Source organism: Lepidochelys kempii, chromosome 9 (genome assembly GCF_965140265.1).
Source record: "Lepidochelys kempii isolate rLepKem1 chromosome 9, rLepKem1.hap2, whole genome shotgun sequence".
Lineage (NCBI taxonomy): Eukaryota > Metazoa > Chordata > Testudines > Cheloniidae > Lepidochelys > Lepidochelys kempii.
In genome coordinates, this window is record NC_133264.1 from 7,401,804 (window position 1) to 7,541,069 (window position 139,266).

At 56.3% G+C, this 139,266-nt stretch overlaps 5 protein-coding genes across 7 annotated transcripts in view; 2 read left to right on the plus strand and 3 right to left on the minus strand.

The window, feature by feature from the left end:
* Positions 1-16,279: 16,279 nt before the first annotated feature.
* CHRND (cholinergic receptor nicotinic delta subunit) lies at positions 16,280-26,711 on the plus strand. Its single transcript, XM_073358878.1, has 12 exons — positions 16,280-16,331; positions 18,633-18,778; positions 19,303-19,347; positions 20,099-20,208; positions 20,692-20,847; positions 22,284-22,405; positions 22,750-22,950; positions 23,729-23,840; positions 24,133-24,247; positions 24,978-25,188; positions 25,793-25,911; positions 26,529-26,711. Exons 1-12 carry the CDS (start codon positions 16,280-16,282, stop codon positions 26,709-26,711), a joined length of 1,572 nt encoding a protein of 523 aa, XP_073214979.1.
* A 6,037-nt stretch (positions 26,712-32,748) lies between these two features.
* Positions 32,749-49,682, plus strand: CHRNG (cholinergic receptor nicotinic gamma subunit). Its single transcript, XM_073358879.1, has 12 exons — positions 32,749-32,791; positions 38,300-38,439; positions 39,371-39,415; positions 40,153-40,262; positions 40,894-41,049; positions 42,361-42,458; positions 45,589-45,792; positions 46,279-46,393; positions 47,233-47,347; positions 48,047-48,254; positions 49,061-49,194; positions 49,518-49,682. Exons 1-12 carry the CDS (start codon positions 32,749-32,751, stop codon positions 49,680-49,682), a joined length of 1,533 nt encoding a protein of 510 aa, XP_073214980.1.
* Positions 49,683-70,373: 20,691 nt separating this feature from the next.
* Positions 70,374-91,468, minus strand: EIF4E2 (eukaryotic translation initiation factor 4E family member 2). 2 transcript variants are annotated; one of them, XM_073359158.1, is made up of 8 exons: positions 91,366-91,468; positions 89,991-90,105; positions 89,113-89,247; positions 86,040-86,144; positions 83,610-83,762; positions 83,299-83,435; positions 73,651-73,736; positions 70,374-70,847 (listed from the first exon to the last, which is right to left on the minus strand). In XM_073359158.1, exons 1-7 carry the CDS (start codon positions 91,383-91,385, stop codon positions 73,691-73,693), a joined length of 711 nt encoding a protein of 236 aa, XP_073215259.1. In that variant the 5' UTR covers positions 91,386-91,468; the 3' UTR covers positions 70,374-70,847; positions 73,651-73,690. The 2 variants fall into 2 exon arrangements, with proteins under 2 accessions (XP_073215259.1, XP_073215260.1); XM_073359159.1 differs by lacking the exon at positions 73,651-73,736.
* A 6,183-nt stretch (positions 91,469-97,651) lies between these two features.
* Positions 97,652-119,546, minus strand: LOC140917093 (cytochrome P450 2J2-like). Of its 2 annotated transcripts, none has more exons than XM_073359161.1 (9): positions 119,200-119,546; positions 116,215-116,377; positions 114,214-114,363; positions 107,782-107,942; positions 105,656-105,832; positions 104,995-105,136; positions 100,030-100,217; positions 99,253-99,394; positions 97,652-97,921 (listed from the first exon to the last, which is right to left on the minus strand). In XM_073359161.1, the coding sequence occupies exons 1-9, from the start codon at positions 119,368-119,370 to the stop codon at positions 97,743-97,745; spliced, it is 1,473 nt and encodes a 490-aa protein (XP_073215262.1). In that variant the 5' UTR covers positions 119,371-119,546; the 3' UTR covers positions 97,652-97,742. The 2 variants fall into 2 exon arrangements, with proteins under 2 accessions (XP_073215262.1, XP_073215261.1); XM_073359160.1 differs by having other exon boundaries at positions 100,030-100,235.
* A 6,259-nt stretch (positions 119,547-125,805) lies between these two features.
* LOC140916856 (cytochrome P450 2J6-like) overlaps positions 125,806-139,266 on the minus strand; it is a 22,754-nt gene continuing 9,293 nt past the window's right edge. The window contains exons 5-9 of the mRNA XM_073358745.1: positions 137,217-137,393; positions 135,200-135,341; positions 131,063-131,250; positions 130,048-130,189; positions 125,806-127,116 (exon numbers count right to left, since the gene is read on the minus strand). Of these exons, the coding sequence (XP_073214846.1) occupies positions 126,938-127,116; positions 130,048-130,189; positions 131,063-131,250; positions 135,200-135,341; positions 137,217-137,393 (828 nt within the window). The 3' untranslated portion in view covers positions 125,806-126,937. The remainder of the gene's footprint in view (positions 127,117-130,047; positions 130,190-131,062; positions 131,251-135,199; positions 135,342-137,216; positions 137,394-139,266) is intronic.

The following is a 139,266-nucleotide window of genomic DNA, read 5'->3' on the forward strand; positions in this document are numbered from 1 at the left end:
GGATGGGCACAGCTTGCTGAGCTCTTCATACCCTCTGCCCACCCTGCCTAGCTTGCACGGGGCCACAGCACCACCCCTCAGTGCTCGCTGCCTCGGTGGGCACCGAGGTTGGCGTCGGCAGGGCGGTGGGGGCGCCCGCGGCTGCCCCAGGACACAACTGCATGCGTCCCTGGCCCCCACACGCATGCACCATGCAGTGCATCCCTGATGTCACGTACACCCCCCCTCCCCTTGTTATTAAGCACTCCTGGAATTAAGCATGACAGCTCCATGAAGACAGGCCGTTCCACACCAGCTCCCAGTCGCAGCTGGACCCGCCCCTGCAGAGCCCTGTTAAAGGAACAGACGCTCTCACCGGCCTGGTTTGGGCCCTCGGTGGCACCCAAGAATATTGGGGCCCAGTTGAGCCTCTTGTCTCATGAAACATGTAGGACAAGGATAGCAGGGGGCTGCGGGTCGGGAGTGAGGGACATTGGCAAAGCTGTAGGGGAGCATCTTCTCCCCCCCCCCATCTGATCTCTTCTCTCTCTCTCTTCCTCCCCAGGGACGTGTGGCCGGGGGGTGGTGGCACCCAATGCCACAGCAACCAAGGGCAAGATCGTGGGGGGCAGTGTGGCGCTGCGGGGCGCCTGGCCCTGGCTGGTCTCGGTGCGGCTGGGCGGGGAGCTGATGTGCGGCGGGGTGCTGGTGGGGGACACCTGGGTCCTCACGGCTGCACACTGCTTCGCTGGGTATGGCTGGGGATAGCCCCAGGGGGCACAGGCAGCTACAGGCGCCCGACAGCCTTGCAGCCGAGTGGGGGCGTCTCCCATGGGAGCACTGAGTGCAGCTGGCCGGTGCCAGGGCAGAGACAGGGCATGGCCCCTGTGCAGCTCGACTTCAGGGGCAATGGGGCAGCCTCCCTCTCACCATGCCACCCTGCCCAGCCACTGCTCGGGCCAGGCCCCTGATGCGGGGGGGTAGGTGCCTGGCGCAGGGCAGCTGAGCCCCAGGGCGGGAAGCCCCAAGGGGCCCAGCTGGCAGAGCTGCCTGGGGCCAGATCCCCTGTGTGGGGAGCGGGAGGGGGGGCCTGGCTCTGCCTGCCCCCCTTCATTCCCTGCTCCACCCTCCCGCAGGAACGGCAATGAGCTGGCCTGGACGGTGGTGGTGGGGGACTACGATCTCGCCAAGTGGGACGAGGGCGAGCAGGTGCTGCCCGTCAACCGCATCATCACCCACCCCAAGGTAAGAGGGGGGCCCCCAGCATGTCCCCCACCTGCCTGCCCCAGGGGCCTGTGCCCAGAGGCCCCCGGCCCCTCCCCCGACCACCCTGGGACCCCGACTGCCCCCAGCATCCCAATCCCCCAGCACCCTGACCATCCCCCGCACCCCCACTCCCTCACCCCCTGCTCCTCTCCCCACACAGTTCAACCCCAAGACCTTCCACAGCGACGTGGCGCTGCTGGAGCTGGGGCGCCCGGTGGCCCCCTCGGCCTGGCTGAGCCCGGTGTGCCTGCCCGACGGTCCCGAGGAGCCCGGCCCAGGGACACCCTGCTACATCGCCGGCTGGGGGTCCCTCTACCAAGGTAGGTCGGGTGCGGGGCCGGGGCAGTTCCCCCCAGCGCTCTCCTGCGCCCCCTGCTGGCAGGCCCTCTGCCAGGGGAGCAGGGGTTGGTCCAGGTGCTTTCCCTGCCGGAGTAGCGTCCTCTGGAAGCCAGTGGGCCCCAGCGACCCGGGCATCTCCCTGAAGCTGGGACGGGGCATCCGGCATCTCAGCCAACCCAGCGGGCCGGGGATGGCTCCCTGCTGCCCAGGCACTAGGCCCAGGTACCGCAGGGCTGGGGGGCGCAGTGGGGACAGCAGCCCCTTCCCGTGACTTGCTTTTTGCCCTGGCAGAGGGGCCATCGGCCAAGGTGGTGATGGAGGCTCGGGTGCCCGTGCTGAGCCAGGACGCCTGCCGCAGTGCGCTGGGCAAGGAGCTGCTCACCAATGCCATGTTTTGCGCCGGCTACTTGGCTGGCGGCATCGACTCCTGCCAGGTAACGGCTGGGGGGGTCCCAGGGTGAGGAGAAGGTGCCCCCACGATGGGCCACGATGGAGCAACCAGTGCCAAGGCCAGCAGTGCCACTGCGATCCACCAGAGGGCAGAGCTGGGAGCTGCTGGCTGCTGAGGCTGGTACACACTGGCTGGAATCCCTCCACCGGGCGTGACCTGGGGGCAGACCCAGGCATGGGTTGCCTGGCTGGGGCAGGGCAGAGCAGGGGGGCTCCCTTAATCTTGACCATTGAGGAGCCTAGGACTCCTGGGTCCTATTGCCGGCTCAGCTGCTGGCCAGGGCCTGCCCGGCTCTGTGACTCAGTTTACCCTCTACCCAAAGGGGCCAATGGCAGGATGGGGCCAGACGGAGGGAGGCTTCCTGGGTCACGTGCTCCTGGGGGACCTTAGAGCTGGTCCCTGCTTTGCCCACCCCTGCCCAACCTTCATGCCAGCCTATGGCTGCTTCTCCCCCAGGGAGATTCTGGTGGGCCCCTGACATGCCGGGAGTCCGGGTCGCAGCAGTCCGTGCTGTATGGCATCACGTCCTGGGGGGATGGCTGTGGGGAGCAGGGCAAGCCGGGCGTGTACACCCGCGTGACAGCCTTCGCCGACTGGATCCGCCGCCAGATGGACAGTGAGTACCACAGCCGGCTCGGCAGCAGGGGCTGCGGGGGGCACAGGCCAGGGCAGAGCACCCTGAACCTCAGGGCCATGAGCTGGATAACAGCGGGGGTCGGGCAAGGAATGGGCATTGCCTGGCTGGGGCCAGGTACTGTCAGCCATGGGGGAAGAGGGGCTCAGATGGCAGCGCCAGGGCGGGGAACTGAGCCACTAGGACACCGGAGTCTCTGTAGGCAGGATAGGAGGGTGTGATGGGGCGGCGCCCAGGGGTCCCCACCAGGGGAGGGGCGGTGCCCGGGGTCCCCCCAGGGGAGGGGGTGGTGCCCAGGGGTGTGGCCCTTTCTCTCCATCCCTAGCCCCTTGCCCTCCCCAGAATCACCCGAGAGCAGAGAGCCCTCCTGCTTCGAGCTGCTGGCCGCATCCCAGCTGCCCGGCGAGCGCCAGCACACAGAGCTCGCCCACCTGTGCTCCTTCTATGCCCAGTCGTGCGCCCCGCCCCAAGGCCGGGCCGCCTGCGCCCGGGTCGCCGAGGAGACCTGCAGGATGAAGAGGAGGAGATGCGGTGAGTGGCGCTGGCCGGGAGGGGCTGGGCGCTGCCAGGGTGCAAAGCCTGCGGGGGCACTGGGTTGGGAGGCCTGGGGAACACACCCAGAGCCGTGGCCCAGGGGCTCTGACCCTCAGCGCTCTTCGGGCCGCAGGCTTATGCCCACAACCTGGCACCAACCCCTTGCCCCCCAGGGCAGAGCTACCCTCTGCTGCCCCCACTCTGCAGATGGGGCCACCCAAGGGGAAGGGCAGGGGGGAGCAGAGCAGGGCCGGGCGGGGGGGGGAGGCTGAGGTCCTATAGCTAACGGGGTGGCTGATAACGTGCTGTAGGGGAGAGCGGGACAGGGAGGGCACACGGTGCCCCAGGCCCAGGCTGAGGAGCTAAGGGGACAAAGGCCTCGCTGAGTCAGGGCTGTGCCCGCTGCTCTGTGGGCCCTGGCGCCGGGGGCACTGGGGGACGTCCCGCTCACTCCCAGTTCCCCACAGAGCTGCGCGCCTATGCCCAGACGCTGCTGGATTTCCTGCGCCGGGCCGAGGAGTTCTTCCGAAACCAGGTGGACTTCGCCTTCTTCACCCACGCCCTGCCCCGCTTCATGGAGCAGCTGTACGGGCACCTCTTCCCCACCCGGGTTCGCCGGGCCACGGCAGGTACCTGCTCCCTGGATCTGCCACTTCTCCTGCCCGGGCCACGCCAGGGACCCCCATCCCCCCAGATCTCCCACATCCCCCAGCCAGGCATGCCGGGCCACGGCAGGTACCTGCTCCCCGGATCTGCCACTTCTCCTGCCCAGGCCTCGCCAGGGACCCCCATCCCCCCAGATCTCCCACATCCCCCGGCCAGACATGCCGGGCCACGGCAAGTACCTGCTCCCCGGATCTGCCACTTCTCCTGCCCAGGCCTCGCCAGGGACCCCCGCCTTCCCCCCACAATCTTCCACCCGGGCTATGCCAGGGACCCCCATCCCCCCAGATCTCCCACATCCCCCGGCCAGACATGCCGGGCCACGGCAGGTACATGCCCCCCCAGATCTGCCACCCCCCACTTCCTCCACCCAGGCCACGCCAGGGACCCCCCACCTCCCCCCCCAATCTCCCTCCTGGGTCACGCTAAGGACCTGCATCCCCCCGGATCTCCCACATCCCCCGGCCAGGCCATGCTAGGGACCTCCTTGCCCTGATCTCCTTTCTCCCCTGCCCAGGCCACACCAGGGACCCCTGCCCCCTGGATCTCCTACCTCCCCAGGCCATGGCAGGTAGCTGCCCTCCAGATCTCCCCCACCTGGGACACGGCAGGGACCCCTGCCCCCAGGATTTCCCACCTCCCCCGCCCTTGCCGGGACTCCTGACCTGGACCCCCCCATACCCTGCCTCTGGATCCCCACATCCCAGCTCTGGGGCCGCACGAGGACATAGGGGGACCCACTCGCACTGCTTCGGGAACCTTGATTCCACCCCCAACCTCCACTGGGGACTTTGAAGGCACCCCCAGTATGGGCTCCCCAATTGTGTCAGCTACAGCCCGGCACCTCCTGTCCCTCCTCAGCATTGCGAGGGGTACGGGGTCTTTCCGGGAGCTGGCTGCCTCCCCCACGCCGGCAGCGTCCAGCTGCCTGCTGAGGGGCTGTCTCAGCCCATGGCTGGGGCTGGGCTGGGGCACTGGGCCAGCTCCCTGGCACCTGCCCACAGCAGCATGGCCACTGCTTGCCCCACCCGCTGCCAGCCCCCCATCCTGCCCCACACGCCCCCCCAGCGCCCTGCTGCCGAGACTGAGTCCTGTATCATCTCCCCAGGGCTGGGGGCCGAGGGGCAGGCAAGCCCTGAAGAGGTCCTGAGCGCCCCCAGCAGGTAAAGTCAGTCCCAGGGCTGGGTGGGGCCCCGTGTGAGATCAGGGAGGGGGGGGGAGAGGTGCTGGCCAGGGATTGGAGGGAGGTGTGGGGCTCGGGATCAGGGGCTGGGGTGGGAGGGAAGAGGCCTGTTGTGGTTTGGGGGGGAAGGGGGGGAAAGAGACAGGCCTTGGGACTTAGGCCAGTGCCAGGGGATACACAGGTGGCCCCTGTCAAGGTCCAGGGGGCGTGTGCCACCCCTCCCTCACCCCACACATCCCCCACCTCTTGGACAGACCCTAAGCCAGGGGCTGCACAGCCAGCCGGCCACGGGAGCCAGGCTCCGCGGAGGGCTCGGTCCCACCAGGCTGGGCACGTGGGGGTGGCATTGACTCGAAGGTGGGCAATAGAGGGTCCGGCTGCAGGGTTAGTCTCATGGGCTGGTGCTGTCTGGCGTACCCCGGGGCTGCTGGGACCCCCACCTCCCAAAATGCTCTGCTGCTGGCTGGGGGTGGGGGGGGGAGACACGCTGCTCACCCTGCCCCTCATCGCAGGATCCAGCCCCCACCCTTCTTGGCGCTGTTCCAGGCCGTGGGCCCCGCCCTGGAGGACTGGGTTGCGGAGCTGAGCGCCATGGCTGGGGGCGACACGGCCCCCCCAGCTCCTGCACTGGCCGCTGGGCAGCTCCGAGGGGAGGAGCAGCTCTTCCTGCAGGTAAGGGGGGGGCTCTGATTGGGGAGGGGGGACCCCCAGTCTCTCCAAAGAGGGCAGCACTGCAGCCTGAAGCTGCCCGGGGGCACCTGGCCCCTCCGGTTCACAGTCTCCACTCAGCTGGACCCCAAATCCAGCCCCCGCAGGCCGCCATGGCCCTAGCCCAGGGGCAGGAACAGCTGGAAATCCCATCTGACCCCAGCACCCCCAAACTGACCCTGGCACCCCATCAACCCACCCCCTCCCTCCCTGACCTCAGCACAGATCCCCCCACTCTCCGCCCCCCGCCCAGCTCCTTCTCCATCATCCCCCGCACCTTATCGATCCCCACCCCCTCCTGAACCCCCAGCCTCAGGGAGCCCCCTCCTCCCACAGCGCCCAGCACTGCCTGGGGCCGGCGTCACTGGCATTGCCGGCGGGTGCCACCCGTACGGGCCCCGCTCACTCCCTCCGTCTCTCCGCTTCAGCAGGCCGATGGGGCAGTGGAGGCGCTGAAGGGGCACGGCTGGGCCTTTCTCCAGCAGCTGCGGGCTCAGCTGGGGGCCCAAGGAGCGGGGCCACCCCCAGGAGCTGCCTCCCCGCTGAACCGTAAGTGCTTGCGGATGGGTGAGGTGGGGGCCGTGTCTCGGGGCGCCTCACCCCAGCTAGTTACTCGCAGCGGGGGGCGGTTCAAGGCACAGCCGTGCCCTGTTAGACCTCAGCCTGGATGGCACTGCAGGGCCCATCATGGCATTGCCCTGTCTCATGCCAGGGGGCTTGGCCATGGACTGGGCAGCCTGGCCTCAGACGCTCTAGGGCACTCCAGTGCCAGCCGTGCCACCTGGCTCATGGTGCCATCGCATTGTGTTGCCGGGGGTGCACTGGCAGCGTACGGGGCCTGGGGGGAGCCTTTCCCCAGGGGGCAGTTGGGGCATCTCTCTCTCTCTGTGGCAGGGTCTGCAGCTGCAGGGGACCCATCCCTGCGGGCGAGGCGAGAGCTGGGGGGAGCCCTCCCCAGCAATGAGGGACCAGGTGATCACAGAGGTATGCCCACCCCGCAGCGGTTGCATGGCACAGGGCCTCGGTTCCCACCTCCCACACCCAAGGCAGGGGGGGAGGGTTGCACTGGGACCCCCTGCTGCAGCCAAGAGGTGCCTAGCTTCCACCATGCCCTGTTGGGGCAGAGCCATATTGAGCCCACCACTATACCCAGCCTGGCAGCTGGGATCAGCACAGAGGGCCCCGTGCAGCTTGGCTGAGCCAGGTGCCCCCTCCAGGCCTTTCCCTCTCCACCCCAGGGGTGCGGGGCCAGACTTACCTGTTCCCCCTCAGGGGTCAGGGCCCCAGGGGTAGGGCTGTGCCAGGCTAGGGGGTTGTTGGGTCCAGGGCACTGGACTCTTGTGCCATGCAACCCCCCTGCCCTCTCAGCTGGAAACATTCCTCCCCCCACCCCAATGGCTCCGTGGCATTGCTGGGCCCCATTACACACCGGCTACCCACCATCCCAGAGGTGGCTGCAGTGATCCTTGCCCAGCCAGTATAGCACATCAAGTCCTGTTGGCCCCTTTGAGACAAAAGGTGCCAGGGAAATGCCAACGGTTGGGTGGCAGGGGACAGGCCCGGACCAGCTCCTGGCAGCCTGGCTCTCCACCAGCTGGGGGATTCCGGTGAGTGCCCTGACCGCCTCTCCCCCTCTTGGCGCAGGCTGCCCAGGGCTGCAGGAGGCAGCGTTGCAGGTACGCGCCGTGCAGGAGCTCTACCGCTGGGTCCTGCGGGTGCCGGAGGGGGACCTGGTCATGACCTTCCAGGAGGTGAGTGAGCCATGCCCCGCGGGGACACAGGGGCTGGGGGTATTGAGCCAGCCCCCAGCACCACACCCTGCCTCCCACTGGGCCCCCCTGGGCTACTGCCACGGAGAGGCCCACCCCACCATTCCCCTGCTCCCCACATTGCCCCTGCTGGTCTCCACTCCCAGTACCCCCAACATGCTGCCTCTCCCTCCTGGTCTCCATCCCCACCCCCCACTTGCCCCATCCCCTGGCTGGGGGGGCGGGTGGGGAGGGTCTGCCCCCCTCTGGTGGCAGCTCCAGGTGCCAGCTGGAGGCTGAGCCCTTTAACCTTTACCTCGATGCAGCCTGGGTTCAAATCCTGCTGCCAGGGTGGGTGCCACCCCTCAGAGCCCAGCTTCCCTCAGGGGCTGCCAGCCAGCTGCACCCCACAGCAGAGGCAGGCAGGCCCCCAGCCCACGCTCAGGGCAGTTCTGCCAGCCCAGGCGTTGTGCAGCCTGGAGCACCTGCTGCCCTGGGTCACCAGGCTGCCAGGGGCTCCCCTGTGGCTCTGTGCCCCCTCTCCCCCTCATGCTGCTCCCCTCTCCCCACAGATCCTGGTGGACCTGGGCTCCAAGAACACCAAGGGGCTGTACAGGGCACGGGTTCGGGCCACGGTTGGCGGGAAAGCCACTGCCTTCCCCGCCCTGGTGGGGCTGGAGAGCGACTCGCTGTACCGCAGCATGCCCGGCCTCATCGCCCTGGCACTGGCAGCTTTGCAGACCTAACGGGACCCCTGCTGCCCCCTCGTAGAGAGGGGAGAACCGGCCGGGGGTCCCTATTCAGGGCCAGCCTGGAGACAGGGCAGCACCAGAGCCAGGTGCCGGCCAGGTCCCTTGGCACAGCAAGCAGGACCCAGCCTGGCACAGCCTGTTGCCATGGAGAATGCCGGGACCCCAAAGCCAGCTCCTCACAGCAAGGCCTTCACTGGGCAGGGGGGCAGCCAGGACTGGAGGGGTCCCTTCCACCTCCCATGCACCCTGGAGTCTGGGCCAGCCCCCCCAGCTGTTGCAGGGGCTACATGGGGCTGAAATGCAGCCCCCCCACCTCAGAGGGCTAAGCCGAACTGCAGCTGAGTGCCCCTTGGCAGGGCATGGCCTGGACATGGGCAACCAGAAGGAACAGCCTCCCCCTGGGCTTTCCTTTCTCGGTCAAGCTGGGTCCTAAAGGGCTCTAATCCTGGGCCCCCCAGGCCCGTTTCCAGACCCCCATGCCAGCCCCAGCAGCTTCGGCTCCCTGTCAAACAGCCACCAGAGGGAGCTGATTCCTTTGGGGGTGTCCGCAGGCTCCCCCTTGGGGGCACGCCTCTCAGAAGCTATTTATTTGTACAAAGAAAGGGTTATTTTTGAAATTAAAGCTATGTTTTATGGTAACCAAAGTGTCCGTAATAAAAAAACCCCGCAAGACACCAAAGAGGGGTAAAGGGGATTTCACCCCCAGGCATTGCCACCAGGGACCCCCCACCCCGGGTTACCCCCCTGCGCATATCAGCTGGGTAGAAGTTCCCCACCTGGGGTTCTACCCCTACCCCACATCTCAGCCAGGCAGGGGCCCCTCTTGGGGTTCTACCTCCCCCCAAGCATTGCTGCTGGGCAGGCCCCCCCAGGCATCTCAGCCATGGGCTCCAGGGTGTGGCAGGGGGCAGCTGGTGGGCTATAGCACCTCCAGCAGGTGGTGAGCATCCACCAATCTCTTCACAGGCAAACTCCCCCCAAGGGGCCGTCACAGGCTGTCTGCCCTCCCTTCACACTCCCCCTGCTCTCACACCCCTCTCCCCCGCCTGGCCCTCCCAGCTGCCCTGGCAGCCCCAGGAGATGGCCCCCCGCCTCCCATGCCCTGGTACTGCCTTTCAGGCTCGGCTGCTAGCACCGGAGAGGTCATTTCCTCCAGGCCAAGGCCCAGCTGTCGGGTGAGTGACGGGGCGGGCTGGGCCCAGCACCCCGCTCAGCCCAGGGGCACAGCTGCTCACCCTGCTGGGAATGACACTGTTTGCCCACAGCATCAGAGACAGCATCCCCCCCTTCCCCACCCCCAACAGCTACGGCCCCTCCCCATCAGTCAGCTCCCCAGGCACCTACTGGGGTTGCCTCTCACTGAGGGAGCGTGGGCTTAGAGGTTAGAGCCAGGATTGGGGGGACCAGACTCCTGGGTTCTCTGGGCAGGGGTAAGCGCTAGTCAGAGTTGGGGCATGGGAGCCAGCACTCCTGGGTTCTCCTCCCAGCTACAGGAGGGAATGTGGCCTAGTGGTTAGAGCAGGGACTGGGCTCCAGGACTCCTGGGTTCTCTGCAGCTCTCCCAGTGACTCACTGGTCTCCCCACATGTAGAGCAAGGAGGAGAATGCAGACCTGCACCATGGGTGTGGGGCTCAGGACGTGAATGGCTAATGCACTGAGCACGGCTGGCCGCACAGAGCTCTGGGATTCCAGGGAAACCAGCTGGACACCTGGGCCCGATTCCCCGAGGCTCCCCGCATCCTGCCTGGCCAGCCAGAACCCAGTGCTGTCCATGCCTGCTAGGCCAGGTGCCAGGCAGCCCCACCTGCAGGGTGCAACTCAGCACCCCAGGGCCATCCATCTCCCCAAATCACCAATTCCTTAGCACAGCAAAACCAGAGAGAAAGGCATGCACCCTGTCCACACCCTGCACGGGCCTGATGGAGGAAGGGCCCATGGGTAGCTCCCAGGGAGAGCAGGCAGGGCTCCAACCAGCCCTGCCATGCTGGCTGCCCCATCCAGCCAACCCTAGCACCATGTTGCCTCCCACCGCCTCCTGGCGGCCAGAGCAATTTGTGATCCCAGCCTGGCACCCAGAACAGGCACCGTGCATGGGAGGAAGGGAGCAGGGCTCCAGGACTCCCTGGCTGGGCATGGGCAGGGAGGCGCAGCTGGCAAGGGCCAGGGGAGCCCCATAGGCTGGCAGGTGGATGCCTCCCCCAGATTTAAAGGGACAGGCAGCGGCAGGCAGGGAAATGCTCCTCCAGAGCAGGCAGCACAGGCTAGCTGGACCACTGGAAAGCCAGGAGCTCTGGGGGCTCACAGCTCCGTGGGCAAAGGCCAAGGACTGGGAGCCTGCTCGGCCATGGATTCCCACTGGGCCTGTCTCCTGCGGGTGACAGCCTGGCCTCTGACACCTGTGGGCATTGCCCACAAAGGAGTGGGCATGCCAAGCACTGGGGGGGCTGGGCTATCGTGGGGCAGGGCCTGCTAGGTGTTCCCCTCACCTCCTGCCAGGGCATCACACAAGGCCCTGGGCTACTTGCACAAGGAGAAATCCCACACGGTTCAAAGGAGTGGGCAAGATGCCCCATGGTCCAAGGTGGGGCAGGGCACTCTGCTCAGCATGGGCAGCCCCGCCGCCTGGCCGTCCTGGGGCTTAGCACTGTACGGCCAGCACCCCTTCCTGCGGTTACACTCACCATGCTCCATTTGCAGCTCCTCTTCGTGTCTCAGCCCTCTGGCCTTAGCCCGGCTCCCCCTGCCGGGTCCCAAAGCCCTGCCCCACAACAGTCCTCAGGCAGTCTTCTCCACCACAGCCCTAAGAGGGTCACTTCCCCAGGGGCTCCTAGGGGAACCTGGGTCTGCCCACTACACCGGGCTCCAGTCCAGGGACCCTGTACAGGGCTACCTTCCGCTCAGACCCTGTTTGCGCTTTCCCTGGGCTCCTTCCTACAGCTTCCAGACCCCCTCTCCGGGCGTGCCAGCTCCAACACCCTCCTTGTTGGGGGCTGCAGGTTATTGAACCCCCTGTGACGAAGTGGAACTGTTCTTAATGTTTCCTCTGAATAGTGTGGGGGTGCCTCAGTTTCCCCTATGAAGTTTTTAAGTATCTAGGTGGTGCGGTAAGGGTGTATGATCATTGCAGAGCCCTAGAGGGCAGGTGTGTGCAGGGGTCTGGACACAGAGAATGGCCGACACCCTGTTTCCTGGCAACTGATGGCCTGGGCCCTTCCCCCCTGCGAGGTGAGAGCTAAAGGGTTGGAGAACAAAGGAATCAGGTGACCACCTGGCCCGGGGAAAGGAACAAAGCCCAGAGGAGGAGGGGCTGGAGGGAGTTTCAGTTTGGGACTGGCTGGGACATGGAGTGAATGGCAGACGTGGTTGTCTGGCTCACTGCCCCCCAAAATGGACCCAGCTGAGGGGTCCTGTTCTCTGCACCTGCAAGCTCTGTGTTAGACCATGTTCCTGTCATCTAATAAACCTTCTGTTTTACTGGCTGGCTGAGAGTCACGTCTGACTGCGAAGTTGGGGGGCAGGACCCTCTGGCTTCCCCAGGAGCTCTGTCTGAGCGGACTCGCTGTGGGAAGCGCACGGAGGGGCAGAGGATGCTGAATGCTCCAAGGTCAGACCCAGGAAGGTGGAAGCTGTGTGTCCTGAAGACAGGCTGCTCACATAAAGGCGACTGCCCCAGAGTCCTGACTGGCTTCATGGGGAGCAGTTCCAGAGCATCGCCCAGGGACGCCGTGACACCCCCTACCTCCAATACAGCTCTCTTCTCCCAGGGAGGGGCTGTAGTTTGCTTCCCCACAGCCCCTTTCTGCTGCCAGCTTCCTGGCTTTATAAGCCCAGCCCAGCTCCTCCTGCAGATGGAGTTCATCAGCCACTTAGGCCTTAGTACGCCCTGGCTTTCCTCAGGTGTTGCCTGCAGGTGAATTGGCCTGATTCACCCCTTCAGGCCCTGTGGGGGGGTCGCACTAGGCCTTTCCCCTGTGGCCCTCCAGAAATCCCCCCCCTCCAGGGCCATGTGCTATCCCAGCCCTGCCAATGCTCCCCTCCCCTGCCAGCCCCCCAAAATGCAGCTGCTGCAGAGCCCCCAAATTCACAGCAGGAAATGGAGATGAACCACACAGAAAACTAATGCCAGCCAGTGCCAGGCCTTATTGGGATCCAGGAAGTGGGCGGGCAGGGCGGCCATGGCGTGGCTGGGGTGCCCATCTGGAGCCCCACTGCTCGGCCTCCCAGCCCAGTTGCCGGAGAGGCTGCAGTCAGCCCTGGGCGGGGTCTCTCTGAGGGGCCTGGGCATTGGGGGCCACGGTCACCCCCAGGTGAGCTCTCTGCATTGGGCTCGGAGCGGTTGGCGCTTCTCTGATTAGTAGCGGTTGGAAGAGGCTGGCGCTAAGGGAACAGCCCAAGGAGCCCTGCCTCTCCAGTGCATTAGGTGTAAGGCTAAGATTTAGTCACGGGCATATTTTGTAAAAATCACGGACAATAAACAAAAATTCATAAACTCCAGGCGTGCAGCTGCTGCTCTGGAGTGGGGGCTCCGGGCCACTCCCTGGTGCTGGGGGCGGGAGGCGGCCCAGGACTGCCGCTGTTGTGTGGGGGGTGGTGTGGCTGGCCCCGGGGCCCCCCGAGTTACTTGGTCGGCCTTGGGGTCAGTCGCACCTGCCGGCTGCAGAAGTCAGGGTGGTCCCAGAAAGCCACTGAATCCGTGACTTCCAGAGACCTCAGTGACATTTTCTGCCCCGGGGCTGGAGCTCCCAGCCGGCCCCCTGCAGCTTCTAGCCCCTGCCCAGCTGCGGTGGGGGCTGTCACAGAGTCCCTGGGCGATGCTCTGGAACTGCTCCCCATGAAGCCAGTCAGGACTCGGGGGCAGTCGCCTTTCTGTGAGCAGCCTGTCTGCAGGACACACAGCTCACCCGGCTTCCACCTTCCTGCGTCTGACCTCGGAGCATTCAGCATCCTCTGCCCCTCCGTGCGCTTCCCACAGTGAGTCCACCCAGGTGGGCTCCCGGGGAAGCCAGAGGGTCCTGCACCCCAACTCCGCAGTCAGACGTGACTCTCAGCCAGCCAGTAAAACAGAAGGTTTATTAGACGACAGGAACATGGTCTAACACAGAGCTTGTAGGTGCAGAGAACAAGACCCCTCAGCTGGGTCCATTTTGGGGGGCAGTGAGCCAGACAACCACGTCTGTACTTAGCTCCATGTCTCCAGCCAGCCCCAAACTGAAACTCCCTCCAGCCCCTCCTCCCCTGGGCTTTCCCCTTTCCCAGGGCCAGGAGGGCACCTGATTCCTTTGTTCTCCAACCCTTCAGCTCTCACCTTGCAGGGGGGGAAGGGCCCAGGCCATCAGCTGCCAGGAAACAGGGTGTCGGCCATTCTCTGTGTCCTGCCCTCTAGGGCTCTGCAGTGATCATACACCCTAGATACTTAAGAACTGTCTAGGGAAAACTGAGGCACCCCCACACTATTCAGAGGAAACATTAAGAACAGTCCCACTTCGTCACAGGGGGACCCTGCAACTCTTAGCCGGGGGGTGAGGGGACCCGCAGCAGCCCAGCCCCTGTGGGTGGTGAAGGACCCCGGAGCTTGCACTTGTCACAGGTGGCGGAGAACCCCCCGGAGCTCCCTCCTGCCCTGGGCAGCGGGGCCTCCTTAGAGGTGGGGGATCCCGTATCCCCAGCAACCTTGGGTGCTGAATCTACCTCCCCGTTTTGTGAGGGATATTTTTAGTGAATGTCAAGCACAGGTCACAGGCTATGAATTTTTGTTTGTTGCCTGTGACGTTTACTAAAAATAACGGTGACAAAATCTTAGCCTTAATTACGGCCTCCCGCAGGGGGTCCCCTCCTCACTGAGGGCCCCTGCCCCAGCCTGGGGACTCATCTGGCAGCTACATGGGGTGTGGGGGAGAGGCGTGCCAGCTGCTGATCCCCAGGGGCAATTCACTCTGTGTTGCACCTCTGCCCCCAGCCTGGGCCCCCTGCCCACAGGACTGAGCCTGGAGTCCCAGATCTCGGGGAGGGGGGCAGGGCAGGGGTGTGGGCTGCTGGAGGTCTCCTTGGAGGCCCCAAGAGATGTGGGCTGGGAGCTCAGCTGGCCCTTCACTGAAGGGCAGGGCTGTGGTATCATTAACAAAGAGAGCTTTGCTCCCTGCTGTGTGGCAGGCATCTGAGTTACCAACACCATCTGACCTCCCAGTGCAAAAACCAGCCTCCCGCTCCCTCTGTGCATCAAAGCAACAGACAGGGCCAAACCGAGCACCTTTCTGGGCAGGCTGCCCCCTAGGTCCGGGCATGTCTGCAATGGGATGGGCAGGGCCCCAGCCAGGCCGCTCGAGTTGCCGGGAGAGCCACAGGAGGGCACGCAGCTTGGCCCTGCAGAACAGATGTCTTTACAGGGGGAGGAGCCTGGCCATGTCACGCCCCGCCCCTCCCAGCCCCACAGTGCCGGGGGCAGGAGCCAGCTTTAGGGGCTGTGTGGGGAATCTGTCCCTCGTCGCTCTCTCCTCTCCCACATCCTCCACATGCCGGCAACTGCCTCTCTCCCTCACCATCCTCGGCCCCCACCATGAGCCCTGGAGCCTCCTCCTCTGTGCCACCCTGTGTCTCTCAGCCTCACTCACCCCCGCTGAGGAACTTGGACATTGTGATAATATTCATATGAGGCCCATGCATGCCTCAGTTTCCCCCAGGCTCTGTGTTGCTGTCCGCTGAGTGTAATGGCATGGGACGGGGCGGTTGAGACACATGGAGACCAGAGCCCTTAACAAACTGGGTAAAGACCCACCTGCGAATGGAGGATGCAGCCCAGCTGATGGAAAGCGCATTGGCTGGGCCGTTCCCACCTGGAGACCGATCTGCCGAGCTCGAAAGCTTGTGTCGCCCGCCCACAGACACTGGCCCAATAAAATCTATTCCCTCCCCGACCTGGTCTCTCTCATCCTGGGACCAAGGGTGGGGTGGGGTGGGCCCCACCGCCCTGCAGGGAAGCAGAGAAAAGGCCCTGAGTGAGCTGGAGAACGATGGGGAAAGGTGGCCAGCTGCTGGATTAAGAACGGAGCTCACACTGGTCCAGGCCTGCCCTGGGACGGAGAGCAAAGGTTCAAGGCTGGAGGAAGGATGCAAAGATGACAGATTGTGCAGAGCCCTGGCTGTAGCCTGGCTGAACACTGGCTTAACCCCCGCCTCACTGTGCCAGCCTGAGGGCTCTCAGCGGCTGGGTGCCCGGGGACTGGTACACGACTACCTCGGTTTCACAAGGCTGCCGGTGTCGCCGCGGACACTCCCTGGAGCTTGGAGCCCTGACGGGCACAGGCCAAGCCCCCGCAGGGCCTGGCTGGGCTGGGTTTGCTGCAGGGAGCCATGAGGCACTGGACCCCGAAGGGCCAGCTCTGAAGTCGTGGGGGCCCAGTCCTGGGGGGTCCTTGGGGTCCAGCCCACTGCAGGGGACACTCCAGTGGGACTGGTCAGAGGCCAGGGCTTAGACCAGACCATGTGGATTATGGCACCCCCATCTCCTGCCCAGGCTCAGCCCCCTACCGTGGCTGAGGGCTGCCGTTGGCCCAGTGGCCTGCCCCCCATGAGATGGGGTAGATCAGCTGCCACAGAGCCCAGCCAGTCCCAGCTAGGGGACTGGGCTGCGGACAGTGGCCTGAGCAGAGCAGCCCCATTCCCCGGACCCAGTCCTGCGGGGCCTCCCCTCCCTCCGCAGTGTCACACGAGGGGCCAGGGTCCACTCCGTGGGCTGCCGGGTACCCAGCGCTGGGGCCAGGACAGGTGTGTCCCCCAGCCACCCCTTCCTGCCCAGCACATACCACAAGCAAACCAAGTCCCTGCTCCTGGCACGGGGGGGGATGTTGGGGGGCGTGGGAAGGGATTGAGCTGTTGCTATTTTCTTCCCATGTCCCCCTCCCACTCCCACCTGTCGCTGTCCATCCACATTCCCAGCTCGGGCTTCCGGCCTTCGCCACAGACCCAGGAGCCAGCAAGGGGCTGGCAGGGAGCAAGGCACGGCCGGGCACCAGCACCCACGGAACATGGAGAGGCCGGCCCTGCGGCTCGCTCTGCTCTGGGCCGTCACCCTGTCGGGTAAGGACGCGGGGCTGCCAGTGAAACAACCCCCCCCCCCTGCACCCTCTGCTCCCCCCCATTCTGTTTCCCACGGGGAGAACTGATGCTGCGGGCACCAATCTCAGGGGTCAGGGTGGGAGCTCGGGGCGGGGGCCTGACCGAGGCCAAGCCAGGAGGGGCACTGGGGTGATGGTTCTGGAGTGACTCCACCCCATTGAGCCCCCCCCTCCTCTCCCCCCGGCTGTTTTGCTTTGGCCAGGTCTCCAGCCCCTGCCAGGGAGAGAGCACCAGGCTGGGATCCTGCTGCCCGTCCGTGCTGCGCTGACAGCACCCCCTCCCCACCCACACAGCAGGCCCCCGGGTATCGCTGCCCCTGCCCCCTGGAGCCCACCTGCCCCTCTGCCCACAGGCAGCCGGACAGGAATGACTCATCCCCTGCTCCAGAGCAGAAGGCTCCTGAATTCCCCCCCGGCCCGGCCCCAGCGACGGGCTCACCAAACCCACCCACTCAGAACAGGCTCAGGGCCGGGGGATGGATGTGGAGGGGCGTGTGTGTGTTCACGCATTCATGCATGTGTGTGCGCACCCGGGTGTGGGGGTCAATCCTCTCCTAGGAAGATCCCATCCAGCTTCCCAGCCTGGCCTGAGGAGCTGGCTCCTGGCAGTCAACAGGAGTCAAGTGCCTAAATCCCCTGGGGGCGCTGAGCCGGGGAGCGCAGCAAGCATGGGGCTCTGGTAGTGGAGCGACTGGTTATTCCCTCAGCAGCAAGCCCCAGAAGGTGGGCCACGGCCATGCAGTGCCCTGTTCTAGGCTCCCAGCAGCCCAGTAAGACCCTCACATGTGGGCAGTGCCCATCTCACCCCTCCAAGCCATTGCCTCTGCCCTCCAGGCCTCTCTGCTGCAGCCTGGTCCATCCAGGGTAGGGCTTCTCTCCAAGTGGAAGGGTGGGGGGCTGGGAAGTGCATGCAGTGGGTGGAGGGTGTAACGATGCTGGCTTTGGTGGGACCCTTCTGAGAGTATCAGTTCAGGACAAATGGCTTAGAGCAGGGCAGTTACAGCCCAAGGCTGGGGTTTCTCCACTTCTAAGGCAAACCAAACCAGCCAAATAGAGAGGACTTTGATTTTATCCCACTGGCTAACCATAAGCCATACAAGCAATTCCCTTAGACACTCCAGTTTCCCAGAATCCCCACCAGTGCCACTCGTTATGGGGATGAAATAGTTATGAAAACCAATACCCCAGTAAAAGAAAAGTGGTTCCCTCGATCCCAAGGGACCAAGTCCCAGACCCAGGTCAATATACAAATCAGATCTTACCACAAATCACGCTGTAGCCAATCCTTTAGAATCTAAAATCTAAAGGTTTATTCATAAAAGGAAAAAAATATAGATGAGAGCTAGAATTGGTTAAATGGAATCAATGACATACAGTGATGGCCAAGTTCTTGGTTCAGGCTTGTAGCAGTGATAGAATAAACTGCAGGCTCAAATCAAGTCTCTGGAGAACATCCACAGCTGGGACGGGTCATCAGTCCTTCATTCAGAGCTTCAGTTTGTAGCAAGGTTCCTCCAGAGGTCAGAAGCAGGACTGAAGACAAAATGGAGGCGTTTTCTGGGCCTTTTATATTCTCTGCCTGTGGAAGGCCCCCTTTTGCTCTTACTGTGGAAAATCACAGCAGCAAGATGGAGTTTGGAGTCACATGGGCAAGTCACATGTCTATGCATGACTGAGTTCTTTACAGGCCAACACCGTTGTTTGCATGTTAGTTTGAACGTTCCCAGGAAAGCTCAGATGTGGATTGGCATTTCCCAAAGTTCACTGTCAGTTAAAAGAAAAGGAGGACTTGTGGCACTTTAGAGACTAATAAATTTGTTAGTCTCTAAGGTGCCACAAGTCCTCCTGTTCTTATTGTCAGCTAAGTGTTTCTTGACTGGGCACTTACTGAGAATAGTCCTTTCTTAAGAAGCTGACCAAATGCTTCACTGAGGCTACTTAGAATCAAAACACAGTGAGATACAAGTACTGTACATAGCCAATATTCACAGCTTCAACTACAAAAATGGTACACACACACAGACAGCATAATCCCAGCCCGCAAATCGTAACCTTCCCACAGACACCTCACACGACAGCCTTTGTACAATATTTGCGGCAAATACATGACAGCCGTTGCAACACCGATCCACACGGTCACCGTTTATGCCAATCACGTCACAGAGGGGTCTCACCTCTGCTCCTTCCTGCCTGCTCAGACTCAGCGAGTCCCGCTCCCCTAGAGTCGTGGGCTCAGCCCTGTGCTTGCGCCCGTGTCCCGCAGGCGGCCTGGCTGTGAACCAGGAGGAGCGGCTCATGAACTACCTCTTTGTGGAGAAGGGCTACAACAAGGAGCTGCGGCCCGTCACCTCCAGGGACGAGAGCGTCAATGTGGACCTGGGCCTGACGCTCTCCAACCTCGTCTCTCTGGTGAGCTTGGCAGGCACCTCGGGGGGCCTTTCACCACTCGGCTCGCCGGATCCCGGGCCTGCCCTGGCCGGTGGAGATCCTTTGGGCCCCTCCGGCTCGGGTGCGTCCTGAGCCCTGCGGGTCATTGGTCGGGAGGGGCTGATTGCACCTGCATGGTTGCGTTGGAGGTAGCCCGGGGGAGAACACAGCGGCGGTCCACAAGGGCTGAAGTTCACCACGGCTTTCTGGCCCTCCAGGAGCTCAGCATGGCCTCTCTTTAAGGCCGGAGACTCGTCACGGCCCTCACCCTGCCTTGGAGAGAGAACCGAGCCAGTTACTGAGCCCCTGGCCAAGCCCCTTCCAGGCCCAAGGCCCCTCAGCTCAGCAGGAGTTAGCCTGGGTTCAGATCTCAAGGCTCCTTGGGTTTGCATCGGCACCACACGTGACACAAACATGCCTTTCCCAAGCAACTGTTGACCCCGCTGGTGCCAAGCAGCAGGGCTGGGGCCCACTCTATGTCTCATTTCTGCTTGGTGTCCTTCCAGAAAGAGGCCGACGAGACCCTCACCACCAGCGTGTGGCTTGATCACGTAAGTCGGCCCCCTGTTGGCTTCTGAGTCCCCGGCGCCCAGCCACTTGGGGAGGGATTTCTCTGGGTGGCCCCCAGTGCTGAAAGCCAACCAGCCGACCGGTGCTCGGTGTGTGTCACGTGATGCCTCCTCTCGCCGTGCCCCCTGGCACTAAGACCCGGCATTGCGGCACCCTGCCTCAGTTTCCCTTTTAGGAACTCCGGTCAGTTCCCGCTGTGGAGGTGACAGCCCTCCAGCCATGCCACATTAGTGAGTTCTTCCCCTTCCAGAGGATCCCAGTCTAGCTGTGAATGGTCTGTCCCCTTCAAAGATCCCTCGCCCATCTCCTCTGGGCCAGCAGCAAAGTCCTTCCAAGTAAAGCAGAACTTCACCAAACAGCGCTCTTCCTTCTCAGGGGAGCAGGCCCCAGGGCTGCTCCCTGACCACCTCTAGAGAGCTCGGACTACAAACAAAACAAAACCCTCTATCCCGCCCCCATCCCATCGCAGGGAGCGCCAGCCTCCAGGGACACGCAACGGGACCTTGGGGCTCAGGGCACCTTCTCCACTGCAATGCCACCACTAGTGCCCACGTCTGGTGCTGCTCCCTGCCCTTTATTCCATCACGGTGGGCAGCTGGGCCAGGCTCTGTTCCTTGGCCTCTCCTCAGAGCCTGCCGGCCTGGGAACGGGAGATTCGGAGCAGGCGGGAGTGTGGGAGGGGGTCCCAGCCGCTGGGTGGAGGCTCCATCCTGGAAGCTTGATTTCCCGCAGAGCTGGACAGATTACAGGCTGCAGTGGAACACGTCGGAGTTCGGTGGCCTGAAGATCCTTCGCCTGCCCCCGGACATGCTGTGGCTGCCCGAGATCGTCTTGGAGAACAAGTGAGTCCTGGCCTGGCTTTTCCCAGAGGACCCAGCCCACAGCACTGCCTTCGGGCCCTTGGCAAGATCGTCACAGTCCCGCGGCTGGCAGAGCGAGGGCTCGGAGCAGGGCTCCCTCGCCTTGCGCCTGCCCACAAGGTGCCTCTGAGCCGTGGGGGCTGCGCCCAGCCCAGATCTGGGGTGATTCCAAGTGCGTCGGGGAATCTGGCAGCGGGTGCCCAGCACCCGGAACTCCAATCCCACCCCACAGCAGGTGCCATCGCCCTGGGGACAGCTGTGTCCGTGCTGGGGCACCCAGAACTCCAATCACAGATCCCACCCCGCAGCGCAGGGGTGAAAGGTCCCCTTGGGCTTTCCCACACACTGGTCCCGGCCCATTACTCCTAGGGACACAGGGTTTTCTGCACTAGCCTAGAGCTCGTCAGGGCTCCCCCAGCCATGCTGAGCTCCCCGTCAGCCCCGCTCGTGTCTCTGTTTGCGCAGCAACGACGGCTTCTTCCAGATCGCCTACTACTGCAACGTGCTGATCTACGACTCCGGCTTCGTATACTGGCTGCCGCCTGCCATCTTCCACAGCCCCTGCCCCATCAACGTCAACTTCTTCCCCTTCGACTGGCAGAACTGCAGCCTCAAGTTCAGGTGAGGGCCTCACCCCGCTCGCTGCAGCCCCGTGTACCAGTACGGCCTCGGGCGGGACGCACTGCGAGTATCAGTTCAGGGCGAATCGCTTCAAGCGGGGCAGTCACAGCCCAAGGCTGGGGTTCCTTTACTATTAAGACACCAAACCCGCCAAACAGAGAGGACTTTAGTTTTACCCCACTGGCTAACCATAAGACACACAAGCAATTCCCTGAGACACTCCAGTTTCCCAGTATCCCCACCAGTACCACTCGTTATGGGGACGAATGGTTATGAAAACCAACACCCCAGTAAAAGAGAAAAGGTTCCCTCGATCCCAAAGGACCAAGCCCCAGACCCGGGTCAATATACAAATCAGATCTTACCCACAAATCACGCTCTTGCCAATCCTTTAGAATCTAAAGTCTAACGGTTTATTCATAAAAGGAAAAAGCTAGAGATGAGAGCTAGAATGGGTTAACTGGAATCAATGACATACAGTGATGGCCAAGTTCTTGGTTCATGCTTGTAATAGTGATAGAATAAACTGCGGGTTCAAATCAAGTCTCTGGAGAACATCCCCAGCTGGGATGGGTCATTCAGTCCTTTGTTCAGAGCTTCAGTATAGCCAAGTCCCTCCTGAGGTAAGAAGTAGGATTGAAGACAAGATGGAGATGATGCAGCTGCCTTTTATAGTCCTTTTGCCATGTGGCTTGTGCTTCCTTTGTCCCAAACACAAGCTGCCCAGCCATGGCTTGAAAGCCTCAGAGCTCTGTCCATAGGCAGGTCCCTGCAGGCCTTGCTGAGTCACAAGGCATGTCTGCCTTCTCTCATTGGGCCAGCTGTAGAGCTGATGGTCCTCAGTGGGCCATCAAGCAGGCTAGGCAGTGCTGATGCCAAATTGTCTGGGGTGTCACCCAGAAGCATAGCCCAGGTTTGAACTACAGTCAGTATCGAGCCAATACCTGTAATTCTAAATACAAAAATGATACCTGCATACAGACAGCATAATCATAACCAGCAAATCATAACCTTCTCCTAGACACCTTATCTGACCTTCTTTGGCCAAGATTTGGTGCCACTACAGGACCTTGGTTGCAACAATGATCTATACAGTCACAGTTCATATTAATAACGTCACACCCCACCGGCTGGAGGCCCAGCCCAGCCCCAGTGCCCACCACCAGGCCAGGCCCAAAGAGCCAGAGCCCTTTGAAGTCAATGGAAAGATGCCCATCAAAGTTGCCCTGGCACTGTATCCTGGGCCAGATCTACCACCCACTGGGGCTTTGGATCAGCTTCCCCATGACAACTGGGGCAGCCATTGAGTGCCAGACCTCGGCCGGGGCGCACCACTCATGGGGAGCCCCCATCCTCGCTGGCAGCATGAGGCACGGGGGAGTGGGGTGGAGCAAGGGGGGGCAAGCCGCCACTCACCCGTCTCTTGTCGGGCCCAGCTCGCTCCGCTACAACGCCAAGGAGATCACCATGAACCTGAAGCAGGAACCTGATCCTGACAGAACGCTCAACAAAAGCTACCTGGTGGAATGGATCACCATCGACCTGGAGGCCTTCACGAGTAAAGCACGTTCCCGCCTCCCCCCGCTGGGCAGAGCCAGGGGCTGGCATGGCAGTTTCCGGTGACCTGAGTAGTTTGCCCGGGGCAGGGCACTGCCCTGGAGGAGGCGGCTTTATCCTGAGGCTGTCTCCTCATGGGAGGAAACAAGGGGGCTCCAGGAGCAGAGAGGTCTCCCCAGGGTGGAGAGGGTAGAGCATGGGCCATCAGGGCACTGAGACACCGGGATCAAAAGGCATGGCAGGGCCAGTCCCATGTCCCAGGGTGCCGTGTGGGGATGTTGGGGGCCGTGAGGGCCAGTGGGGCCCCAGCAATACACCTCCTCTCTGCCCACCCTGCTCCCACAGAGAATGGTGAGTGGGAGATCATCCACAAACCGGCCCGCAAGAACATCGACAGGAGCGTCTCGCCCGAGAGCAGCAAGTACCAGGACATCACCTTCTACCTCATCATCAAGCGCAAGCCGCTCTTCTACATCATCAACATCGTCCTGCCCTGCATCCTCATCGCCTTCATGGCCATCTTCGTCTTCTACCTGCCGGCCGAAAGTGAGTGCGGGGTCCCCCATCCCACCCCCAGGGAGTGCAGGCCTCCCCCATCCCAACCCCAGGGAGCATGGGGTCCTCACCCCCTAGGGAGTACAGAGCTCCCACATCCCACCTCCAGGGAATGCAGGGTCCTCACCCGCCCCAGGGAGTACAGGGACCCCCATCCGACCCCCAGTGAGACCCCCACCCCAAGGGAGTACAGGGTTCCCCATCTCACCTCCTGTGAGTACAGGCCCCCCCCAGAGTGAGTATGGGGACCACCATCCCACCCCCAGTGAGTGCAGGGCCCCCACCCCAAGGGAGTACAGGGTTGCTCCTACAGTGAGTACACAGACCCCCCCCAACACACCCCCACTGAGTGCAGGATCCTGACCCCCCCACAGTGAGTACTGGGTCTCCCCCAACCATGAGTACCCAGCTGGGCAGGGAGAGCCTTCCACACCCCGATACTGACAGTGAGGATTTGGCGAGGCCAAGCCCCACCCATGCTGAGCCACCTGCCCCCGTTTGTGCCTTCGGGCTCAGGTTCCTCCCCAGTGGAGCTGCTGTTCCCTTGGCCAGAGCTCCCCCAGGAAGGTGGCTGGAAACGCACAGGCCTGCGTTGTGTCAGGTAGGGATCAGAGCTGGCATCCCGGGTGTCATGGGGTTCGTGAGCCGGGAGCAGTTCCTCCGGGGGGGGGGGCTGCATCTCCTTGGATCCCCTCTTTCCCTAGGGGTCTTCCCACTGGGCTGAGGGGGAGCAGAGGGGGTGTTACTCTGAGCTCTGTCTGTTCTCCAGGTGGGGAGAAGATGACTCTGGCTATCTCCGTCCTGCTGGCCCAGTCTGTCTTCCTGCTGCTGATCTCCCAGCGCCTGCCAGCCACCTCCCTCGCCATCCCCCTCATTGGCAAGTGAGTCTCCATGGGTTGCCCCACGTGCCCCGCTGGCCCGCTCTGCTTGCTGGGGATGCTGGGACGGGGATGCTGGGTGTCCCGTGGCTGGTGGAGGTGGCTGGTCCCTGCTGGGAAGGTCTCGGAGTGTTTCCCCCAGCAGCGGACGCACTCACAGCGAAGGAGACCCCTTGCGTCGTCGCTGGTCCATGGGGCTCCTACAGAGCCCCCCTCTGGCAGGGGGCCCAGGCCCTGCTGTCTCCAGGAGGGAAGCCAGGCTGCCCCCACTGGGAGCTGGTCTCTGCCCCTGCAGGTACCTGCTCTTCATCATGCTGCTGGTGACCGCGGTGGTGGGGACCTGTGTGATCGTGCTGAACATCCACTTCCGGACACCCAGCACCCACGTCATGTCCAGCAGGGTCAAAGAGGTGAGCAGGGGAGCTGGGCACAGGGGCCTCTGGCTGGGCTTAGTGCCCAGGAGGGCGGACGCCCAGCTACCTCCATCAGCCCATCACCCCGTCTCCGTGCCCCTATGCCTTCCGGGGACTGGCTGCTCCCTCGGCTCGTGCCGGGGCCCCTGGAGCCCAACCACCATCTCTGGCTGCAGCTCCAGAATCCGCTAGCACGATCCCCGGGCCTGGGAGCGAGGGGCATGGGAAAGGCCTGGGCACCGCACAAATCAGCCAGCCCCACTGGCACTGTGCAGACCAAGCGGCGGGCCCTGGGGCAGATTCACATCAGGGCAGAGGCCCACGCCCCCCGGGAGTCACGTCCCCGGGCATCCTGCGTTCAACCCTGGCAGTGCCCACAGCTGCTGAGTAATGCTGCCACCCAGTGGCATGAGAGTTCCCATGCACCTCCAGTACAGTGGCTCTCTCCAGCTAGGCCCGGCCAGCACCAGCCCCTTCTGTCTAGGCGTCACCCCGGCCCCCCAGGGCCTGGCGCAGGGGCACCCCACCTGGCCCTCAGCCCAGCTAGGGGAGACAGGTCAGCCCAGCTCCTGAAGGCTCGGCCCAGGGGAGAGCGGCTGCCCGGGAGCGCCCCCCAAAGGCCGGGCTGCAGTCACGCACCTGCGGGAGGCTGGGGAGCGTCGAGCCGGCTCTGGAGCCCCCCGCTGCCCCGAGACGCACCCAGCACCGGCCTCTCCCCTGTCCCCAGCTCTTCCTGGAGACGCTGCCATGCCTGCTGCACATGTCCAGGCCGGCGGAGAGCAAGCCGGGGCCCCGCGCCAGCCTGCTCATCCGGCGGAGCAGCTCCGTGGGCTACATGGCCAAGGCGGAGGAGTACTTCGCCGTCAAGTCCCGCAGCGAGCTCATGTTCGAGAAGCAGTCGGAGCGGCACGGGCTGGCCAGCCGCGTCACCCCCTCCCGTGAGCGCCCCGCGGCCGGGGGACGGGGTGGGTGCCACGGGGCTCTCCCAGCGGGCCCGGTGGCTCCTTTAGTGCCCGGGGGAACGGCAGGTCCCGGCAGGCTGAGGCCTCGAGAGAACTGAGCTGTACAGCCCAGGGCGGCAGGCACCCACAGAGCACAGAAGGGAGGGCTCCACGCGTCCCAGGCTGGGAGCTCAGCCCACGCCCCACACCCAAGGGCAAGACCCTGCCCACTCCCTGAACCGCAGAACGGGACCCGGCTGACCCTCCCCGGCATGGGATCCAGTCCTACCCCCTCAACCGAGTCCTGGATGGGACCCCAGCTACCCCAAACCCGATGCCCAAGGACAGGAACCTGGCCCTCCCCCCCGCCTCCGGGCCCTGGGACGGGACCTTGGCCCCACTGAGCCCGCGCCCCAGAATGGGACCCCTGCCTCATGCCAGGACCCTGGCCCTGATCCCTGAGCCCTGCACCCTGGGATGGGACCATGGAGCCCCACCCCCTGAGCCCCATGTCCCAGGTCAGGACCCTGGCCCCACACATGAAGTCAGCAAACTGGTGCCATCCCTCACAGCATCTCCTTTCCTCCCTGCCCGCTGGCAGGGCCCAGGCCCCTGGGCATGGCCGACATTCAAGAGCAGCTGTACAGCGAGGTGAAGCCGGCCATCGACGGCGCCAACTTCATCATCAAGCACACGCGGGACAAGAATGACTACAACGAGGTGGGTGTGCCCGGGCAGGCAGCAGCCCAGAGCCGCCAGGAGGGGCTTGGGCAGAGCCCAGCCCCAGGGTGTTGAGTGGGAACGGCCCCAGGGCTGCCTCACTGGCCAGTCCCAGGAACGCCCTCCCAGTCAGACTCACACAGCAAGATGGAGGTGCCTGTTGGGGGCCAGAACACCCCCAGTTGCCACAGTGGGTTCTAACTGGCCCCTTGCTGGCAACCTCATCCGGGCACAAGAGACTAAGTGGGACAGAAAGCCTGAACTCCCCTCCCTTCAGGCTAGGGTGAGTTCTGTTGGTGGATGCCGGGGGATCAGGGTGCCGGGGGAGCGGGGTGCCAGGGGGAGCAGAGTTCCATGGGAAGGGGTGTGCTGGGGGTGCAGGGTGCCACAGGGAGTGTCGTGTTGGGGAAGTGGGGTGCCAAGGGGAGCAGGGTGCCGGGGGAGCCTAGGCTGTCTCTGCTGTGTGGATAGGGGGCTCCTGGCCCTGGCACGTTCACCAGCCCCAGACTCACCCCAGTTAACAAGCTCTGCCCCCCCTTCACGTGCTGTGCCCCACCACTGTCTGTTTCTGCCCCGCTCTGTGTCCCATCCCCGCCCCTGGTGTCCCCCCGCCCCAGGAGAAGGATAACTGGAACCGCGTTGCCCGGACGGTTGACCGCCTCTGCCTCTTCCTGGTGACCCCGGTGGTGATCCTTGGGACCCTGGGGATCTTTCTGATGGGAATCTACAACGAACCCCCCGAGCTGCCCTTCGCTGGGGACCCCTTCGACTACAGGATGGAGCACAGACACTTCGTCTAGGGGCCACGGCTACCTGCCCCTGCTGGGCTGCACCGCCGCCCCGCCCTCTGCCCGCGGGGTGCCAGGCCCCTCCCCGGGGCTTTGGCGTGTCGGTGACCTTGGCTGCTCTTGTCTCATTCCTGGCGCTTGAATAAACTCCACGGTTCTCAGCCAGCGGCTGCAGGGAGTGCATGGCGGGGAGTTGCCATCCCAAGCCCGGACCAGTCTCCCCTCCCACTGGCCCCCACCCCGGCCAGCCTCCCCTCCCCTCCCACTGGCCAGCACCCTACGCTAGGCCCTGTCTCCCCGTCTCTCCTCCCCTCCCACTGGCCAGCACCCCACGCTAGGCCCTGTCTCCCCGTCTCTCCTCCCCTCCCCCTGGCCAGCACCCCACGCTAGGTCCTGTTGCCCCATCTCCCCTCTCCTCCACTCCCACTGGCCAGCACCCCACGCTAGGCCCTGTATCCCCATTTCCCCTCCCACTGGGCGGTGGATAACACCTGTGTAACCTCACTGGGAAAGGCACATAGGGAAATTAGTGGATTCTGAGCAGCTGGGAAGTAGGTGGGAAGAAGGCGAAGCTGGTGCCATGTGACCAGCCAGCAAGTGCTACAGGCCACAGGGTGAGCTGATCATGGGCAGGGTCAGACTCAGGGACATGTTTGATTATTGGCAGTTCCAAGCCCCAGGGCTACCAGCCCTTCCCTCAGATGTGAGGGAGCCCCGGCCCTTCCGGGGGACAATTCCCAGCCAGATTCATCCCCCAGTCGGGGTGTGACAACGCTCCCAGCCCTGCCCTGGGGACAATTCCCAGCTGGTTGGATCCATCCCCCGGTCAGGGCAACTCTGCCTCTGTAACGATGCTGGCTTTGGTGGGACACAACGGAGAGTGCCAATTCAGGACACATTGCTTAAAGCAGGGCAGTTACAGCCCAAGGCTGGAGTTTTTCCACCTCTAAGGCAAACCAAACCAGCCAGACAGAGAGGACTTTGGTCTCACCCCACTGGCTAACCACAAGTCACACAAGCAATTCCCTTAGACACTCCAGTTTCCCAGTATTCCCACCAGTGCCACTCATTATGGGGATGAATAGTTATGAAAACCAATGCCCCAGTAAAAGAAAAAAGGTTCCCTCGATCCTAAAGGACCAAGCCCCAGACCCGGGTCAATATACAAATCAGATCTTACCCACAAACCACGCTGTTGCCAATCCTTCAGAATCTACAGTCTAAAGGTTTATTCATAAAAGGAAAAAGCTAGAGATGAGAGCGAGAATGGGTTAACTGGAATCAATGACATACAGTGATGGCCAAGTTCTTGGTGCAGGCTTGTAGCAGTGATGGAATAAGCTGCAGGCTCAAATCAAGCCTCTGGAGAACATCCCCAGCTGGGATGGGTCATTCAGTCCTTTGTTCAGAGCTTCAGTGTAGCAAAGTCCCTCCCGAGGTCAGAAGCAGGATGGAAGACAAGATGGAGGAGCTGCAGCAGGTCTTTATAGTCTCTTGCCATGTGGTCTCTGCTTTCTTTGTCCCAAAGACAAGCTACCCAGCACATGGCCTGGAAAAACCTCAGAGCTCTGTCCCTAGGCAGGTCCCTGCACACCTTGCTGAGTCCCAAGGCATGTCTGCCTTCTCGCAATGGGTCAGTTGTGTCGCTGATGGTCCTTAATGGCCATCCAGCAGGCTAGGCAGAGCTGATACGAAATTGTCTGGGGTGTCCCCCAGAAGCATAGCACAAGTTCGCAATACAGACATTATCGAGCCAATACCTGTAATTCTAAATACAAAAATGATACCTGCATACAGACAGCATAATCCTAACCAGCAAACCATAACCTTGTCTTAGACACCTTATTTGACCCCCTTTATACAAGATTTGGTGCCACCACAGGACCTTGATTGCAACAATGATCTATACGGTCCCAGTTCATGTCAATAATGTCACAGCCCCCTCTCGGGCTTTGTACCCTTCCGTTCCATGCAGTGTTCCCATGCCCTCCACCTGGGCACTCAGCCTGTCCCAGCTGACCTAGACTCTGGGCACTTGAGCCCTTCTTTGCAGATCAGCCCCTGCTGGTTTGTCTCACCCTTCTCTGGCCTCTGGCTGCTGGGGAGCACCCAGAACTGAATGCAGCAGCCCACCAGGGTTGACCCAGAGCCGGGTCTGCAGGTACGCGTGTGGGGCACCATGGCACCTACATAGACATTGGATCCTAGGCAGGGATCAAACCCAGCACCTTTGGCAGCAAGGCCCTCGATTCCGCATGGGGAGTTGCTGTTCCAGCCAGGGGGTGGCCTCACGGGGGCGGATGCCGTGTGTTCCCAGTAGCCCCACCCTGCTCCAGGGGGAAACGGTCCCTCCCCTCTCCCCCCCACCATTGGCGCCTTTCCCCAGGGCACACCAGACATGGGTGCTCACCCGGCCTCCCTGCGCTGCACTTAGCAGCCCAGGGACAAGGGGAGGCCACGGGGGGGAGGGGGTGTCTCGTTATCACAGCAGTGACCCCCACGGGGCAGGAGGGTGCTGGGCATGGCTGCCCCGAGCTGTCCTGTGAGGAGATGGTGCGGGTGGAAGGTGCCATGCAGACAATGCTGGAGCCTGAGATCTCTCCAGGGAGCAGGGCCAGCTTCCCACAGCAGCCCCTGCCAACCTGCCCCGCCCTCTGGGGCCCATTCAGTCCATGGCCTCCCCGCTGACACTGCCCAGATGGGGGGCAGTTAGCGTTGATTGCCACTCACCCACCAGTCATGGGGCTGAGACCCACAAACTCATTCCACGCTGCGGCCACCCAGCCGCCTTGGGGTAGGGAGAATGATGGATGCCCCTCCTTCCCGAGCCAGGCAGTGCCCTGCTAAGCCCAGCCTCCCATCACCCCTGCACCATCCTCCCAAGGAGCCAGGGCTGGATGGGACCCCTGAGCAGAGACCCCCCTGGGGGCCCAGCACTAAACCAGCAGGATCGGTGCCCTCTCTCCAGGGCCCTGCGTACCAAGCCTGGGCCTGGCTGGCGGAAGCCCCTTGGCCCCCTAGAGCCTGGCGTCAGGCCCCGCCCTGACCTCACTTGCCCACTGGCGTGGGGCAGATACGGGGCACTAGGGCCTGCAATGGGGAATGCCGGGGAGCCCCCTGAGCCAGGCTGGGGCCTGCCTATGGGTATTATTAACTCAGGCTCCCTGGCCAGTGGGTCAGTGGGTCAGGTGGAAGCAGGTGGGGGTGGGCAGTGTGCGGGAGGGAGGCTGGGGGGGTGAGGCAGCAGCAGGTGAAGGGGGGGGCAGTGCAGGGGAGACAGGCCGGGGGGGGGGGGAGGGAGCGTCAGATGGGATATGCCAGGAATCCCATTTCTCAGGACAGCTGATGCTGCTCGCGTCGCCCACATTGAGGGCTCAGGCAAGCCTGGTATGTGACCCCCAGACAGGCTGGTCACCCCTCCCCTCCCCCAGGACAGCTGGGGCTGGTGCTCATCCCTCAGACGCCAGCCCAGCCCCCAGCACTCCCAGCCCTGAAGAGAAGTCTCTCCCTAGCCCTGTTCCAGGCTGACATGGTCCTGTACTGCTAGAGGTGTGAGGAAGCCTCTCCCCAGCCCGATACACAGGTGCCGGCTAGAACATCAGTTGCAATCTCTCACCTGGTGCAAGCCTCTCCAGGCAGCTGGGCTGGGCTGCATCCCAGCCTTTGTGCAGACCAGAGCTAGTTAACCCCGGAGCTCCTGGTTCAAACACACAGCGAAAGCTCCAGGCGGTGTCGAGTGTCCTGAGCGGTGGGAAACTGGGATCGGACCTCACGTCACCTGCAGGGCCCAATCCATTTCCCCGGACTGGGCTGGTGCATCAGCAGCAACTGAGCTGTCAATGCAGAGCCATCTGCAGGGCCGAATCCTTCCCTGGCCTGGGCTGCGCCAACCTTCTCCGTGGGCAGCGGGAGAGCGAGGGCAGCGTTTGGCCTGTGGGGGATGGGAGCCCACCGTAACATGAGCAGCTTGGAAGCTGGGCAGACCCACCCGGGGGGGCCACTCAGCAGCGTCAGCTGCCCTTAGAGACACTCATGAAACCAGTGTCCCCAACTGCACACTGCCCAGGCAGAGGGAGTGCCATGGGCATTACCCAGGCCCACACTCTGCCCCCATTACACTCTGCCAGTGTGTCTCCAGCATGCTGGACATGGGGCCTCGGGTCCTGGGCGTTGGAATCAGAAACCTTTGTGTGGCTAGCATGCCCCCAGTGGGGGGTGGGAGGCCCTGGTGTGATTTCCCTGTTCCATGCCCCAGATGCGGGGGTGATAAAGGTGGGCATTCCGGTAATATCTTTATGAACCAGATGCGTGCCTCAGTTTCCCTATGCGCTTGGTACTGTCACACACTGAGCGTGAACAGGAACGAGGGCTGGCAGAACGTCACGGGGCCCCTCATGTTGGAAGGGCTGCCCTGCGTCCCTGCATTGCTCCTCGTTCGGGAGTCTGATCTCGGTGAGGAACAGGGATTGCTGGAGCCCAAAGGGTCAGAAGTTGGAGTCATGGAGGCCAGGTGGAGCCGTGTGGCCCGGGGGGCCGGGGGGGGGAACTGGCACGTAGAGGCCAGGGTATAGCCGAGTCCCTATCGATCCACGACACCATGCGCGTGTGAGACCCCTCTCCCCAGTGAAAGGTGGGGGCTGGTGTCCGTGTGTCACACCCAGCCAGGGAGGGGACACCAGTCAGGGACAAAGCTATGCAGAGACTGGGTAAGCCCGAGTTGTGGGCTAAGCGGGTCATGTATCCTCACTGAGACAACACTGCCTTCCTCTGGCGCCTTCACTTAGGGGCTCTCAAAGGCATTAAAGGTGAGGAGGAGGAAAAGATCATCCTCAGTCCAGAGCTGGAGAAACTGAGGCCCAGGGAGGGGGAGGGATTCGCCCAAGCTCCCACGACAGCTCCATGGCAGAGCTGGAAAGAAAACCCAGGTCTCCGGCGTCCCAGTCCCCAGCTCTAGCCACCAAACCAGAAGCTCTGGGCTGGCAGGCTCCCAGGGGACTGCCTGGACTCTCTGGTCCTGATGGACTCTCCGGTCCCTCCTCAGACGTATCCCGGCCCTGTGGAACCGTGGCTTCGGGGAGCCATCCCCAAGCCCTGGCCTGGGTCCTGATCCTGTGTGGGGCCCAGCTGCAGGCTGGGGGAGAGTCATGGATTCACAGGATCTGTGCTATACTCCAGGCACATGCAGGCTCCCGGGAGATCCCCTTTAGTGCCCAAGGGGCTGCTTTTTTTCCACACGGTCTCCACACCTCTGGACTTGGGCCTTCAGGCTCCAGCAGCATCTGTTCCCTGCTGTGAGCTCTGACCAGCGGGTCCGACTGAGGTGCAGGCCGGTTTCGAGGCTCTGTACCCCTACAGGGAGCAGCATGTCAGGGAGTATTTGCAGCGATACTGGGCAGCCCTTCTGAGTCAGCTGGCATCCGGGCTCCGGCAGTCGGCAGCTCAGCACGGGAAAGGCAAGTGGGAGACAGAGGATCCCACTGGGCTCTGGCGGGCCCTGATTCTCTGCTTCTCTCTGGCCCTCTCTTCCCAGCTAAGACACTGAGAACAGCCTGTTCACACCTGGCTGCTCTGGCTCTAGCCATGCAGTGTTCACGCGCCCAGGCTACGGTGGCCGTAATGTCCCGGGCCATGGGGCTCCCTTTGTCTCTTCTGCCTCCTCCGGTCTGTTCAGCCAGTCTAAGGGGTCTGGCCTCCAACCAGGCAGCTACGGGAGTCAAACACTGCATCAGGGCACAGCAGTACAGAGCACACAGGGAAACTGAGGCACACTTGGCTCATACAAATATTGCCAACTCAGCACGGAGGGGGGGTCTGCATGTCCCCGGTAGGTGGCTGTCAGGGTGAGTCGCTCCCTCCCCCATTGTCGTTTCAGAGGCACTTGGCGATCCGCTGGGGAACAGCTGATAATGCTGGCCGGACAGCTGGACTTCAGGCACAGTGCGATCGGGGAGAGGAGGGGCGCAGGGGGGCTGACCACGGCCCAAAATAAACCTCCAGAGCTTGCCGAGCACACAGCCGCCACCGTGCTGGAAGGGAGGTTGCCACCACCATGCGCTGCCTGGCTCTGCTCGCGACCCTCGGCTCCCTCACTGGTAAGCCATGCCCGGCCTGCGGACAGGGGACGGGGCGAGGGGCAGCCGGGTACGGTGCTGGGGAGGTGATGGCTAAACCTAGGCTGTGAGCTCAGAGGGCTCTGTTTTGGGTTCAGCAGCAGGCAATCAGGGAAGCTCAGAAGACCACCCCCACCCCACTCCATCCTGGGGCTGGGGGTGGGGACCGGAGAGCAGCCTCCTCTCTTGCTATCATCACGCTCCACTTCTCCCTTCAGGGCTTGGGGCACAGCAGCAGCCCCCTTGTCCTGCTGGCTGGCGCAGGGCAGAGTGCCATTCTGCACAGCCCCCGGCAGGCTGGCCTAGCTACTATGTGTGCATACAGCACCTAGCGCAGCAGGGTCCTTGTCACGGAGTCCCTGGGCGATGCTCTGGAGCTGCTCCCCATGAAGCCAGTCAGGACTCTGGGGCAGTCGCCTTTCTGTGAGCAGCCTGTCTTCAGGACACACAGCTCACACAGCTTCCAACTTCCTGGGTCTGACCTTGGAGCCTTCAGCATCCTCTGCCCCTCCGTGCGCTTCCCCCCAGCGAGTCCGCTCAGGTGGGGCTCCTGGGGAAGCCAGAGGGTCCTGCACCCCAACTTCGCAGACAGACGGGACTCTCAGCCAGCCAGTAAAACAGAAGCTTTATTAGACGACAGGAACATGGTCTAAAACAGAGCTTGCAGGTGCAGAGAACGGGACCCCTCAGCTGGGTCCATTTTGGGGGGCAGTGAGCCAGACGACCACGTCTGCACTTCACTCCATGTCCCAGCCAGGCCCCAACTGAAACTCCCTCCAGCCCCTCCTCCTCTGGGCTTTGTTCCTTTCCCGGGCCAGGTGGTCACCTGATTCCTTTGTTCTCCAACCCTTCAGCTCTCACCTTGCAGGGGGGGAAGGGCCCAGGCCATCAGTTGCCAGGAAACAGGGTGTCGGCCATTCTCTGTGTCCAGACCCCTGCACACACCTGCCCTCTAGGGCTCTGCAATGATCATACACCCTTACCCCACCACCTAGATACTTAAGAACTGCATAGGGGAAACTGAGGCACCCCCACAATATTCGGAGGAAACATTAAGAACAGGCCCACTTCGTCACATCTCTCCCCCCTTCGAGATCGAACTGAGCGGGGTCACTTTACCCGGTGACCTGGGGAAGTTCGAAGCCACCAATGTTCCCATGGATGCCCCAGCATCTCTCCCATTCCTTGGTAGGAGTTACACCAGGCCCTTCCAGTTTCACACCCTCCCTTAGGTCGGGGGTGGTCGATAGCACTAGCAGGCTGCATGTGGTAAGGTTTCTGCAGCCCATGCCCTTTGGCCACCCCAAAACCCCAGGGGGTCAAACTGGGATTGGGTTTTCTCCGAGTGCTCCAGTCTGGAGGGCTGCAATTCGGGCTCTCTTGGTTAAGGGCCCTCCTCGCCTTCCCACCCTGCTGACTGGACAAAGCCATCAGATCACAAGGCTGCCTAGGCTCATCCAAACTTTCCTTACCAAGCACCTTGCCATCCCCACAGATCCCCTGCCCTGCCTGTGTCTCCCCCCACTCAGCTGGGGTCTCAGCTCCCACTGTGCTCAGCGCTGCCCTTGCTGTCCTAGTGGGGCAGGCCACTGCTTTCCTCAATGCATCAGAGCCAGCGAGAGTCCCCGCTCTGGTGTGCAAGGGGGCAGGGAGCATCTCTCTGTCCCACCCAGCCCCAGGGGTCTGGTTACAGGCAGGCAGGTAGCCTGAGCCTAGCGGCTCCTCCCTGCTGCCAGCCAGGTCATCTGCATTTTCACTGACCATTTCCCTCTCCATCGATTGGTTTCCTGGATTCAAATTCAAACCCTTCGCGGTTACAGGAACAGGGCCTGGATCCTGTCCCAAAGAGACACAGTCACCCCCCAACAGGGTCTCGCAGCTGGTGTCCTGGAGAACCCCAACGACCAGCCAGCCCCACTCCTCCTGGGTCTGCACAGGGATCTGGACCATAGGGAAGGCGAGGGGCTTCGTCCCTGGGACCCTCACCCAGCTCACACAGCCCCTCAGCATCTGAGGCTGCACCACCCAGGGCCTGACAACTGTTCTCTCTGTCCCAGGATCTCGCCACCCCAGGAATGTCTCCCCATTGACCATCACCTTCCGCTCCCACTGGGGGTCTGCGGGGCCTGGCCCCAGGAAACTCCACACAGACATATAGGTTGGGGTCAGGAGTGGGAGCCTGTCCACCTCCCCACCCATCTGGCTGATGGAGTCTGTGGCCTTGGGACCCAGCAAGGGAGCTAGACACCGGGGCTTTTCCGCAGGGTCCCCTTGGTTCAAATCGCCAGCCTGCCCAAAGGCAGTGAGGTGGCATCCACACCCCCCCCTCCTTAACTAGGGGCAGCAATTTAGTCTCGAGGTTCCCTGCGGAACTGGCCCCCCGGGGTCTATCCCCACTCACCCCGGGGAGGTCCCCTAGGCCTCTCCACCCCACCACCGCCAGTTCATGCTGCTGCTGCTTCTGCAGCTCTTTCTCGGGCTCTCGCTGTCTCCCACGGTCCTCTTGCTCCCTCGGATTCAGCTCCAATCCCGTCCGTCTCGATCCCCCGATGGGGAACCCGATCGTGAAGACCCCTGTCTGGTCGGGGACAGGAGTCTTGGCGATGCCTGGCTCCCACTCCAGCTGCTCGATTAACTCTGGTTTGGTGAACTTTCCAACGCTCAACCCTCTCTTTCTGCACAGGGTTACAATGTCCTTCTTAAGGAGACGGGGACAGGCCATCACTCTGCTCCTCCCAAGTTGTTGTGGACTCACAGGCCCGTGTGTTCTCAGCTCCCCACGGTTTCCAGGGAGAACCCCTAGTGTGCCAGCCCTTCTCGAGATCACCCCCTCCTTGCCAGGGTCGAGCTGCAGACTCCTCCGCCCCTTGGACTGCTCGCTGCAATCCCCAGGGGAACCCTGTTACTGCAAAAGTCCTTCTCTCTCCCCGGGCCAAGCCGCAGGCTCCTCCGCCCCTGAGAGTGCTCACTGCAGTCCCTAGGGGGACCCCATTACTGCACAGTCCTTCTCGCTGGTCACACACTCCCAGGGGTTAACCGCCCCCCAAAACCGCTCCTCTCTGAGCCTTCAGCCTGCCTGGTCCTCGGCAATCCCCCTTCGTGTTACTGCTCCCCAGTCACTTACTGCAGGAAGTGCCATCCACGGGGTGCAGTACATCCCACCGCTGCCACCAGTTGTCACGGAGTCCCTGGGCGATGCTCTGGAACTGCTCCCCATGAAGCCAGTCAGGACTCTGGGGCAGTCGCCTTTCTGTGAGCAGCCTGTCTTCAGGACACACAGCTCACACGGCTTCCACCTTCCTGGGTCTGACCTTGGAGCCTTCAGCATCCTCTGCCCCTCCGTGCGCTTCCCCCAGCGAGTCCGCCCAGGCGGGGCTCCTGGGGAAGCCAGAGGGTCCTGCACCCCAACTTTGCAGACAGACGGGACTCTCAGCCAGCCAGTAAAACAGAAGGTTTATTAGACGACAGGAACATGGTCTAAAACAGAGCTTGCAGGTGCAGAGAACGGAACCCCTCAGCTGGGTCCATTTTGGGGGGCAGTGAGCCAGACGACCACGTCTGCACTTCACTCCATGTCCCAGCCAGGCCCCAACTGAAACTCCCTCCAGCCCCTCCTCCTCTGGGCTTTGTTCCTTTCCCGGGCCAGGTGGTCACCTGATTCCTTTGTTCTTCAACCCTTCAGCTCTCACCTTGCAGGGGGGGAAGGGCCCAGGCCATCAGTTGCCAGGAAACAGGGTGTCGGCCATTCTCTGTGTCCAGACCCCTGCACACACCTGCCCTCTAGGGCTCTGCAATGATCATACACCCTTACCCCACCACCTAGATACTTAAGAACTGCATAGGGGAAACTGAGGCACCCCCACAATATTCGGAGGAAACATTAAGAACAGGCCCACTTCGTCACAGTCCTGCTTCTGACTGGGGCTCCCAATATCAGTATCTCTGCCCGGTGAGCAGCCCCTTCCACGCCCTGCCTGCCAGAGGGTTCAGCTCTGAGCATCAGCAGCCCTTACCCCAGCCCCCTGTACCCACTCCCAGCCCTGAACAGCTGCAGGGAGTCCTGGAGCATGACACGCCCGCCAGAACCCTGCTCAGCGCACTGGGATGTTACGCTGCGACCGCCCACCGCCACCCACCCCCGTCCGTTTCGCGCTGCCGATCCTGGGGCACCCACCCCCGTCCGTTTCGCGCTGCCGGTCCTGGGGCACCCACCCTCGTCCGTTTCACGCTGGGGACGAAGGGGGGACTGAACTGGGCTTCTTCCGCTTTGAGAGCGTGACGGACAGAGGCCACAAAACAATTCTTGGCAGGCACCATTGTGACAGTGGAACCAGCTGCTGCTTAGGCCTGTTAGCAGGGGCTTTGAGCCCAGAGAAGCCAGAGACACGTGCACACACATGGGCAGGGCACGCGCAGAGCCCCTCCCCACGGGTGTGGGACACACACATACACACACAGTGGTGCTGGCCAGTTGCCAGCGCTAAACCCCAAGCTGCTCTCTGAGTCCCCCTCTGGCCTCTGGCCCCAACGCTTTCCAGGAAGCAGCAGCAGCAGGTTTGCTAACGAAGGTAATTCGTTAGCCCCTTACGCTTCTCTCCAGAGGCATTTCATTCAGAGGCGCTTGGCCCATCTGGCCATTAATAATTTAATAATGCCGGGCATTTGTAAAGCCCCAGCTCATGAGCTAACGATCCGGGCAGCGGATGGGGATTGATCCCGGGGCCAGCGCTGACAGGCTGCAGGACCCCATTGTTAGGCCACAGTTAAGCTGGGTTCAACACACGTTGCCTGTAGAGTTCAAGCCACGTTTACTCCTTCTGGGGTCCCAGAGTCGGGGCCAGCTCACGAAGATTGGAGAGCGGGACGCCTGCGGCCCTCACCCCAGAGAGAAATGGGTTATTGTTATGACTCGCTTCACCCTCAGGGCGTCCAGCCCCGGAGCCCTGGGCAGCCCCATGGAGGTCATTGACAGGGTCTGAACCCGGGCCCTTTCGCTCTGAAGCATAGAGCTCGGCCTCTTGTGTTCAAGAAGTCACTCCATTACTACGCAGCAAGAGTAGGCTTTTATCCTGTGTGGCCAGTCCCATCCCCCACTCCAGAAGCTTGTTACACTGTTGGCTGTCGTCAGTTCAAACCCCACGTGGGTGAGCGGAGGCTGCAAGCAGCTCCCATGTGGTGCCCCCGTATGAATCCCGTTTGACGGGTCCCGGCGCACAGCACAAAGCCAGGCAGCCCTGTGCGCTCCGTGGGTGCTGACAATACACCTGCCCACTTTGGGTCTCACCGGAGAGGCCACAGATGCCGAGCGCCCTCTCAAAGGGGCGAGCTGGGGTAGACCGGCGGAGCGGTGTAGGGGGAGCTTACCTTGCTGCTGCCCATGCTGGGCCTGCCCTGCGCCCTCGGCCTCCCCTCTGTGGGGCTGGCATGGCCACTGGGTGGGGGTGGCATGGAGCCTGCTTCCCTCAGGGCCTGACTGTGCCCTGCTTTCAGCCGTGCTGTGCCGGAACCTGGAGGAGAAGCTGCTCAATGACCTGATGACCAACTACAACCGCAACCTGCGTCCGGCCCAGCGGGAGGGGGACATCATTAACGTCACGCTGAAGCTCACCCTCACCAACCTCATCTCCCTGGTAAGCAGAGCCCCCCCCCCCCCGTCCCTGTTCCTTGCCAGCCCCCACCTGCAGAGCTGGGCCCTTTCCTGCCTTTCTCCTTGAGCAGCTCAGATTGGGGGCGGGGGCAGGGATGGCTGCTCCCTCGTTAGGCTAGCATGGGGGACAGAGACCTGAGTGCACTGCCCAGGACAGGGAATGACAGAGGCAGGGGCACCGATGCCAGGAACATGCCGAGCTGGGCGCCAGCCTGTCCCACCTCCTCAGTGGGTCCCTGCCACCTCTCCTCCCAAAGGCACCCAGCCCCCAGCGCTGACCGGGGACAGCCAGTCCTGCCTGGGCGTCCCTCACACTACCCCTGCTGTCAGAATGGGGAGTCCATGCCAGGGCAGATGCCCATGGAACTGGCTGCGGGACTCTCTGTCCGAGCCGCCCTTGGTAACGGTCCCTGAGGAGAATCACTGTGCTGGGGGGAGTAGGGGAAGGAAGAGGGAGACTGGGGAGGTGGGCATGGGGTGGTGATTGAGCTGGGGCGATGTTGGATAGGGGCCCGGGGCAGTGAATGCATTAGAGGCAGGGTTCCTGGCAGCAACAGAGTTGCAGTGAGGGCATGGCCTGGCTGTACCTCAGTGGCTCTGTGGCTGCTGCTGGCTTCCCCTGGGGGGGCAGGGGCCAGGATCATGGGACGCTGCCCTGCTCAGGGCACCCCTGGGATGCCCCACACCCTGCTGCACCCTGGGAGAGAATTCCTCAGGGCTCCATGCACCGCAGCCCCATGAGGTGGGCGTTGCCTGAGTGCCCAGTAGCTGGCATGCACCGTGCAGCTTCACGTTCACCATGCACCGTGCAGCAGGGCTGCCCAGCCGCCAGCGGGAAGCTGTTGCGGTGGCGGGAGAGGGCAGGGCGGCGGGGCAGCAATCCCAAAATCCCCTCTCTCCTTTCTGGGTTCCAGAACGAGCGGGAAGAGACCCTCACCACCAACATCTGGATTGAGATGGTAAGATGCCCAGGGGTGCCGCCAGCCACTCGGGCTGGGCGGCATGCAGCTGGCAGAGATCAGCTAATGCCTCCCGCTCCCCATGATAAGCTCCAGCAGCCCTCCAACGCCCCAGCGCCCCGATGGACCTGCAGCCCAAGGGCTAGGGCAGGTCGCAGCCCTCTCCTGGCCTGAAGGCAGATGTGGCTGGGGCCAAAGCCTCACAAACGGCAGCCGGGAGGGAGAGGATTGTTCAGGGCTCGTTCCATAGCCAGACCCCACTTTGGCGCTGAGATCAGCGGCTTGGGCAGAGACCCCTGCCACAGAGCGCAGGCCAGAGGGGTCACTCCACGCCACGGCTCCCAGCACAAGTCACGGAGAAACAGGGCCGGCTCCAGGCACCAGCGCTCCAAGCAGGAGCTTGGGGCGGCACTGGGAAAGGGGCGGCCGTCCGTGTGCCGACAGGGCGGCGTCTCGTCTTTCTGCACATGGGCGGCAGCTTTACTCTGCAGGCTGCCGCGGCGGCAATTCAGCAGCAGCTTCTGTCTTCAGACGTCCTGCTTGGGGTGGCAAAAACGGTGGAGCCGGCCCTGCAGAGAAACCCTAACAGGTCCCAGCCTGTGGCCAGAGCATGCCGTTTCCCTGCAGATCACGCCCCCGGGCAGTGTGGTATTGGGGGGTCACGGGGTGGCCAGAGATGCTCATTCTATGACAAGTGTCTGACCCTGCTTTGCTCAGCCCCTTCCCCTCCATTCCAGAAGTGGTGCGATTATCGGCTGCAGTGGGATCCTGACGAATACGACAACATCCAGATACTGAGGGTGCCCTCCACCGAGGTGTGGCTGCCGGACATCGTCCTGGAGAACAAGTGAGCAGCTGCAGGGCCCAGGGCAGGGGGGCAGTGGGAAGCCGGGTGAGGACCCCAGCAATACAAACAGACCTTGTCCAGCTGTCCCTCTGCCCGGGCACTCCGTGTGAGGCTCCATTCCCTGCAGGGGCCGCATCTGTGGCTACCCACCCAGAGACGTCACGGTCAGCAGCTAACTCTCACGCATCCAGCAGACAGAACAGACAGAACCCCACATGCTCTGCTCCACCAGCACAGGGCCCTACCAGGGGGGCTAAAGGGAAGATCTCTACTAGAGGCAGCAGTAGTAGGCTTTTATCTCCTGTGAGCAGCAGCCAACAGGCAGCAGCATGATCCCAGCCATGAGCAGTTCCGATTCCATCCAGCAGAGGGCAGTGGTGGCGCGCCCTTCCCCCCAATCACGTCCTGTCCTGCAGCTGGTAGGGCGCTCCTGGGGGTTTGGAGCCCATAGTCGGGCACTGACTGGCTGTCCGGGGGCATTTTGGGATCGCCTCTGCCTTGCTGGGGCTGCCTTGCTCTGTGGCCCTGGGACAGTTCCAGTCCCGTGGGCAGTGGCCAGCCCACAGCATGAGCTCCGGCAGGGAGGGAGGGAGCGCCTGGCTGGCCTGACCTGCCCCTCTCCTTCCCCCAGCATCGACGGGGTGTTTGAGATCACCCTGTACTGCAACACGCTGCTGGATTCCAAAGGCTGCCTCCTGTGGATGCCGCCCGCCATCTACCGCACCTCCTGCGCCATCTTCGTCACCTACTTCCCCTTCGACTGGCAGAACTGCTCCATGGTGTTTCAGTGAGTGCGGCTGCCCGGGAAGGGGCTGGGCTGCCCCCCAGATGGGAGGGCAGGGGGCAGAGCCCGGGGCACGCACGCAGGTCTCCTGCCGGGCAGGCGGTTCTCACGCCCTCTCTCAGGTGGCAGCTTGCCCAGATCACCAGCTAAGGGCCCATGAGATCATGCACAGCTGTGACCCTCTGTACCTCCCTCCGCCTTAGCCAGAGGCAGGTTGTGCTCAGCTCCGCGGCAGCCGCCAGGTCGGTTACCATGGCATGAGCCCTGTAGGTTGCCGAGCTAGCCAACGAAGGCATGCAAACCAAAGAAACCCAGGGACCCCTGTTCTAGCCCATTGCCCTAAGCCCAAGATGGCCCTGCGTGTGGCAGCGTGGGGCCCTGCTTTATCAGACATTTCCGTCCCCTCCCAAGACAGACCGAGCTAGCCCTGGGAGAGTGAAATGTGTATGATCAACACTTCCTCCCCCTTCCCACAAATTCTCCCACTGTATGGGCCCCGATCCGATGGACCCAGGTGGGTGTTGTTCTTGGTGGGGGTCACCTGCATGGAACAGCGTGCAGGACCATGGCCCCGGCGGCTCGTCTGACTGTTGTTCCTCTCCGATCAGTCCGTGGCTATGTGTGACCGGATCTGATTTCTGAAGCGGTTACTAAATTCTGAGTGCATCCAAGTTAGTGATGCAGGGGTCCCTTCCCCCAGCATCGGCCAGTGCCGATCGATAGCAGGACGGGAGCTCACCCCGAGCGTCGCTGAAAGGCCTTGGACGATAAAAGTCAGCTCCCGTCTTGATAACCGGACCTGGCCCCAGTGATGTGCCTAACGCCCCGTAATGCAGAGACAGACGGAGTCCCCAGCCTGGAAAGCGAGCACCCCTCGTCCCGACTCTGAAGTCAGACTTGGGGAGGTGCCGCACCAGGGCGAGCGACCAGCCGGGCGGGTTCGATTGCAGGACTGAGGCCTACATGAAAACTCTTCCCCTGTCTGTGCCCACACGCCTACCAGCTGGCTGGATCCAGGCAAGGCTGGTGGCCGCAGTGGTGCTACGTGGGATGGGTCTGAGTCAGAGCTGGGCTTGACCCCAAGCTGGGGAGGTGCCGGAGCCATAGGCCAGGCAGCCCAGACGCTGCCTCGCTTCAAAAGGAAGGGAAAGCCAATTCCGCGGCCCTGCGTAAGTCTGGGTGTAGCGCCGATCCCAGGAGCGGCTGAAGCACCCGCTGGCTGGTTGGATCTCGGCATTTCTGTTTGTATGAGCATGTCCTTTAGACAGCCAGTCTCAGCCACACGCGTCCTCCCCCCCGATCCCTGCCACATAGGTCCCAGACCTACAGCGCCAATGAAATTAACCTGCTGCTGACGGTGGAAGATGGGCAGACCATTGAGTGGATCGTCATCGACCCCGAAGCTTTCACAGGTAACGACCTGCTTCCTCTATCTGTTTCCCGGGGGGTTTCCCTGGCCCCATGGGGCCAGCCTACCAGTTGTGGCTGCGGAAATCTTCCAGCTGTTGGCTACAGGAGGAAATGCCAGTGCCAGAAAGGGTGGTGTCACCACTAGTCAGGAGGAGCCCGGCGGCTGGCAGCGTGGCTCAGCACGGCCCAGAAATGTAGCAAAGCACAACAGCCACCCAACCGGTCCCTCCAGCCCACCCAGTGTGGGATGGAGACATTTGTAAATAACTGGCGTTTAACTGACGGTTAGGCGGGACTGGTAGCACGGCCTGTTATGAAGGTTTCCTGACCCTTCCCGTATAGGAGATCTCGTTTTCAGTTGCTTAAAGTCTTTGCCAAACTTTAACCATTCGGCTGAAATTCTCCACGCCGGGCGTCTGCCTCGGGCTCAGCCGGTTGGGAAAGTGTCAGCTGAAGCGGTTCAGCTGGGTCCAAGAACGAGGCCGGGGAAAAATAACTCGTTTTGCCCAAATTCCCAAAATCCAATACACCTTTCCCTTGAACAGCTGTAGTGCCCCGAATCCCTGCTCCAAAGCGTGGGAACATGGCGCAGGGCGGGGCGGGGGAGGTGTTTGGGGCGGGGATGCACCTTTTGCCACCCTGGTGAAAATGCTCCCAAACCTGGCGACGGTACGAGCCTCTGAAAAATTACGGCTGTCCCCAGCTCAGTAGAGACGAGCATGGGGGTGGGCAGACTTTTTGGCCCGAGGGCCCACTGGGGTTGCAAAACTGTATGGAGGGCCAGGGAGGGAGGGCTGTGCCCCCCAAATGGCCTGGCCCCGGCCCCCTGTCCGCCCCCTCCCACTTCCCGCCCCCCTCAGAACCTCCAACCTATCCAAGCCCCCCTGCTCCTTGTCCCCTCACCACCTCCTCCCGGAACCCCCTGCCCCTAACCACCCCCCCGGGACCCCACCCCCTATCCAACACCCCCCCTCCGCTCCCTGTCCCCTGACTCCCACCCCCTGACAGGCCCCCCGGGATCCCAAGCCCTATCCAAACCCCCCGTTCCCCGTACCCTGACCGCCACCTCCGAACCTCCACCCCATCCAACCACCCCCTGCTCCCAGACTGCCCTGACCCCTATCCGCACTCAAAGCTTAGGAAAGGCCAGAACAAAGGGCTCCTGGGCAACCTGAATTCAGCCTTCTCGCGGGTCTGCCTGAAGATGGCCGTTAATTCCCTGGGCACGTCCTGTTTCCCACAGGGGCCCGGCCTCATTCCGTGCCCGGGATGGGCCTGCTCTGGGGCCGAATCAGGGGTGGGGAGGCCGTTGTCTGCCAGCCTCCGGCCTCACTTGGTACAGAGGTTGGCACGTGTATCATGAACGAGGCCGAGAGGGTGCACAGGTGGCTCCCAGGCTCTCTTTTCTTAACTTCCGAGCGCGGGACTTTGCCCCTTGACTCCTGGTCGGGTAATGCAGCTTGTGTGCAGTCGGGATAAAGGCCCATCTCCCGTCACGGTGGCTTGCCCCGAGAGGGGGAAGGACGCACTCAGGAAAGTTGTTCAGATTGTGGGCACCACCACACGGAAATGACAGAGAGCAGAGCCGCCGGAGGCGCACTCGGGCCCTGAGCACTGGGAAGTTCCAGGGCTGGTTGCACTGTCCTGGGTCCTTCCCTCTTGGCTGGAGCAGGTGTCCGGGTCAGGTTTTGTAGCCAAGATTTGGAACAGGAGTTGCTGGCCTGTGCACGCTCAGCATCACGCCACAGGTATCCCCCACACAGAGGGTTATTAGCAGCTGCCACCATCACACAGGTTTCAGAGTAGCAGCCGTGTTAGTCTCTATTCGCAAAAAGAAAAGGAGGACTTGTGGCACCTTAGAGACTAACCAATTTGTTTGCGCATGAGCTTTCGTGAGCTACAGCTCACTTCATCGGATGCATCCACAGTATGCATCCAATGAAGTGAGCTGTAGCTCACGAAAGCTCATGCGCAAACAAATTGGTTAGTCTCTAAGGTGCCACAAGTCCTCCTTTTCTTTTCACCATCACACAGGTATTTAAGTCAATAATCACACTCAGAGAGAGTTTTTCTAACCCCTGTTCTCGGTCCTTCTGCCTGCAAATCGCAAACCGGTACCGGGAGCGGATTGATGTGGGGAATGGAGCTTTCGCAGGCAGACAGGGATGTTTCCCATCACCTTTTAATTGCATCTTGAAGGAGCAAAATGCTTTTTTGGGCAGCGAGATTTATTCTTTCATTACCGGGCCGAGCCAGATATCTAGGTTGGTAAAAAAATAAAATCTGTCGTAGGAGACAGGACAACAAGGCTTAGTAAGGTGTCACGCGCGGCTTCCCCCGGCAGCTGGGAGTCAGGTGGGAGAGTGACGGAGCCTCCATCCAAACCCCCTGCACCATGGGAGCTGGCAATGCTTAGCCCCCAAGTGGGATCGGGCCCCTGGGAGCCAGCCCCTGCAAAATGGGGTGCATTAAGCTGGTGGCTGCATATGTCCTGCCGTGACAGAGAACATTGCAGGGTTCCCAGGCACCGCTGTAAATCTTCTCCCAGCCCCTTTCCCTGGACTTTAGCAGCTGCCCCTCCCCCCCGTGGGAAGCCCCCAGCAAAGGATTTCTCTTCCCCCGTATCCAGGAGGCATTGTCTCGGGCCCCCTCCGTCCCCCTAGAGACATGGCGGCAGCAGGGGCAGGGTGAATGGGCTCCCCGGGCACAGACAGAAATGTCAATAGTTGCTCAGCTGGTCCTGTCATTCACGTCGTCGGGCCTGGGCGGCATGCAGAGACAGGAACAGGCTCACAGCACAGACCTCGGCCCGCCCGGCCTTGCTGTTTCCAAAGACACCTGCAAACATCTGGGGAGAACTGGCAGCTCAGTGTCCAGGCTCAGACCATGCCAGCAAGCAGGATTCCTCTTCCAATCTATCCTCCTGCCCCCGAAGACCCCAAATAAGAGCAGTGCCCCCCCCCACGCTGCTGTAATGTGGGCAAGAGGCAGTTCCGGGCATCGCTGGATGAACTCCTGTTCCCCCAGGGGTGGCATATGCTGCTCCTAAGGGGAGTTGGGGCCCAAAGTTGGACCCCCAGGAGGCTGGGCCTGCGTGGTTTCCATAGGCACGCGGTATTGTCTTCCCCGCAGAGAATGGGGAGTGGGCAATCAAGCACCGGCCGGCCAAGAAGATTGTGAACGCCGAGCGCTTCACCCCGGACGACTTAGGTTACCAGCAGGTCGTCTTCTACCTGATCATCCAGAGGAAACCGCTCTTCTACGTCATCAACATCATCGTGCCCTGCGTGCTCATCTCGTCCGTGGCTGTGCTGGTGTATTTCCTGCCTGCCAAAGGTAGAGCCCTGGCCCACCCGAGTTCGCTGCCACCAGCCACCGACATGGCTCGAGCCACTGGCATTGGCCTGTGGACAATCCACGCCTCCCAGAGTGGGAAGGGGGCAGCAGCAGTTGATGGGGACAGACCCAGTCCAATGTCCATGCGGGTGAGACGGGCCACCGGGGGCTCACCCTCGCACCCTGGTTATCTGAACCGAAATGGGCAAAACTCTCCCCTGCCCCTGCCCAGTTATGTCCCACTTCTGGCCCCTCGGCTCCCCCGTGTCTCTGGGAGCGCATGGCTCGCTCGCACACATCAGGATGGAACGGCAGAGAATTCTTTCCCACACCTGGCTCCCAGCCCTCTGCTCTAACCACTAGGAAGGCAGGCTCTTCGCGGGCTCTGGTGTGCAGGAGAAGAGCAAAGCCCTTCCCAGAGGGTGCTGGTGCTTGGGGAGCTCGGTGCAGACGCAGGCTAATCTCTTGCTTTCTGCATCCCGGCAGCGGGTGGCCAGAAGTGCACGGTCTCCATAAACGTCCTCCTGGCCCAGACCGTCTTCCTCTTCCTGATCGCACAGAAGGTGCCTGAGACCTCCGATGCTATGCCTCTCATTGGCAAGTAAGTGATGCTCTCTGGGGGCCTGCCAGCCCATATCTGGCAGGGCCCCAGGCAAGCTCCCAAACCCGCTGGGCTCCTCACCCCCCAATCCCAGCTGAGACTATTCACCTCAGCCTGGGAGGGCAGAACAAGTGGGGTCCTTCAAGGCCCTGCTCCAAGGGACACAATGGACATGGGCAGGGCCAGAGAATGAGAGCCGTCGTAGGTGGGGTTGGGGGACTGGTAACTCAAAGCGAGCATCAGCAGAGGCCTTGGATGTGTGGCCATGCCGCTCCTGCTCCCCTGCCCCGCAATGCAAGAACCAGGGCACGAATTAACAGAACTTCCTAGTGGCCCACAGGACATGCCTTGCTGCACAGCCCAGGGTTCATCTGCGGAACTCACCGCTGCAGGAGGGTGCCGAGGCAAACAGCATGGCCCAACTCAAGAGTGTGCTCCGGGGGCTAGGATGGAGCTAGAAGCACCATCCTCCTTCACATTTTGAACAGAAAGTGAGCCCACAGCTAGGAGTTCGGAGGGAGATCCCCCCATGCAGCAGTCTTGCACAGCCAGGGGCATTGTCGGAGGAGATGTCTGCTGCTAGGCGGATTAGATGGACCATTGGGAAGTTCTGGTCTGGGCTCCCTTTGTCTTCTATGAACATATGAACATATCTCTTGCTGTGGAGCGAGAGATCCAGGCGCTTCCCATTCCCGGATCCCAGCTGGCCTTCGGCTTTGCCCTGTGCCTGCTGCTAGGGCCTCACCAAGAGCTGGCAGATGCCCCAGCACAGGCCCGTGGCTAGTGAAGCGGGTGGGGCGGCCTGGCAACCAGCGACAGTGGCCCCTTCTCTCCTCCAGGTACCTGACCTTTCTCCTGGTGGTGACGGTGGTGATCGTGGTGAATGCCGTCATTGTGCTGAACATCTCGCTGAGGACCCCCAATACGCACTCCATGTCGCAGAAAGTGCGGCAGGTAGGCCGGGCGGGGCCGGCGCGCGCTCCCACCCAGGCTGGGCAGAGACCCACTTAACGCCCGCGTGATCGGCCTCCGGCTCCTCCCAGAGCCGCCAGCTCCGGAGAGCAGACACGGCCCATGCTGCGGGGCTGGGGTCGCTGCCTCAGGAAAACGGGGTTCAGGGGGAAGGTCAGAGAGCAAAGGCAAGTGCACTGAGCCGTCAAACCATTTCCTGGGATCGAGAGCCCCAGAGACTTGGCCGGATCGTCCGACCCATGGCACATGGGGCACTCTCCTCCACGGGGGCGCAGGGCCTGGCCCTGGTGTCTCGTTACCCTGGCCGCACCACAGCCGCGGGCTCACCGCCCGGATCTGACTGCATCTCCCCACCGCTTTGCCCAGGCCCAAATGAGGGCACAGGGGGCAGGGCCGCGGGGATGGAATCGGGTCCCCAGCTGCCAAGGAACCGCTGGGCATTAGCGCCCCCCTGGCAGCCCCCACTCGGCGGAGGTGGGGGAGATGGAGCCCACGCTGCTTCTGCTCCCACCGGCGTCAGTCAGGGGAAAGTGCACTGCGCCCGATGGAACGGCCCCGGGGCCAGACTCAGGCTCCATGAGCCCCCCAACAGACAGGGCCTCCCCTGTGCCAAGCGTGACGGCGCAGACCCCCCCGGCCTGCCCCGAGCGTCACAGCACCGGCTCCTCGCTCTGTCCCCAGATCTGCCTGCGGCAGCTGCCCCACTTCCTGGGGATGCACATGCGCCGCAGGGACATGGCCCCCCGCCCGCTGTTGGCCCGGCGCCGCAGCTCCCTGGGGCTGATGGTGAAGGCTGACGAGTACATGCTGTGGAAGCCCCGGACCGAGCTGATCTTTGAGAAGCAGAAGGAGAGGGCCGGGCTGATGAAGGCCGTCCTGGAAAAGATCGGTGAGTGACGGCTCCGTGGAGCCGGGGAGAATCTCATGGCGGAGCAGCCTGAGGCCCCCACCCCCCCTGGACAGTGACCCCCTGGGCCTTTTGCCGGCAGCAAATCCACCCCGTAAGAGCAGCCCCCCAGGGCTGGAATGAGGTGGTGGTGGGGGTGCTGACAGGGAAATGGTACTGGGGTGAGGGTGTCACCATGGACGCCAAGTGCCAGGAGCCAGACTGCAGAGGAGAGGAGAGTGAATAGCTCCCATTGCTCCGGCATCGGGTCCCGATGCAAACCCATCCCTGTGCCCGCCAGCGGGCAGCAAGCAGGGCGAGGCAAGCGGCACCAGCTCCCCCCCTGCGTGGGCCATCTCGTTTGGGAGAATCAGTGACGCCAACAAAATTCAGGCTTCAACCCTTCCCTCCCGCGAGGGGTGCGACTGGGCACCTGACTCACGTGGCGCTGCTCTGGGTCCCTGACTGGATGCCCAGCCGTGTTGGAAAACAGGAGAACCGCCAGCTGGCCGTGGCCTTTCCAGCAGGGAGAGCCAAACATGGCGTCCCTGGTGCTAAACTGCGTGAAACGCTTCGGAGCAGCCACAAAAGTACCAGGCTTCAGTGCACGAAGCTAGTCGTGAATTCGCTGTGTGCCGTTCGGCCTGCTCCGCTGGGCTGGGGCCTGGCCGGCCGGTGCTTTGCAAAGGGCCAGGTGCCTTTGAGATGCCCGAGGGTAACAGAGATGGTTGGTGGAGGCTTTCCCGGGCAGCGCTGGCCTTCAAGGCAGCCAGCTGTCTGGTGCTATCCCCTCCCCTCCTTGTCTCTAGGGAAAGGCCTGGAAAACGGGTGCTCCCAGGATCTCTGTCACAGCTTGGTGCAGGCTGGTCCCGAGATCCGGGCCTGCGTGGACGCCTGCAACCACATTGCCAAGACGCTGCAGGAGCAGAACGACTTCGACAACGTGAGTGCCACCCTTGCAGAGCCTTAACCGAGGGGGGGGGGCTCTCAGGTCAGAGCGGGACCCAGAACAGTGGGGACAGAGGGGCCCAATTTGCAAGGACTCGCGTATGGAGAAGCAGATCAGCGACCAAGCTGGAAAGGGAAATGGGGGAGGAAGGAGAGAAGGGGCCGTGTTTAGCCGCAGGGGAAGCGAGCGAAGTTTTGACTGAGTTCAGCAGTGGCTGCCCGTGGTCCGAAGCCCAAAGGCCCCAGGGCACACGGGCCCAGCGACAGCGGGAGCCTGCAGCAGGTTTGGCCGTGAGCATCTGTCTCTCCTCCCCGCAGGAGAACGAGGAGTGGATCCTGGTGGGGAGAGTCATCGACCGCGTCTGCTTCTTGGTCATGGCCTCGCTCTTCGTCCTGGGGACGGTCAGCATCTTCCTGATGGCCCATTTCAACCAGGCACCAGTAGTGCCCTTTCCCGGGGACCCCAAGCGCTACCTGCCATAGCGCCCCACTTGCGGGGGGCGGGGGCGAGCCCAGGACGTCTGCACGAGAGCCTCACCCCACAGCTCTGCCGCGGGAGGCTGAGCCCTCCCTGCACGGCGGCGGGGGGCCCCTGGGCTCCAGGCACCGGGTCCCAGGCGGGGCTCACAGAGCTGCTGCAGAGTGGAGCCTGCGGCTGCACCCGCCCACTGGACCCTTCAGCTGGGGCTGCTCGTGGGAGCCGCAGCTGGAGACGACGGGGACCGCTGGGAGAGATGGCAGCCGAACGGGAGAGTTCGGAGCCTGCCACGCCCACGCTGCACCCAGCTGCAGCCCTCTTGCTTGCCTCGTTTACATGGAAAGGGCAAGTGAGCTAGATGACCTTCTGGGGTCCCTTCCAACCCTGATATTCTATGAGCTGAAGGGCGCTGGCTGAATCTGGGCCCCCCCCAAACACTGCAGCTGGCAGCTCTGGAACCCCAGGGGACAAGGAGCCTGTCTGCCCCCGTGGGTAGCTACGTGGCGACAGCCCAGCGAGGGGAGCGGGGCAGGTTCGCGTGGGTTTGGCGGGAGATCTCGGGCGGCCGCGTGTGTTTCATGTGAGCCAGGCATGGGAGTAAACACCACCGCGTTTCCAAACAGCTGCTGGACTTCTTTGCTGGCTGCAAGGAAAGGCCAGGCGGGCGCTGGGGGCGGGCAGCAGGTGGGGAGGGGAGACGGGTCCTTCTCTGTTGGCCCAGCTGGCCCCGGCTTCCCAGAAGCGGCCGGGCAGAGGGAGATGGGGTGGGGGAGGCTGCCCGCTGCTGCTCCCAGGCTGCTGAGCGCCAGCCACGGCTCTGGGTACACTCGCCCAAGCTGTGGGGTTCCTGTTCTTTAGGGTGAGCAGCTCAGGCCCAGAGCACCTGCTCGCCGGCCACACTGCGGTCCCTGCGGCGCCAGGCTGGTTGGTGGAGCTCCGGCATTCCAGGGGGCATGAGTGGTTTGGCACATGCTCAGCTGGATTAATTCCTACTTTGCAGGGCAGCTCTGGCCAGCCCCTTCCCTCTCGATTGGCCATTAACCTGCTCTTTGCCTGGCCCAGACACGGGGTGGGGGTGGGGAGGGGTTGTGCTTTGAGCTGCCTGGGGCGAGCCCTGGAGTCAGTCCCGTAGCATGCTGCAGATCTGTGGGCACACGCGCCCGCTCGGCCAACTGGCCAGGGAAGGAGGCCACCGTGACCATTCGTGCCCAGTAACGGCTGCACAGGGAGCACTGGCTCCCCTTTGGATTCAGCCAGCTGGGCCTCCCACGACCGTTTCCAAACTCCCCCCTCGCCAGTCGCTGCTCCAGGCAGTTCCCAGCCGGCTCCGGGACACCCAGCGCACGCTGGCCAAGACGCCTTGGCCTCTGCGGCTCTGACTGCACCTCTCATACTCTGCATTCAGTCTCTGGCGGGGGCCACCCGGCTGAGCAGCATGGCCAGGCAGGGGCACGCTGCCGCAGGAGAGGCGAGGGGTTCAGATTGGACCCCTTGCAGATCTCAGGAACCAAGAGGGGCTCTGGCTCGTTCCTCAGACCTTAGCCACAATCCCCAGCTGGCTGGGGGGCAGGCAGTGTAAGGGCAATGGGTGGGACGCCCCAGAAGGTCCATAAGACCCCCATAGGGCCTTCTGTCATGCCACACCCAGGCACAAGGGGGCTGGGGCAGAAAGGGGCCTCAAATCCGGCAGACCTGATTTTCAGAGCAGAGATTCTGGTGAAGCCTTTTCACCGCCCTGATCCGCTTCCTCCTCCGGCTTCGATCCTGGAGCAAAGCCCTAATCCCTGCTGCCCTCCCCCGTCCTCCCCCCACGGGGCCAGGAGCAGCCACCCAAAGAGCCCCAGCGGGAGATGGCCCCAAAGTGGCGGAGGAAAGGAAAGCGCCATGCAAGCGGAACAGCTGTTTGCTCAACCTCCCCTCCCAGCTGTGAACAAGCCAGAGTCGGAAACGGGGTTCGTGGGGGGGAAAGGCACGGGTTGCTTTGCCACAGAGGGCGCTGCCATGTGCGGGAGCCACAGGCACTGGGGAGGGGGTTCCAGAGGTGGGCTCCAGAGCCGACTGCTTTGGATTGCCCCAGGCACTAGCAGCTGGAAGCTGCTACCATGGGGCGGGCTATGGGGTGCCAGAGCTGAGCCGGCCCTATAGAGACAGGCCAGGGTCAGCTGGCTGCTTGCACCAGGGTGGGAGGAAACCTCCCAGTGCCTTGTCCTGTTTACTAAGGCAGCACTCCCCTGGAGCTCAGCTGGGGCTGGCCTGGGTCGGAGTGGGGATGGGGGCTAACAGTGTGGCTGGCCAGCCCGTGCCAGAGGACGTTGCCCCTTTCCTGGGCCGCATCTCAGAGGGTAGCAGGGAGTCCCATGGGGCAGGAGGAGCCCAGCACTGCCAGGATCCGGGCTGAGGATTCAAAATGCCCCATTGGATACTGGGGGCTGTCATGGAGTGTGGGGGAGTCCAGGCCCTGCACCCTTCTTCCTGGGATTCACTGAGACTCTCAGCCAGCCAGTAATACAGAAGGTTTATTGGACAACAGGAACACAGTCCCAAACAGAGCTTGTGGGTACAACCAGGACCCCTCAGTCAAGTCCTTCTGGGGGAGCAGGGAGCTTAGACCCCAGCCCTGGGGTTGCCTGTGTTCCTCTCCCCAGCCCCAAACTGCCAACTCAACTCACCCAGCAGGTTCCCTGCTGCAGCCTCTGTTCACATTCCTGGGCAGAGGTGTTACCTCCCCCTCCCCGTCCTGGCTCAGGTTACAGGCTCTCAGGTCTCCCATTGAAACTCCCCTGCCACATTTCCAGGTCAACACTCCCCCCTCCCTGCTGCGTCACATCTCTCCCCCCTTCGAGACTGAGCTGAGCGGGGTCACTCTGACCAGTGACCTGGGGAAGTTCGGGGCCCCCTCTCCGGGACAACGCCTCCGCTATCAGGTTGGCACTTCCCTTCACGTGGACCACGTCCATGTCGTAATCCCGCAGGAGCAGGCTCCACCTCAGGAGTTTGGCGTTGGCTCCTTTCATCTTGTGCAGCCAGGTCAGGGGAGAGTGGTCGGTGTAGACGGTGAAGTGTTGCCCGAAGAGATAGGGCTCTAGTTTCTTGAGGGCCCACACCATGGCCAGGCACTCCTTCTCGATGGCCGCGTAGTGTTGCTCCTGGGGTAGCAACTTCTTGCTCAGGTACACGATGGGGTGTCTCTCCCCCTTTTCATCCTCCTGCATTAACTCCGCCCTCAGTCCCATGTCTGAGGCGTCGGTGAACACCACAAAGGGCTTGTCAAAGTCTGGGTTTGCCAGAACTGGGCCACTGACCAGAGCCTCCTTCAGTGCGCGGAAAGTCTCCTTGCACTGCTCGGTCCAGACCACCTTGTCTGGCTTCCCATTCTTGCATAGCTCAGTGATGGGGGTGGCTATGGCGCTAAAGCGGGGCACAAACCTTTGGTAGTATCCTGCCAACTCAATAAAGGCTTGGACCTGCTTTTTGGTGTGGGGAGCGGGCCAGTCTCTGATCACCTCCACCTTAGCTGGTTCCGGCTTTAGGTAGCTGCTCCCCACCCGATGGCCCAGGTAAGATACTTCCGCCATCCCTACCTTGCACTTCTCAGCTTTTATGGTCAGCCCAGCCCCCTGGAGTCGGTCCAGCATTTGTCTAACCTGGGACACGTGGTCCTCCCAGGTCTGGCTAAAGACACAGATGTCATCAATATACGCCACGGCAAAACTCTCCATCCCCCTCAGTAGCTGGTCCACCAGGCACTGGAAGGTGGCCAGCGCTCCCTTGAGGCCGAAAGGCAGGGTCAGGGACTCATAGAGCCCCAGAGGGGTGATAAAGGCCGATTTCAGCCGGGCATCCGCATCCAGCGGCACTTGCCAGTAGCCCTTTGTAAGGTCCATGGTGGTAAGGTATCGAGCTCCTCCCAGCTTGTCTAGGAGCTCGTCAGGCCTGGGCATGGGGTAGGCATCAGACACGGTGATGGCATTGAGCTTCCGATAGTCCACACAGAACCGGACCGACCCGTCCTTTTTGGGGACCAGCACCACCGGCGAGGCCCAAGGGCTGGCAGATGGCTGGATCACCCCCAAAGCCAGCATATCCCTGACCTCTCTTTCCAGGTCCTGAGCAGTTTTCCTTGTGACTCGGAAGGGGGAGCATCTTATCGGTAGGTGCGACCCTGTCTGCACCCGGTGGACAGTCAGATTAGTGCGTCCAGGCTGGTTGGAAAACAGCTGTCGGTAGGGATGCAGCACCCCCCTGACCTCAGCTTGCTGGGCAGGGGTTAGCTGATCCAAGAGGGGAATTGTTTCCAGGGGGGAACCAGCTCTGGTCCCAGGGAATAGATCTACTAAAGGGTCATCTCCCTGCTCCTCCCAATGTCCACACACGGCCAACACCACATTCCCCCTGGCATAATATGGCTTCATCATATTCACATGGTACACCCGGCAGTGGTGCGCCCGGTTCGACAGCTCCACCACATAGTTTACCTCATTTAGCTGCTTGACAACCTTTAAAGGGCCCTCCCAGGCGGCCTGTAGTTTGTTCTTTCTCATGGGGATGAGAACCATCACCGGATCCCCGGTGGCGTAGGCACGGGCCCGCGCCGTGCGGTCATACCAGACCTTCTGCTTCTTCTGGGCTCTGGCCAGATTCTCCCTGGCCAGGCCCATGCGTTCAGCCAGTCTCTCTCGGAAGATCAGGACATACTCCACCACTGACTCTCCATCGGGAGTGGCCTTCCCCTCCCACTCGTCTCTCATCAGGTCCAGGGGGCCCCTCACCCTCCTTCCATATAACAGTTCGAAAGGTGAAAATCCGGTAGACTCCTGGGGCACCTCCCTGTACGCGAACAGCAGGTGAGGTAAGTATTTGTCCCAATCCTGCGGGTGCTGGTTCATAAAGGTTTTCAACATCATCTTTAGCGTCCCGTTGAACCTCTCCACCAGCCCATTGGACTGGGGGTGATAAGCTGAGGCCCAGTCGTGCTGGACCCCACATTTCTCCCACAAGCACCTGAGCAGGGCCGACATGAAGTTGGAGCCTTGGTCTGTCAAGACTTCCTTGGGGAACCCCACTCGGCTGAAAATGGTCAGGAGCGCATCGGCCACGGTGTCTGCTTCAATGGAAGCTAAGGGCACTGCCTCAGGGTAGCGGGTGGCAAAATCTACCACCACCAGAATGTATTTCTTCCCCAACCTGGTCGTCTTGCTCAGCGGTCCCATTATGTCCATGGCCACCTTCTGGAAAGGTTCCTCTATGATGGGCAAAGGTCTCAAAGCTGCTTTCCCCTTGTCCCGGGCCTTCCCCACCCTCTTACAGGGGTCACAGGATCGGCAATACTGCCGGACAGTGGTAAAGACCCCGGGCCAGTAAAAGTTCTGTAGCAACCTCTGCCGGGTGCGCCGGATTCCCTGGTGCCCTGAGAGGGGGATGTCATGGGCCAGGTACAGTAGCTTGCGGCGATACTTCTGGGGGACCACCAGCTGCCTCCTGATCCCACATGACTCCACTTCCCTTGGGGGAGCCCATTCTCGGTACAGGAACCCCTTCTCCCACAGGAACCTCTCCTGGCAACCTCTCCTCATGGTCTGTACCACACTGAGGTTGGCCAGGTCCCTGAGCTTCCGCAAGGAGGGATCTTTCTGCAACTCGGCCTGGAATTCAGCGGCTGGGGAAGGGATGGGGACCAGTTCCCTCTCACTGGCCAGGTCCGAGGCCACAGCCTCTCTGAGCCGTGCCCCTCGGCACTCCCTCCCCACCAGGGTAGGGTCCTGCGCCTCCGGTGTGGTACCCTCCCCGAGGTCAGGGTGCAGTACCCCTCGCGGGCTCTGGCTACGGGTCACAACCAGGACGGTCTGGGGGTTGCTTGGCCAGTCCTCTAGGTCCCCCCCCATCAAAACCTCAGTGGGCAAATGGTGGTGCACCCCCACGTCCTTGGGGCCCTCCTTGGCCCCCCATTTCAGGTGTACCCTTGCCACGGGCACCTTGAATGGGGTCCCGCCCACCCCCGTCAGGGTCAGGTAGGTGTTGGGCACCACCCGATCTAGGGCCACCACCTCGGGCCGGGCCAGTGTCACCTCCGCGCCCGTATCCCAGTATCCACTGACCTTCCTCCCATCCACCTCCAGGGGAACAAGGCACTCTCTCCGGAGAGACAGCCCCGCGCCCACCCTGTAAACCGAGCACCCTGAGTCCAGAGCCTCCAGCCCTCTGGCGGAGCTGGCCTGGGGTACTCTTCCCTCCCGAGTAGGTAGTAAGCTAGCAGCCCCCCTTGCCTGGGCCGTCTGCCCCTCGTCCAGCTGGGTCCCTCCCCATTTAACCCAGGGTAGGTTGGGTCTGCTCAGTCTGTCCCTGAGCCTGGGGCACTGGGTCCGTACGTGGCCTCTCTGGCCACAGTGATAGCAGCTCAGGTCACGTTGGTCCCCTCGAGCGGGTCGGAGGGTCCCAACGCCAGACATTCCCCTTGGGAGGGGGTTCTCCCTATTTCCCCGCTGGGAGGTCCCATGGTGACTCTCTCTCTGCATCGTGGGGGGCCTGTTATTTTGGGACTCCTCCCGGCTACCCCCTGACCAACTGTTCACAAACTCATCGGCCAGCTGCCCTGCGTGCTGGGGGTTCTCTAGCTTTTTGTCCATCAACCACAGCCTCAGGTCGGAAGGGCACTGTTCATACAGTTGCTCCAGTATGATTAGGTCAAGCAGGTCCTCTTTAGCTTGGGCCCCAGCTGTCCACTTGCGGGCATATCCCTGTATTCGGTTGACCAGTTGTAGATACGTGACCTCAGGCATTTTACGCTGACTCCGGAACCTTTGCCGGTACATCTCGGGGGTCAGCCCAAACTCACGGAGCAGGGCCTGTTTGAACAGTTCATAGTCCCCTGCCTCCGGCCCTTTCATTCGGCTGTACACCTCCACGGCTTTGGGGTCCAGTAAGGGGGTGAGGAACTGGAGCCTGTCTGCAGGGTCAACCTTGTGCAGCTCGCAGGCATTCTCAAAGGCCTTCAGGAAGCTATCTATGTCCTCCCCCTCCTTACGCTGGGCCAGGATGCACTTATCAAAGCTCCTTGCAGACTTGGGTCTCCCCGCACTCACCACAGCTGGGGTCCCACTGCTCCTCAGCCTGGCCAGCTCCAGTTCATGCTGTCTTTGTTTCTTCTTCTCCTCCTGCTCATGCCTACGTTGCCTCTCCTTCTCCTCCTGCTCATGCCAACGTTGTTTCTCCTCATGCTGACGCTGCTTTTCCCGGTCCTCCAGCTCCCTCATTTTCATCTCCCTCTCCCATTCCAGCCGCCTCCGCTCCAGGGATGGGGAGCTCCGCCGGGAGGATCCCCTGCTGGCTGCCGGGGTCAGGGTGCCCTCGGTCTTCACTGGGCTTCTCCCAACCCCTCTCCCAGGCATAGGTAGGAAGGGTCTCGGGATGTCCTCAGCAGCAGTCTGACCCCTCCCAGCCTGGTCAGGCCCCAGGGCCCACACTGCGTCCACCGGGCGGCTTCCCTCAGGGACAGGGATCGGGTCATCCAAGCGATCCCTCTCCTCCAACTGGGCAATCAGCTGTTCCTTGGTGGACCTCCCAATGCGCAGCCCCCTCTGCCTGCACAGCTCCACCAGGTCGCTCTTAAGGCGTTTAGCGTACATCTCCCTGCTGGCCACTCGCAGGCCGGGCAGCTTTCTACAGTTTCCAGGAAAAGCCCCTCGTGTGCCAGTCCTTCTTGAGGTCACCACCTCTTTGCCAGGGTCGAGCTGCAGACTCCTCCGCCCCTGGGACCGCTCGCTGCAATCCCCCGGGGGACCCTGTTACTGCAAAAGTCCTTCTCTCTGGTCACACACTCCCGGGGTTAACCGCCCCCTGAAACCGTCTCTCTCTGAATCTTCAGCACGCCTGGTCCCCGTCAATCCCCCTTCGTTTTACTGCTCCCCAGTCACTTACTGCAGGAAGCGCCGTTCACGGGGTGCAGTAGATCCCACCTCTGCTACCAGTTGTCACGGAGTGTGGGGGAGTCCAGGCCCTGCACCCCTCTTCCTGGGATTCACTGAGACTCTCAGCCAGCCAGTAAAACAGAAGGTTTATTGGACAACAGGAACACAGTCCCAAACAGAGCTTGTGGGTACACCCAGGACCCCTCAGTCAAGTCCTTCTGTGGGAGCAGGGAGCTTAGACCCCAGCCCTGGGGTTCCCTGTGTTCCTCCACCCAGCCCCAAACTGAAAACTAAACCCACCCAGCAGGTTCCCTGCTGCAGCCTCTGTTCACATTCCTGGGCAGAGGTGTCACCTCCCCCTCCCCCTCCTGGCTCAGGTGACAGGCTCTCAGGTCTCCCATTGAAACTCCCCTGCCACATTCCCAGGTCAACACTCCCCCCTCCCTGCTGCCAGGGGCCTCGAGTCACTTTGGTGCAGACGCAGATTTGCAAGCGACCCTGTTTTCTCCTGCCCCCGTAGGCCTGGCAGCACCCTGACCCGGCCTGGCTCGCATGGCACCAACCGGGCTCTGGACTGGCCTCTGGCTCTAATGTCACTCTGCCAGGTCTCCCCCGCTGCCCTGATTAACACCCCCCCACCGCCCGCCTGATGGGCCCCTCCTCCTGAGAAACTGCTGCTCCCTCCTGCCCTTCGCTGACCCCTCGGGGCCAGAGCTCTGCCCTTTGCTCCAGCCATGCCATTGTCCCCGCACAATGGGGGAGATCCGGCTGGTTGGGATGGCAACGCCAGCGGGCGGGAGGGGCAGGGGGGCTGTGGCGGGGGCTGAGCTGTTGGAGGGGGCTGGCGGCACCAGCTGCACAGGGGCCGGAGAGTTTGAAGAGCAGGTGCCCTCCAAACCCTGAACTCCGCTCGGCTCCAGCCCTCTGCCGCCCGGGGCTTGCCCTCAGCTCTCGGCCCCCTCGGGATGGCCGCGCTCAGCTCCCAGCCGTCTCCCTTTGGGCACCTGACGCGGGAGAGGCACATCCAAGCACTGGCGAGATCCTTGAGGAAGAAGGACGGGTCTCCGGGCCTCCGGGCCCGGGGGACATCCCCCAGCTGGGAAGGCACAAGCCGGGCTAACCAGGCTGAGGAGCCGGCCTTTGGGAGCAGCCAGGGGAGCCCGGAGCCAGATCGGCGGGTTGGAGCCGATGCCCCTTCGAGTGCCGAGGACCCTGGCCACCAGCTCAAGGGCCGGAGACGGCCGGGAAGCGAGCGCGGTGGGACTGCCGGGGAGGAAGCCAGCGAGTCACCTCTGCCACGGCTGGGCTGGCGGGGCAGGAGAACCCACCGACGGAGCCTGGAGCAGAGCTTGCAGCGGGTTCAGGAGGACGACGAATTTCCCCCGTTCGGGCTGCAGGTGCTGGCCGGCGTCTCCCAGCTGCACATCACTGCCCGAGCTGATCCACGCGGTAAGGCCCGTGCGAGGCCCAATCCGCTGGCCTCGGCTCCCTGCTGGCCTGTGGCCCTCGCAGCACTCAGCCCCCACCTCCTCCTTACGAGACCCCTGCCGTGATCCCAGCACCCAGGACCCAGTGATTGGCAGTGGGGCACAGAGCCTTTCAGCCCAGCTCCTCTCTTCAGCTCCGCACATCAGTAGGGAGCAAAAGCTGGTGCCCCCTGGCAGTGTCTGGGGGGTTCAGGCTGACCCAGGTCACCCAGATCACAAAAGCCAGCACCAGCCAGGCCTGGGAGCCAATAGCGAGCGGCTCCCACATGCGTGGGGGCTGTCTCCGAGGGGAGGAGCGCCCCCCAATCTCGGCTCCGACCCGCTTGTCTCTGGGGTTCAGATGGCCCCAAATCAGCCTGGCCCAGTGCAGTGACAACCCCGCCCGAACCTGCAGCGCAGAGGAGCAGAAGAAGGGGAGCAGAGCGGCCAGGGGGCGAGGGGGGGACGACGGGGGGCGTTGGTTTGGTGGAGGACGCGCCAGGAAGCTGTGTCCCGTCATCTGCTCCCCGCAGGCTGAATGTCAGACCTGCCCCCGGGCTGGGTGCTTTGTGGGATCTCCGGTACCTACACTGTTTAACCCGAGCTGGCCAACATGCGATGGGCCCACCAGCCCCAAGCCATGGGGCCATGAACACCCCCGGCCCGGTCCCAGACGGGCGCTCCACGCCGGCCCTGCTTGAGGAATCTAAAGGCACCACGCCGGGCAGTGACATTTCCTGCCCACCCAGGCCTGGCACTAGCAGGGCGGGGAGGGGCACAGCTCAGACACCATCGCTGCGACTGTTGCAGGGTTCGCCGGGGACCCAGGGAGAACGTACGTGGTGGGCACCGCGCAGGCAAAGGAGCTGCTGGTAGCTAGCGAAGGTAACTGGTCGCCCCCACCCCCCTCATTGTCACCAGCCATGGGGGGAGGGGCACTAAACCCTCCCAAATGGTGGGAAAGGGTCTGGATAGGAAGCCATGGAAAGGGCCGAGCCCATCCCCCAGCAGGATGTGCCTCCCACCCCCACACCCCCACCCCCGGGAGCCCCCTCCCGCAGCAGCCTCAGATCCTGCCACGGCCCCTCCGTTCCCATCCCCCGCGGCGCTGCCTTGGCTCAGGGCGGGGTGCAGCACAGCCCCCCCAGTGCAGGGGAGCAGGGCCCCTAGCGCAGCCCCCCTCCCCCCGCAGGCCCCTCGCGCAGCCCCCTCGCCCCAGCATCGGGGCGCAGTCTCCCCCATGCGTGACGGCCGCCTGGTCTGCACCATTCTCTGTGCCCACCTCAGAAACCAGCCGCTTGTGCCTGCATCTGTGTGGCCCTGCCCGCTCCTGCTGCGTCCACCTCCAGGACCCGCAAGGCCAAGAAATCCTGCGGCTCCAGCGGCCCTTCGGGGGGGGCGCCAGCTGCCTGGGCTGCTGCCAGAGGGAGATGCGGGTGTTCGCCGCCGGTGACCAGCTCGTGGGCAGCGTGCGGCAGCGGTGAGGGCACCGTGGGCTCGGGCACCAGGGCTCAGGGACGGATTGCTCCTCAGCACGGAGAGGAGCTGGGCCCCACACGGACGAGGGGGCTGGTGGAGGCAGCGTGGGTGAACCGGGGGGCAACACCCCCCTCTGAGGTGCCAGGGTTTGGCCACTGGTGGGCGGCAAGCTGCACAGGGCGGATGGACCAGTGATCAGACCCTGCGCCATGCCCAGCAGTGCAGCCCAGGGGCTCCCGCCGCCCCTCTGGCTGGCGTGGGGCCCGCTGCCCTGCCCACGGCCTGGCTGTACCACACGGCATGCTCTGTGTCTAGGTGGGGCATCCTTGCCCATCTCTGGGACCTGCGTGACCCCCACGGTGTAGCCACCATGAGGATCCGAGGCTCCTGTGCGGCCAGCCGCTGCTCCTCCAACCAGGAGTTCCAGGTAAGGGGGTGGGTGGAATAGGGCAGCGCGTCGCCCTGGGGCTCCCGCCAAACACAGACCTTGGACGTTTTGTGGTGGATGGTGGGGGGCTTTCCCTGGTTTCCGTTGGATTATCTACACTCTCTAGACAGCAACACGGGCTTCTTATAGATCATCCACCCGGAAGCTGGCAGCTGTACTCATTTGCCATGCGGGCTATACAGCGTGGGTGAACATGGGCAGGAAGGAACGCAACAGAAGTAATTGGTGTAAAGTCTACCAGCGCCCACACTGTGAATACTGTGTCCAGCTCTGGTCACCCCATCTCAGCAAGGATGCAGCGGGACTGGGAAAGGTTCACAGAAGGGCAACAGAGGTGGTCAAGGGTATGAAACGGCCTCCATGCGAAGAGAGATTAAAAAGATAGGGCCCATTCAGCTTAGACAGGAGACGACTAATGGGAGGTATGACTGAGGTCTATAAAATCATGCCTGGCGTGGGAAAAGGAACAAGGAAGAGTTATTTATTCCTACCCATATGTCACGGAGTGTGGGGGAGTCCAGGCCCTGCACCCCTCTTCCTGGGATTCACTGAGACTCTCAGCCAGCCAGTAAAACAGAAGGTTTATTGGACAACAGGAACACAGTCCAAAACAGAGCTTGTGGGTACACCCAGGACCCCTCAGTCAAGTCCTTCTGGGGGAGCAGGGAGCTTAGACCCCAGCCCTGGGGTTCCCTGCGCTCCTCCACCCAGCCCCAAACTGAAACTAAACCCACCCAACAGGTTCCCTTCTGCAGCCTCTGTTCACATTCTTGGGCAGAGGTGTTACCTCCCCCTCCCTGGCTCAGGTGACAGGCTCTCAGGTCTCCCATCCCCAGGGCACATTCCCAGGTCAACACTTCCCCAGCAGGTTCCCTTCTGCAGCCTCTGTTCACATTCCTGGGCAGAGGTGTTACCTCCCCCTCCCTAGCTCAGGTGACAGGCTCTCAGGTCTCCCATCTCCAGGGCACATTCCCAGGTCAACACTCCCCCATCCCTGCTGTGTCACATCGTCACACCATAACACAAGAATTAGGGAACTAATAGGCAGCAGGTTTCAAACAAACTAAAGGAAGTATTTCACACAATGCACAATTAACCTGTGGAACTCCGTGCCAGGGGATGTTGTGAAGGTCAAAAGCATAACTAGGAGGAGTTCATGGAGGATAGGTCCGTCGATGGATAGTAGCCAAGATGGTCAGGACACAACCCCATGCTCAAGGTGACCCTAAACCTCTGACTGCCAGAAGCGAGGAGTGGAAGACAGGGGTGGATCACCTCATAAGTGCCCTGTTCAGAACACCCCCCACGAAGCTCTGGTACTGGCCATGGATGCAGACAGGACACTGGTACAGATGGGCCATGGTCTGACCCAGTGGGGCAGCGCTTATGTTCTTATGTAGTCTAGCAATGATGTTAAGCTGGGGCCTTGCTAGAACCCCCCTTTGGGATGTCCGCAGCCCCAGCCCATTGCTAGCACGGCCTTGCCATGGAGCTGCTCATCTTTGTCCACCCGCCCAGGTCACCTCCTGCGCTGGCAGCCCCCTGGCAGTGATCTGGAAGAGGTGGCCGGGTTTCAACGAGGACCGGAACACGGACCATGAGTTCTTCGGGGTGGACAGTAAGTGGGGAGCGCAGAGCGGCCAGGCTGCCAGGGAGAGCCCCCCAGCAGTGCGGCCTCTGGGATGGGCAGGCTGGCGGGCTCTGGGGGCACGCCGAGGTGACCACACGCCGGTGGGGTTCAGAGCTGGCCGCGCTCTCCACAGCGCCCCCTAGCAGGACAAACTCCGCTGCTGTCGCTAGAGAAGGTTCCTGGTGCATTTCACCCTCCAAACAGGCCTTGCTCAGGCTCAGTCACCATGGAGATAGGCACTGGTTTAATTTCCTCCCGTCCCTAATAGAGGCAGCTCCTTCTCCAGCATCTGCCCCCAAAGCACCTGAGCTCCAGCAAGGACGAGGGAACTGGCCTCACCCACAGAGCGAGCTGCAGGGAGAGCCCCGGGGTGGTGGCGAAGAGCCCTGCTGTGTCTCCGCCACCCAGAGAGCAGAGGCTCTCCTCTCCGATGCTCTTGCCAGGGAGGGGGGCTATCAGCACCTGGCAGGAGAGGATGCAGATGGGATGCTCGCCTCCTGAGGCCGCAGAATGTCCCATGCGGGAGAGAGGCCCCCAAACCCAAGCAGTGGGGCTGTTCTGGGGCCGGGAGGATGCTGGCATCGCCCCCTGTACCCATAGCTGAGCTGTGGGCAACATGCCTTTCCACCGTCTCTCTGTCAGTTTCAGCAAAGCTGGGGGCCGAGGACACCGCTCTCCTGCTGGCAGCAGCCTTCCTCCTGGTAAGTGCCAGCAGCCGAACCCTCCCCGCCCGCTCACGCGCCGGCCCTCCACTGCGTGCCCTCTGCCCCCTGCTCGCACTCATGGGCTGGCCACCCTGCCAGTGGCTCATGTGGGCCAGAGCCCTGGGGCAGGGACACTGAACCTTCCAGCCCTAACCCGGCGAACAACCGGAGGGGACAGGAGCGAAGGGGCCTCACCAGCGACCCCTGGCAGCAGGGCACCCGGGTTCAGCTTGCCCCTGAGCAAACAGCTCTGCTGAGGGGTCCTTAGCGAGTTCTCTTGGCTGCTGCCAGACATGGCGTTGTTTTACCTAAACGCACTGCCCCGCACCTGCCAGCTCGCTGCCTCGGTTCCCCTCCGGCGCCTGGTTACACTAGACCCAAGACAAACACAGCTACACCTCCCCCGCCCCACCGCCAGGCCTCCTCCGCACCATCCTCCCCGCAGCACAACACCCCTGTGCGGGCACTGAGCTGGGGACAACTGGGCACAGGCGCTGGGCAGGATTCGCTTTGCCTTTTCCTCGCCAAGCTCCTCTCCCCCATCAGCTGTCATGTCTTGGGATGTCCTTAGCCACCTCGCTTCGACTGGCCCCCGCTCCACGGAGCGTACCGTCTCCGGCCTGGCCCGTGCACCCACAGCGCTCCAGGCAGCAGCACCCGTGTGTTTTGTCGTTAGCTGTAACCCAAGGGGATGCCCATCTCCCGCTCAGAGGAGTGGTAAAGTCAGGGGCATAGGACGCCCCCGCCACCTTTGTGTGGAGCACAAGGACGCGCCCGCCTGTTTGTAACCTCTTCTCATGTCTCCCAGAACTTCATGTTCTTCGAGATGAGCTGAGGAGGCCTAGAAGAGACCTGCTGGGAGCCCTGCCATGCCAGAGACCCTGGGACTCGTCCAGCAGCTCCCCCCCGGAGTCATGGAAATCCCAACAGCGAGGCACGGGCCGCTGCTGCCTCGCGAACGCCGGATCGCCTGGGCAGGTGGGATGGCACTCAACGCCTGGCTTTGCGTGTGCTGCTTTCACGAGGCAACTGGAGAACCTGGAGTCTGACGTACTTTCTGTCTGTCTTAGGTGTGCACGTGGCCCCACCACCAGTGTGTCTGAGCCCCTCCCAATCCTCAATGCAACATCCCTGAGAGGCAGGGCAGGTATCCCCATTGTACACAGGGGAAGCTAAGGGAGATGCCCACGGTCACACAGGAAGTCGGTGGCAGAGCAGGGAATTGACGCCAGGTCTCCCAAGTGCTAAGCTAGAGCCCCAACCACTAGGCCACCCTTCCGCTCCCAGGTCACCGTAAAATCCAGCACTGGCTGGGCCGCTTGCTGAACCCACATCGCAGAAGGCACACCCATGCTTTTCACACCCTGAACTCTACAGTACCTGGCGCTGGGAATCCTCGACAGCCCCAGCATCACAAGGGCAGGAAGAGGAAGGAGCCAATGAATGGTTCAAACCCACCACAAGCCAGGGGAGCAGAACGAGGCAAAGCATTCAGACATGGCGAAAGCATATGCCAGGCTCAGGTCCTCAACCTACTGGGCACCATAACCCAGTCTGTCCACGGCCCTCCCAGATTGCTCTGAGTAACTGACACAGGAAGTCAATTAAACCATCAAATCAGCTCTTGGTGGACCCGGTGTATGTGGGGTTTCCCCGTTAAATCGAGGAATGGGAGTTTCCCTTTGGGCTGCTGGCAGCTGGGCAGGTACGTCTGGAAGCAGGAGGGTTTGGTGCAAAACCACCCCAGGGGCTCTTTGGGGAACTGTTTTCAGAAACACAGCGGTTCCAGGGGTCAGCGGCCCCATTCGGAATCAGGGCTGCGTGGTGCAGGGCGCTGTACAGACACATACGAAACCACGGTCCCCACCTTGAAGGGCAGACGACTGAACGCAGGACCAGATGCAACAAATGGGAGCAGCGGCATGAGCGAGCGACTGGAGTAACGAGGCTGCAGGAACAGGGCTAGGACCGCGCAGTAACTCAGAGGAGTCCTGCACGCACTTTGATGGTGCAGGTCCGTTAATGACCTAGCTCTCGAGTGCAAACGGATACATGAACCAGCTCACTGACCATTGCTGAGCCCTGCTTGGCTGCCTGTCTACCCACTAGCTGATGGCAGGTTCTCAGAGGCATGGGGCAAGCAACAGGCCGGGGGGTGTTGTCGAGTGCCACAGACCTCTAAGGAGTTACCCCTCGAGGCAGATTTCCCAACTAACCACACCTTTGCCCAGCCAGCCCCGCCCCACACATCGTTTCCTTTCCTTACCAGGTGCGTAGCTTCTAACACGGACCCTGCTGCAGCCTTTGGGTGCAAAAGTCTGCGGGGGAAGAGGGGTGCAGCTCACACCGAACCCCACACGTGCAGGGGAGAAACTAGCCCAGGGCTTTTAAAACCAGGACACGTGTTGCTCAGAGGGACCTCAGACACCTAACCAAGCCGGAACCAGCATCAGCCCTATTTTACAGAGGAGTAAACACTTGCTCACAGTCCCAGAGCTAGTCAGTGCTAAGCCAGGAGTCCTGGCTCCTAATTCCCTGTGAGAGGGGCAACCGACTCCACAGGAAAATGCAGGACTGGCCCCTTAGCTCCCAAAGCAGAGTGCAAACCCAGCAGCAGGTTTAAAGGCTACGTGCTTTCAAAGGAGCCAGCCCTGGCCGCTTTACCACGATTCCCCTAACCCCGGTGATGTTGTGGCCCGAGGCCCTTACCGCTTGCTGTGTGGAAGCCACCTGCCTGCTCCGTCCCCTGCCCCGTATGTCACAGATGCAGCAAAGGCAGGCTTTTTCCCCCTGGTCAGCTGAGAGGAAATGATGAATTTCCCCTTTAAGAAAGGGAATTATGGGTAAGTTACCAGGCTTATAAGAAAGGCAGCTCATGTAGCTCTGTGACAGAGCTTGCTGGGTTTCTGGTGGCCAGGGCTGGCCTTTCAGTAGAGGCGAATCAAGTTCCCTTTTAATAAATGAAGGAACCTGGGTTTTTCTAGGAGAACCAGTCTCTGTAAAACATCAGATGCCCTTGTGGACCTGGGAAACAACAAGTTCTGGGTGGGCTCTCATTCTCCCGCTCCCATGAGCTTTGGAGAATCACTGCACCCCGAGTCTGTACCATGGAGATCCCCCTTATTCAGCTATCGCACATGAGCGGGGGGGCAAGGCCTAGTGGCCAGCGTTCGGTATCGTTACCTGAAATCCAGAGACCCTTCCTCTGCATAGGTGACTTTTTTTTTTTTTTTTGATGGCTTATTTTTGGCCTATTCCCATCCTGGCAGGAACAGACAACCCCCTTGGGGCAGTTTGGATTGATGCCCCCTCTCTACAGGTGGGAGACCCAGCATTTCTCCTGCAATGCTTGAGCAGCTTTTTCTCCCCAGGCTCTGGTCAGCGATCAGGGATTGATCAAATGCAGCATGGAACAGGTTTCATCATGGCAAGGCTCCCTGCGTTAGCTGGCTGGAAAGCCTGGTTCGTCTGTGGGCCATCATGCTGGCTACTCTCCGAGAGGTGAAACATCGTTCTGAAAACCCAACCCGACGTAATGCTCTGCCAGCAACTCTGGCCACTTGCTGGTTGGTCCTTGTTGTAGAGACGCCCTGTCGCCCTCATGGGATCAATACGAATGCCTCCCAAGTGTTGAGAAATAACTCTCCCTCTTGAGTCTATGGGAGAATTGACTTGATGGGTCGATAGGTGCTGTGGGACGTCATGGGGGCAGAAGGAACGGTGGTCTTTCATGGAGCCAGGGCTATGCCAATGGAGGGCTCGCATCCAGAGCTAGGGACCTTGGGCTGGCCCGTGTGTTCATTGGGGAGCCAGGGCCAAGAACGGTGCATTGGCACAATGCATTCCCAGCCAAATGGAGCTGGGTCTGTTCTAAGAGTGCAGGGAGCAAATCCTGCTGGGCCTGTCCTGCCCCAGCAGGACTGTCGGCAGAACCAGGTGGAATTGACAAATGTCTGAATGAAGCACTTGGGGGCGGGCGGGGGGTGTCACGGAGTCCCCGGGCGCTGCTCTGGAACTCCTCCCTACGCAGCCAGGCAGGACTCTGGGGAAGTCTCCTCTCTGGGAGCAGCCTGTCTGCAGGGCAAGAAGCTCACCCAGCTTCCACCTTCCTGGGTCTGACCTCAGAGCATTCAGCCTCCTCTGCCCCTCCGTGCGCTTCCCACAGCGAGTCCGCCCAGGCGGGGTCTTGGGGAAGCCAGAGGGTCCTGCCCCCCAACTCCGCAGTCAGACGGGACTCTCAGCCAGCCAGTAAAACAGAAGGTTTATTAGATGACAGGAACATGGTCTAACACAGAGCTTGTAGGTGCAGAGAACAGGACCCCTCAGCTGGGTCCATTTTGGGGGGCAGTGAGCCAGACAACCACGTCTGCCCTTCACTCCATGTCCCAGCCAGTCCCAAACTGAAACTCCCTCCAGCCCCTCCTCCCCTGGGCTTTGTCCCTTTCCCGGGCCAGGAGGTCACCGGATTCCTTTATTCCCCAACCCTTTAGCTCTCACCTTGCAGGGGGGGAGGGCACAGGCCATCAGTTGCCAGGAGACAGAGTGTCGGCCATCTATGTACCGTGGCCCTTTGCTCTGCAACAATTACACCCCCTTATCCCACCTAGACTTAAGAAATGCACAGGGGAAACTGAGGCACCCCTACAGTATTCAGAGGAAACATGAAGAACAGTCCCACTTCGTCACAGGGAGCACAGGCTCACTTGCAAGAGGCCTAAGGTGCTTCTCCTCCCCGTGAGGATGCTATTGTCAGTGCTCACTAGTGGCTGGTAAAACAGCGGAGACACAAGGGGCCAGGCAGCTCCCTACACAACCACATGGTTCCCTGCTCTCAGTGAGAAGTGGGGCTAAACAGACCATCCAAGGTGGAGGAGCCTTTGACTGTCTTTTGCTGGGAACGGCTTTGAAAGCTGGAAGTAGAGACAAGCCCTTCCCTCGCTCTCCATTAAAACAGTCCACACTCTTGTTCTTGCAGGATTTCATTAGTGCAGCAAAACAGGCTACAAAAGAACAGCCCTGTCGAAACCCGCTTCTCACCCTGTCCCTTTGTACCAGCCACCATGACTCAGACAGCTGTGACCCCTGCCCCCCGCACTCTCCCTTTAGCCCCAGGGACTGCGTTCGTTCTGAACTCCATAGACCAAACCACAGGGCAAAGTAATCTCCATCGAACAATCAGAGCCAGAGGGACTGATGTTTTGAACGGAAACAGGAGGCAGAGGGGCTGTGGAAGGAGAGAAGCAGACATCCAACAGAATGGCAGTTCCATAGGGTGGCTCACTTTAAAACAGCACGACTGCTGCCCTGGCAGAGGTAATAGCAAGCCCACTCCTGGGTACGGCCTTCCACGGCATGCGTCCGAGGGGAAAAGTCTGAAAACACATAAAATAGCAACACTGGGCTCTGCGCATCGCGGGGAGTGGAAACGAGACTAAAACCTTAAGTGCTGTCATCTGCAGAAAGCTTAACACAATGTGGCTCAGAGGAGTATCTTATTACGACTGAGAATAAATCCCCCCTTACAAACCTTGAAGGCACCAGGACAGAGTATTATTTCAAAAGGAGCATTTTAAGTGCTGCAGCTATGGTATGCTACCCGGTAGTATCAGGCAAAACAAGCTGCATCTGGACTGGATCCATTGTTTAAGAGATGCCCTAGCAACTGGTGGTGGGTAAACAAGCAGCAAGAGGTGAGAGGGGACAAGGTGCCCTGAAAAGCACAGCTACAGAGAGAAGGGCTATCCGTCCCACTGTCTCGCCTACGGAAAGCCAGCAGCTGGGGATTTTTACGTCTTCCACCCTGATCCAGCCACCCTGTGCAGGGCCACGCAGCCTGGTCAGAACAACAGTAACTGTTTTTTATCCATCCCACCCCCGGCCCCCTGAGCGCTTTGAGGAATTCCAGGCGTGACTCTCCCAGAGCGTGGGATGATGTAAAGTGACTCTGGAAGGAAGAGCAAGATTTTCTAAGATCCCTCACCCTAGACTGTGCTGTTCTGAGGCTAACTGAAGGTTAAGAGGCTGAAGACCTCTGCAGTCAGCAAGGAAAATCCAGCATCTATCTGCCTTGACTCCTGAATTCCAGGTCTTTGGGTCACTGCGCACTGTGTGAAAGAGACTGGCTAACAAAGTCCTTTCCTCCAGTTTGACTGAGGCTCAAATTCCAGCTGACTGGGGAACAGCAGTTTTTGCCAAAATTCAAGTCTGTGGGCTCCAGGAGGAAGAGGAGGGGAAAAGGCAGGAGCTGTTCCTGAGCAGAACTGAGTTTGGATACAGCACTAACCAGAGGAAATAATCCACTCCCTTAGTTGCTGTGGAATCAGAGGGTGCGTTCCCAGGTGAGCAAGATCACCACTGGCCTAAAGCTAGGGTGGCAGCAGTGTCATTCCCATCCCCAGGTCCCCTAACAGCCTTTTCCACCCATCCTGCTGGCCTGCTCTCAGACACGGGCTAATGCTGGAAGGCAGCTCCAGGCTGGGTTGCCCCCAGCGACAGAGCAGGAACTCAGCTGCTGCTCCTCCAGCCCCCCCCACCCTGGCTGCAAGGAGAGGGGGCTCTTCCCTAATCCCACACCACATTTGATCTTTCCACCTATGACGTCCTGCAGGGTCACCGGACAGCTGGAGTCAAGGCAGTTAAGGCCTCGGAAGCCCCTCCTTCTCCTCATTTAAGGGACAGCTAATTGACATGTACGATGGTGGCACGGGCAGGAGCACCTGTAAGAGCCTGACTAGGTGGCAGGAACCTAGACCCATCCCAGGCATTGTTATAATTCACCAATCTTTGGTACGGAGCCTGTGCTTTTATAGGTAAACACCTCAGGCTGAAGTCATCCCTGCTGTGACTGCAATGAATACTGTGGGGTTATGGCAGGGCTGCCCTCCACTCCTCCTCTAGAGGAGCAGATTGCAAAGCCAGCCCTTTGTTGGGACAGTTCCTGTGTGGTTGATGGGGAAGGGGAAGGAGGCAGGCTGGCCCCCTCTCTGGGGTGAAAGGGCAGAGGAGGAGATGCCAAGCTAGAAAATCGCCACCCCAGCTATTCTTAAACAAACCAAGCCAGAGAGATTGAAAGAAACAGAGACCCAATAATTTATTGGCAGAGCTGAAAGGAGGCATTTGCAAACCAATGGGTCATCTCTCCTGACCGCAGAGATTCATTAATACTGGTACCCCTCAGCACGAGCGCATGGGATCACAATATCCTCTGCACAGGGTATGGAAAGAGGAGAGAAAGTGCTGAAGGAGGCACGGGGAGGGCGCTCTGATAACTGAAAAGTCAGCCTCCTGCCCTGCCATTGCAAAGAGTTTCGTGTGACCAGGTCAGCCGCTTATTAGTCACCGATGCAGAAGGGCTTTGAATGAAATCCTTCCTCTGGGGTTGAGTGCAAAAGGGTGGCGTGGTCAATCCAGCCTGCGCGGCCCTCCAGAAATGGCAGGGCACGGATGGAGACCTCTCAGCGGGTTCACACCAAGAGAGGAATTTACCACCAGCCTTGTTCTCACAATGTGATTTTGGTGTTTCGAAAGCTCGAATTATCCCTGGAAGAGAGGGGGAGAGAATGAGAAGTTTAATACGTAGGTAAGTACATAGCCCCAGATACAGACACAGAGCCTGACCGGTCCCACCACACTGAGGGCAACAAGCAACAACCCACCTGATTCACGTTCACCTCCCAAATCACCTCTAGTTAACCGCTAAACATCCACACTACACCCAAACAGCGTCTCTGTTTATTCCAAGCTGCTACCAATCGCTAGTATACTTAGAGGGAAAATGAGAAGATCCTGGTTTCATCCTCATCCATTCGGAAACAGACAGGATATTATTGCTAGTAACGGGGGTGTCAGACCTGCACAACCAGCTTGGTAGATTTCAGGACTGGACTAAGTTGGCTCATTGCAGGGTCTCTTTCCCATACATCTATTCTGCTCTCAAACGAGTGACAAGTCATTTTGTTTAGCATCTGTGCTCTTAGCTCTCCTGCCTTTAGCCCCTAACCCAGGGGTCTCTTTGTAAAGGGACTGGCAAGAAGGTTAGGCACCAAATGCGCCCTACCTTAAAAATCCCGTACCCTGGAAGGGAAGTTCTCAGAGTTCAAACACAGAGGGGCCAATCCTGCAGCCCTTCCTTGTGTGACTAGTACCCCTGCTGCTGCAGGATCAGCCCCTTGTCCGTCTTCGCTCGGGGCACATGGCCTGGTCACGGATAACCTAAACCGATGGTTAGCCTCTGCGGTGGTGCTTTCTGACCGCCCTCAGCAGCAGCAACCCAGGCGACTGCTAGAGCGGGGCTGACAGCGATGGACACGTCATAATGTCAGGTTTCTAGAGGGACCTTTCGGACAGGAGGGAAGTTGGAGGGGAGGGAGGGATACCTGTTGAGAAGGCAGGTTCTGTAACTGCATGGCAATGGGCAGAGTTCCCACAACAGTAGCAGGGCACAGGGTCATTCAGAACAGACTTTTGGGGCACCTGAAACGAGTGACACCCAAGCATGCATCATAGCAGGCCAGCAGAGCTCCCCTTGCTGGGGAATGCAGGCAGCCCAAAGGCGTGGCAGTATACTGTAGGACTGTGAAATGTTTCTTCAACCTCTGTGCTGCTAAGGAGCCATGTGGTGGCTGTGACATCACAGCATGGTGCATGCTGGGATATCCCAGTGGGGCAGGCTGGTGTGTCTATGGGCAACCTGAAAGTAGTGAATTTAAAGGTGATTGCATGCCGAATGCCCTTCTGCGATTTGGGGCAGTAAGTACTTTCCCTGCTATTACTTAGACACATGCTTGGAGGTCACCGTCAGAAAAAGAGTGGTAACCATTCTACTCCTGAGCGCTCTAATGGCAGAATTGGGCTGCGTGGCCATTTGGGAACATGGGTCTAAACTCTTCTCGAATCCAGAGTTCAATTACTGCTGCGCCCTAGCCCATGCCAAACACACAGACAGCAAAGCATCGACCTCGAAAGCAGGTTTCGGTGGGACTCCTATCGCTGGGTTAGTTCTTGCTTTGGTGGAGTACTGCCGTTCCACTTTCTTTCACCATCCCCCAGTATTGTATGGTCCCTAACGTGTTTCTTTGTGGACTACGCTATATTTGTTCTTGCCTCTACTCTCCTCTGGCCAGGGTAGGCAACTCCATGCAATTAAGAAAGTTAAATCAACATTCCCCACATAGTCAAATGCACTTGGCACATTTACTGTCTTCTAAGGTTGGCATTTCACAACCTGTGCTGGGAGCTTTTTACTTTGGAAGGTCGTTTGAATGTCTTCTAATAATAAAACGTTACTAAGTGCTTATGTAGCACTTCACAAGCATCATCTCATTAACCCTCCCCAACAGTCAATCCTGTGAGGTAGGTAAAAAAAGAACGCTCTTCCGTTTTGCCCAAGGCCACAGGGTTTATCCAAACAATGTTTGTCTAAGGCCACAGAGCGAGACGGTGGCAGAATCGGGATTACCAACGAACTCCGGAAGCCGGTCTGAGTTGCAGCTGTCACATATGCGGCTTTGTGGGATTTAGGAGCTTGCAACACATCCCCTTTGGGAACATTACTGTGTACCACACTGGGATACACTGCAAGAGGAGGGATTGCTTGACAGCGATCCAGCTTGTCTACAGCATCTTGACAACGGAAGACACCTCTAGTCACTAAGTAGCACTCTGGTAGCACTCTGCCCCCTTAACAGTAAGGCACCCACAATCCCGTACGTGGACCAGAGTGTGAAAATGATGTTGGTCATAAGATGGACAACTGTACCTAGCTATTTTCCCTGCACAGGGTTGCCATTAACAGAGGGGCTGTAGGCACTCTCATCCTGTTAGCCACAGCAAGTACTATTTTTAAATATAGTACCTACTGCGCATCCCTCATGGACAAGCCTTTATTGACACAGTCTAGCTCTTCCACCTCAGCCCTCGGTCAAGAGCAAGGCCTGCCAAGCTGGAGACGCCGTTACCAAGCTGTGTTACAGGTACGCTCTTCGTTTCAGATTACGACTCCACTTCCGAGCGCCAACTCTAGACAATACAAACAAGCTGAAGCCATACCTCTCAGCCGACGAGGCACCGGGACACAGCTGCCTTGCCAACAGGGGATGCATTGGCTAACTGGCTGACAGCGTCCTGGCTACAAACGCCAAGTGAGCAGTTTTTCCCAGGGTGAGATTACGAGTGCCTTTTGATTCAAAGCTGAGTTTGGACTTTAGCAAATCAGCTAATAGTGATGGGACTGACGCCAGACCAGAAGGTATTCAGGTCTGCTGTGGAGTGTTGTCCCCATATGAACGCGGGCAAGCTGAGAGGTATGCCATAAAGTCATGTAAGAAGAAAGATGAGGCCCTACCCTGGGTGTGACAGAGAGAGGGGGAGCGTTCGATCAGCGATCAGCGACCACTGCTGTTCACCAGGCCATGAAACTCCTCCCAGGCCCTGGTAAGCCAGAGGGGGAAAAAAAAAACAGCACTTCAGATCAAAGGGTTCTTAACTTTTAACGAGCGCAGAGACATTCAGTGGCGTTTGAAAGGCCATTCTGAGAGCAAGGCAATGTTCTCACCAGGGCCTAGTGGACAGAAGCATCCTTAAAACACAGCCAGACATCTGACAGCATGAGGCAGCTTTAAAGTTCTGCACAGACATGAAGCTTTCTGATTGGCTGCCGGTGACATCATAGCAGGTTAATACCCACCAGATACAAGGTGGGACCCTTGAGCTGTTTTTAGACTAGAATTGCCATTTCCTATTCCTAATAAAATAACCCAGGGTTGTGTATTTCTGGAGGATCATCATGTTCCTTGACTGGTTAAATTCACCCAGTCTGTGGCCTCACTCTCCAGCACATACCAGGGCTCGCTGTAATCCCCCAGAAATACACTGCTTTTCATGCCGTACGGCTTAGTGATTAGACCATTCTTTGACCAGGCTGCAGATTCCAATTGTTATTAGAGAGGGAGCCTCATTTCCTATCATAAGCCTGCTCAGTTAATGACACCTACGCTAAAAAACGACAGCTATTTGCAATGAAAATGTTTTCAAATAAGTTACAGGGATAGGCCTACTGTTCCATTCCCTGGCGAAGAATCTGTTATGGACAAAGTTAGCAGACTGAAAAATGACTGTCTGTTTTACAGAGACAGCATATTGAAGGGTCTCCCAGGGAAAAGATGCTGAGGTGAACATGAGCATAACTATTATCTGAGATCAGACACATCAAGGAGCTCTGTATCTCAGTGCCCCCGAATACTGAGCTTATTGCTATAGTACATGCCATTTCACTCAATCCATGGGGGCATGGTCGATTAGAAGCAACCCATTTCAGTTGTAAAATCTGATTCCGTTCCATGATTCTGCCTCCAGTACTAATTTTCAGACCAAAAGCCAAACATTTACCAGCAACCTAAGAGTTCACTTATTCTGTAGTGAGTTTGTGACAGTTCAATGCCTCCTCCCCCACAAGACTCCAGATAACACAGAAGACTCCGTGTTATCACCGGACTCTGGGAGTCTCCCAATGCATTTACATGACCTGTGCCTAAAAGCCAGGCTGTAAGCTCCTGAGGGCATTAACTCTTCAGCAATAAAATCTTTAGGCTACATTTTCAACTGCTCTTGCCTGGTAAAAGCACTGCCCAAAGCCCTGGCCAGGGCTTACCAGCAAGGGTTCATCCCAGATATTTTTCTGGCTGTGTTTGATGGCTGCATACCCTGCCATGAGATTTTTCCCCCCCCATTTCTAGTTAGTTTCTCTTGGGGAACTGGCCCAATACAAGCAGGGTTTCCCAACACACCTTACCTCTTGGAGGTTGTGACATTGATCGCTCCTAAAAAAAGCATTCCCCCTCTCTGAACATGACATGGATAGATCCCTCTGACAACCACCGCAGCAGTGGTGAAAGGTGAACAGTCCTTGAGGCTAAGGTCCTGGCTTGGACCTCATATGGCAGGAGTAGCAAGATCACCCCATCAATGAACCTCAGGCCTGACACGCAGTGACCACGCTTCTGGGGAAAAAGGGGAACTCAGCCTCCATGGCCCATTCAGCCGGTGGCCTCTTTGGAGACTGCTGAGGGTGCCCTTTCGGGTATGTTTACACTGCGGTACCAAACCCTCAGCACCAGGTCTCAGAACCAGGTCAGCTAGCGCGTTTGGGCTCGGACTGGAGCCTGGGTACTGGGACCCTCCCCCTCAAAGGGTCTCAAAGCCCGGGCTCCAGCCCAAGCATCTACTCTGCAATTGTATAGCCCCTCAGCCTGAGCCCTGCAAGCCTGGATCAACTGACCTGGGCCAGCCACGGATCTTGCATTGCAGTGTAGACATGCCCTTAGTTCTAGTTGTGACAGGAGTTAATTAAGGAGGCTGTTGTGTAGAGCTGACTTGTTTTCTATCCGTTCTCTTCTCCCCTGCCTGGGAGCTCACAATCTCATCATTGTCTCCCAGAACTCCCTTTGTTAGGATGGGTGAGTGACGGACGTGGTTCCCTGGGATGACAGCATCAGAGAGACAGACACCACTGCCTGATGTTAAATGAGCACAACTGGAGTCCGACCTCTGATCCGAAGCCTCCCAAACAAAGGGAACGCGAGGGTCAGCGCTGCTGAACGTATCACAGCAGCCAGCGCCGTCCTGAGGGGGCAGCACACTAACCATTTCTGCGGCCACCTGGCCGCGGGGGGGGGGGGGGGGAAGGGGAAGGGGTGCAGGTGCTACTTGCAGTCCAAAACCAAACATGAGCGACTGTGGAACAGGGCCTGCCTGTGGCCTCTCGTGGATGTTTACGCACAGACTCACGGTTCCATTTGGACAGGCATAGCAGCTGCTGCTCAGGAGGCTCCTGTGCTAAGGGCTCATCACAGGGAAGGCAACAGCATGGAAAGAGATGTGTAAGTTACACCAGAGGAAAAAAGCCTACTCCCTCCCCTGAGGGGGCTGCATGCTGTGGATGGGCCCCACCCAAGAATCTGCTCAGCCCCTGAGATCTTCCCTCCTTACGTACACCCAGGGAGCACCTTCCTTCAGGACTATGCAACCTGGGGATCTTTCAGAGACAGGACTACTGAGAGCACTGCCTGGGCTGAGTGTGACACCAGGATCTGCGGAACCCACAAATGTTCATCTGAATTCAGAGTGTAGTTATCAAAAAGGTAACAAAAATGGGCCCTTCTTACACAGCACCCTGGCTTCGTGGGTGCTCCCTGGCTCCCCCCATCTGCTCCTCCATCTGGAAGCTGCCCACAGCCCCCTGTCTGCCCATCAGCCTTCCTTCACACCTCCCAGCCCGGATATGTCCACCCCACAAGCCTCTTTCCCAACTGCCCCCTTCTCGTGCCACCACCCCAACGTGCTTGGGAACAAGTTCCTTACCCCGACGAACCTAGCACCCACCATCCCCTTCAAATCAGCAAATTCTAAGACACCTTGACAACAGCATCCATGCTGTGTTGCTACCTCCCGAGTCCTGCTCACAGCTTTAGAGTGAAACTCTTCAGGCAAAGGATCTGAAGTGATAAAACACCACACCTTTTATAGTGCTATTAGCATTAAAGAGATCTGCTGACTTTACTGATAAAACCACCTCTCTAGTTTTGTTCGCCCCTGACACATTTCTGCAGCCAGGGTAGAGTGAGCGGCCATCTAGTTTGTGTCCTGCATCATCAAGGCTGCCCGTTGAATTCTGCTTGCAGAATCTTTATGGCCTACGGCAGGGCCAGAGGCAGACAGTGCCACAGTGTAAGGATATTTTTATTTATAGGCATTTTTATGCCCCTCACCATGGTATCTGAGCAGCACAGAAACATTAAATGAATTTATCCTTAACATTTGGGATTACCACCATTTTACAGGTGGCGAAATGGAAGCACTTGAAATTAAGTGACATGCTCAAGGTCACCCCGGAAGTTTGTAGCAGAGCTGGAGACAGATCCCACATCTTCTAAGAAGGATTCTTGCTCTTGTAAACTAGTTAGACCAGAATTTGATTTTTCAGATCTCAGGTGACATTTGCCACCCTGGCAACTAGGGACAAAGCAATGTTTTGAAATGAACGTGTTTGAGCTGGGCTCACTGAGAAGAAATGCGGAATAGCTCCATTTTAGTCACTTTTCTGATGACAAAGACAACCCACCAAAAGAAAGGAACCTTTCAGAATTGCCCGCACCCCTGACATGCGCTGTGATGCTACAGAACGGACCCTAGCGGCAGAACCGCCATTTCAAAACCTAGTGTTAAGAAAGGGTTCTTTAAACTTGCAGAATCTACTGGCTGGGATTGGAGGATGGAGGGATAACTGAAGTGAGCCATTGCTGCAGACGCTCAAGACAAAAGGAAGCAATCTTTAGCCCTGGACTGTCGCTGCTCTCCACGGTTCTATTCCTAGGCCCGATGGGAAGTAGTACAGAGCAATGCATACATCTGGACACGTGACCAGACTAAGGCATGTGTCAGTCCAGTGCGGATTTCTACAGGTTCCCTTCCACAGACCCTCCACAAAAGCAGCTGCATAATGGTAAGAACAGGGCTAAAAATTAGAGGCCCTGGGGGCAGGTCCCATTCAGTGCAGTGTAAAGAGACAATCGTAGAAGTGGCTGCAGCGTTCAGCTATTTCATTTCCCAGCGTGCTCTCGAGAAATTGTGAGCAGATGGAAATGGGCCTCCCAGTGGGTCAAATGAGCTGTAGAATTAGCTATGCTCTGATGTGGCGGCAAAGGAGATGCCCCCCACAAACACGAAGCCCACTGACTTGCCGTTGCACTTTCCCATAGAATCAGTTTCTGCTAGGATTTCCTGGCCAAACAGCGCTAAACTCTGTGGGGATTTCACTTTCCAGCAGTCTCCAGTGGATCCAAGACCTAGTTCCCCGTGCGTGTCCTGTGGGGCTCTACATAACCACGTAATTCATTTCCCTACACCGCAGAACCCTCCCTCTGTTCCCTTCTGTATCTGCTCATCATCTCGCTAACCTCAGACCTTTTATTTTCTCCAAGTGTCTGCAGTGACAAAGACCTGATGCCAGCACTAAGAAGATCAGCCATTCTTCCAATTGACTCGAGTAGTTCCAGTATTTCTCAGTGCCGACTCCGAAGGGAAGGCAGAGTTTTATACCCTGCTCAGCTCCCACTGCAGCAGCAGCCACCTACAAACAGGGGCTTTGTTTTCAGAAAAGCCGCCCTGCTCAAAGCTCTGGCAGGATACTCCAGAGTCACTTAAAACTATTTCCAGCCCCGCTGGCTCTGCAGAAGTCTGCTGTGCGGCCACACAAGGAATATGTTCCCCTCTCTCGGGGGGTATCACTCCTACATTACCCTGGGTCGCTGACTGCGTGGTGCTGGTGGGAACAGCCACCCGAACACACAGCATGAGTTGGAAAGAAGGATTGGGGGTAGACATGGGGGAAAACATATGGGTCAGTGAAGGAACCCTGCTAAACCAACAAACAAATGTCCCACAACTACAGCAGCCAGTTCTCCCTAAATGCACCACTGACCCCAACAAGCTCCAGGTTCACCCACTACCAGGGTCAATATTTGCAGTAGTTTACGCCAGACGCTACTGTGCTGGTGGCCAATCCCTCACTCCCTTGGAAAATGGCACAGCCTCCGTTGTAACAAGGTAATGGGAAGGGGACAACATTCAAAAGCCAGGAAGTGCCAAGTGAAGGGTGCAACTGTCAAGAATCCACTTTTATTCCCAGGCTGTGCCAGGTGCAGGGTTAATGGGCTGGGGACCACGTCTCACTCGGTTGTTTAAAACACCTAGGGGTGACAGGAGCAGTTATGGCTGCAGAGGTACAACAGAATTTCCCTCAACTCTCCAAGCATTACAGGTTTTGAAGAACAACAGCTAAAAGGAAGAGCTCTTGGGGAACAGTAAGAGACGTTCTCCCCATCCATTAAAACAAGACCGCTACTGCAATGCCACATGCATTTCAAAGGAGACCAGCACTGATGTCTATGGTACTGCAGGTCCGAGGACTTACGCAATGCTGCAAGGGACTGGTCTAGCTCTTCTAATGATATGGAAACAAATGGACCCTACTACTTGCTGGGATTTAGGACGTTTCTCAAAATCATAAGCATGAGAATGAAGGGACACAGGAAAAAGGCTCTGAAAGATCCACTTATCTAGCTAAAAACACGGCCAGAGCCCAGGAAGAATGGTGTGTAGAACAACCCCTCTGAACGACAGGGGTACAACCGATTCTTTTCTAACCAATGTGGCAGCATCAGTACCTTCAGCAGCAGAGGGGCTTGTCACCTCTGAGTGGCTGGAAGAATTGGGGTGTATAAAATAAGTTTAATATGTACATTTAATGTCACACAAGTAATATATAAATCCTGCCCCACAGGGCCCAGAAACTGCAGTGAGGGACATGCTGGAGATTTCTAGAGATGTTCATTTGCAATGTGTCAAAAGCTAATAAAGGGCAATGCCCTACACAAACAAACACACATACACACACACACTTTTGTGAGAAAAGCCCATGTTCTCCCGAAACCCACTCCCTCCCCAGAGCGGAGATGCCAATCAAACTCTGCACGTGAGCCGAGCTCCGGTGGAGAGGTGCAGTCCATACAAACAAAACCACCAGAAACCACTTGGAAAGGAGGCCCTGACACAATCTCCAGCAGGGCAGGTCCATTAGGGCCTCTCATAAAACACAGCCACAGCGTGAGAGAATAGAGTAATGGCTAGAAAGCCCCCCTAGAGTCATAAATCAGATGGTACATGTGCAACATAAGTGGAGTGTAGTCTTGTATTTCAACAGGACTTGACAGACAGGGAAGGTAACGAGGGTGAGATTTTCTGGAAGATAACAGCAGGTTTGCAAGAGATTCTTTATTAGCAAAAGGACTCTGCTAACGCAAACCAGCTCAGCCAGATACAGTCAGACTGCAGCCAGTGCTGTAATACACTAACAGAGTTGTTAATCTGCCAAAGACTGCACCCAACCCAGAGAGTTTACAACTGCAGCAATTAAACTGGTTGTTAGCAGCAACTACACACTAATGCAAACAGTATGAAAGCAAGACACAACAGGCCAGATTCTGGATTTACACGGTGGAAGTGAGATCAAAATCTGTGCAGTGAAAACAACACTATTAAAGGGAGATCTGGGACTGTGTTGGAAACACACAGCAGCAGACTTGAACTAGCTAACAGCAATCAGTTCTTGTTCTCCCTTGGATAAGTCAATGAATAGCCTAGCCCTGCTTACAAGAAGCTGCAAGCTCACTTCCTGCATTCTTAACTACACCAGAATGAGCAGGAGACAAGCCAATTTAGCCCCTTTTAAGAATCATTCCCAGCTGTAATGTGAGCTAGTCAACAACATGCCCTGTTTAAGTGAATCTGTTCCTCAAACACCTGTTATTCCCAGACACTGGCATCCTGGATTGTATGTCAGCAGAACAAATGCAAGGGACAATATCCAGAGACAAGGGGCCATGAGCAAAGGGGCAGAATACAGCAGCCTGGGGCAATGCAATGCATTCCCATTTCCTAGGGCAGCAAAGGCTAGGAATGCTGTGGAAAGAGCACATTCAGTCTCCGGGGAAAGGCCGGGATGGCTACACTGGAAGCACCGCTTGGTAAACCCTCTCTCCCTCACCAAGACAGCCAAGCTGCCTCCAGCCACGATAGCCGGAATGCTGGCTCAGAGCAGGGCCTTTCTATACAGAGCCATGGAGGAAGGTAGGGAGAAGAGAAGGGAAAGTGACTGAGGAGTTTCTACAGTCCCCTCACCCACAGAGAGTCCCGCAACCTTAGGTTGAAGACTATGCCGTCTCTAAACAAAGGTCAGACACAACACAGCCAAATGCAGGTCTGCAGGAGCCCTCTGAGATCTCGGAATAAAACAGGCATGACAGAAATGTTGCTCTCCACAAGCATTTAACATAAGCATGTGCAGGAGGAGTGCTTGCTACACAGCGAGATGGCTCACAGAGCCCAATGAGAGATTCAGTCAATAAAACAAGTCAGATCTTTTAGCAACAGAATAGTCAGGAACAGCTTTAGGTTAATAAGAAAAATCTCTTTCCCCCTCCATCCCCATACACCAGTGGTCATCCAAGGAGAGGTTCTCTGGCAAAGAAAGGTTCTTTGACATTAATACAAAAAATATGTAATTTGACTAGCTGACCAACAATCTAAACATGCAGCAACTGTGGCTTCCATGATGTAAATCAGAGGGGGGCAAACTATGGCCCGCGGGCCACATCTGGCCTGCGGGACCCTTTCCACTGGCCCCTGAGCTCCTGCCAGGGAGCGGGGTCAGGACAGGCTTGCAGAGGAGCCAGCCCAACTCCCTGGTGGTGAGCAGGCCGGAGGCTAGCCCCTGGCCCCGCCCCTTCTGCTCCACTCCCTCCCTGTCACAGTTCCCCCAGCGCCTGGGCAGCGTGGCTGCAGCTCCGGCCAGGCGGCCCGGCTATAGCGCGGCCAGACCTGGGGCTCCAGGGCGGCACGGTCAGGGGGAGTTCGGCAAGGGGGAGGCGAGGAGCAGGGAGGGTTGCGGGGGGCAGTCAAGGGGCCTGGGCCCTGCTGCCGGGGACAGGGGCAGAGCAAGTCAGGGCCCCCCTCCAACTCCAGCATGCTTGGCCCCTGTCCCCAGCAGCCAAGCCCAGACAGGGAGCAAGCCCTGCCCGACTGCCAGGGAGAGCAGCCAAACGAGCAGGGGAAACACACAGGGAAAGGACTGAGACCCCCTTTCCCCCACCCCACGGGTAACGTGGGGCGGGGAGAGCAGAGAGGGTTGGATACAGGGTGGGGGTCCCGGGGGTGGGGAGCAGGTGGGATTGGATAGGGGAAGGCGTCCCAGGGGGATTGTCAGGGGGCAGAGAACAGGGGTGTTTGGATAGGATGCAGGAGTCCCAGGGGGCAGTCAGGGGTGGGAGTTCCGGGGGGCTGGAAGGGGCAGGGGCCAGGCCACACCTCGCTGTTTTGGGAGGCATAGCCTCCCCCAGCCGCCCCTCCATACAATTTCTGTACCTGATGTGGCCCTAGGGTCAAAAAGTTTGCCCACCCCGATGTAGACGCTTGTCCCACTAAGAACTAGGCTGATCTCACCAGTCATTGTGACCACTGCTCTGTGGTGTTTAAATTGGATGGATGGCTTGCCAAGATCTGGGAAGTTTTAGACATGGAAACAGGGTTAGCCTAAGGAAAATAAAACAACAAGTACTTGTGCCCTTGGTTACAAGATGGACTAGAAAGCCCTCTACTCCACTGAATTTCTCTCTTTATTAATTTCTTTGTGCGTATGTAAACTTTGAAACGTTCTTAGTCTAACCCTGGTTTATAATAAACCTCAGTGAAAATGGTTTATTGTTATTTACTTATGACTAGTACCCATATATGCAGCAACTCTTTGACACTTTGAGAAATAAAAGTCCGCCGAATGGCCTAGCATGGCAAATTATAATGAGCTTTGTTAAAATACAACTGTCCTCTCTACGTACCATGATCCTCTAGTCTTGTTAGAAAGCCTCTGTTATCAAGGGTTGGGACGATTTACTATAAAGATTTATTATGATTAGAAATCAGTTGTACAGCACTGTAAATTTACACAGTGCTTTCCCAAGAACATTTATTAACTTAATGATTCTATAAATCCCAGTTAGCTTTGGTATTTTATTCTCCATAATTCCTCCTCATTCAAAGGAACTGTTCCCCACTGCAATCTTGTTTCTTAATCGAAAAAGCCCCTTCCCATGATGGGTAGCTCATTCCCAGATGAAGACCAGGGCGGGTCACTAAGAAAGAGATTAGGAGTGCAGGCTACAGGCAAACCAAGGGATTTACTAGTAAATTCATATATTCCCAACAACAGTAGGGCAGCGAGAGGCTTTTTGAGGCCATGCTGTTTACAGTATCGTTAGCAGATAACAGCCCCAAAGCATCAGTGTGTGTGACCACTTTTCTCTGCACCTGGATCCTACAGAAAACTGCTCCAACCAACACACATTCAACTGACAGCGCTCCCTCCCCCTGCCCCCGCACGTACTTGATGCTGTCGGTGTGCGTTTTGTATTCCATGATGGTGTTCGGAGGTAGGTTAAGCACTCGGCGTAACGTGTCGCGTATCCGAGCTGTTGTAGCCTGGTCACTAGCAGTCTTGTTCCATATGGAGATAATATCCTCCTACAAAACAATGATGATGGGGGGTAAACCGATGGGTGTTTGTGCGCTCCAGCCAGAACATATGCTTGATAGTGCGCAGGGCGGTTTACATCGAACTGGACAGAGATGACTGCCCCACAGATGCCATCCCCCAAGTCAGCACACATGCCCAACGTAGTCCCAATGGAGGCTTACCTGGAATCGGACAGAGACAACTGCCCCACAGATTTCTTCCCCCACCATAAACTGTTCTCCTAACATCGCCAGAATGAGATTCTCCCAGCAGCGGGACGCTAAGCCCTTGCGCAGACGGATAATCCACTTGCCACCATTTTTGTTGGCATCGTCCTGGGAAGAGGGGTGAGAAAGTGATTCGTTTTCTCCCAGCTATTTTGCTGCTAAAACAACAAGCTCACAAATGAGCAAATATCAATCACATGGGACCAAGAGGGACAGAATGAAGGAATGTTCATGCTAAAGCATTGTCATGTTTAGTGATGAAGGAGGCATGACAAAGGTATTCTGAATGCCAGGCAACATTTGAGACAATGACTCTCCCCAGAGATTCCACAGATCTTCCCTCTATTCACACTGTACTGACTCTAAACCAGGTTAAATTGATACAACATATCACCATGATCTGGGGGTCTGCACATGCAACTAGGGGATAGGAACTCCTGACTTCTACTTCCATCTCGAACACTGATTCCCCCTCTAGGCTTAGGCTAGTCACCTCGCAATTTGTGATTCAGCTTTCCCAGCTGTAAAAGGAGGAGAATACCTAATTACATCACAGGGATGTTAAGGGAACAAATGTTTGTAAAGTGCTCCTTAAAGGCAGAGGAAGAACTGCAGAGAACAGGTTATTTCTGCAAGTTACCAGAGAGAACTGTTACAAATACAGGCTCCCTCACTTAGACTATCCAGTACTGGAGTGAGTCACAGTAAGATTGGAGACGTTACAGTCCTAGTCCTGATGACTGTTGGTGCTATCACAGATGCAGGCTGAAGATTTCAGTGCAGGTGGCGGCAAAAACAGCTACACGCAAGGACGACAAACGAAGTCAGCACAAACTCCAGTAATGTGGGAGATTACCGACGGGAGGCAAATTGCCTTTGGAGCAAATGTTCAGGATTGGGAGAACAGACCATTCCCCTTAAGAAATGAGCTATCCAGGAGTCAGTCCTTAGCAGGAAGTTTAGTTTAACCCCATGAAGACCTTTCCACATTGACTAAGGTGGACAAGGAAGCAAAAAGGAGCCAATGTGACTGCTGAAAATAATCAGAAGAACTTAGGAGGTTTTCGGGGCCAGAACGAACAGTGGTTGGAGTGAGGGATTGGGTCTTGTAGTTGTGGGTTAGAGTCAGTTTTCTTTCAGGTTGAGTGCACCTCAGTTCAGTGAGCTGCTTAATTTCCCTTTGTCAGATGAGCAGCTCGATCTCCCAGCACAGTAAATAACCACAAACATTACGATTGAGGCTTCTGATATCCTGCTAGATGGTAGGGTAGGGTCAGGTAATGGATTAGCATCACACGGAGGCAGGGAGTGGTATTTTATATATGACCATACAAGGACAGTGGACTAGGATTAATTTAGAAAGGAGAAAAAGCACAAGGAAACTAGTGGAAAAACGAAGGGTAGTAGTGAGCTCCAAGTTACTCCTTTCTCAATACACGAACAAAGTGGGTACCCGAAATTAAAAGAACCATTTTAAGATGCTTTTTAAAAAAGTTTAAATACTGACAGGTGGAATCTTCTGCTGCAGCATCTTATGAAAGCATCTAGGTTACGGAGAGTCCAAAAAGGATAGACATTTATATTAGAATAGTATTTGTGGCAACATGGGCTATAAATCCCCATGCTTCAGGGCATATACTAATTGCCAACTGGGGTCAGAAATAATTTCTTCAAGGCAGAGTAGCAGTTAGGTGCCTCATGGCAAGGCATAAAATTCTCAGACTGCAACTGGTACTGGTCATTGTTAGGGACAGGTGAGCAAGCTAGAGGGAAAATTGGTCGGGTGTGGCAATTTCCATGCAGACCTACTGTCTGACTACTACAAAGAAACAAGCTGAACTCCAAGAAAAAGAAGACAGGAAATCAGATCCAAGCCTCCCAACCCACCCCCAGATTCTTTATTATGATTCTGTTTATTCTCAGTGCCTGAGCTTTCACCCACTGGCTTCTTCCTTCCACAAGGAGAGAAGTTGGTCTCCTACATTCAGGCTGCAGTTGACTGAATCAGCCAGAACAAGGTGCATGTGTCACAAAAAAGCACACAGTAACGTAGCCAAGTTCTCTTGGGCCGCAGCTTCGGGAGTCTCTCTGGAATCTGCCATCTTAGACTGGAGACAGCTGATCACCAGAGGCAATTTTTCTTAGTCTCAGGGAGAGTGCCAGCTTGCATTGCTCCTGAACGCCCCTCCTCTGCATGCAGGGCAAGTGCCTCATTAGTTGTGTCAGTAGCCGCTATGTGAGAGGAGACCGGGCTCTGCAGGAGGACAAATGTAACTGCAGCCGGAATGACAGCCTGGCTTGACATTTAATGCTAGGAGACCAGTCACTGCTCGGCCAGAAAATTCCCGATAACAACACAAGGCAGACACTTGAGTGCCAACTCACCTCCCACATGGGTTTGATTCCCTCTTTGAAGAGATGGAAGTCGCTATGGCCTGTCAGGTCCCCGGGACGTACCATGTGACTGTAAAACCTCCAGAACTGCTCCACCTGTAACGCCACATGCACCAGGCAGTCAAAGACAAGTCATCCAATATGGCTCCCAACACTTTAGAAGGGGGGCGTCACAATGTCAGTCTCTCTCCCTCCAGCGAGGCAGCTCTGTGCTGCTTCCCTGTCAGACTGCACGTAAGGACAGTAGCCTTCAGGACATTCAGAAACAGAGCAGTGGCATTGATAGGGCTTGTGCAGGTGTTTCTGGGAGTGGTTACAGCTGTGTGACCGGCACACAGCCCAATTATTAGTGTCTGGCCTGTTGCGAGCGTAACAGACACACCAAATAATTCAGGAAAGTCTATCTGTGTAAAGAAAACCCGAGGGGGATGAAGGCTGCTTTGGAGGAGAGCGAGAAGAGATACACAAGTCCCACCCAAGCACCCTCAATTTGCAGCCAGTGGTGAAAAGCTTTTCAACACAGGGGTAAGCTACTGATAGTTCTCTCCACACTACACAGAGTCTCATTAGCATTTCATACCCTTCCTCTCTACAACAGTGGGAACTCCTGGAATTATTCCTCACAGGAACAGTTTGGGTTTTACCATAGGTGATTGAAGGACAATACACATATTCTGGTGCTAGTTTAGGATCTTAAACCACCTTTTAAAGTGCGTATTCATACGGCTGCCTAGTCACCGCTAAGATTAACCACCACTGTACATTTTAACCCCTTTGAGCACTGGTTTCTGCTGCAGCACTCTTTGAATTGACTTTCAGTGTCCCAGGCAGCAGTGAATTAGGGGATTTTTTGTGGGTTTTTTTTTAAATCTGTAAAGTTTTTCTTGACACTTAAAACTTTCCTGAATGCCTTATTCTGGCCCTTCGAGCTGTTTTGGATGACAGAGAGTTTTCTCCTTAAATAAAGCACTTAGGACCAGATCCTGCAAGCACTGAATTCAATAGTAAAGCTCCCCAACTTGGTTCAATGGCACAGGATAAGGCCCAGCTAGAAGATAAGGATGGATTTGTTTTCATACAAAAAGCCATCATTTGCATTTTAAAGGATTCTGTCCAATAATGAGCTAATTAAAAGTTCTGGTAGGGCTGTCAAAAGAGTTGAACAAGAGCAATGCCACAAAGACTAGGAGAAAACCCAATAGTATGGCCACCAATTTAAGCCCAGGAATTATACTTAAAATGTCTGTACTTATCTTTCAGGGGGGAAAAATCCCTTTCAAGAGCTGAACTCATTATGGATCCAAGAAATGAGGGGAAAAAAATCTTGTTGAATACAGTCTGTCATTAAAATACGGTGTAGACATTAGATTCCCCAAACTGTATGATATGCCCTCTAGTGGCTAATTTTGTATTTGCAAATGCCTAGTGATTTTTAGCCAAAACTACACACAGTAGGCTTGCGCTCAAAATGATGCTTTTCCCTAAACCTATTCTCCCTCCTCCTTGAAACCTAGCACCAGAAAACTGTTACCTGCCTGTCAACAAGTTTCTTTCTTAAGCTAATATCTCCTATCCCACATGAAAGTGTGTCATTTCCAGTCTACAATGGAGAATCAATAAGTTTCTCCTTGTTCTTTATTGTAGCGAAAGCAAAAGATTCACAGGTTCTTAGTTCCTTTAAAAAAAAAAAGCAGTGCAGGGGGGAGTCCTCTCCCCCAACTCCCAAATGGTGTTGGCCAAAACTACACTGAATTTGTATCAAATTCACAAATCATTCCAACAAGTGTTTTGTTTTTTTTAAACTAAAGTGGTTTGACAGCTACTGCCTATCTCACCACATGCAGAACAGTTATGCTGGTTCCTCACTATTTAGACCTGTTTCCTTTCTCCACAGCTGGGAGAGCAGATAAGCAAATTTTACTTGTTGAAGTAAGAGAAACTGATGAGTCCTAGGGGTCAGCCCATGACCAGCCTTCTCCCCATTCCTGCCCCCCTGTGTGTGGAATGATATGATCCAGATGTCTGGACAGGCCCATGTGACACCTCAGTACACTGAACATGTATAGACTAATAGACTTATTTCAACAACCTGCCTCCAAAGCTGTGTGACTGAAATAGGATATTTTCACATTTCAAATGGTCCAGTAGAGAGTTCAGAAGTGGACAGGATAAATAAACACACTGAAAGGGACCCTTGGAAAATTCATGGAGCAACAAGTTTACTTATCTTGTACCCTCTGCGGTCCTGATCATCCTGGAGAGTGTTTCTGAAACTATTCACAAGTGAAGACAGTGGCTAGGTCTGAATTTAGGGTTACTTGCCTGGATGGTGACATTGTATTTCTGTTTCTGCAAGATTTGGCAGTGATTTCTATATGTGTTTCCCATGTCTCCTGGCTTTATAACAGTATTTCAGAGGGCCAGTGCCACCCAGCTTTGCTTTTCAGTCCTCAACTCCATGGAGAGACAAGGAACCACGTCGTCAACAGATACAAGCCCATCAGCTATTTACATGTGTAAAACAGACAAATGTCTGCTCCAAGTATATTATTCATGAAGGGGATGCATGTAGATGGGAATCTACAACATTATTGCCAGAAGCAGTGGACAGAAAAGCTTTTGGTTTATGATTCGCACATCAGTTACAGCCATTCGATATTTCTAAATATAGGAAAAATCACTTCCTCTCTTACCCACCTGCCAAGTCCTGAGCCTGACTTACTGCGTATCTACTGCGAGACATAAAGGAGAACGGAAATGCTTCTTACTTGCCATTACTTACAAGCTCAGGGAGTTCTGTTTCCACTGCTACTATTAGCAAAGACACCAATCTCTAGAACAGGAAAGGCAGTGCTGCTTCCTGGTCTCTTTTAGGGCTGTCCTCTGTTGTAGGCGAGTCAGAATGTGAGACTCAGATGAAGGCAGATGAACCGCTCTCCTTTACGTCTGGTGGTAGGTATATAAACGTGGTACACGCATGCAGACACATAGCCATAGAGAAAAGCTACACTGAGAAGCTGCATCGTGTTTAGTCAAAAAGGTAGAACAATCGGAATGTACTCACTGAGGCGAAGGTGCCGATCTGTTTGATGTTCTGTTCATAGCTCTGAGAGCTGGTGGGTCTCCCGGGTGTTCGTCTGGAGTACCAGAAAGTATAATTATACTGCAGGGGGTGCTCGGCAGGCCCTGGGACGACAGCCTGGGGAACAGATAAGATCATTTATTCTCTCATATTTCTCTCAAGAGGAGATTGAACAAGCTACATTCAGAGCATTAGCTGCCCACACGTTGCTGCCATCACAATCTAAGATGAACAGTTTAGACTCATTTTCGCAGAAAAATCTCATCTCACTTTAATAGCTTGACACAGACCATTAGTTTGGCAGCAATTGACTATAATTCACATAGGAGATTAGAAATCCATAGCACATTTGTTCCCCAAACTGGTAGGACTGGGTGTGCTAAAGAGGCTGCAGCTCAGTCCCAGGAGGAACGTCTCTCAATAGGAACCCCTCTTGCCAATTTAGGAGCAGCATTAATCTCTGTGTAAATTCCCTTTTGTCCTTGGCAGCAAAGAAATGCAGACTGTTTAAAAAGCACAAAGCTGATCTGGTAAAGCGATGGGAAGCTCCCCCCAACCAAGGCTTTCTGAAAATCTGATTGAGGAAAGAGTCCACCTTTGCTTTCCGTCTCCATATGGAGCCCAATTTCCTAGGCAAAGAGCTCTGGCTGCACTAGTAGAGAGGATACTGAAGCTTGGCTCATGTACCCATAACCCAAAGTCTATTTACCCAACAGCTTATATGGCTCCCCATCACGGTGCTAACACAGCACTAAGCCAGGACAGCATTCCTAGACATACTCCTTACACTGGGACAGATTGACCTCATGCAGATGCCAGCATTATCCCTTGATGATGGCAGTGGGGCATCAAGAACTCACCTTCCTCTTGGTGCTACTCTGGGGTTTGTCACGATCATTTTTTTCCTTCTCACCATCTTTCTGTGTGCTGTTCTCTTCGTTCTGGTCATGGTCCCCACTGTCATCATCTTTCAAACTGGCAAGGGCAAAAGAATGAGCTTTACATGTTTCATGGCTGAGGTGCCATCCTACAAAAGTGAGACTTATATTACTTGACTTCTCCCCGAGGCACAAACCGCTGGCACAATGGAGCCTATGCTGCAAGTCTACTGACAACAGATTCTTACAGGGAGAACCACATGAGAAAGCTTATGTGCCCTACCCCTGTCACAGACCACTTGGCCAACAAGAACCCCAAGCTCAAGCACATCGACTCTTAAAAACCAGATTAACTTTTAGGACAACTACAGGTTTTCTTCCTACATTGAAATCTGTTTGAAAGATCATTAAATAGGGAAGTACCACTGAAGATAATTATAGCACACCCATCACTTCGGGACCTATGCACCAACTAATACTGACAACCGTCAACTGGGGAATGGAAAAGAGACTGAGTCTCTAAAAGTACGTCTACACCACAAGCGATACATGGCACAGCCGCAGCTATGCTGCCATAGCACAGATACTTACTTCAGCAAGGGAAGATGCTTTTCCAATTGCTGTAGTAAATCCACTCCTCAAGGGGCAGTAGCAAGGTCAACAGAAGAATTCTTCTGTCAACCGAGCAGTGTCTACACTGGAGGTCAGGCTGGCTCAACTACATCTCTCAAGGAGATGAATTTTTCACCCTCTCAGCATCATAGCCAGGTTGTCCTATGCTTTAGATACAGACCAGGCCTAAGGGGAGTTAGTCAGTTGAAGCCCAGGGAGCATCTTGCACCAAACAGGTCTCCCAGTGCCGCTGGAGCAGCCACAGGGAAAAAATCGTGGGTGCTCAGCACTCCCCAGCGGCCCCGTCGATCAGCTCCTCCCCCCCCCGCGCCTCCCGCCCCCTGTTCAGCGTCATGCAGGAGGCGCTGGGGCGGAGCAGGCCGGGCCGCGGCGGGGTGCGCTCAGGGAGGGGGCAGAGCGGGCTGGGTGCGGGGCCTTGGCGGAAAGGGTGGCGCCGGGGCAGGGCCGGGGGTCGAGCTTCCCACCGGGGAAGTGGCAGTCGGTGCCGGAGCCCGCAGCTCTCCGTTCACCGGGACAGGCCAGCGGGCGGGCTGCGGGGACAGGAGCCAGGCTCTGACCGGGGCCCCGTCTGGCGTTGGCGGCTGGCCCTGGCCGAGAGGCGTCTGGTCCCCGAGGCCGCTGCCCCCGGCGGCGGCTACACAACCCGCTGCCCGCCACCCGCTCCCGCAGAGCAAAGGGGAGGGAGCCAAGCCCGGGGGGGAAGGGGGGGGCACCTCAGACTCACGCGTCAAATTTGTTGTTCATCCTCGCTCGCCGCCTCCGCCCGTCTCTCCAGTGACTTCCGCTCCGCGCCAGTCACCCTTCCGCCACTTCCGGGAGCGGCGGAACTCCACAGCACCGACGCAAGTTTCCGCACGGCGCAATGAATGCGCGCGCCGTCCTCGCGAGACCGGGACGGGCGCCGCGGCTAGGGGGCGGGGGGCAGCCAGTCCACCATCTTGAGTGTGGCGGAAGTCAGGAGGCGCGGCCCCCCGCCGGGCCCGTCCCTGGGTTTTTCGCGTCTCATCCCCCCACGGCCAGCACATGCCCCCCCCCCCGCGGCCCTCTCACCCCCCACGGCCAGCACCTGCCCCCCTCCGCCCCGCCCCCACCTTGGGCCTCTCACCCCCCACGGCCAGCACCTGCCCCCCTCCGCCCCGCCCCCACCTTGGGCCTCTCACCCCCCACGGCCAGCACCTGCCCCCCTCCGCCCCGCCCCCACCTTGGGCCTCTCATCCCCCACGGCCAGCACCTGCCCCCCTCCGCCCCGCCCCGCCCCCACCTTGGGCCTCTCACCCCCCATGGCCAGCACCTGCCCCCCCCGCCCCGCCCCCACCTTGGGCCTCTCACCCCCCAGGGCCAGCACCTGCCCCCCTCCGCCCCGCCCCCACCTTGGGCCTCTCACCCCCCATGGCCAGCACCTACCCCCCCCCGCCCCCACCTTGGGCCTCTCACGCCCCACGGCCAGCACCTGCCCCCCTCCACCCCGCCCCCACCTTGGGCCTCTCACCCCCCATGGCCAGCACCTGCCCCCCCCGCCCCGCCCCCACCTTGGGCCTCTCACCCCCCAGGGCCAGCACCTGCCCCCCTCCGCCCCGCCCCCACCTTGGGCCTCTCATCCCCCACGGCCAGCACCTGCCCCCCTCCGCCCCGCCCCGCCCCCACCTTGGGCCTCTCACCCCCCATGGCCAGCACCTACCCCCCCCCGCCCCCACCTTGGGCCTCTCACGCCCCACGGCCAGCACCTGCCCCCCTCCACCCCGCCCCCACCTTGGGCCTCTCACCCCCCATGGCCAGCACCTGCCCGCCCCGCCCCCACCTTGGGCCTCTCATCCCCCACGGCCAGCACCTGCCCCCCCCGCCCCGCCCCGCCCCCACCTTGGGCCTCTCACCCCCCACGGCCAGCACCTGCCCGCCCCGCCCCGCCCCCACCTTGGGCCTCTCACCCCCCACGGCCAGCACCTGCCCCCCTCCGCCCCGCCCCCACCTTGGGCCTCTCACCCCCCACGGCCAGCACCTGCCCCCCTCCGCCCCGCCCCCACCTTGGGCCTCTCACCCCCCACGGCCAGCACCTGCCCCCCCCGCCCCGCCCCCACCTTGGGCCTCTCATCCCCCACGGCCAGCACCTGCCCCCCCCGCCCCGCCCCCACCTTGGGCCTCTCACCCCCCAGGGCCAGCACCTACCCCACCCTGCCCCCACCTTAGGCCTCTCACCCCCCAGGGCCAGCACCTGCCCCCCTCCGCCCCGCCCCCACCTTGGGCCTCTCATCCCCCACGGCCAGCACCTGCCCCTCCCGCCCTGCCCCCACCGCCCTGCCCCCACCTTGGGCCTCTCACCCCCCAGGGCCAGCACCTGCCCTCCCGCCCCCACCTTGGGCCTCTCACCCCCCAGGGCCAGCACCTGCCCTCCCGCCCCGCCTCCACCTTGGGCCTCTCACCCCCCACGGCCAGCACCCGCCCCCCTCCGCCCCGCCCCCACCTTGGGCCTCTCATCCCCCACGGCCAGCACCTGCCCCTCCCGCCCTGCCCCCACCTTGGGCCTCTCACCCCCCAGGGCCAGCACCTGCCCTCCCGCCCCCACCTTGGGCCTCTCACCCCCCAGGGCCAGCACCTGCCCTCCCGCCCCGCCTCCACCTTGGGCCTCTCACCCCCCACAGCCAGCACCTGCCCCCCTCCGCCCCGCCCCCACCTTGGGCCTCTCACCCCCCATGGCCAGCACCTGCCCTCCCGCCCCGCCTCCACCTTGGGCCTCTCACCCCCCACGGCCAGCACCTGCCCCCCTCCGCCCCGCCCCCACCTTGGGCCTCTCACCCCCCATGGCCAGCACCTACCCCACCCCGCCCCCACCTTGGGCCTCTCATCCCCCACGGCCAGCACCTGCCCCCCAGGCCTTCCACACACACACCCATGGCCAGCACTGGAAACCCCCCCCACTGCCCTGTGGCAGGATCCATCCCACTTTAGCCAGTGGAAATGCTGGAGCCTCCACCCACTTCCTCACCCCTGTGTCTGGCCCCGATACAAAGCACCAGGACTTTTCCGCACCTGCAGAGGCCGAGGGGCCCTGGCAGGGCCAGTCCGTGTCACATTAGCTCCGGGGATGCTTGGGACATCATTTGGCGCCTCCTTCATGGAGCCAGGAGCACGGGCCTGGTTCTCCATCGCCCCAACCCCTGCCCATTCTGCAGCACCAGGGCGCCCCTGGTGCACATACGCCTGGCGTGCGCCGAGTTGTAGCCCCTCTTCGGGCTCCTCCTGCTGAGGCTGTGGCTGCACTTTCCCCCGCATCTCTTCATCCACGCACACCCTGCAGAGCCGTGAGATCTCCTTGTCAGCCTCCTCTTGGGGCTGGCTACGGTGGCCGTTCACCAATGCAGGAGCAAGAAGCACAGTAGGGAGGTTCTTTGCTACTGGGGAGCATGCTGCAGCAGTGGGTGCTGACCGGGTCTCTGCCCAGGCTCCCCTTTGGCTGTCCTTCTGAACCTTTCATCCTCACTCCTGTGCCCTCCCCACCCCGGGGATAACAGTATATATATGATTACAAGATATGCTAGCATAACTCATGCTAACACCTCAGGCCAGAAACGCATTTAAAAATGATTTTCTTCCCTCTTCTCTTAGATTATCCAAGGGACAAACAGATGCTGCTAGATAATAGAGATTATCTTTTTTTCCTCTCACAACTCCATGTTACTTCTTGTGTGTAATCTTGCAAGTCAATATAAGTAAAAAGAAACCTTATTTTTAACTAACAACTTTGGTCATTAGATGGTGATATTGGCTTGCGGTTGTGACTGCTTGCTGTATGTGGACTAATGTGCAGCTCAACCGCTTGCCTCGTTCGCCAGCAGAAGTCAGTCCAATAAAATATATTATCTCACCCGCCTTGTCTCTCTGAGAGGCAGTCAGGCCAAACCTTTCAAGAGCAGCCATGGGCTTGGGGTGCCTTCTTTGTGGTTCGAACTGTGTGAAAAACTATTTTTTTTGGTTTGGTGGCAGAACTGGGGGTTGGGGGGGGGGCAAAATAATCAGGAATGAAATTTTGTTTCAGGGCAACCTGAAATGAAAATGTTGCGAACTTTTAGACAAGCTGAAATGTCCAAAGAAAAAAAGGTTATGTTTCATGGTGACCAAAGAAACGGTTTGTTTCAATTTTGGGAGAGATTTTACATTTTATCAGAAGTAGAATTGGAGGAATTGCCAAAGCAAAACACCTTTCCAGAATGAAAAGTCAAAAGATTTCCTTTTTGAAATGCCAAACAAGCTATTTTGACATTCCTGATTTTTTTCTTCTTACCAAAACAATTAGCTGACCGAAACCCAAATCTGCATTTTGCAATGGAAAAAGATTTTGCATGAAAAAATTTGGCCCAGCTCTCCTTGAGCTGTCTTGGGTCGCATATCTTGGAGCGACCCTGAGTGTCTACAGCTCCCATGACTTCTGCTGATTTTGGATTCTCAGTGCCTCTGAAAAAACTCAGTCCTAGGTGTGTCAAACTGGGCTCCCAAAATCTGAGACGGCCCAAATCCATGGCCGCTTTTGAACTCTTTGGCCTCAGAGTCCTGAGAGGCACAATAAACAATATTGCTGGTGGGGAAAGAAGACAGAGTAGAGTCAGCTAGTTTCAGGGGATAAGAGTTCAGAGAGTGACCACATCTACTAGGACATGTGTGAGAAGAATTTCTGGGAAGGCTGGGTCATAGAATCATAGGGTTACAAGGGACCGCCAGGGTCAGTGATTTTCAGGGCTGAAAAGTGGAAAAAACCTCCACACATGCATTAAAAAAATTGCAAAGAAAAATATTTGTAACAGCTCCAGCACATGGACGCTGTATGATGGAAGCCTGACATCTGCCAGGGAGAGAGGCACATCTGTGACCGAGGGACTTCCAGCGAGCTGGGGAAAGCAGGTCACACCTGTCAAAGTGATAAGGGCTTCAAATGTGTGGTCTTAGCACATGTCCTGGCTTTTGCAACATGCTCTCTTAATGCTGGACGTGCCTCTGCAGCTTGGCACTGGCAGAGGCAGGACTGCTTCTCTGAGCATGTGTGGGGAAAGAGGCAGGACTTCCCTAGAGCCCTGCTGTCTTCCAATCCCAGGAAAATGCCCTGGCAGCTGGGCTATGAGGTATTTGGGGGCAGGTTTCTCTCAGTGGTTCATGTTGAAGCCATTCCACTGAGTATGAATTTAAATAGTCAGGGGGACAAAGAGTGAGACGACTGTGGCCCAGTGGTTAAAGCACTTACCTGGCTTGTGTGAGACCCCCAGCTTCAAATCCCTGCTCTGGAGCAAGGGTCTTGGACCCAGGTCTTCCAGCCTTACAGGTGAGCAATCAAACTGCTAGACACAGATGGTCTCACAATCTCTCCTTTGGAAGCTGTTCCACTTCAGATAAAAGATTCGTCATTGGACCCGCAAGTGAAAAGGACTCAGCTGATGGTTAGGCCACACCCCTAAGACATGGGGGGGGGTCCCAAGTCCCTGCTCCAACAACTATTTATTTACACCAAGTAGAACAGCATTGATGGGAGAGATTGAAAGACCCCCCTCCTCCCCCATCCCAGGATGCTCCATAGCCCAGGGCATGCTCCTGAGATGGGCAGGGATGTGGCAAGTTCAAATCCTTGTGCCACATTGGGTGGAAGGGGGAATTGAACCCAGGTTTCACACATCCCAGCTGACAGCTCTGACCCCGGGGCTAAAGATTATAAAGGGGTCACTGGCACATCACTTCTTCCCCCATTTTCTGTACAGCTCCTAAGTCCTCTCCCCCAACTCCCAAATGGTGTTGGCCAAAACTACACTGAATTTGTATCAAATTCACAAATCATTCCAAGTTGACTGAAATGGCATATGTCCCCAGATAAGCGATTCGTCCCCCACATTTTGCCCAGCTCTAGCAGGCAGCTGAAAACCAATAGAATTGACAGCTCTTGAGCCTCTGGGCTTTGGCAGCACCAGGACAACGGATTAGCGTGTGGCAGATTGAAACCGTATTCCAACCACACACGCTAGGCTCCAGATCTCCAGTACACCGACGCTGCGCAGTGCTGTAGGACAGCAGCAGCCAGAGGGAGCTGGTCCCGGCTCCCTGATCCTCTGCCTCCCTGCTCTGATGGAAGTTAGAGTAGCTGTGACCTATGCTAACTTTTACTGCTCCATAACTGAGATTGCGCCAGTCAAGGCTTGGGCACATGCCCCCTCCCCTTTCTCCTCACCCCATTACACTGGTAGGGGAAGGGCAGCTGACTAAGACTGTCCCTGCCAGTATCATGCCTATGGAGAGTCCCTCTCAGCAGGGGAAATTCTCCAGGGACAGGCTCCAGCCAACCCCTTGTGTGGCAATTAGGGCCTAGATAACAATTAGCCAGCTAAAACAGCCTGGATAACAGCGGCCATATGTTCCTCTTTTCCCTTCTGGTTCTTGCCTCCTGTCCTTTTGACTGCTGCCCTTCTCTCCAACTTCTGGTCAGCTCTCATCTCGCAGCTGCGAGGGATCGAACTCCTTGTCGTAATGCCCCCTGTCCTTAGAGCTTCTCCTTGCCAGGGTTCTCATCCACGTGCCCCCACATCACCCTCCAAGCTCTGTTTCCGTGCCCCTCTCTGGGCTGGCTCCCCAGCTCCAGTACTGAGCCTTCCCCAGACATCTATTCTCCTGCAGACTGGGGCTCGGGGCCCCTTCACAGACATCTCTCTGTTATTCCTCCCATCAGACCAAGCTCTTGCCCCTTTTATGGGGGCCAGGTATCCACTAAGTTATCACCTGTTGCCTCTCCCTCCCGGCACCTCTCGCTGAGAAGCAGCTAATTAATCAGGGTGCAGGTGTAATCAATGTGACTAGCTACCTTTTAACCTTCTTTAGCCCATGATGGGGTTTCACCCACCACACACACCCACTACGCTAATCTCATAATTAGGAGATTTTTAAAAACCCTACCAGCCTTGCATTACAATAGACTAACCCTCTCTCAATTCTCCCTCCCAGCAGTCAGATTCCTGGTCAGCCATAAATAACGCCAGGTGCCACAATTCTTTGTTTTATAGTTTGTTTACTTATGGAAATTCACTATGAGAAACACCTGCCTATTGGGTTTCCTGGTCGTCTGTGACTTGCTGCAGCCTAGCGAGGAATAGCACAGATCTTATAGTGGTGCGGTTGTAATAGGCCCCCCAAAATACGCTCAGTGTTAATTTCAGTCACTCCCTCCGGCAGCCTGAACGTGAATGCCCTCAGCAGGCTGGTGAAGAAGATGAAGAGCTCAGTCCTTGCCAGGCGCTCCCCCAAACACATACGGTGCCCTAACGGGGGAGAGGGGATGGGCAGTTAGTGAGTTAAGAAAAAAAAACATTTCCCTTCTATTGCTTGTGTAACTCAAAAATGACAGCATGAGAAATTTCAGACTTGGCAGGATTCTAGTCCTCAGTGAGAAAGGAAAAATAAGATCTGCTTAAAAGCAAAATCATGTTTTACCTCTGAAGTCAAAGGTCTGAGGCTAGGCCTGCATATGTGCATCTGAGAATTTGCATTTATGAGGTAATTAGCATTAGGAATCATTCTTCACATGACTATTCCCAAAAGGATGGAGGGGGTCATTTGCACAGTCCACAGATTTCTTAGTACAGTAGAACTTGGCTAATTTGCACTAATGACCGAGAAATCCATTGCTTATTAAGGAATTTTGCAAATTAATAAGCAAGCAAACACTTAAAATCTATCACAAAATTGATTTAGACAACTTCCATTCCATTTTCATGTCTATACAAAATGCAAAAAACCTATCTGACTTCAAGACTGAGCTTGATTAGTTTATGGAGAGGATGGTGTGACAGGACTGCCTACAATAGCCTGTGACCCATCAGCGACTGCCTGTAGCAAAAATCCCCAATGGCTGGAGACAAGACACTAGATGGGGAGGGCTCTGAGTTACTACAGAGAATTCTTTCCCAGGTGTCTGGCTGATGGGTCTTGCCCACGTGCTTAAGGTCTAATTGATCGCCATATTTGGGGTCTGGAAGGAATTTCTCACTAGGTCAGATTGGCAGAGACACTGGTGGTTTTTCACCCTCCTCTGCAGAATGGAGCACGGTTCACTTCCAGGTTTAAACTAGTGCAAATGTGAATTTTCTATAATTTGAAGTCTTTAAACCATGATTTGAGGACTTCAGTAACTCAGCCAGAGGTTAGGGGTCTATTGCAGCAGTGGGTGGGTGAGGTTCTGTGGCCTGCAATGTACAGGAGGTCAGACTAGATGATCAAGATGGTCCCTTCTGGCCTTCAAGTCTATGAGTCTACACAGCGCTTCCCATTAAAAGTCAACATTTAAATTTTGAAGTATAGGGGAAAACCCTGTGGTATCTCAGATGTCATACTGTGGAAACTAGCTGTAAATGTTGTCATTTTAATGATGGCCAGCGTGCTGTGATTTTTGTACAAATAATGAAATTGTGTAGTAGAAGAACCCACCCATGGCATTCTGCAAATAAATCTTTGCTGAGAAGCGAGGGGAGTTTGCCATTCTAAGTGCAAATGATAAAGCGTGCACATTAGCAAGGTTTAACTGTAAATCTCTCTGAATTATGCATTCACAATTTTCCCCCGTGAAAAATGGTTTAGCTGTCAGTGCATTTACCTGCTGAGAATGGTAAGAACGCTTCTCTGCTCATGAAGTTTCCATCCTTATCCAGAAAATGAGTCGGGTTGAACTGGTGAGGTGTCTCCCACTGCTCAGGATCAGACAAGACGGAACATATATTTGGCAAGATGACAGTGCCCTGCAAGGAAGAAGGATCTGACTTAGTTCTCACCGTCACTCCCTCAGAGCAGTGCTTAAAGAGAGAGTTTTCAATTCTCATGTACTGTAGTGCATGGCATGTCCCCCGGGGAGAGCTGTCTCATTGGAGTAAACTGGGAGACTACTGGATGGTATATTTTTATTTCTGTTCATCATTTCTGAGCCATCTGCTAGCAGGATGGAGCCCAAAAGAAGAGGCAGTTTCCCAGGATTCTCCCTGCTTTAATACAGATTCCTTAATGGAAGAAAAACGTTAATGCTTCATATTTTAAATGTGTCAGATTCACAAAGTTATATTTTTATGTCAAAGCAGCAAAGCCAGTGAGAGGTTTAAAGGGGCTGATGGAGCATTTGCAAATTCAGGGCAGTGTGACATATCGATAAAGAGACACAGCGCCTGATTATCCACTTCCTTGCACTTTGTACCATGTTACCGGGACGTGTACAAAGCGGCTGTACTCTGCTGTCTCACTTTGCCCTAGTGCTGATGACTTCAGAAGGTGCAAGGAGAAGCAGACATGTTATATATCTGGAAACACGAATGAGTTGCATTCCTAGTACATTTGACCCCCTTGGTGGGAGAGGAGGGTATAAGCATGGAGAATGTCTCTGTACCTTTGGGACAGGTAACCCCAAGAGTGTTGTATCCTTCACACATTGTCTGGGGACTCCGACCGGGGCAATGCAACTGTAGCGCTGGATCTCATGAATCACGGCATTGGTATAGGGCAGGTTCTTCCGATCCTCATAGCAGATTAATTGGGAAGGACCCAACACAGCATCCAGCTCCTTCTGGACCTCCTCTGAGGAGACACATTTAGCTTGATGCAAATGGAAGGACACGTATTCAGGCAGTGAGTGCATGCCCAGAGATATGTGCGTATTCTGGGGCTCTGTCACTTCCCTGCAGGATTCCCTTTAGCTTGAAGGAGGAATTACTCCTTTAATGCTGGTTAACTGCAGTGGGTGATGGGAAGCCATGCCAAGGGAATAGCTACGCTGGTGATTCCTACATCTTTATCTCTAAGGGAGATCTGCACTTTCCCAGCAGACTCACAGATGCCAGTTGAAACTCAGCATCAGGGCCAAATTCAGCCCTGGAGCACAGCGTTCCCTTTCTTTGCAGTGAGAGGGTGCTGGAGGCAAGGTGCAGCAGGAGCATCCCAAAGTGCAGGGAAAGTTTCTTCTCACTTCATTCCCCAGACCAAACTCCTGTTTGTCTGATGCACCTAGGGGTGCACTAGCAGCCTGATGAAAATCCTGCCCCCAGCACTGGAAGCCCCACGGGCTCAGGGAAATGGAAATGGTACCCACTGGGGGGGGGAATTGGGCTCCAATAGACTGTTCAGGAGTTAGCCAGGCCCAGAACAATGTCAGATTTGTAGTTTTACAGCAGGCCTAGTATATTCTTCACAGTTCCTTAACCTGAAAGTGGCCAAATAGCTTGAGCACAAACCTTCCAAGGCAAAAGGGAACCACCTGCAGGGATTGGAATAAGCCTAGAAAATGTTAACGCAAGGAAAAAACACTATCAGCGAGCAGCAAACTGGTTCTCCCTAGGGCAGCAGGCTTGTATCTTTATATATGAGCTGGGAGCAGCTGCCCTGTTTTCCAGGCTTAAATAGCCATCCCTGTTTTGTGAGGGCAACTGGGTGCGACCCTAAGAACTCCTCAGTGCCAACGGGTAAAGGGGGTTGCAAGACTATCCTGATCCTGGACTGTACATTCTGGTTCCCCAAAGAACAGAGCCCCCACCCGAGCTGGAGCCCTCACCCCCTGCGCCCCAACCCTCTGTCCCAGCTCTGAGCCCCCTCCCGCACCCTGAACCCCTCACCCCAACCCCACCCCAGAGCCCGCACCCACACCGCACTCCAACCCTTTGCTGCAGCCCTGAGCCCCCTCCCACACTCCGAACCCCCCAGCCCTGCCATGCATCACCTCCATATTGGTGCACAGAACAAAATTCATTCCGCACATGCGTGGGGAAAAATTAGAGGGAACATTGGTCATGGGAGGTCTGAAACAAAAGCCAGGGTCCTGCTGGTCACGCTATCGCTGTGAAATGTCTGTGCACATACTGAGGGCATGTTTACACTGGAAACATAAGTCAACCTATGTTAGGTCAATTTATAACCACCGCAGTCATTGAAATTGACAGCCAACAGCCAATGCAAGGAACGCTGTGTCTACACGGACACTGCGTCACCCTAACTCCACGGACATAAGCCCTGCGCCTTTCCTGGAGGTGGAGTTATGATGTCGGTGTAGGTGGGCACTTACACTGGTGGGAGCCAGGCTGCAGTGTAGGCACTGACATAATTAGGTCGATGTAAACTGCCTCATGCCGAGACCAAGCCTGAGTAAGTGTGTGTGTGTGAGCTGAAAATATGGTCCTGAAGTCTGTATCAAGGCAGAGCTGACAAATAGGTTTGGTGCCCTACAAAAGGTGTGTATTCACCTGTATCTCTAAGCCAGCGGTCCCCAAACTTTTGAAGGTCACATCCCCCTACCCCTGTCTGTCGCCCCCCCCCCCCCCGCCAGCCCCTGGTGCCAGGGCTGGGACCATGGCACTCGGGGCTGGAGTAAGGGGGCAGAGGCTGGGGCCGCAGCTCCCGGGGCAGGGGAGGATGTGGAAAGGAGTAAGGGGGCAGAGGCTGGGGCCGCAGCTCCCGGGGCAGGGGAGGATGTGGAAAGGAGTAAGGGGGCAGAGGCTGGGGCCGCAGCTCCCGGGGCAGGGGAGGATGTGGAAAGGAGTAAGGGGGCAGAGGCTGGGGCCGCAGCTCCCGGGGCAGGGGAGGATGTGGAAAGGAGTAAGGGGGCAGAGGCTGGGGGCAGGTCTGGGGTAGGGAGAAGGGCCGGGGCTGGGAATGGCACTGCGGCCGGGCGCGGGGCTGGGAGCTGCGGCCGGAGGCGAAGCAGAGCTGGGAGTGGAGCGGTGCTGGGTGGTGCTCCCTCCCCAACCCCTGTGCGGGGTGCCCTGGGGCCTCCACTCCTCCCCAAACATTCCTCACCCCCTAGGAGTGCGCACCCCGCAGCGTGGAACCCTCTGCTCTAAGCATTGTAAGCCGACACAATGGAAGCCGCATTTACATACAAAGTCAACAGGGGGATGTGAAATCAACAGGAAGGCAGCACACTGGAGAATAAGCTAGGGTGGGTTATTGTAACCCTAAGAACAGACAATGAGTGGGGGATATAAAGAGAAGACAAGGAAGACACACCTTTACCCTCCACCTAGGAAGTCATTGGTCAGTGTGGTTACATTTCTGAAAATAGGATCACAACCAACCTTGGCTGAAATGCTGCAAAAGACCTTTGGGGTGAGATAAACTTCTTCAGCCAAAAGCTTGGCCTGGTAAACTAAGTTTAGTCTCTAGAAAGTGTGTTCTTGATGTTGTTTTGTATGCAACCTTTGTGTCCATTACCTGTACTCACGATCTCTTGAACCGCGAGTCTTTGATAATACACTGATCGTTGTTTTCACTAGAAATGCAGCTCAGTGCTGTGGTGTGATACAAGGAGCAGATCCTGAGTTGAATCAAACAAGCTGGTGTGTACGTTGTGTCTTTGGGGACAGCAGCCCTGGTATTTCCGAGTGTTCAGTGGATAAGGGGCTGGATGCTACAGGGGAACCCTTCAGAGGGGCTCCGGGAGCGGGGTGCACCTCTTATTAGCCTGCAAGGCAAAGGAAGGGCTGGCCTGCTCCCGAGGAGGTTGTTGGGATGGCTAACAGGCTGGTGGGGTCAGGTAGCTGACACTCAGCTAAGTGCAAGCAAGTCCATCCCTTTCTGGAGGCAGGAGGGTAACCAGGAAACTCACAGTCCTGGGTGCCCTGAGAACTGTCACACTGTGATGTAGGGAACCATGGCCACAAGGGCGGGCTCCAGAGCATCTGTACCTGCCATTGCAGACCCAAGGCTGCAGACCCGTTCAGTCGGAAGGCACATTCCTCCAGTACTGGGGGATGGGTGTCGAGAAGGTAAGTTCTTCATAGCACTTCCCACCAGCATCACCTCAGTCTGGCCTGGGTTCAGCTCCAGCCAGCTGTTCTCCAGCCAGATGCTGATTTCAGCGAGGGCCCTGAGAAATCTGGGACATGGTGCTGTTTATATTTGATACGACACGGGGGTGGGTTGGGGGGGGCGGGCGCTGAAGAGAGCTCCGCTCAATGCCTCATGGAGGAGAAACACAAAAAGCCCTTTGTTCATTAACTGGGCAAGAGCAACTGAGTTTTAGGTGTGGATGGTAACACTGCAACCCACATGGGTAAGTGTTCTGTAATAACATGCATGACGTCCCGGTAATGAGACCTGCCTACCGTACCATCTCTGCTACCAGAGCGTTGCTGAGACGTGAGGAGGGGCTGCTGGGCTCACACAGCACAAAGTGGTCTTACAAGTGGTCTTACTGAACCCTAAGCCAAGGTATGCGGGGCCTGGACTTGTGGACTTGGTGTTTCTAAACGCTTGATCATCGGCACTGCACTGTAAACCTGGGTTTACAATTGCTAGACCTAGGCTCATGACCATGCTAACGTGTCCAGACTGCACTGCGCAGACCTTCTGACTCGGGTCTGTGGCTTGAGCTGCCTTCACCCCACCAAATGACAGGGCTTGGACCTGAGTTACAACATGACTCAGGCTCTGACATCCCCCCGGCCAGGTCCTAGGACCCGGGCTCTGAGTGCTTGCTGACCTGAGTCAGACTGATCTGTATATGGGCAGAAGTGGGGTTTGGGGCAAACCTGCATCAGAACCCAGGCTTAGTGTGCAGTGTAGACAGACCCACAGTGACTGGAGGTGGCCAGTGGAAAAGTCCACCAGTGTAGGGCAACTTATCACTAGGCAGATAGCTGACCGAGGCAGCAGAGCCACCGCCCATGCCACCCCCATCTCGGCATCTGGAGAGGGAAGGGGGCAGATCAGGGGCGGGGTGAAGGCAGGGCAGGGAGAGGAAGAAGCATGGACGAACAGAGCTCCACTAGGCCTGGTTTTCTGCTGATGTAAGGTCCCGGAGCTGCTCCTGTGAAGCTCTAACTTGCACCCAGGTGGGCTGGGTGGCTGATGACCCAGAAGCACCTAACAGGTCCTGCAGGCTGCAGTCCCTCCTCCCCACTGAACCTGAGCTCTGCTTGAGTGGGGTGGAAATCCCGTCCCAGTGCATTTAGAGTGTGAATCATGAGGTTTGTGGCATAGCAAAGGATGAATCAGGAAGGTTCTGCTGTAGAAAGAAAACTTCCCACTGGTGAGATCTGTTAGCCTGTGGCCAGTCTCCCAAAGGAAGTGGTGGAAGTCCCATTGCCCAAGACATTTAAAGCAGGTGGACTAACAATCCCACAGTAGGGCTGGACTGGGGAAGTGGGGGGCCTAGGCATCTCTATGAGGCATTGTCACTTCTAATGTCTGTCATTCAATGATTGTAGGACCAGAAATCTCACTGCTTTGCTGGCTGCAGCAGCCGCCGCCAATGGTCAGTTTTAGAACGAACATTTGTCGAATAAAAACGGGCAGAACCGGGTAATTTTCCACATACATGCAGACTCGCATCCATGGTGTGTGTTCCCGTCTCCCTCTCCCTCACCTTGGATGTGGGGATGAAGCACCAGGCTGATCAGTGCCCAGCGCAGGGTCGTGGCTGTGCTCTCTGTACCAGCTATGAAGAGGTCCAGGATAGTCTGAATCAGGTTACCTTCATCGAATGTAGAGATGGGGTCATCTTTGCACTGCAGGGGACAGAGGGATAAATTAGGACACGGGAGGCAGGACAGTCAACGTGATAAAGAGCAGAACTTGCTCATTCCTTTGACTCCCTGCCATTTGCAAGGTCTTTTTAGTATTTCTGATTTCAGCAAATCACAAAACAGAAATGTTTTTTCTGATGCCCTCCAGGTTCTTGATTTTGTTACTTCCCGTCACTGCCTTCAATCCCAATTCTGTGCTGTGCTGCTTTGCAACACCCTTCTGAGACACCGCTTGGCCTGGGCCCGTTGGACAAGGGATCCCTCTTCCTTATCACCGGGTTTCTAGGAAGCTGCCGAGCTGTAACTGACACTGAGCTGTCATTTACCGTCTGCCTGCCCAGGCTGGAGCCCTATAGATTTCTGACTCTGCCACTCTCCCACCCAGCCACGCACCTGATCCCATCACAAGAAGCTTTTCTGCTTTAGTCTGCAGAGGTTTGTGCTAGAAGGGTGGAATGGAGTTGTAGAGACGTTATAGTCACATACGGTGCAGAAACGTACTTTGACCATCTGTGCCAGGTAGAAGTCAATGAAATCCTGTGGCTCATCTGGTACCCCACTCTCCTCGTGGCGTCTGATCTCTTCCTTTGCAAAACAATACAGAAACCAATGGGAGGACAGCACCTTCTTGTGAGGTCCTGGGAGGTGGTCCATGAGCCAGGGGAAAGTATTGTGCAGCTGTAGGAGAGACACAAAGAAGCTGCTTTCATTCTTTGCAATTAACACATTCCTGGAGGAGCTCTCCAAAGACGAAAATGCCCAGTGTGGGGAATTTTGCTATTGGATCAATTGCTTTGAAGGACACATTTTCAGCATCACGTATGGGGCTTCAGCCTAGACACTGATGGTTAAAACTCTTTAGAACCTAGCGCTAGTGTCCAGAAAGATATTTGGATATAGACAAACACGGAGAGAGAGAGAGAGATGCTCCAAGTTCCCCTTGTGATGTCTGCTTCTTCTGGGCTTAGAATCATGGAACAGACGGAAAGTAAAGGTCTACTGAGCTAAAGAGTTCAAAGACACTGGTGTTTTGACACTGTGTCACAGATATCAGAGGGTAGCTGTGTTAGTCTGTATCCACAAAAACAACGAGGAGTCCGGTGGCACCTTAAAGACTAACAAATTTATTTGGGCATAACCCTTCGTGGATAAAAAACCCGTATCTTCAGATGCATCTGAAGAAGTGGGTTTTTTACTCACGAACTCTTATGCCCAAATAAATTTGTTAGTCTTTAAGGTGCCACTGGACTCCTCGTTGATTTTGGTTTCAGAGATTTTCAACCTGTGGTCTACCTCTGCCACTGAGTTCCTAGGTGACGCCGGGCAAGTCACGTAGTCCAAAATGTTAACAGGTGGCCACTGGATTCTCATTTTCTAGGTATCCAAATTAAGATACCAGGGGTCTGATTTGCAGAAGACCTGAGCACTCACAGCTACAACTGAAGTCAATGGAGCTCTGCTCTGAACATCTGAAGTGCTCTACAATGCTAAATACTCTGAAAAATCAGTCCCTGGGCGTCTCAGATTGGGCCCCCAAATTTAGTTGATCGTGGTGGCAATTTTGGCTTTTTTTCTCCACTGTGAAGATAAACTCATTAATGTTCATAAAGCGCTAAGATTCTACCACGAAAGCACCACAAAAAAGCCCAGGAGGAAATGAATAATTCTGTATTAGAGCAGGGTTTGAGTGGTGTGCACGGACCCACACACTGCATGAGGATGATAAAAAGAAACCTTGAATAGTGGCTCATTCCATGAGCATTGTTCATCCTGTGTGCTAAAGGAGACAGGGGTCTCATGAAAAAACTGGAAGTGATCGTGTAATTAAAGGCACTATCATAATGTATATGCACAAGGGGGACCAAATTAAGATTGCATGGACAACCTTAATTCTGGCATATCGTAACTTTGGAGTGCTTGACAGTGCAAACTTAACATGCTTTTAACATGGGAATGGTTTGAAAGAGGGTACAGTGGTGGATACAGATGCTGAATGGTAACCTTTCCTACTCATAGGGGCCAGTCGAGGAGAAAGCTTGTGGGGGGGAATAGGCTGGCTAGGTAGGAAAGAGCTAACTTGTGAAAGTCTCTGAAGGGAAGAACAAGTAGCTTGTGTTTGTTGTGGTGGAAGAGGGGTGGCCAATGGAAGGACTTCAAGGTGGGGGTGGCAGAGCAACAAACCCAAGGAGAGGAAGGAAGGGGTGGAGTGGGCGGGCCAAGGGTGGAGCCCCCCGCCCCTGGTGCTTGCAGAGTAGGGGAAGCTGCCGCTGTGCAACCTGCTTCTCCTAGCCTACAGCTCCTTCAGCCTCCTTGGCTGCCTCCTTGCCTCCAGTGCCCGTAGGCTGTGCCTGTGTGAGGTGAGGCGGGGGCACCTCCCAACTATAGGACTGGACTGGACTGTATGGCAAAAAAAAATGTCCCTGGAACCTAACCCCCCCCATTTACATTCATTCTTATGGGGAAATTGGATTTGCTTAACATCGTTTCACTTAAAGTCGCATTTTTCCGGAACAGAACTACAACGTTAAGGGAGGAGTTCCTGTCCGACATCTTCTATTTAGGGAGGGGCCCAGCCCGCATTTGGGGAGGGGGGCAAAAGAAATAACAGCGACAAATTGGGAACGTACTCTCTCGCTGAGGGTGCTCGCAGATATGAGCAAACAGGCATTGGCTTTAAGCAGCTGCTGGAAGGTCTCATCGTCAGCGGAGAAGCAATGTCCCAAAACCACAGCACAAATGACATTTGACAGAGCTTGGCTGAAGAAGATGCTCGGGTCCAAGGGCTGTCCTGCAAACACAGTTATTAACATGAAAGTTGCCTGCTACTGTGTCTCCCCCTCCTGGCACGAGAAGGAGCCTGGGATCTAGCAGGTCTTTTCAGTCATGAATGTTTCTGAGCCTGTGATTCTGGTATCCAGCATCATTCACTAATAAACATTTAAAAGAAGCAATCAAAGAAAACTCAAGCTGGTTACAAACCAACTCTCTGCGGAAGGTTCAGTGTGGTAAAGGGGCCCTGCCCATCTCTGCAGCAGTCCAGGCGGTAGCAGATCATCACTGAAACTTGGTGACGTGAGCAGAGCTCCTGCCCAGTAACACCCCTCACATGCCAGCAGGTTCTCCTGTCCCAGGCTGAGAGAGAGATTGCTGGGCACGTCACTGACGGCTGCTTTTTCCTCCCAGCTGCAGAATTCCCACTAAACTCACTAGGCTGGATTCTCTCCGGTGGCGGAGGTCTGCTTGGTGCAGCAGATAGGAGTGGGGAGGGGCTTCAGGAAGCTGGTTACAGCTCCTGGATTCTCTGCTTGGCTCTTTCTCTAAACTATTCCAGCAGGGCAAAGGAAGCAGAGCAAGGCTGTGAATATACCCCATTGTTTTGTAATGAGCTATAGGATAGCTTGGCTATACATCGATCCATTGTATGTGTCACCAAGTTGCTATGCTCTCTCCCCAGTCATTACAGTCACTGGTATCTATTTTACATTCACTTCTAGGACCCCTTTCACTCTAGTTACAGAGCAGGTAATGGTACCAACACAGCACTGGGTCTTATTTGTTGATGATCTCACTTAGCAGTGGGCTAAGACTTTGGGGCTACTTCTGTCCTAACGTATAGTCCACAGAATCTGAGTGACTTCACTCATGTTGCACAGGGTGTGATGGCAGGGTGGAATTTGGGCCTATGGGCTTGATCCTGGAGAGAGCAGGGGCTTTGCAAAACTGAGGCCTGGATGAAGGCAGCTAGCTGGCTGACTCTTACCCCAGACAAGATCCTAGGAATGATGATTAGCTACAATGATGATGATAGGGTGCATTAGAAATGCAATGAATTAGCTACGTAGACAAGCTGGTTGATTGGGGAAAACAGGTCGAGGGGATAGTGGAGTTGATATCTGCCCCTTTGATAGAAGAGTGCTAGGAGGGGGCTCAGGCTTGGGTTCTCCTGGATTCCCTGCTGTGTTTGGATGCTATAAAAGCAATAGCCAAGAGTGTATTTTTACCTATGTCTGGAAAGGAGCTTGTGATTTTCCTCCCATATTTGGACCTTGACACAGTTATTAATTTTTATTCACACTAAAACCAGCCACCTGTTTTTGGTTAATCTATTACTCCAGGTGCCTTTGACATAGTGTCAGAAGAAACTGTGCAACTAAAACCAGCAGTAATGCCCACGAAACACTCAGGCCCCAGCCTGACAAAGTCAAAAGGGACGTACTGTGCCAAACTCCCATCCCCTACAGCCAATAACCACCATCAGGCTCCTCCCTCCCCAAACACTCAGGCAAAAAGGATGAAGGTTGGTCAACAATACCAAGCTATTTCCAGGGTGGAAACCAATTCCAGAGCTGAGGGCCTCTCCTGGAAAATGATGTAACTGCACCCCTTCCCATAAATCGAGGGCACTCCAACTCACACGGACACTGATGACCGTAACAGTGGCAACATGGAACAGGGAGGGAGGTAGTCTATGAAGTTCGCAGATCCCAGGCTTTGTAGGTCAAAGCCAACACCTTAAATTCTACCCAGAGGCCAGCAGACCCCCCCCCAGTGCAGATCACCAAACACTAGTGTCAAGAACTATGAGCAAAAGACACCAGGTACTCAAGTCTGGAGATGTCTCTCCCATTTTTCTCTCGCCCTGTGGACCCCTCTCGCTCCAGGAACCACAGCCTCCTCCTCGTGACTCACCCTTCCAGCCAGGTCACTACATGTGTTAAAGGGACCCTGCCCATCTCTGCAGCTGTCTCCATCTGGACGGGTATCAAAGTCCCACCATACAAAATGGCAGCCTTCCCTTTACTGCTCTGACTGTGCCACTCCTCCAGTGACTGGCCGGGGAACCTGGGGCCGCCCTCTACTCCGGGTTCCCACTCAGGGGCCTTCTACTCAGCAGCCAAGCTCTGCACTCCTGTTCCTTGCTGTTTTTCCCTCGAGCCTTCTCCTACCTTCCTGGCTTTCCCCGACTCTGGGTTTGCCAGAACTCCCAGGGAGTATCTGTGAACTACCCTCTGTAATCCCAACACACTTCCCTGAAGCCCCTTTTCTGCTCTCAGCTCCTGGGCTCTATTCAGGCCCCTCCTGTTTCTGCCCAGCTGAGCCTTGTCTAATCAGTTTCCTGCTCCTTGGCTCCTCCTGCAGGTGCAGCCTGGGCAGTTAATTGACCTACCTGGCCACCTTAACCCCTTCTAGGGCTTGTGTGGGCAGATGCCCCATCACACCAAGCCTTTGCTGCCTCAGGAATGGCTCACTGAAATGCACTCCATGGGGGTGGGGGGCTGCATCTGAAGACAGTGCAGAAATGTCAGCTCGCGCAGAACACAGCTGAGTGCTTACTTGGTGATGGTGCCTACAGGAAACACACCCCTGCTCCACAGCCAAAATCAGTTCCAGTTCATTTCTGGATGCAATTCAAGGTGTCGGTTTTGACATGTAAAGCCCTTGTGGGTTGGCTGCTGGCTACCTTAGCGACCTGCTTCTGACAATTGATATGGGGAATATTAACCCAAGTGCCTTGTCTAATATTAAACCCTCTGGGGCTTGGAGCCAAATGACCTCCAGGAAGAGGCCTCCCCTCTGGAATTCACTCTTCCCACGGGTCTGACAGATCACATGCCGGAAAATATTAATATCTTCATCAATGATTTATATATTGGCATAGAGAGTATACTTATGAAGTTTGCTGATGATACGAAGCTGGGAGAGGTTGCAAGTGCTTTGAAAGATAGGATTAAAATTCAAAACGATCTGGACAAACTAAGGAAATGATCTGAAGTAAATAGGGTGAAATTCAATAGGGACAAATGCAAAGTACTCCACTTAGGAAGGAAAAATCAGCTGCACACATACAAAATGGGAAATGACTGCCTAGGAAGGAGTACTGGGGAAAGGGATCTGGGGCTCAGAGTGGATCACAAGGTAAATATGAGTCAACAGTGTAACACTTGCAAAAAAAGCAAATATCATTCTGGGATGTATTAGCAGGAGTATTGTAAGCAAGACATGAGAAGTAATTCTTCTGCTCTACTCCATGCTGATTAGACCTCAACTGGAGTGTTGTGTCCAGTTCTGGGTGCCACATTTCAATGGACAAATTGGAAAAAGGCAAGAAAAAGGATTAAAGGTCTAGAAAACATGCCCTATGAGGGAAGATTGAAAAAATTGGGTTTGTTTAGTCTGGAGAAGAGAAGACTGAGAGGGGACATGATAATAGGTTTCAAGTACGTAAAAGGTTGTTACAAGGAGGAGGGAGAAAAATTATTGTTCTTAACCTCTGAGAATAGGACAAGAAGCAATGGGCTTAAATTACAGCAAGGGCGGTTTAGGTTGGACATTAGGAAACACTTCCTAACTATCAGGGTGTTTAAGCCCTGGAATAAATTGCCTAGGGTGGTTGTGGAATCTCCATCACTGGAGATGTTTAAGAGCAGGTTAGACAAACCCCTGTCAGGGATGGTCTTGATCAGGGGTCGGCAACCTTTCAGAAGTGATGTGCTGAGTCTTCATTTATTCACTTTAATTTAAAGGTTTAGCATGCCAGTGATACATGTTAACGTTTTTAGAAGGTCTCTCTCTATAAGTCTATATATTATATAACTAAACTACTGTTGTATGTAAAGTAAACAAGGTTTTCAAAATGTTTAAGAAGCTTCATTTAAAATTAAATTAAAATGCTGATCTTACGCCGCTGGCCCACTCACCCCGCTGCCGGCCTGGGGTTCCGTTCACCTAGGCCGGCAGCAGGCTGAATGAGGCCTGCGGCTGGGACCCCGGCTGACAAGGGGCTGGCAGCCAGAACCCCAGACCGGCAGCGGGCTGAGCGGGGCTGGCGGCCGGGACCCCAGACCGGCAGCGGGCTGAGTGGGGCCTGTGGCCGGAACCCCGTCTGGCAAGGAACCGGCAGCCAGAACCCCAGACCAGCAGTGGGCTGAGCGGGGCCTGTGGCCGGGACCCTGTCTGGCAAGGAGCCGGCAGCCAGAACCCCAGACCAGCAGCGGGCTGAGCGGGGCCTGTGGCCGGGACCCTGTCTGGCAAGGAGCCGGCAGCCAGAACCCCAGATCGGCAGCAGGCTGAGCGGGGCCTGCGGCTGGGACCCTGGCTGGCAAGGGGCTGGCAGCCAGAACCCCAGACCGGCAGTGGGCTGAGCGGGGCTGGCAGCCGGGACCCCAGACCGGCAGCGGGCTGAGTGGGGCCTGTGGCCGGAACCCCGTCTGGCAAGGGGCCGGCAGCCAGAACCCCAGACCAGCAGTGGGCTGAGCAGGGCCTGTGGCCGGGACCCTGTCTGGCAAGGAGCCGGCAGCCAGAACCCCAGACCAGCAGCGGGCTGAGCGGGGCCTGTGGCCGGGACCCTGTCTGGCAAGGAGCCGGCAGCCAGAACCCCAGACCGGCAGCGGGCTGAGCGGGGCCTGTGGCCGGGACCCTGTCTGGCAAGGAGCCGGCAGCCAGAACCCCAGACCGGCAGCGGTCTGAGCGGGGCCTGTGGCCGGAACCCCGGCTGGCAAGGGGCTGGCAGCCAGAACCCAAGACCGGCAATGGGCTGAGTGGGGCTGGCGGCCGGGACCCCAGACTGGCAGTGGGCTGAGTGGCTCAGCCCACTGCCAGTCTCGGGTTCCGTCTGCCGGCTCCTGCCAGCCCGGGTCCCGGCTGCCAGCCCCGCTCAGCCCGCTGCCGGTCTGGGATCCCGGCCCTGCCCACATAGAGTGGGTACCTACCTTCTCCCTGGTTCTAGCCCATTCTCTTCCTCTCTCTGCACTGAGCTGAGGGTGGGAGAGCACTGAGCACAGGGCTGGGGGTGAAGGAGCAGGCTGGGGGTTGGGGTGTAGGGTCTGGCCAGGAGCTAGAATGAGGGAGAGGGCTCAGGGTTGGGGCAGGAGGTTTGGGTGTGGAGTGCCTACATGGGCAGCTCCCATTTGGTGCGAGGGGTGCAGGCAGGAATGGGGGGGGGTGCAGGAGCTCCTGTTTGGTGCTCAGGGTAGGGGTGAGAATGTGGGGGGTGCAAGAGTCAGGGAATGGGGTGTTGGGGGTTGGGTATGTGTGGGGGTGCCAGGATCAGGGAAGAGGGCTGGGGGCATCTGAGGGGGGTGCAGGAGTCAGGGCATGAGGTGTCGGGGGTGCTGGAGTCAAGGCTGGGGTGGTGGTGGGGTGCAGGGGCCAGGGGATGGGGTGTGGAGGGGCTGGGTATGTGTGGGGGGTGCTGGAGTCCAGGCTGGGGTTATGGGGGGGTGCAAGGGTCAGAGTAGAGGGTTGGGTGTGTGTGAGGGGTGCCAGGATCAGGGCAGAGGGCTGAGAGTGTATGAGGGGGGGTGCAGGAGTCAGGGCAGAGGGCTGGGAGTGTGTGTGGGGGGGTGCAGGGGTCAGGGCAGGGGGCTGAAATGTGTGTGGGGGGTGTAGGGGTTAGGGCAGAGGACTGGGAGTGTGGGCTAGGGTCATGGGGGTGGTCCCAGCCCCCTGCCCAGAGCAGCTCACGGCAGGGGGCTGGAGGGGATATGCCCTGATTCCACCCACTATCCCCACAGCCCCATCCCCACCTCTTCTCCATCTCCTCCCCGGAGCAGCGAGCGCAGTGCGGCTCTGCTTCTTTCCCTCCCTTGCAAGGGCCGTCAGCTGATGGGTGGCAGGAAGGGAGCAGAGGAGGGGCAGGAACCCAGCACACTGTGGGAAGAGGCCGGGGAGGGGGAACTTGCCTTCCCTGCAGCAGCAGCCGGCAGGACCAAGCTTCTTCACACTACCCCTGTGGGGGAGGGGGAGGGGGGGCGGAGGCAGAGGCAGAGAAGAGCAGGCCAGGGGGGAGATTTTTAATGGCTCGCTGCTGCCTGCTGGGGTCCCGGGCCTGGGTTCGGCAGCAGGCAGCAGTGTGCCATTAAAAATCGGCTCACGTGCCGTCTTTGGCACGCGTGCCATAGGTTGCCGACCCCTGGTCTAGATAATACTTAGTCCTGTCTCAATGCAGGGGACTAGACTAAACGACCTCTCGAGGTCCCTTCCAGTCCTATGATTTTATGATTCTATGAAAATAAGGTTATGGTAAGTGAAAAGCCCCAGCTATGCTGGCAATGATGTACCTCTCTCATTCATAAAGTACTCCACCAGGTGACGGGCCTCCTCCTGGATTCGGTGCTCCAGGCCTTTCTTGCCCAGCCCCAGGTTCCGCAGGGTCATCAGCCCAAAGCGTCTCTGCTGCTTCCAGGTGTGACCACTTGTCATAACGATACCTGAGGCCATTGAGAATCCGTTATTTATATAAAGCAAAATCATTCACCAAGTAAGAGTTCAACTTAAAATATATTTTCTAACATGAGAGAGAAATCCAGAAGAGTGAGCGCATTATTCGTTGCTTTATCTGGGGCCTCAGGCCTGAATGGATTGTGACAATCCACTCCAATCCACTCCAAGTGGAGTGCCCCAGGGGTCGGTCCTGGGGCCGGTTTTGTTCAATATCTTCATAAATGAGCTGGAGGATGGTGTGGATTGCACTCTCAGCAAATTTGCAGATGATACTAAACTGGGAGGAGTGGTGGATACGCTGGAGGGGAGGGATAGGATACAGAAGGACCTAGACAAATTGGAGGATTGGGCCAAAAGAAATCTGATGAGGTTCAATAAGGATAAGTGCAGGGTCCTGCACTTAGGACGAAAGAACCCAATGCACAGCTACAGACTAGGGACCGAATGGCTAGGCAGCAGTTCTGCGGAAAAGGACCTAGGGGTGACAGTGGACGAGAAGCTGGATATGAGTCAGCAGTGTGCCCTTGTTGCCAAGAAGGCCAATGGCATTTTGGGATGTATAAGTAGGGGCATAGCAAGCAGATCGAGGGACGTGATCATTCCCCTCTATTCGACATTGGTGAGGCCTCATCTGGAGTACTGTGTCCAGTTTTGGGCCCCACACTTCAAGAAGGATGTGGATAAATTGGAGAGAGTCCAGCGAAGGGCAACAAAAATGATTAGGGGACTGGAACACATGAGTTATGAGGAGAGGCTGAGGGAGCTGGGATTGTTTAGCCTGCAGAAGAGAAGAATGAGGGGGGATTTGATAGCTGCTTTCAACTACCTGAAAGGGGGTTCCAAAGAGGATGGCTCTAGACTGTTCTCAATGGTAGCAGATGACAGAACGAGGAGTAATGGTCTCAAGTTGCAGTGGGGGAGGTTTAGATTGGATATTAGGAAAAACTTTTTCACTAAGAGTGTGGTGAAACACTGGAATGCGTTACCTAGGGAGGTGGTAGAATCTCCTTCCTTAGAGGTTTTTAAGGTCAGGCTTGACAAAGCCCTGGCTGGGATGATTTAACTGGGAATTGGTCCTGCTTTGAGCAGGGGGTTGGACTAGATGACCTTCTGGGGTCCCTTCCAACCCTGATATTCTATGATTCTATGAACTCCGGAAAACTCCCCGTTATGGAGGGTTTTGTTGCATTTTTTAGGTGAAACAGAAAGCAGGGCTTCAAACATGCAGGATATAGGTTTCATAATTCACACATCACCTGAAAATATGAGGATAATTTCACAGCTGGGGACGCACACAGATGTGGGGTGAGGTCAATTGCAACGCAGGGCATGGATAAAAGAGCATTTTTTTGAATGACAGTGCAGGACTATGAGTTGAAACCCAGCAGGAAGGAAGATCTTGGCCAGGTTTCAAAAGCCTTCACGCTGTGTGAATGATCAAAAACTAGCGTTGTGTCAACGTCATGTCCAGTGGGACACTGAGTGATGCTCATGCTCCGTGCTGAAAGCCTGTTGATGATAGTGATGTTCACAGGACAGCAAAGAACTAATGATCCTCAAAGTTATTTGGATGCCTAACTCCCACTGATTTTGAGGATCTGGGCCCAAGAGACAATGAATGGTTCAAACAAGCTCCTTAACACTCAGGACTTTACCCTTCAGTCCCATTCAGTGGCTGCTTGCCCCATTACTCATCACCAGACCAGCTATCCATGTAGCTATTTTTGCAGTCTGGAGATGCGGCTCCATGGGGAAGATGGCTATGGAATAACGGAACAGCCACACTTACAATGGGCACCCCAGGTTTTTGTACGGTGTCCATGGAAAGAGAACGTTACCCTTTTCAGTGGCCTTTTCATTGAAGAAAGGCATTGCTGGCCGGCCAGAAACATCTTCAGGGTTGGTGGTTAGACCATCTTTCACTGCTTGGAATCCATGCAATACAATCACAGGGCTCTGTCCCAACCACAAGGTGAAGATCTTCCCATGAATCTGTGCCAACTAGAGACATGATCAGTGTCAGCAAAGCACGGCTGAAAAATTGTGTACAACAAATTGTGACCCAAGAACCTCTTAATGCCAGCTGGTAAGGGTGTTACAGGAATGTTTTGATTCTGGTATGCACAGGCACTGACTTTCATTTTTCTGGGTGAGTGCTCCACCCCGAGGCCCTGCCCCAACCCGCCCCTTCGCCCAAGACCCTACCCTCATGCCACCTTTTCCTGCCCCCGCTCCGCCTTTTTCCACCCCTGCTCCGCCCCCTCTCCCCAGTGCCTCCTGGCCGCCACCAAACAGCTGATTGGCGGAAGGCCACCGGTGGCATAGCTGATCTATGGGTGGCTGGGGAGCACCCGCTATTTTTTCCCGCAGGAGCTCCAGTCCCAGAGTACCCATGGAGTTGGCACCTATGCTGGTCTATACATTGTGGTTCACCCAAGAATGTCTTGTGAGGTCTTCCATGAAATCTGGCATCACACTGGTTTTATTACTATCAGTGTGAAATGTGTGTACAGATATTATGTAACAAACTATGGATATACAAACTGGAAATATGTTCTTAAGTATGTATGAAAGTATTAGTCACCAGAGGAGGTGAAAAACAGGCTTTTCTGTCAGAGTTGTTTATTCACCTAACTTGATGTCAGGATCTAAATTACACACAGCGGCTATCCATTTCCATACAAAGCCAAAGGTTAGCAAAGAGATGTGAAATCAACACAAGAAAAAACTAGCCATGGGGGAATTGTCCTGTCTATGAGTAAAGAGAGTGAACTTTGGGGGTACTTCTACAAGGCAAAGACGACACCTCAGCCTTCACTGAGGAAGACAGTGCTTTTTACTTAATGAAATAGAGGTCTCAGCCAGTCTTGTTTGAAAATGCTGAAGAGAACATTAGGCAACTGCTTTAGACAGGACCTATTAGTTAAGTTTAGTCTCTAGAAATGATTTTGTCTGGTTTCCAGTATTCTTACTTACTATTACTTGAATCTCTGATGATAAACTTATTGTTTTCACTATAAATATATCTCAGTGCTGTGGTGTTAAGCAAAGTGCTGGTCCAGAGTTGAATCTCACAAGATGGCGTGTTCTGGTCATTTGGGCATAGCAGACATGGTAATTCTGTGAGTGTTCAGCAGATAAGGGGCTAGATACTACCTGGAACGCTCCCAGTATTGGGATTTGTGCCTGTCGCTACCTGTCAGAGCGAGTGAGGTCTGCAGAGACTTGGAAGGCAGTGCTTGTGTTGCTAGAAGCTGTTGGTTTCAGGGAACTGAGCCACTTTGGGAACACCATACAAACCAGTATCCCAGCTCTCTTCAGGGATGCCACCTCAGGGACTCTGTGATAGAAATGTGCCTGGCTCTGTAGAATCTTTCACAATGCCATGGTGCAAGAAATGATGAAGACAGAACATAGGAACTGGGTCAGACCCAGGGTTCATCTAGTCAAGCATCTTGTCTCTGACAAAGACCAGCACCAGGAGCTTCAGAGAAAGATGCAAGAAGTCGCAAAGTGGAGAATTGTGCCTGCCAATAGGGGAAGGTTTTTCCCTAACCCTCCTCAGCTAGAAGTTGGCTTATTCCCTGAAGCACATTGGCTTTATAACCATTCCAAAGATAGGGTGGACAGCGCCTGAGGTCAGGGGAAGGATCAGAAAAGACTTACACGATGCAGCCATTCTGGCCATGTCTACGCTAGAAAAAGCTGTGTTTTTTGCAAGAAAGCTAAGGCATAAAATACTGGTGTGGACTAGGCAAGGGTAGTTTTCCCTCGATGTAGCTGGTCGAGGGGAGCCTAGGATTCTGGGAGCCTAAAGTGAGACTCTAAATACACATTCAGACACCTAACTAAAAGGAGCCTAATGTTCCCAGGGTCCTCACACCTGCATGTCCCACTGACGACAGTGAGGTTTTTGGGTGCTCAGACCCCCCCCAGAAGGCCTTTCATTTAGGCGTTTAAATGCAGATTTAGGAGCTCCACGTTAGGCTCCCAGGACTGAAACGTTTGGCCTTAGGTTTTACATCTTGTGTGATCATTTCCCGCTCTCTGAAAGTCGCTCTCTTCACGTGAGATGACTTTTTTTTGTCAAGTCCGATATACTCAGTTGCCATTCAATCTTGTGCTCAGCAGGATTCATGTCACTGTCACACCTTCCCTGCAAACCAGAAATGAAATGTATGACCCTGACTTATTTGCACAAGCCTAGACACTGGATAAAATTTCCTGAGCATGAAAAATATCTTATTCCACTGATAGCAGCATTTGGGCTGCTGTGGGCTCATGCTAGGCAGGTGGGCGTGCCTATGCAAACAAGATCAGCCCCTGAAGTTCTTTGCCACAACTCGCCACCATTCACCACCAGATGTTAGGGCAGAGCTCATCCTGACTCTGCTTACATTAATAACCGAGAAAATGACTGAAATGTATTTATCCAATTGAGGTTCAAAACTCCACACCAAACATCTCCCATCAGGGGGCTCCAGGTGCCTGTCACATAAATGAAAAACACATTATATAAAAGGAGTGTTACAAAACCAAAAATCAATGGACGTTTCCTCTCCCGCACCTTCACCAGCAGCAATCCTCAGTTAGCGGAGCTCACACAGTCTGAAAGCCCAGACCAGTCGAACAGATGGGCTTTGCTGTGTCCCCAGAAGATCAAGAAACTTGGGCAGATTTCAGACCAAGAAAGGAGCACATCCCAAAGGTTGGGGCCCATCAGACAGCGGTCTGCTAGCCTCCCCTGCCTCTGCTGATCTCAGCTGCTGCCTGGGGAGAGTCTGAGAAGTAAGTTAATCAAGTATACAAAAATAAATAATTACCTTCTCGAGAGTCTCAGGATGAAGTTTAAATCCCAACAGCCACAAGTTCCCGATGAAGGGGAGGGGAGTTGGTCCAGGGGGAAGCCGCCTGCCTACCCATTGCAGCTTCAGAAACTGCACAATCAAGAGAAACGCAACCAGAGCCACAAAAAATTCACTGATCCCCAGCATCCTCTTGCCGCTGCCTTTATCGTCGGGCGCTGGGCAAACCTCCTGGAGCTCGCAGGCTGAGCTCTCACTTTGCTGGAGTCTTAACAGTTCCCAGGGAGCTTTTAACCCTCTTATGAGCCTCACTTCCTGTTTTGTTTCTCTTCCTTCAGACCCACCATCACACTGGAGTCTGGAGATATGCCAGGCTCAAGTTTATCTGAGCAGACTTTTATACCACATACCTTGTCCTCGCCAGCCAAACCACTCCCACCAGACCTTAACCTTTGAGCTCCAAACCACAGCAGCCTCCTCGTCATTGAAAAGCCGAGTGGATTGGAGAGATCTCTCTGCGTAAAGCTATTTTAAACCTTGATTACATAATAGTTAAATCCAGGCATGAAATTTTATTGGCCAAATGCGGAATTCCCCCCGAAATCATTGGATTCTGATTTTAAACCCCCCTCAAAGCATCTGAGTTGGGCGTTCTCTCAGGCTATGGCAAAACAAGCATTCTGGGCTGCTGCATGCTTTGTTTAGAATTGTATTCCCCGGCTGCACTAGAAGCAGCCATGAATTACATTCAAACCAGAGGTTTTAGGGTTTGAATAGTACAGGCTTCAATTTAGTGAGAAAAAGACAGTTTGAAACGAGGGGAAACTATTTTCCAAAATGCTTCCTGGAGCACTGTTAGAAAAGTTTCACCATATCCAACACCCCACAATCTGGGTCTCCCCTCCCTAATTAAACATCCGCTAACTATAGGTCCCGAACCTGCCAGATAATCCCTACCCCTAAGCAGAGCCCCCAGGATCTCACTGCGGCTCCTTGCAGGGCAAACTAAGCAAAGGGCAAAACAGTTTTCCCTGGCCAGGGCTTCTCTTTCTCAGGTTCTTTTTTACCAGTGCCAGTCTCAGGCCTTCCACTGCCTGAAAACACAGCTGTGATTGGCACACATACTGGGGATACCAGGGCACGTTAGATGCAATTCTCTTACACTCACCTTCCTCCAGCTCAGCTGAACTCTGTGATGGAGCACAGGGCAGAATACTGTACTCTCACAAGGCATTATGCAGCATCAAACCCAGGGCCACTGCATTCAAACCTGAATCCAGGTCTCATTAATGCCAACCAGTCGCCGTGAAGAGGGAAATAGCACCCAGCTGCCTAGTGTGCGACCTTCACACGGAATACAACAAACTAAGCTTTTCAAGCTGTGCTTGGAATCCTTACAAAAAGCGTTTGAAACAAAGCTGTCAGAGAGTAAAACCAGTGTCCTTTCAACTGGCTGGTTATGCTGGTGCTCTCGCCCTTTTGCTCCCATCTTTCCACAGGACTGAAGGCTGCTGCAAGTTCAGAGCTGGCCAGGATGAAAGTGTCACAACCCTTCCTGACAGGGCCTATGAGCCTTGCCATACTGTTTCTGATTCACTGAGCCTCACAGTGCCATAGGCTAACCCCTGAGGCCACCAGGCACTTGTGTGATGAGCTGAGGAGGGACCTGAAGAAAGAGCCATGCCCACCAGTCCCTGTCGGCATCTTCCTGGTGTTGGTAAATTGTCTAGTCAATTGCTTGACCACACTTTGGTTTGCGATGAAATACAGTAGAACCTCAGCGTTACAAACCCCAGAATTACTAACTGCCAGTCGACCACACACCTCGTTTGGAACTGGAAGTACACTATCAGGCAGCAGTTGGTTGCCATACACCAATGACCACAAAAGATCCAGGTTACTTCCAGCCCTAAGAGACCAGCCACTTACCCCTGGTCAATGTGTACCTCAGCTCTCACCCCAAAGACAAGGCTGGTAGCCAATCCTGTAGTGAACTAACTAAGGATGTATTCACCTGGAGAAAGAAATGAGAGTTATTTCCAGGTTAAAGCAGAAAGCGTATATATGCAGCCGAGTTACAGTCTGTGGTTTCCAAAGGTGACTGAGTGGCAGTAATCTTTCCGCACTGAATGTCTTCTGGGGCTCCCCCAGGCCAAGCAGCATGGGGAGTTCTTGCTTATGTTTAGGAATCTTTGCCCCTCAGAGTCCAGACAGTAGGAAAAAATCCAGTTTCTCCTTGTCGGGGATTGTTATCTCCCCAACACCAGAGTCCAAACTGATGGGATGAGTTCAGGTCTCGCCTTCCTGGCGGGAATTAGGAATGCAGTCAACACAGCCTCTGTCCTTTGGTGCCACACAATGCCCCGTATCAATGCCTCATTTGCCTTCAATGGGCCAGCGAATATGCAGGACGAGCGCTCTACCTGAGTGAATGCTTCTTTTCCCGTTTGGTGAGTTACACGGTTACAGAGGTTTATGATGCAAACACTCACTATAACTTGATACCATGGGCTACAGCGCTTATAAGTGAGATCAGTACATGCCGCATCCTGCAAGCATGTCATAAAGCTAAATACATTCTTAGCCACTTAACATCGAATATCTATTTTGATAGCGCTCACACACAGACGAGCCAGACTGGTTTCCAGCTATGAGGCCTGGGCATGAGCTGGTACCTGGTCTGCCAGCATCACAGTGGGGCTGGGGGGACAAAGCTTTGGCGGTTGGAGGAGCAAGTGGCTGTGGGGGCTGGGGAGCCGGGAGTGGGGTGACGCTCAGGGCAGCAGGTACCCGCTGGGGAACCCAGAGTGGGGAAGGAAGGAGCCAGGCAGAAGATAGGTATCACCAGGGCTGAGGAGCAGAGATGGCTGAGAGCAAAAACTCTGGAATAGGAAGGGCTTGAGGTGGAGGGTGGGGAGGGGAACGGGTATCTGCCAGGGCTGGGGGCAGTGAGCAAAGGGCGCTCAGAGAAAAGGAAGGGAGGGGATGGAACTAAGGGGCCACTGGGGCAGTGAGACCGAAGGGAGAAGAGGGAAAGGATCAGGGGAGCAGGAGCTCCAGCGACCCGTGAGCAGAGCAGGGTGAGCTGGAGGGAAGGGCCCAGAGCAGCAGGCACCTGCGGAGGCCAGGGAGGGGTGAGCGAGCAAGTGGCTGCTGGGAGTAGGGGGGAGGCGCATGCAGCCACCGGCTCCAGAATTGCGGGAGTGACGTGCAGGAGCTGTTGGCATCATCGCTGATCCAGGCTCTCCAGTCACACCCTAGGCTTGACTCTCAGGTTCACTCCGCTAGGCACTCGGGCTCACGACACCTCCCCCAACAAGCTCTATGGGTTTGGGGGAACAAGCAATAAGAGGGAGGAGCCAGCCCTGGGGCCCAGAGAGGCTCCAGCCAGCAGGAACAGGAGCTGGTTCTGCAGCAGGGCCTCTCGGGTCCGGATTATGCCATCACATTTCTTTGCCCACTGAATGCCAAACGCCTCTCTTTTTGCCCACATGGAGTATTCAAAACTCACACGCCAGGGTCCCAATATCATGAGTGGCTCAAAAATCACATTTATAAAGAACATTAAAGGTGGGTCTCTGTTGGTTTGCCCTCTGATTCTGGGGTGCACTTGGACCCGAGTTTCAAGCTTTTTCCACAGCCACGAAGGCGAGAACTTCCTTCTTATTTGAAATGAAAACTGAGGTTCTCCTTTCAGAGAAAGGTTCTCCTGTCACCCTGTGACTGGCAGCCGAGGCTTTAGGAAAACCACCACATAACATGAGACTTGGGATCAAATCTTGAGAGTTGGTGACAGGGCTGGGTCCCCTGAGCTCATGAACTGTTTGCTCCAATCTCCTCCCCTTCACAGCCGCTTGGCCTCAGCCTTGCTCCAACTGTCCTCCATGCTCCCTGAGCTCCCTCTTCTCCCCAGCTCCAGCTCCCTTCTATGGCTCATGGAGAAGTTGGTGCAAAGTGGCTAGATTGTGAATTTAAAGCACAGTAGCTTTTCCGAACCATATGGTCACTCTTATTCTGCGGTGAATGCCTTTGTGCAGGTTAAGTTAATCTGCTTTGGAAATGGATTAACCTAACCTGCACAAAGGCACTTTTAGTGTGGAATCAGAGTGTCCACATGGGTAGCTAGCGAGGAATCTATTCAGCAATAGCTATTCCACATTAGCTATTCCGGGCTTCTTCCCCATGTTGACAAGCCCTAAATTACACACACACACGCACTGGGGGTGGGCTGAGGGAGTTCAAACAGACTGAAGAAACACACTAGAGTCTTTAAAAAAAACCTCAGGACTTTTGATCTCATGGTGGGCAGTACTTAGAACCCCCCCTACAGACGTTGTCTGGACTCATCCACCAGTCCAGGGAAGAGGCCACTCGTGCAGGTACTGTACGCAAATCAGCAGGTCCAGAGGGTGTTTGCTTGGCTTGTAAACCAAGCCAAGCCAGACTTGCATGGGCCCCAGGTGAAGACTGGCATGCTGGATGGGCATGAGGCCATGTGGTTCAGAAGACGTAGACCAGAGGGGGGCAAACTATGGCCCGCAAGCCACATCCGGCCCGCAGGACCCTTCCCTCTGGCCCCCGAGCGCCTGCCAGGGAACGGGGTCAGGACAGGGCTTGCAGAGGAGCCAGCCCAACTCCCCAGCAGTGTGGTGAGCGGGGTGGAGGCTAGCCCCTGTCCCCTCCCCGCCTCCCTCCCTCGCAGTCACAGTTCCCCCAGCACCTGGGCAACGTGGTTGCAGCTCTGGCCAGGTGGCACGGCTATAGCGCCGCCAGACCTGGTGCTCCAGGGCAGCGTGGACAGGGGGAGTTGGGGAGCGGGGTGGGGGAGTTGCAGGGGGTAGTCAAGAGGCCTGGGCCCTGCTGCTGAAGACAGGGGCAGAGCAAGCCAGGGCCCCCCTCCAGCATGCTTGGCCCCTGTCCCCAGCATCCAAGCCCAGACAGGGAGCAAGCCCTGCCCAACTGCCAGGGAGAGCAGCCAAACGAGCAGGGGAAACACACAGGGAAAGGACTGAGTCCCCCTTTTCCCCACCCCACAGGTAACGTGGGGCAGGGAGAGCAGGGAGGGTTGGATGGGGGAGATCCAGGGGGGCGGTCAGGGGGTGGGGAGCAGGGGAGATTGGATGGGGCAGGGGTCAGGGGGTGGGGAGCAGCAGGGATTGGATAGGGGGCTGGCGTCCGGGGGGGACAATGGTCAGGGGGCAGAGAGCAAGGGTGTTTGGATAGGATGCAGGAGTCCCAGAGGGCAGTCAGGGGTGGGGAACAGGGCGGGTTGGATGGGGTTGGGAGTTCTCAGGGGCTGGAATGGGGCCAGGGGCCAGGCCACGCCTCGCTGTTTTGGGAGGCATAGCCTCCCCCAGCCTCCCCTACCCGGCCCTCCATACAGTTTCTGTACCTGATGTGCCCCTAGGGCCAAAAAGTTTGCCCATCCCTGGTATAGAATCTTTTCCCTGTCCCATAATAAGATGACTGACATTGGTTATTTGGTCTCGAGTATATTTCATAACAAAATAATGAACCAAAGTGTGGTCAAGCAATTGACTGTACAATTTATCAGCACTCTTCTGTTTGTGAGATGTCTAAGAACTGATCTTGTGAATAAGTTCTTGGTCAGTGTATCCTTCACAAGCCGTTTGTTGTGTATAATTGATATAAAAAAAGCTCACTCTGAGTGGCCATATAGGTGTGACAACATGGGAATGTTCTTAATGTTTTGTCTGAATATTGTGTGTGTGCCTCAGTTTCTTCTATGTGTTACTCAGGTATCTAGTTGGTGGGACAAGGGTGTGTGATCCTTGCAGAAAGGGCCGATGTGGTGACTGCTGACTGGCTGTCTGGGCAAAGAGACACTTTGTATCCTGACAACTGATGACCGGGGCGGGGCGCCCTCCTCTACAAGAATCAGACCCGGGTGTTGGAGAACAAAGTGAGAGGCCAGGCAACCTGTTTACCCGGGGAAGAGACAAAGGAAGGAGGCAGGGCAGCTGGTCCTGACTGAGGCTGGCTCCTGGTTTGGGACTCAGTGGGGAGAGCCCAGAGCTCTGGATTCCCCTTCCTCCCCGCAGATAGACTTTGCTGTAACTTCCTGCTTTCCGGGCTAACAAGATCTGTTCTACGCTGTGTTCCCGTCGAATAATAAACACTTGTTTTACAAAGCTGGCTGGGAGTCACTGCTGACCGCCAAGCTGGGTTGCGTGATCCCTTTGGGGGGCATGTAAGGCCTCCTCAGATGTGCCTTCCAGGTGGGCTCACTGCAGGAAGTTACGTTGTGAACAAGGGGGCTGAATGCTCTGAGGCCAGACCCAGGAAGCGCTGAATCCCAGGAGTGTTCTTGCCCTGTTGAGTGGGTGAGGGGGACACACACAGCACTAGAGACCTGCCTGACTTCAGGAGACTGTGACTCCATGACAATAGGTTACATGGGATGTCTCTGATCACTGACTCAGCAAGAGTTCACTTTCAGGATCAGCAAAAAGAAAAGGAGTACTTGTGGCACCTTAGAGACTAACCAATTTATTTGAGCATGAGCTTTCGTGAGCTGTAGCTCACGAAAGCTCATGCTCAAATAAATTGGTTAGTCTCTAAGGTGCCACAAGTACTCCTTTTCTTTTTGCGAATACAGACTAACACGGCTGTTCCTCTGAAACCTTTCAGGATCAGGTTTCCGATGCTAATACCTGTGATTATGAATGTGAAATTCACGCTCAGTGGATACTCTGCAACACTTACCTAAAATTAACGGCTTTGTCATTCTTGCCAGTCAACTTATTCACTACATCATCTGTGAAAAGCAACCCCCAAAAGGTGCAAAACCAGCTAAAGCAGATTCATGAAAAATTCAAAGGAGTATTCATGGGAAATTGCTTGCAGTACTGGTAAGCAACAATCTGCCTTTCATTAGAATCCATGTACAAAACGAACAGTGGAGAGAGGGAAAGGTCTTCGGTGGCAGCATTACCAGTTTGGAGATGTTTCAGAGTCGCAGCCAGGTCAGTCTGTATCCGCAAAAAGAACAGGAGGACTTGTGGCACCTTAGAGACTAACCAATTTATTTGAGCATAAGCTTCCGTGGGCTACAGCTCACTTCAGTTTGGAGATGACTCTCAGGGTTGCGTGTTCACTGCATAAGACACAATCAGGGCAGCAGATCAGATGTCTCAGCCTCTGGCAGAGATTACAGCTGTGGCTAAGAACTTGCTGAATAAAGCTAAACCTGGTAACAGACCGTAATATGTCCCTCCTTTCCCCTCCTCTCTCTCCTGCCGCCACAACTCCAACTTCAGTGCGATGCATCTAACACATTCCTGGTCCACCCAACTAAAGCCTGACTCTGGAATTCCTTGTTTTACATTTTCTCTCTCTGCAATCTATTAAACGGAAAGCCTGGGCACAGACCAATAAGGAAGTGGCAGTGGTTTGCAGATTAATTTCCCAAGGTCTAACACAGCGGGGCCCAATAGAAGGTCGGTGCTAGCCACACGGCTAGCCACTCTTGTGGTTCTGAATTTTTCTTATGAGCCACATTATAAAAAAGCCACATGCATTCGCACAATTCCATAGCCTATTAGTCACATGTGGCTAGCGGCGAACGGATTGGACACCGCTGGTCTAACAGATTGAGAAATTGGCTCCACTGGCCTGAACCGATACTGTCGTCAAAGTTGGAAGTAGAAAGAGGGGAAGAGGTACAAGGTGGAAATTCACAACGGCATGCGTGCCTGCCTAATAGCTCCTCCCATGGTTTGAGGGGTGCTGCAGCCTAGCGAGGAACAGCACAGATCTTATAGGGATGAGGCTGCAATGTACCCCCCAGAATGAACTCGGTGTTGATTTCCTTCACTCCCTCTGGTAGCCTGAATGAGAACACCCGCAGCAAGTTGGTGAAGAAGATGAAGAGCTCAGTCTTTGCCAGCTGCTCCCCCAAACACACACGGTGCCCTGCAAGAACAAAGGGACAGTGATTGGGTGGGGAGGGGAGGGATTGGGTTTTTTTTCATTTGAAAATATGAATTACAATTGGATTGAATGTATTCTAATCCTTGTGTATCCAATCTGGTCAAAGCTCAAAGCTGGCAAAATCCTACTTCTCCCTGGTGGAAGAAAAACACCATCTGTGTAAAGTGGAGGCATTTAGTACATCAGAAGTTCTCAAGATCTGAGGGTAGGTCTGTGCACATGCAGCTCCATATATTCTGGCTCTGAAACAAACAGCTGTTGAGTAACCATGTAGGAACAGGAGATAAGGTCATTTTCCACATAACTGTTACTGTACGGTTGAGGATCCTATTTATTGCCTTCTGATTTCTAAATGCAATAGAATTATACTACTTTGTGTTCATGATTGGGAAATCCAATGCAGAATAATGATTTTTGCAGATTACCAACTGAACAATTCAAATCCATCACAAAATATACCTTCCTTTGTTTTGACAATTCTCATTTTAGTATTAATAAGAAGATAAAAACGGCCATTCGAGGCCAGACCAATGGTCCAGCTAGCATTCTGTAATTAAATCTTTGCTCAGAAATGGGGTGAGACGGCTGGTTTTTGTGTAAATTACAAGGTCTGAAGGTTAGCAGGGTCCCATTGCTAATCCATTAATTCACCCCTCACAATCAAACCCACTAAGACAGAGGGGGGCAAACTACGGCCGGCAGGCCACATCCGGCCCGCAGGACCCTTCCCTCTGGCCCCTGAGCTCCTGCCAGGGAGCGGGGTCAGGACAGGCTTGCAGAGGAGCCAGCCCAACTCCCCTGCAGCATGGTGAGCGGGGCGGAGGCTAGCCCCTGGGGCTCCAGGGCGGAGCGGCCAGGGGGAGTTCTGGCTGGGGGAAGAGGCAAGGACCAGGGGAGCTTGCGGGGGGGCGGTCAAGGGCCCTGGGCCCTACTACCAGGGACAGGGGCAGAGCAAGCCAGGGCCCCCCTCCACCTCCAGCATGCTTGGCTCCCGTCCCCAAGCCGACAGGGAGCGAGTCCTGCCCGACTGCCAGGAAGAGCAGCCAAACGAGCAGGGGAAACGCACAGGGAAAGGACTGAGCCCCCCTTTCTCCCACCCCACAGGTAACTTGGGGCAGGGAGAGCAGGGAGGGTTGGATAGGGGGTGGGGAGCAGGGGAGATTGGATAGGGACAGGGGCAGTGGTGAGCTGGAGCCGGCTCCCTAGAACCGGTTGTTAAATTTAGAAGCTCTTTTAGAACCAGTTGTTCCGCGAGGGAGAACCGGTTCTAAAAGGGGTTCTAAATTTAACCGGCCAAAAGTGGCGCCTTAGGCGCCGACTCCACGGGTGCTCCAGCCCTGGGGCACCCAAGGGGAAAATGCGGTGGGTGCAGAGCACCCACCGGCAGCTCCCCACCCCGAGCTCACCTCCGCTCCGCCTCCTCCCCTGAACACGCTGCCCTGCCCTGCTTCTCTTCCCCCCCAGGCTTCCCGCAAATCAGCTGTTCACGCGGGAAGCCGGGGCGGGCGGAGAAGCAGGCCGCAGCTTCCCGCTCAGGCCCAGGGAGGCGGAGGGGAGCTGGGGCGGGGGGGGGCGTGAGGAGGGCCGCCCACGTTGCAGCAGGTAACCCGTGGGGGGGGACGCAAGGGGCTCCCCGCCCCAGCTCACCTCCGCCACCCTCGGCTTGAGTGTGAAGCCATGGCCTGCTTCTCAGCCCTCCCCAGCTTTCCGCCGAACAGCTGATTCGCGGGAAGCGGGGGGGCGGTGCGGAGAAACAGAGCGGGGCGGCGCGTTCGGGGCGGAGGCAGAGCGGAGGTGAGCTGGGGCCAGGTGCAGGGCAGGGAGCTGCCGGTGGGTGCTCTGCACCCACCAAATTTTCCCCGTAGGTGCTCCAGCCCCAGAGCATCCAGGGAGTCGGCACCTAAGGCGCCACTTTTGATGTGATCAGTGGGGGGAGCAGCCGCTCCCCCTGCTCCCCCCCAGCTACGCTCGCCCACCCCTAGGAGCCAGAGGGACCTGCCGGATGCTTCCTGGGAGCTGCCCCAGGTAAGCACCGCCGGGACAGGTGCCTCAGGTGCCTCTGGCTCTTAGGGATGGGGTGGGTATCCATACGGTGGCCCACAAGACCCTCCTGCCCGGTTCTGGGGGCAGACAGGGGAAGGGGGTGGATGAGGCCGGGGTCCTGGGGGGGGCGTCAAGGAACGCGGGGGGGTTGGATGGGGCAGGAGTCCCAGGGGGCGGGGGTGGGCAACGACCCCCTCATGGGGTGAGGAAGGAACACATTGTTAAGATTTTGGCAGCTCATCACTAGACAGGGGTCTCGGGGTGTGGTCGGGGTGGGGAGCAGGGGGGGTTGTATGGGGGTGGGAGTTCTCGGGGGCTGGAATGGGTGCAGGGGCCAGGCCACGCCTCGCTGTTTGGGGAGGCATAGCCTTCCCCAGCCTTCCCTACCCGGCCCTCCATACAATTTCAGGACCCAATGTGGCCCTAGGGCCAAAAAGTTTGTCCACCCCTGCAATAAGAAGCTTATACCCAGGACTGTCCTTAGGATTTATGGGGCCCTAAGCAGTATTATTAAACTGGGGCCCGCAGACCCCCAGAAAAAATCCCCTCCCCCTTGCTGACACACACTGAGCTTCATACGGAGCAGCTGCGGTAGCCTGGGGAGTGGGAGAGACGAGGCAGCTAAGGATACCGAGCCACCCGGCCCACCTCACAGCGATGGAGAGTCACAGTTCCCTGCAGAGACCCCCGTATCCTATCCCTCATGCAGAATGCGCCGGGCCGGTGCATTTGGCTCTGTGAATATGGCCCCTGCCTATGGAGGCTGCAGCACACCTTATCCCGGTGGTGCCCCAAATTTCTGGCCCTATGCAGCTGCATATGCAGCGTATGCCTAAGGACGGCCCTGCTTTTACCTGTCAATGCTCTTACCTGCTGAGAATGCTAAGAAAGCTTCTTTGTTCACAAAATTTCCATCCTGATCCAGGAAGTGATTTGGGTTGAACTGTCGAGGCGTCTCCCATTGCTCAGGGTCAAACAAGGCGGAGGTTAAATTTGGGAGAATAATGGTGCCCTGCAAGGGAAAATTTGACTCAGTTCGGTGTCTGTCCATCAGACAGATAGGTAAGGACACACAGTTTTTAATTTTCATTTATTACCTTGCGTGGAAGGTCACCTAGAGAAAACCCTGTGTCCTCAGGAACAAATTGGGAGTCTGCTGGACAATACATTTCTATTTGCCCTTTTGAATCTGATGACAGCAGTCATGTTGATGGAAACACCAGCAACAGAGAGCCCAGTGCAAAAGTCTTATACCCAGAATCCTCCCTGCTTTAATATTGACTCCTCAATGGAAACAAAAAGAGTAATGTTTAACATTTTTAAGCCATTGCTTTAAATTGACAAAGTTATATTTTTCTGATGTTAAAACAGCAAGACACTGACAAGAGTTCAATGGGCTGATACAGAATTTGAAAAGCAAGGACATTCAGTGTGAGATTTATAAATGGAGAAGAGATACACAGTCCAAGCCTTCTTTCTGGCCAAGAAACACATCAAGTAGGATGTAGGAGGGGGAATTAAAGGTGGCTTAAAGTCACCTTTGAGCTTTCCCTATTCTTGGCTCTGCCCAAAGCATAATGTTGCCAAGGCCCCTAAGGGACATACTGGCACCTGAGAATAGCCAAATCACAGCAGACTTCAAGAGGGGTCACCCCGAGCTCTTTGCTGATTCTGTAATGTTTGAGGAACTCCCTAAAGTCAGAGATATTTCCCAGTGACCTCATCCATCAGCTTTATTATTTAGGTGTTGGAAGAAAGCGAAGGAGCTGTAAAGCAAAAGAGAATCAGGTTCACTGTATATGTGGACACACCAATTATTTGGATTCCTGGTACATTGGCCCTCTGATGGAAGGAGGGGCTATAAAGATAGAGAATGGCTCTGTACCTTTTCAATGGGAAAGCCCTGCAACACGGTGTCTTTTACACATTCTCTAGGAACTCCCACGGCAACGATGCTGCTGTAGCGCTGGATCTCATGGACCACGGCGTAGGTGAACGGCAGTTCCTTCCGATCCTCGTAACTGATTAATTTGGAGGGACCCAGCACAGCGTCCAGCTCCTTCTGGACTTTCTCTAAAGAGAAACATTAAGGATACATATTTTGGGGGGGGGGGGAGAGAGAGAGAGTGTGTGTGTGTGTCTCTCTATATCCCGGATAGGGTGACCAGACAGCAAGCATGAAAAATTGGGACACTTTTCTTTTCGGGGATAGGTATAGTTGCCTATATAAGACAAAGCCCCTAATATTGGGATGGTCCCAATAATATCAGGACATCTGGTCACCCTAATCATGGAGCCTTTTCTTTTCCCTGGCTGGAATCTTATTTGAATCTCTCCTTTATTGCTGGGTTAACATTAGTGCAAGGGGAAAGCCCTGCCAGCAGGACAGATGTAGCAACTAACTGGGAGAGATTATCAGCACATTCCACAGAGACCCAGACAACACATGGCTGAAACCCAGTGTCAGGGCCAAATTTGGCCCTGGTAAAGAGCTTTTCCCTTTCTTTTCTCTGAGAGAAAGACTGATGGTGGGGGCAGCACCCTCAGTAACTACTCATGGCCATGAGTGCACTGTGTAGATGACCTCTTGAGGTCCCTTCCAGTCCCACGATTCTATGATGTTTGCTTCTGAGGCAGCCAGGAACAAGGCTGCTGCACAGGGAAAGCTTTCTCTAGCTTTGTTTCACAGATTAGACTCCTGTTTCTATGCCGTGCCCAGCACCTGTCCCATACAGTTTATTTCAGGTACTGAGAGAACAACACAGTTTTATGTGAAGTGGGATCAGCTGGGAGTATAGCTTAGCAGAGCAGGAATTCAAAATGTAGAGCAATCAAGACATTATCTTAGCTGGAAACAGGAGACCTCTAGTGCTAGTAAAGTGCAATGACATTCACAGATGTAAAGTAAAGAAGCATCCTTGCAAGATGAAAGCAATAGCTGGGATATAGAATGGCAGCCAAAGGATTCAAGGCCCCCCTTTTGGCCATGCATCTGAATGATGTTCCTGTTTATAAATGAAGGATGAGAAGGCTTCATAGCATTGCCCTTTGGCTTGAGCAGATAGCCAGTGTGCAGGGCCTCGCTGGTCGTTTCCATTAGGAGTAGCTGATTATACAAATACGGTATTTCTTTGGTGCAATCCTGTAGATTTGCAAGTAATGTACACCAAGTCCTGTTTCCCTGAACACATAGGATCAAAACAGAGGCAGTTTCCCTTGCTCATAATTTCCACGCTTGCCTTCCCTGCCAGCACTCTGACCACTCCAGCACTCTGACCAAAAGAAGCTCTTTCTTTGCATCCACTCCAGGCCATGCTTTTACCATTGCTCTCCGATTTCTCCTGGCTTTTCTCACTGCTTTCTGCTTCTGACAAAAGCCCACAGACACAAGCCAATCAATGCACCAACCTCCACATGTTCAATCAGTTCCCAGGAATCCCCTCTTATTCACCCAGAATTAATTCTTGCTCCGCTGTTCCATGTGGCCAGTGCTTTGGGCAGTGACTTCTCTTGTTTCAGCTATCTGACTCCATAAAGGAGTTTAATGCGCTTCTTTCAGTTGGCCAAAAGGAAAGGCAGCTGGCACACCCAGCAGCCTCAGCAAGGTCTGTGATTGCCTATAGATCAAAGCCACACTTGCTGGCAGCTACCAACACCCTCCAGCATGACAGTGTGAATGAAATGCAAGTTGGTGTTCCATCCTGGAGGCAGAGATGACCTGTGCCTGCCAATAGTGGGTGGGGGAGAAGGAGTGAGGGCAGCCAGCTTTAGCAGTGTTACTGAGCATGCTCAGTACAAACCAAACAGCAAATCTGAGGGTGGGGGGCATGTGACCCCTTATCCCCCCAGGCCCCACCCACACATCACCTCTGCCTGGAAGTGAAGATGGAAGGGACTGAGCAGCAATAACTGAGAGAGATACTTGGGAAGTACCATCTGCATGTGCTGTAGGGGACACTAGTATTTAGTGAATTAAAAGTCCCGCATTTGCGCAATCACAAAGACAACTTTACCAGCTAGCAACTCTGAAAGCACGTCCCCGGCCAGGGGCATGTTCCTCATTGAGGACCATAACTACAATAGCATGTTCCTCTAAAGGAGGCCTCCACACCAGCATTACCCTGTTCCTGGCAGCACCACCACACACTAGGACTTGTGGCCCAGAGGGACACCTGAGAGTTAGACTGTGTTGCAAGGCATGCTGGGAAGGAGGCAGCGTATATAAGTAGCTCCCTTCCTTCATAACAGAGAGAGAGGGTGACATGATTACTGACAGTCTCTTCAAAGGACCTTGAGAGAACCCGTGTATAAAGTCAGATGGCTGGAGAAGGAATCCCAAGGAGGGATAAAATGTTTAGATACTTGTGGCTCAGGGAACCACTGGGAAGAAGAAGCCCCAAGTGAGTGAAGTTTGTTTGCGTTGGGACTTTGTGGTTTATTTGGACGTCTGAGTTTATCTGTGTAAGCAGTGTCAGGATGAGCTCCACCCTGACATCTGGTGGTGAGGTGCGGCAAGTTGTGGAAAAGAACTTCAGGGGCCGATCTCATTTGCATAGGCACACCCACCACGCCTAGAATGAGACCATAGCTGCCCAAATGGTCACTTTGGCTGCTGTGGGATCCCCAGTGTCTCTGTTATTGGGGCAGGAAGAATAAATTGTTATTACCCTGATTATGGGAACTGTGCTTGGAACTGTACGTGGCCTTTTGTTATGATGGAGGGATTCACCATCAACTAAGTAGCACTCGCTAGGCAAGGGTCATGGGTTCCAAAACTGTGTGAATGGAGAGAGGCTGGGGACAAGTATTAATACTTGGTGGCATGGGCCCCTTCGTGAGGGCCTTACATGCTAATTGCACTTCCTCCTCTCTCCACTGTGGAATATCAGAGCTAATTTTGATTTCATTAGAAGTCTAGTTATAGGCTGCTGAGCTCACTTTGGGCTGACAGTGCACCAGCACTGGGGCTCCCCTATTATAAGCTGAATTCACCTAAGAGCTGAAATCACTGAGTGTTGTGTTAAGTAGTGGGGGAGCCTGAAGATATATTGTGGAGCAGTTTGCGGGGCGGCTGGTGAAGCAGTTCGACGCAGCGCAGTGTGTGGATGGCAGGAGCTGCTTGTGGGCCGTGGAGCTGAGTGAAGGAGTTCGTGGGGCGGCTGGCGGAGCGGAGCGCAGCTGAGCGAAGGAGTTCGTGGGGCGGCTGGCGGAGTGGAGCGCCGCTATGGAGCGGTCAGCTTCAGATCACGTAAGGTGCCTCTTACCCCTGTCCCATTTCCACCCAGGTTGGGAGGTAAAGCTCCGCAGATAAACTTTCGAACTCTGGGGCTGCCCTGACCAGGGACAGAGACTTTTGGGGCATTGGACTTTTGGGACTTTGGGTGATTTGGGGTTGCTGGACTCAAGAACCAAAGGGAAAAGGGCATGCCCCAATTTGCCTGGGGTGGGTTTTTTTGCTCATGGGTTGTGTTATGAATCCGGTTGGTGGTGTTTCCCCAACATAATGCCACATTGTTTCTCTCTGTTATTAAAAGACTTTTGCTACACTCAGACTCTGTGCTTGCGAGAGGGGAAGTATTGCCTCTTGGAGGAGCCCAGCGGGGGTGGTATATATTGGTCCCAGGTCACTGGGTGGGGGCTCGAGCCGGTTTGCATTGTGTTATTGGAATGGATCCCCTAGATATTGAACCCGGCCCTTGTTGCTGCCAACTCTGACGGGCAGAAGGGTTACATCTGAATGAAGCACCAGTATCTTGTGGAAAGGTGATAGAGCTTGGCTTGAGAACCAGACACAAACTGTGGAAAACCCTACATCTCTAAGAAGCAAGGGGCAGTGGGAGGTCAGAAATCAAAGCGGGCTGACTCAAATCTCAGTCCAGGCATCTGCTTCTATATCAGGGACCCATCTTGGAGCTGCAGCCACCAACTGCCAGTTTTAGACTTACAATCACCTAATAAAATTGGGCAGAAGTGGGTACTTTCTACATAAATGCACGATCTTATGTATGGTGCACCCCCTCACCTTGGATGTCTGGGTAAGCCATCATATAAAGCACTGCCCAGCGCATGGTGGTGGTTGTGGTTTCTGTGCCTGCCAAGAAAAGGTCGAAAATAGTCTGGACCAGGTTGTCTTCATCAAAGGTAGAATCAGGGTCAGCTTTGCTCTGCAGGTGACAGTCAGAGGTTTGAGGTTAGGGTGCAGAAGGTAGGACAATCTGGGTAATAATGAGGGTCACTCTGTTCTGTTTTGATGCCCAGCAGTGTGCAATGTCTATAACTTTACAAAACAAAAAAAACCTGTATTTTTAAAAGAACACTGAGAAACAGGAATGAGGATTTCATCCCTCCATGCTCCTTCATCGTTTCCATACGCCATGCCCTGTCACTCAAGCAAGAGGTGAAGAAAAGTTTCTTTGCTTCCAGCATACGAGTTGCAAAATCCTGCTCATCTGAACTGTTCTGTGTGACAGATAGTCCTGGGCGGTTTAGTTGGGTTGTTTGCATCTGCTGGCAGAATCTCACAGTGCCAGGATTTGTCTAATTATTTTGCAGTTAACATTGTTCAAATTCAGAACTTGATAGGGCTCAAAAAGACAAATGCAGAGTCTCCTCTATTTGACTTGAATCCAGAGGAAGCTCATGAATTTCGTGAAGTGCTGGGGGGATATCTGTGCTATGACCAGCGAATTATATCTCTGACTTTCTTGGGTGGTAAAAGGCAGGGAAGAGGAACTGGGGGCATGGTTGGATGTGACTGGCAGTGCCTCACAGAGGGAGACATTCTATTCGAGGCCTGACACGCTGACCGATTAGAAAATGGTCCCTAGTTGGGGTAGATAGTGAGGCCTCCTCGGTGCTGTGGTAATAATAAAAAAGTAGATCTGGCCAAAAAAATATTTTTTTCCAGATAGTAATTTTGCTGACAAATGGATCTTTTTGGGCACCAAAACTATTTGTGAATTCAGGTCAAATTTGGTGAAAAGTTTCAGCCAAAGAAAGAAAGGGGGGTGGGAGGGGGGGAAAAAAGACAAGAAAATGAAGGATGGTCTAGATATTTTGACTTTTTGTTTTGAAAACTAGTTATATTAATTTTAAAGGGTGCAAAACATCCCAAAACAAAATGAAAAACTGAAAAATAAACCATTTTGTGTCGAATAAAATGTTTCATTTAACCCAAAAATAATTTTTGTTTTCAGGTTTTCATTTCTTTTTCAGCCTAAATGGATTTTTTTCCCCCCCAGAGTTTTTGGTTTGGCCCCCAAACCAAACAATATCAATTATTCGCTCACTTCTGTAAGGCAGTGCAAAAGTGAACTTGTTTAGGATCTTTCCATCAGTTTTTTCTCCATGTGATAGGGCCTATTTCCAACCCTGCTAGGCATTGTTTTCCATGTGCAGTGTTGTTGTAGCCAACAACATTTTCATTTTCAAGTGAAAGTTCATGAGGCCTTTTCTCAATCGTATCAAATATTTGATCCAACGTGTTCCTTGAATCCAATAGTTTTGTGATTCATTCAAAAAGAACAATGACGTTTGTCTAGTACGATGTATATTTTAAATCCCCATTCTATTTACTACTCCCAGTACTGATGTCTCTGAGCACTGACTGCAGCATATCTTTCTCCTTACTGTTAATTCCATGATATTATTAAGGGTTTAAATTACACTTACTGTAATTGCTCTCTTCCATCTTTTAAAATCTCCTTACCACCTGTTTGCTTTTTTCCCATTACTTTGATATCACCCAGGTCTCCATGGCAATTTGTTTGGGTCATCATTTCTAAGTCTACATTCACATAATATTAGGGTCTTGGAATTTTTTTAAAATAAACTCTTCACAGATTGTCTATAAAATCAAAGAACTTGATCCTACTTCCAAAAAAGTAATGACTTCAATGGGAGGAGATTAGAACCGTAAAATCATATGAAACATTTCAGAGGGTTCTTTCCCATGTTATCCTGGGGAAGTTTGTGTTTATACCAGAGGACAGCAGTGAAGCCCCAAAAGCACAGTCATCATATACAGCACAGACACTTACTTTGTCTATCTGAGCCAGGTAGAAATCAATGAAATCCTGGGGTTCGTCTGGTGACCCACTCTCTTGGTGGCTTCTGAGCTCCTTTCTTGCAAAAGACCGGAGAAACTCTTGGCAATAGAATGCCTTCTGGTGAGCGCCTGGGAGATGATTCATGAACCAGGGGAAAATATCATACAGCTGTGAGAGAGGCACAAGTGAGATGCTTTCATTCGTTGCTTTTAACAAATTCATGGTGGGTCTCTCAAAATGTTAAAATATCCAGGTGAAATTTAGCCAGTGAGATCAGTGAGTTAATTACTCAGCAGGGTACATTTTCAGCATCATGTGCGGGGATTTCAGCCTCAGGACTCCAGTTGGTATTACTCGGACATATGGCTAAAACTCCATTGTATAACGTTTGGAAAACGTAACCCTAGAGTCTAGGGAGGAGAACCCTTTGAGTGTAAACAGAGACAGATTCAGAAAGAGAGGCTCTGCGTCAGCTGTCTGCTTCCTCTGCTCTGACCGAAAAAGCCCTATGGGGCCAGAGAGTCATTTCTGCCACGATATCCTACTGCCAGCTGGAAACTAATTCCTGCTGTTTGTTAGCACCTCGAGTTCTTTCAGTCATTTCTGCTTTTCAGCTTTCTGACTCTGATTAAATACTAGATATTGTATTTTTTCCTTGACAAATTTGCTTGTATTTAATAAAAAGAAAAGGAGGACTGGTGGCACCTTAGAGACTAACAAATTTATTTGAGCATAAGCTACTCTGAAACCTTGTATTTAATGTCAGTTTATCAGTCTTGCCCATATCACCAATCTTGCCACCCCCAGCCCCCTGTATTATCTACTTGTTTTCTCAACACTCCCCTTTGTATAATCTACAAAGGTAATGTGTACTTAAAATCTTTTGTTTAGATCTTTAACAAAGAGTACATGGAACAAGATGGAACGCTGCTCTTTGCAGCACCCCATTAGATATTTCTCTGCACCTCAATGCATCGCTGTTCATTTTTGCTTGCTATACTTCACTTACATGTCAGTCCATTTGGAATTGATTTTTCTAGCAAGCTTTCCAGAGGCACTGAACGTGTTCCTGAAGTCTGGGGAACAGGTTCTGCCCCCTCTTGTGGTCACACAAGTGACGGGAGGATTCAAGGCCCTTTTCAACTTTACTCCTCCCTACTGATCCACTCCTGTCTATTATCATGTTATCTGCCTCTGCTAGCAACGCCAGCCTCAACCACCGGTTTATCGGCTTCTCCCAAAGCAGCCCTCATGCTTTCTTTCATGCCACCTCTTACATACAGGATACCTTCCCCAAGGTAGTCCATAGGGCTATCACATTCTGAAGGCCCACTTCTAATCTGATACCTACAGGAAATTAGCCCAGTAACATTAAGTAGGGGCAAAAGTCAATTGTGATGGAGACTGCTACACTTATGATGGTCAGAAGCGCGGTGGAAGTCAAAAGTGATGGGTCTCCATCCTGGAGCAATTATAAGGGGCAGGAAGATGTAAGGCGACCGGATGTCCTGATAATATCAGGACAGTCTCAATATTGGGGGCTTTGTCTTTTATAGGCAACTATATTCCCTCCCCCCCGCCCCCCCCAAAAAAAAAAAAAAGGTGTCCCAATTTTTCACACTGGCAATCTAGTCATCCTAGGGAGATGGCTGCTGAGGGTGGATCAACAGCCAGGCTGCAGACAGAGGGGGAGGAGTTTCTCCAGGAACTGTGCATCTTGCTCTGTTGAAGAACTGCTTTTGCTTTTCCTTCAGGAGCAAGAAGAGGTTTCAGGACTGATAAAGACTGGCACAGAACTACTTTGACAAGCAGATCTCCTAAATCAGTACTGGAGCATCACAGTGTCAGACTGAGCCTACTGGACCTGAGGTGGATCTAGGCAATGCCCACAACATATGGGAACCCTCAGGGCTTTCTTTGCACTCCCTTTTTTTAAAAAAAACCAGAAAAGGCGATCGACTAGCTGACAATCTAAGTAAGAAAAAACAAAAATAAGTCCCCAAAGGGGCCAAGAAAAACTGATGAGGGACATGCCAAGGCC

Coding starts and splice junctions, on each gene's coding strand:
- CHRND (XM_073358878.1), top strand. CDS start 16,280: ATGGAGAGGCCGGCCCTGCGGCTCGCTCTGCTCTGGGCCGTCACCCTG. Junction 16,332..18,632: donor CTGGGCCGTCACCCTGTCGG/GTAAGGACGCGG, acceptor CGTGTCCCGCAG/GCGGCCTGGCTGTGAACCAG. Junction 23,841..24,132: donor GCCATCCCCCTCATTGGCAA/GTGAGTCTCCAT, acceptor CTGCCCCTGCAG/GTACCTGCTCTTCATCATGC.
- CHRNG (XM_073358879.1), top strand. CDS start 32,749: ATGCGCTGCCTGGCTCTGCTCGCGACCCTCGGCTCCCTCACTG. Junction 41,050..42,360: donor AACTGCTCCATGGTGTTTCA/GTGAGTGCGGCT, acceptor CCTGCCACATAG/GTCCCAGACCTACAGCGCCA. Junction 48,255..49,060: donor GGCCGTCCTGGAAAAGATCG/GTGAGTGACGGC, acceptor CCTTGTCTCTAG/GGAAAGGCCTGGAAAACGGG.
- EIF4E2 (XM_073359158.1), bottom strand. CDS start 91,385: ATGAACAACAAATTTGACGC. Junction 89,248..89,990: donor AGAGTAGCACCAAGAGGAAG/GTGAGTTCTTGA, acceptor TCTGTTCCCCAG/GCTGTCGTCCCAGGGCCTGC. Junction 83,436..83,609: donor TTGTCTCTGTCCGATTCCAG/GTAAGCCTCCAT, acceptor ATTGTTTTGTAG/GAGGATATTATCTCCATATG.
- LOC140917093 (XM_073359160.1), bottom strand. CDS start 119,370: ATGCTGGGGATCAGTGAATTTTTTGTGGCTCTGGTTGCGTTTCTCTTG. Junction 105,833..107,781: donor CGAGCACCCTCAGCGAGAGA/GTACGTTCCCAA, acceptor TCTCTCCTACAG/CTGCACAATACTTTCCCCTG. Junction 105,137..105,655: donor ACCTGGCACAGATGGTCAAA/GTACGTTTCTGC, acceptor TGTCCCCTGCAG/TGCAAAGATGACCCCATCTC.